Source organism: Phacochoerus africanus, chromosome 4 (assembly GCF_016906955.1).
Source record: "Phacochoerus africanus isolate WHEZ1 chromosome 4, ROS_Pafr_v1, whole genome shotgun sequence".
Classification (NCBI taxonomy): Eukaryota; Metazoa; Chordata; class Mammalia; order Artiodactyla; family Suidae; genus Phacochoerus; species Phacochoerus africanus.
The window spans coordinates 34,679,490-34,823,668 of NC_062547.1; the positions used below are offsets into that span (position 1 = coordinate 34,679,490).

General features: G+C 38.5%; 2 protein-coding genes and 1 pseudogene across 4 annotated transcripts; all 3 read right to left on the reverse strand.

Annotated features, from left to right (window-relative positions):
- Window positions 1-31,288: 31,288 nt before the first annotated feature.
- BBOX1 (gamma-butyrobetaine hydroxylase 1) lies at window positions 31,289-99,966 on the reverse strand. Of its 3 annotated transcripts, none has more exons than XM_047776115.1 (9): window positions 99,767-99,966; window positions 99,186-99,413; window positions 93,166-93,419; window positions 90,555-90,669; window positions 68,870-69,068; window positions 45,582-45,687; window positions 40,057-40,253; window positions 33,209-33,375; window positions 31,289-31,844 (listed from the first exon to the last, which is right to left on the reverse strand). In XM_047776115.1, the coding sequence occupies exons 3-9, from the start codon at window positions 93,382-93,384 to the stop codon at window positions 31,684-31,686; spliced, it is 1,164 nt and encodes a 387-aa protein (XP_047632071.1). In that variant the 5' UTR covers window positions 93,385-93,419; window positions 99,186-99,413; window positions 99,767-99,966; the 3' UTR covers window positions 31,289-31,683. The 3 variants fall into 3 exon arrangements, with proteins under 3 accessions (XP_047632071.1, XP_047632072.1, XP_047632070.1); XM_047776116.1 differs by lacking the exon at window positions 99,767-99,966 and adding an exon at window positions 99,601-99,729 and having other exon boundaries at window positions 93,166-93,422; XM_047776114.1 differs by lacking the exon at window positions 99,767-99,966 and adding an exon at window positions 99,601-99,728.
- Window positions 46,002-46,432, reverse strand: LOC125125292 (60S ribosomal protein L17-like; annotated as a pseudogene).
- A 32,045-nt stretch (window positions 99,967-132,011) lies between the features above and the next one.
- Window positions 132,012-135,420, reverse strand: FIBIN (fin bud initiation factor homolog). The gene has a single exon (XM_047776118.1). The coding sequence runs from the start codon at window positions 134,880-134,882 to the stop codon at window positions 134,247-134,249; it is 636 nt and encodes a 211-aa protein (XP_047632074.1). The 5' UTR covers window positions 134,883-135,420; the 3' UTR covers window positions 132,012-134,246.
- Between the last annotated feature and the right edge of the window lie 8,759 nt (window positions 135,421-144,179).

Sequence of the window (144,179 nt, forward strand, 5' to 3'; positions counted from 1 at the left end):
AAGTACTGAAATTAAAACTGATTAAAAAACTTCCAGAAGTTCTCATCGCGGCACAGCAGAAATGAATCCAACTAGGAACAATGAGGTTGTGGGTTCGATCCCTGGCCTCACTCAGTGGGTTAAGGATCTGGCTTTGCTGTGAGCTGTGGTGTGGGTCACAGATGCAGCTTGGATCCTGTGTTGCTGTGACTGTGGCATAGGCTGGCAGCTGTAGCTCCGATTAGATCCCTATCCTGGGAACCTCCATATGCCACAGGTGTGGCCCTAAAAAACAAACCAAACAACAAAGCAAAACAAAAAACTTCCAAAAATAAAAGTCTAGGACCAGATGGCTTCATAGGTGAATTCTAACAAACATTTAGAGAAGAGTTAACCCCTGTATTTCTGAACTATTCCAGAAAACTGCAGAGGAAGGAACTCCCAAACTTAGTCTATCTGGCCACCATCACCCTGATACCAAAACAAGACAGATTTAAAAAAAAATTATCATTATCTCCCCAACACAATTTTTTTTCCCCACTGTACAGCATGGGGACCCAGTACATACATGTATACATACTTTTTTCTCCCATTATAATGCTCCATCATATGTAACTAGACATGGTTCTCAGTGATACACAGCAGGATCTCATTGTTAATTCATTCCAAGCAATAGTTTGTATCCATTATCCATTAACCCCAAGCTCCCAATCCATCTCACTCCCTCCCCCTGGGCAACCACAAGCCTGTTCTCCAAGTCCATGATTTTCTTTTCTGTGGAGAGCTTCATTTGTGCTGTATATTAGATACCAGATATAAGTGATATTACAGGCAATCATCACTGATGAACATAGATGTGAAAATCATCAACAAGATAAAAGCAAACTGAATCTGACAATACATTTAAAGGATCATACACCATGATCAAGTGGGATTTTCCCCAGAGAGGCAAGAATTTTTCAGTTTCTTGAAATCAGTGTGATACACCACATTACAAATTGAAGAATAAAAACCCTATGATCATCTCAATAGATGCAGAAAAAACTTTTGACAAAATCCAACACCTGTTTATAATAAGAACCCTCCAGAAAGTGGGCATAGAAGGAACCTACCTCAACATAATAAAGGCAATATATGACAAAAGCATGGCTAACATCATTCTCAATGGTGAAAAGCTGAAAGCATTTCCTCTAAGGAAAAAGATAAGAATGTATTTTTCAACATAGTTTTGGAAGTCCTAGCTACAGCAATCAGAGAATAAAAAGAAATAAAAGGAATCTAAATTGGAAAAGAAGTAAAACTGTCACTGTTTGCAGATGACATGATACTATAGATAAAAAACCCTAAAGGAATTACCAGAAAACTGCAAGAGCTCATGAATGAATGCAGTAAATTTGCAGGATACAAAATTAATACACAGAAATCTTTTGTATTCCTATACACTAAAAACGAAATATCAGAAAGAGAAATAAAGGTGATAATCCTATTACAATCACATCAAAAAGAACAAAATACTTGTGAATAAACCTACTTAAAGAGGCAAAATGCTTATACTCTGAAAACTATAAGACACTGATGAAAGAAATCAAAGATGACAGAAACAAATGGAAAGATATACCATGTTCTTGGATTAGAAGAATCAATATTGTCAAAAAGACTGTGCTACCCAAGGCAATTTTCAGATTCAATGCAATCCCTATCAAATTACAAATGGCATCTTTTCCACATCTAAGACAAACAAACAAAAATCTTAAAATTTGTATGGAAACAAAAAAGACCCAGAGTAGCCAAAGCAATCCTGAGAAAGAAAAATGGAGCTAGAGGAATCAGGGTTTCTGATTTCAGACTATACTACAAAGCTACAGTAATCAAAACAGTATGTTACTGGCACAAAAATAGTAGTATAGATAAATGGAACAGGATAAAAAGCCTAGAAATAGACCCATACATCTATGATAACTAATCTATGACAAAGGAGAGAAGAATATACAATGGAGAAAAGACAGAGTTTTCCATAAGTGGAACTGAGTAAACTGGACAGCTACATGTAAAAGAGTGAAATTAGAACACTTTCTAATACCATACACAAAAATAAACTCAAAATGGATTAAAGATCTAAATGTAAGACTGGATACTAAAAAACTCCTAGAGGAAAAAAATAGGCAGAACACACTTGGACAAAAATCACAGTGATAGCTTTTTTGATCTGCCTTCTAGAGTAATGAAAACAAAACCAAAAATAAACAAATAGGATCTAATTAAATTTAAAAGCTTTTACACAACAAAGGAAACCATAAATAAAATGAAGAGACAATCTACAGAATGGGAGAAAATATTTGCAAATGATAAGACTGACAAGGGATTAATCCTCAAAATATACAAACAGCTTATACAACTCACTATCAAAAAAACCCCCCAAAACAAAAACAACTCAATTAAAAATGGGTGAGACAAGGCAGGATCAAGATGGTGGAGGAGTGAGATGTGGCATTCACCTTCTCCAATAAACACATAAAAAAAAAAACCCAAAACCCATCTACATGTGGAGCAATTCACACAGAACATCTACTGAACTCTGGCAGAAGACCTTACACATCCAAAAAGGGCAAGAAACCCTCCACATAACTGGGTAGAACAAAAGGAAAAAGGGAGAGAGGGAGAGAGAGAGGTACAGGGAGAAAGAGAGGGAGAGAGAGGTATAGGGAGAAAGAGAGGGAGAGAGAGGGAGGGAGAAGGAAGGAGAGGGAGGGAATGGAATTAGGATGGGACTAGCACTCCTGAGAGGGAGCTGTGAAGGAGGAAAGGAACCCACAACTGGGGAAGCCTCCTGATGGGGAGATCAGCGAAGATGGAGGGACCTTAAAGCCTCAGAAAAAAGTACAGCATCTAAAATGAGGAGGGCAAAGCAGAGAGAAATCTGCATAGACCATTGCTACAACCTCCCAGGACACCACAGCCTGAGATGCTCAGGTGGAGTCTGGGAGCTGAGACTCGGGCTCTGGAGGTCAGTTCTAGGGCAAGGACTAGGGTTGGCTGTGTGGAGACAGTCTGAGGGGCTAGGGAATTGTGTGCCAAGGGCTCGGGAGGAGAGTACCACAGCTGAGGGAACCAGGGAGGGGGTCTGGGCCCACAGGAGAACCAAGGCACTATTACTGGGGAGGGCAAGAGGAAAAGGAAGGGACCACCATAGGAGCATTTTTCTCTGCACACATGGACCCTCAGAGCTTGGAACTACAGGGGGTTAGGTGCCTCTTGTATGGGCAATGGGCCTCTCTCACATGGGCTAAGGGTGGTGGTGCCTCCTGTGTGGGCGCCAAGTGTGAAGGGGCACCTCTTGCATGGTCTACAGGAAGCAGGGGTAAACTCAGTCATCTCAGACTCCAGAGTTGGGCTTGGCCTGACAACACTAGGGATCTGTGAACAGCCATCACCTCTGGCCCCAGTCACTGCAGAGGTTGGCACAGAAGATGGCACTGCAATTGATCACCACCTGTTGTTGCTCTCACTCCCCTGGGAACAAACATACCCCGCTGTTGCCCTTGCCAAATGCTCTGGACACTACCCATACCTGCCTGAGAGTCACTGCCATTTCCCAGGGCCGTGCAAATAGGAGCAGCATACACCACCTTCCCAAGGGTCCTTGCCACTGTCAAGGGTCCAGCAACCAGGCACTGGCTACTAGCCCTGCCCATTGCCTACATCTCCCTGGAAACCCACTTGGCAACCTAAAAATAAATAGTGAGCCCTCATAAAATACCCAGGGGTGTTTGTGCACATAAATAGCCCTCTAAGACTATGGTAGTTGTTTTCCCTAAACTCACAGAATAAGAAAAATATAAGCCAAATGAAGAAGCTCAGGAATAATTCCCAGTAAAAAGAAATGGAGAATTAACCTGAAGCAGCTAACAATGAAACAGACCTCTGCAGTCTAATAGACACTGAGCTCAAAAAGGAGATTGTGAAAAAACTGAAGGGATTACAAGTGGATATGAAGGAATTAAGAGCAGATATAAATATTAATGCAGGTTACTTTACAAAGAAATTAGAACATAAGGAGGAGCCAATAAAAATTATAAAATTCATTTGCAGGGATTCAAACTGAGCTAAAGGCACTAAAGAACAGAATGAATAATACAGAGGAACAAATTAGTGACTTGGAAGATAGAATAATGGAAATAACCCAATCAGGGCAGCAGACAGAAAACCAAATGAAAAAAGCATGAAAGCAGAGTTCCTGTCAAGGCTTAGTGGTTAATGAACCCAACTAGTATTCATGAGGATGTGGGTTCAACCCCTGGCCTTGCTCAGTGGGTTAAGGATCCAGTGTTGCCATGAGCTGTGGTATAGATTGCAGACACGGCTCAGATCCCACATTGCTGTGGCTGTGGTGAGGCCTGGCAGCTACAACTCTAATTTGACCCCTAGACCCCTAGACCCCAACCTGGGAACCTCCATATACCATGGGTGCAGCCCTAAAAAAGCAAAAAGAAAAAAAAAAAAGAAAGCAATATAAGAGATCTATGGATTAACATAAAGTGCACCAATCTACGTATAATAGGGATTCCAGAAAGAGAAGAAAAACAAAAGGGAATTGAAGATATATTTGAAGAAATCATGGCTGAAAACTTTCCAAATCTAAGGAAACATATCAAGATACAGGAAGCACAGAGGGCCCCAAACAAGTTGGACCCAAGCAGGACTACATTAAGACATAATAAAAATGGCCAAAGTTAAAGATAAAGAGGATTCTAAAGGTAGCAAGAGAAAAACAATTAGTTATCAGTGAACCCCCATAAGGCTTCCAGCTGATTTCTCTACAGAAACACTACAGGCCAGAAGAAAGTAGCAAGATACATTCAAAGTTCTTGAAGGGAAACATTTGCAGCCTAGAATACTCTTCCCAGCAAGAATTTCATTTAAAATAGAAGGAGAAACCAAAAAGAAAACAAAAAGACAACTTACAGAATGGGAGAAAATAGTTTCAAATGATGCAATGGACAAGGGCTTAATCTCTAGAATATACAAGCAACTTATACAACTCAACAGCAAAAAAGCCAACCACCCAATGGAAAAATGGGCAAAAGACCTGAATAGACTGTTTTCCAAGGAAGATATACAGATGGCCAACAAGCACATGAAAAAATGCTCAACATCGCTGGTTATAAGAGAAATGCAAATCAAAACTACCATGAGATACCACCTCACTCCAGTCAGAATGGCCATCATTAATAAATCCACAAATAACAAGTGCTGGAGGGGCTGTGGAGAAAAGGGAACCCTCCTGCACTGTTGGTGGGAATGTAAACTGGTACAGCCACTATGGAGAACAGTTTGGAGATACCTTAGAAAGCTATACATAGAACTTCCATATGACCCCGCAATCCTACTCCTGGGCATATATCTGGACAAAACTCTACTTAAAAGAGACACATGCACCCGCATGTTCATTGCGGCACTATTCACATGGAAACAACCCAAATGTCCATCAACAGATGATTGGATTCAGAAGAGGTGGTATATATACACAATGGAATACTACTCAGCCATAAAAAAGAATGACATAATGCCATTTGCAGCAACATGGATGGAACTAGAGATGCTCATACTGCGTGAAATGAGCCAGAAAGACAAAGACAAATACCATCTGATATCACTTATAACTGGAATCTAATATCCAGCACAAATGAACATCTCCCCAGAAAAGAAAATCATGGACTTGGAGAATAGACTCGTGGCTGCCTGATGGGAGAGGGAAGGAGTGGGAGGGATCGTGAGCTTGGGGTTATCAGATACAACTTGGAATGGATTTACATAGAGATCCTGCTAAGTAGCATCGAGAACTATGTCTAGATACTTATATTGCAACAGAACAAAGGGTGGGGAAAAAAAATGTACACATGCAAGAGTAACTTGGTCCCCTGCTGTACAGTGGGAGAAAAAATAAAAATTAAAAAAAAGGAGAAATAAAGAATTTCTCCAACAAACAAAAACTAAAAGAATAGCAATACTAAACCCATTCTAAAAGAAATACTGAAAAGACTCCTCTAAATTAAAAAGAAGTAAGAAGAAATAGGATGGAGGAATTCACAATTGGAAGGTAATCATTTAAATAAGCCAGTATACAGATCTAAAAGGAAAAAAACAAAAACAGAAACCTATTGTAAAGGCAATAGTAAACACAAGGAACAACAAAAGTCTAAACATGAAGATGTTAAGAAAGGGCATCAAGGGAGTTCCCATCATGCCTCAGCAGAAACAAATCTGACTAGTATCCATGAGGACACAGGTTCAATTCCTTGCCTCACTCAGTGGGCTAAGGATCCAGCATTGCCATGAGCTGTGCTATAGGTGGCAGATGCAGCTCAGATCCTGTGTTGCTGTGGTTGTGGTATGGGTTGGCAGCTATAGCTCCCATTCAACCCCTAGCCTGGGAACCTCCATATGCCACAAAAGACAAAAAAGGGGGGAGCATCAAAATCATAAAAAAATCTGGTTTTTCTTACTTTCTTTCCCTACATTTTAAGAATGTGTTTGAACCTATATGACTATTATGCTAAAGCAAGCAGATATGGGAGGGGGTCAACAAACTTGAGAAACAAGGCAACCACAAACCCAAACCAAATAATACATTCACAAAAACCAAAAAGAAGAGGACACAAGCATAAAAGGAAATCATCCAACAAAGAAAAGAACAAAGGAGAAACATATAATCAACCAGAAAAAAAGGTGTATTAATAAATAAATATGTATTTGTCAATAATTACCTTAGATGTCAATGGACTGAATATTCCAATCAAAAGACATAGCATGGCAGACTGGATAAAAAAACAAGAGCCTACAATATGTTGCCTACAAGAGGTTCACCTTAGGGAAAAGGAAACATATAAATTGAAAGTGAGGGGATGAAAAAAGATATTTCTTATGAATGGAAAAGACAGGAAAGCAGGAGTTGCAATACTCATATCAGACAAAATAGACAAAATAGACTTTAAAAGAGAGGCCATAAAGAAAAACAAAGAAGGACATTATTTAATGACAAAAGGAACAATTCAATAAGAGGATATTACACTCTTCAATATATACGTCCCTAATGTAGGAGCACCCAAATACATATAACAAATACTAACAGGCATAAAAGGAGAAATTGATGGGAATCCTATAATATTAGGAGAATTTTATAGCCCACTCACATCAATGGACAGATCCTCTAGACAGAAAAATCAGTAAGGCAATGGAGACCCTAAGTGACACAATAGAAAAGTTAGACTTCGTTGATATTTTCAGGGCATCACATCCAAAAAAATCAGAATATACATTCTTTTCAAGTACACATGGAACATTCTCAAGGATTGAGAACATATTGGGTCAAAAAACTAACCTTAACAAATTTAAGAATATAGAAATTATTTCAAGTATCTTCTCTGATAATCCTGGCTAGAAACTAGAAATTAATCACAGGAAAAGAAATGAGAATAAACTGACTATATGGAGGCTAAACAACGTGCTACTAAAAAAACAACGGGTCAGTGAGGAAATCAAAAGGGAAACTAAGAAATACCTTGAGACAAATATAATGAAAACACAATTTATGGGATGCTGCAAAAGAAGTTCTTAGAGGGAAGTTCATAACCATACAGGCCTTCTTCAGAAAAGAAGAAAAATCTCAAATCAACAACTTAACCTACCATCGAAAAGAATTAGAAAAAGAACAAACAAAACCTAATGTCACCAGAAGGATGGAAATCATAAAGATCAAAGCAGAAATCAATAAAATAGTTTCAAAAAACAACAGAAAAAAATAAAACCAAGAGCTGGTTCTTTGAAAGTGCAAACAAAATTGACAAGCCTCTGGCCAGACTCAAATTTGACAACCTAGAAGAAATGGACAAATTTCTAGAGACTTACAGCCTGCCAAAATTGAATCAAGAAAAAAATAGATCAATTGAACAAACTAATCATTAGAAATGAGATTGAATATATAATTAAAAAAACACCCTCTACAAACAAAAGTCCAGGACCAGATGGCTTCACAGGCAAATTCTACCAAATATACAAAGAAGAAATTATACCTATCCTTCCTAAACTTTTCCAAAAGGTTGAAGAAGGAACACTCCCAAAGACACTCTATGAAGCCTACCATCATCACCCTAATACCAAGACCAGGAAAAGATACTACCAAAAGAGAAAATATGATATTGATCTCTGAAGAATATAGACACAAAAATTCTCAACAAAATTTTTTCCAACCAAGTACAGCAACATAAAAAAGATCATACACCACGACCAAGTTGAATTCATCCCAAGTTCACAAGGATGGTTCAACATATGCAAATCAATGTCATACCCCACATAAACAAAAGTCAAAAATCACATGATCATCTCAATAGACAGAGAAAAAGCATTCAACAAAATCCAACATTCATTCATGACAGAAACTCTTAACAAAGTAGGTATAGAGGGAACAAACCTTAACATAATCAAAGCCATTATGACAAACTCACAGTGAATATAATAGCCAACGGAGAAAAGTCCTCTTGCTGAAATCTGGAACAAAACAAGGATGTCCACTCCCACCACTAAGTCCTAGCCACATCAATCAGACAAACAAAAGAAATAAAAGGTGTCCAAATTGGAAGAGAAGAGGTAAAATTGTCACTATACATATGACATGATACTATATGTAGAAAACTCTAAGGACTACACCAAAGACTACTCAAACTGATCAATGAATTCATCAAAATAAAAGGATATAAGACTAACATCCAGAAATCAGTTGCATTTCTAAATACTAACAATGAGATATTAGACAGGAATATAAAAAGACAATACCTTTTGAAATTGCACCCCCCCAAAATTAAATACCTAGGAATAAACCTGACCATGGAGGCAAAAGACTTATACAATAATAACTATAAAACATCAATCAAGGAAATTAAAGAGGATTCAAAGAAGTAGAAAGATATCCGTGCTCCCAGATTGGAAGAAGTATTGTCATTAAAATGGCAATACTACCCAAAGAAATCTACAGATTCAATGCAATCCCTTTCAAATTACCCATTTTTCACAGAAATGGAACAATCCAAAAATTTGTACGGAACCACAAATGACCCAGAATTTCCAAAGCAATCCTGAGGAACAAAAAACCAAGCAGGAGACATAACTCTCTCAGACTTTAGGGAATATTACAAAGCCACAGTCATCAAGACAGTGTGGTACTGGTACCAAACAGACAGACCAATGGAACAGGGAAAAAGACAGTTTTTTCAGCAAGAAGTACTGGGAAAACTGGATAACCACATGTAAATCAATGAAACTGAAACACAACCTCATACCATGCACAAAAATAAACTCAAAATGGTTTAAAGACTTAAACGTAAGACAAGACACCATTAAATTCCTAGAAGAGAACATAGGCAAAACATTCTCTGATTTCAACCTCACAAATGTTTTCTCAGGTCAGTCTCCCAAGGCAACAGAAATAAAAGCAAAAATAAACCAATGGGACCTACTCAAACTGACAAGCTCTTATATAGCAAAGGAAACCATGAAAACAAAAACAAAAACAAAGAAACAACCTACAGAAGGGGAAGAAAATATTTTCAAATGATGCAACCTGCAAGGGCTAGTCTCCAAAATATACAAACAACTTATACAACTCAATAGCAAAGAAAACAAAAACCCAATTGAAAAATTGGCAGAAGATCTGAATAGACATGTTTCCAAAGAAAACATATGGATGGCCAACAGGCACATTAAAAAATGCTCAACATCATTAATTATTAGAGAAATGCAAATCAAAACTAAAATGAGGTACTATTTCACACCAGTCAGAATGGTCATCATTAACAAGTCAACAAATAACAAATGCTGGAGAGGGTATGGAGAAAAGGGAACCCTCCTACACTGTTGGTGGGAATGTAAATTGGCACAACCACTGTGGAAAACAGTATGGAGGTACCTCAGAAAACTAAATATAGAACTACCACGTGATCCAGCAATTCCACTCCTGGGCATATATCCAGACAAAGCTTTCACTGAAAAAGATACATGCACTTGTATGTTTATTGCAGAACTATTCACAATAGCCAAGACATGGAAACAACCTAAATATCCACTGATAGATGAATGGATTAAGAAGGTGTGGTATATATATACAATGAAACACTACACAGCCATAAAGGAGAATAAAACAAATATCACTTGCAGCAACATGGATGGAACTAGAGACTCTCATACTAAGTGAAGTAAGTCAGAAAGAGAAAGACAAATACCAGCACAAATGAACCTTTCCACAAAAAGAAAGTCATGGACACAGAGAACAGAACATTTTAAATCAACTATAATAAAAAATTCTTTAAAAATGTGTGAAAGATATAAATAGATATTTCTCCAAAGAAGACATACGGATGGCCAGCAGGCACATGAAAAGATGCACAACAGCACCAATTATTAGAGAAATGAAAATCAAAACTACAGTGAGGTATCACTTCATTCTAGTCAGAGTGGCCATCATCAAAAAGTCTACAAGTAATAAATGCTGGAGAGGGTGTGGAGAAAAGGGAATTCTCCCATACTCTTGGTGGGAATGTAAGCTGGCACAAACATGATGGAGAAGAGTGTGGAGGCTCCTTAAAAAAAGAAAAATAGCACTACTATATGACCTAGTAATCCCACTCTTAGGCATATATCTGGAGGAAAAAACCCATAATTTGAAAAGACACATACATGCCAGTGTATAGTCCGGCACAATCTACAATAGCCAAGACATGGAAGTAACCTAAATAGCCATTGATGTGGATCAATGACTAAAGAAGATATGGCACCCATATGTAATGGAGAATTCCTTAGTCATAGAAAAGAATGAAATAATGCCATTTGTAGCAACATGAGTGAATTTAGAGATTATCAGACTAAGTGAAGTCAGAGAAAGACAAATATATCACTTATATATGGAATCTAAATATGATACAAATGAACTTAGAAACAGACTCCTAGACCTAGAAAACAAACTTAGTGTTTGGTAGGGGAAAGGTAGGCAGGAGCGATATACAGGTAACTCTACCAAATATTCCATAATATTTTCCTATATGGGAAAAGAATCTGAAATAAGAATAGATACATGTATATGTATAACTGAATCACTTTGCTGAACCTGAAATTAACATAATATTATAGTTCAGCTATACTCAAATCTAAAATAAAAATTATAAATAAATGCCTAAATCCTTTCCAGGGGGGAAAAAAAAAAGGTAAGAAATTTAATGCCGGTAATTGGTTACACGAGTGGTGAAAGCGTTATGAAACCTAAGAGGGCAGTAAGGCAACCCAAACATTAACAACAGCAAGAAATCATTACTATCCCCAGGCTGGAAGGGATAAAGAGAGAAGGTAATAACTAAGCCCAGGGGCTTGGATTACCAAGCAGAACCCAGAGTCATGGGGAAAATGCACTTCCTATGTGAGGTACTTTGCAAGGCAGAGCAAGAGGGAAAAATACCCTGGCTTTTCCCTTCAGTGGTTCTTTAACTTCCCAATTATGCCTCCCATTGGCTGAACTCACCAGAAGCTGGCAAACATTTTCTGTAAAAGTCTCACAGTAAACATTTTTGGCTTTGTGGGTCCTATGTCTCTGGGCAGAGTTATTGTACGCCTGTAAGCTCATAGGTTAATTTATGTCCTTCTCCCCCCACCCCCCGCCCCAAAAGGAAAAAGACTTACATCACTGTGACAAGGAAACACTTGACTACCTTGCAAGCTCCCAGAGGACATGGAACCTGTGACAATGTTTGTTTTCTGGCCCCTCCATCCATCTCCTGCCTGTCCCACTGAGGACTTGATATTCTACAAATGCATATGGCTCCCTGCATACCCCTAAATGTTGATGTTTCCTTGAGTTCTGTACCAGGTCACCTTTTTCTCTTCCCCACCCGACGCATGGTCAGTGTTCAGTTAATACCTGCAGAATAAAGAGGGGACAATGGGATCATCTCATTTTTAGAATCTGAAATTCTTGCCTTCCTCAAGGTGAGCAGCTATGGGGTCATGCAAAATACCGTGGCACCTGAAGTCTGGATATCCAGGTTTTTATTCCAATTCTACTGCTTATCAACTATGTGATCTGGGCAAGTAGTTTTATCATTTTGGATCTCAAGTTACTCCTCTGTTGGGGGATGATAATTGATAACTGGAGTCATCCTGAGGATTGGTTGAGGGGCTGCTCTTAGAATACAGCAGGCTGACTTTTTTAGACTTCTCAAGAATCCTTTTACTCCGTTAAAGTCTCACCATTTCTCAAACAGGCCTCATGCTCTTGTGGGGCCTCATGCTATCTCATTTGCTTGACCCATGTATCTAAGCTGGAGTAGAACCTACTTTTCTCCAGGCACGAGGGAAGTACCATATGCTTTCCTGCCTCCACATCTGTGCCTAAGCACTTGTCTGCAGTCTCTGCTGATCAAAAACACCTGCCTCTATCCCATGTCTAGGTCCATTTCTTATAGGCTGTATTGGCTTCACTTACAACAGACTAAATGTCTTACAAAAATACTAGAAAGAGTGGAAAATGTTTAAAGAATCCTTTTTTTTTTTTTTTTAAATGTCTATACAAGTGGCATATGGAATTTCCTGGGCCAGGGACTGAACCTGAGCCACACCTACAACCTATGCCTCAACTGTGGCAATGCTGGATCCTTAAGCCATTGTGCTGGGCTGGGGATGGAACACTCGCCTCCTTAGCCACCCAAACTGCTGAAGTCAGATTCTTAACCTACTGTGCCATAGCAGAAACTCCTAAAAAAAAAAAAAATCTGTTCTAAGGGATCAGATTGTTACTAAGGCAGTCAGGACTCGAGCAAGGAGACAAGATCCCAGAAAGAAGAGAAGCCCATTGAGATGGCCAAGCATTCTAAACTATCTTTTCCCTAGAGTTATTCCCTTATTAATAAGTAGCCAGGTAGGTGAGGTAAAGATGGTGAGAGGAAGTTGCATCTGAGAGCACAAGGAGAGAAGCAGAGCTGTTGGCAATCTCACAGTGCTGGTCCTGGGGACATAGAAGTCAGAGCCTGCCAAGGAGTAAATGCTCCAAACAAAAGACAAGAATCACAGGAAAAGCTGAATGATACCTAGGAATATCTCTACTTAGAGAAGAATCTTTTGATGGAGCCTCTAAATTTTAATTGGGTATATTATATTTGGTTCCAGAATGGAATTAAAAATCAGGAAGGCCTACAACTTTGTAGACGCTAAAACTGGTGACACATTCAAAAGAATCAGAGACAACCTTTTTGATAACTATTGCCTTAAAATATCAAATAAAGGGAGTTCCCGTCGTGGCGCAGTGGTTAACGAATCCGACTAGGAACCCTGAGGTTGCGGGTTCGGACCCTGCGCTTGCTCAGTGGGTTAACGATCCGGCGTTGCCGTGAGCTGGGGTGTAGGTTGCAGACACGGCTCGGATCCAGCGTTGCTGTGGCTCTGGCGTAGGCCAGCGGCTACAGCTCCGATTGGACCCCTAGCCTGGGAACCTCCATATGCTGCGGGAGCAGCCCAAAGAAATAGCAAAAAGACAAAAAAAAAAATTAAATAAAGATGGTTTAAACAGAGGCAAAAGTAAAATGCCTCTGGGCACTTTGGGGCTGAATTTTTATACATTTAATATAAAAATAAAATGCTAATGTCTTCTTTTTAGCAGATTTTGCTCTGAGTTTTCTAGGAACCTCAGCATCTATATAGAAAGTATTTTTAAATTAAATATATAATGACCTACTGACAAGAGTCAGTTAAAGCTGTCATTATTCTCTCTAAAATGCTACTTTGAAGTCTGCAGATAATTTTATGAAAAAATTCAAAATAAGATTATTCAGAACTAAGTGTTCAGTAGCATATTGAGTGACACAGTATTAGACCCAGGTGCATATTCTAAGAATCAGTGTTTTTTTTTAAGGTTTACATTATCAGTTTAAAATGTTTAATGTACACAGGTGAATGTCATTTTAACTTTTTAGAATGGATTTAAAATAATTTATTTTATTTTATTTGTCTTTTTGCTATTTCTTGGGCCGCTCCCGCGGCATATGGAGGTTCCCAGGCTATGGGTCCAATCGGAGCTGCAGCCACCAGCCTACACACAGCCACAGCAACGCGGGATCCGAGCCGCGTCTGCAACCTACACCACAGCTCACGGCAACGCTGGATCCTTAACCCACTGAGCAAGGGCAGGAACCGAACCCGCAACCTCATGGTTCCTAGTCGGATTCGCTAACCACTGCGCAACGATGGGAACTCCTAAAATAATTTTAAAACCTGTTTTAAGGGATGTTAAATCTGTAATCTATTTTACAGATCCCGTAATAAATAAACCAATTTGTTGATTAGTAAGTAAGCATTAAAAAAAAATCGGACTCACTTTCCCCAAGAAGGCTTTCCTGGCATTCTAGTTAGAAGTGCTCTTTGCTGACTCTGAGCCCCACCCCCCCACCCCTGACAACATCCACAGGGGAAGTTCATAGCCTCCTAATTCTAACCACCTGTGGACATTTAATCTCTCCATGAAGGGGATTTAAGCCCCTAGTTCTCAGAGAGACTCTACATTGTACTTCTTTTTAGTTTTTTACCCTGAGAACAGATGGCTGGTAATTCTTCTAACATCTCAGAAATTATCCACCGAACAAACTGGTAAGTCCTTGGAGGAGAAAATATATTCCAGTTTTCTGGCTCACACTATGGGTTATTCCCACAGATGATATCCTTATGCTTTCTGATTATATAGCTTAGATAACCAGAAAGGATAAAACACAAGATAAATTGACTAGAAAATAAAAAAGAATGCAATTAAAATTGCAATGAAAACAGACAGCACAAAACTGTAACATAACATTGAATTATGTTAAGGTCCTAAAGAGAACGAAGATAAAGTAGTATGATAATAAAAACACAAAGGAGACCAAGGACTATGAAAATATAGTGAAAGAGTTAAAAGGAGGACTAAAGGATTCAAAGACTAAATCAAGTGAAACAGAGATGAAAGCAAGGACAGGTTTAGATTTATAAAATGAAATCAATTTAAGACTTGTGGGCTTGGCAGCATAGGAGTTCTTTGTCTAACCCTGCCGTGTATAAACAATCTTGGACTTACTGGTTAAACCAGACCTGTAAATTCTAGAGGCCTCGAAGGACTCTGTGGAAAGAACTCCAGGGCAGATGGCCCTCGAGACTGTGAGGTGAATGCCAGAATCCAGCTTAATTCTATTAAAAAAACCCTTCTCTTACACCTAGCTGACTATGAAGGCCACAGATCATGGTGCTGTAGATGGTTCCTAAGAAAAACCATCTAATCCAATCACCTTTCTATAGATTTGTGAACCAAGGTCTATACTGAAGAAAAAGGTGTAATTCCAGCAGTGGGGGTGGTTAGGCAGAGGCATAGTGCAACTTTCTTGGTAACACGCTTTGGTTACAAGATCAGTCCAATTAAAGATCCTACTCTCAGCACTTTCTTAAATTATCCTTCTTCTTGTACCTGAAATTTAGGAATTGCCGCAAGTGTGTGCGACGGGCCTGGTGGATTGACTGCAGTGAGCTGGGCTGTAGAGCTGAGATGTGTCCAGAACAGCGGTTTCCCATCAAGGACATAGGAAGCCATGCCGACGTGGGGTGAGTCAAGGTTCATGTGGAGGTGAGGCGTGGGCAGGATGGTCCTGCAGAGCTGGGCTGGGTTTGTGGGAACAGATGGAGAATGCTCCCAATGGGGGAGAAAGATGCAGAGCAGAGCACAATCCAAGGCCCAGCTTTGCACAGCCTCTCCTGTGATGCCTGGGGATCTCTGCACAGCTGTCTCTGGAGCAGGCGATACAAGCACAGAGCTGGTGGGGTGGGGCAGGGCATCTATGGGAAGACCCAGAGGCCCTGCAGGCTTATTCAGTTGTGCCAGTTCTGGAGGGAGGGACTGTATTCATGTCCTATCGCTGCTGAAACACATTTCCATGAGCTAAAGTGGCTTCAAACAACACAGATTTATTCTTTTACAAATCTGTAGGTCACAAGTCTGAAATGAGTCTTGCAGGGCTAAAAATCAAGGTGTTGGGAGAGTGAGTTTCTACTGGAGTTTCTGGGAGAGAGTAAATCCCTTCCCTTTTCTAGTTTCTAGGGATTTCCCACATTCCTTGGCTCCTGGCTTCTTTCTCCATCTTCAAGGCCAACAACATAGCATCTTCAACCCTCCCTCCTGACTTTTCACCCCCTTCCCTTTTCTACTACCTCTGCTACCTACTTTGCATCCCTCTTATAAGGGCCTTTATGATTATATCAGGCTCCCTTGGATAATCCAGGATAATCTCCCCATCTCAAATTTCTTAATTTAATTGCATCTGCCAAGTCCCCTTTGCCAAGTTAGGTAACATGTTTGCGAACCTGGGGATTAAGACATGAACATTTTTTTTAGTGTGTGGGAGGGCATTATTTAGCTTACCATATGAGCTTTAATCCCGTGTTGCCTCAGCACAATCCTGGAGAACTCATCACATTGAAAATATCTGGTCTCCAGCTCTTGGTCCTTTCCACTCTCTCAGTGGGAGCTAAAGGCAGGCACTGTCTTGTGGCCTCATTAAATGATGAGTTATTGAGCCAGCTATTTATAGCCAGCTTGGGGCTCCAGTTTCTGTTGGAAATCTCAGCAGCTTAAGCTTCTGGCTGCTTAGGAAAATGGGCACTGAGGGGTGGGTGTTCTGGTACCAAACACGCTCATTGGATAAATAGTATTCTCACTATTGGGTATCGAGCACTAGGCCAGGCAGTAGAACCTCATTGGTCTGTAAGACTGATAGCTCACAGATTTTATTGATTTTGCTTATTTACTGTTTCCCCATGTGTGAGAAGTTAAGCTGCATTACAGACACACAACAGATTTTATTTGTCTCATTCATTACTAAACCCTGATGCACACAGCTTTTCTGGGGTATTGATGGTAAATTCACAATATATTTTTGCAGAATTAGAGAAAGTTACAATCTTTGACCTAGAACTTATAGGTTAATACACTGAAGTAGAGGTAGGAAAATTCTGCCCTGGCCTAAACCTGCCTCATCACTTGGCCTTATAAATAAATCTCTGTTTGAATACTGCTATATCCATTCATTTTTATGTATTGTCTTTGTCTATTTTCGTGCAGTATTAGTTAGGTGGCTGCACCAGACTGCATAGATTGTGATTTGGGACTGAAATATTTACTATCTGGCCCTTTAAAAATTTGCCATCCCCTGTGCTGACAAATAGTAGCTGGTTGAGAGTAAAAACACCTGTGAAAGGAAACCTACTGCATTGGATGCAGGAAGGCATAAGAGAGGCAACACTTTGGATATTTTTGGAGCCACCAATGCTCCCAAGGTCCTGCCTTTAGTGAGGCCTCTTAGGGTATCGGTCACCTGTCCACATGGTTGTCATAGAGAATCCATTGTGTCAGCCTTTGTGGTTCCTGCATGTTTGCTGCTTTCCCGTCACCCATGAGAATCTTTGTTGAGATGAGAATGCTCTGGTCCAGTATCTAGATTCCCAGACTAGGCCATTCTGTCTTCCTTTTCAGGGTCTCTCCACTTCTTGCTTTACTGTTGAGGTGAAGGATCACTCTACTGTTCATAAACTTCTCTCCTAGAGTCCTAGAGCTGTTTCCGGGGAACTGTCACGTCTCTCTTTCCCTAATTTTCCAGGCAGTCTAACATAATCTTATTTCTTCCAATGATTTAGGTGTTTACAAAACATGTCAGCTTCTGATTTTATTTCTTGGGAATCCCCCAAGGAAGAAATTACAAAGCTTGGTTACCTCTTTGGAATAGGTGTAGGTGGAAATGATAAGAATAAAAATTTATATTTTAGGAAATTATCTTGCCTTATTTGCATTGCTAAGCAGTATGGACTGTATTTCGAAGATAATACATCTTAGGTAAGAGAGTGGTTTTTAAGGAAGTGGGTGACAGGATTAGCAATAAGGATGGCATTCAATATTTAACAACAGGTAAATGCAATGACCACTTGGTCTTAAAGAATTGTTGTGGTGATATGGGTATATAATGGCCAAGGATCAGCTGGATCTGTGCGTTGAAAGTTGACTTGTCCAGGGCAGAATAGATGGGAAGCATCCCAACAAGATGAGAGGGAGGCTGGGGAGGAGAGTAACAGACTAGTCTAGGGAAGAGATGATAGGGCCTCTACTTGGAAAGTGACAGTGGGAATGCAAGGGGAGTGTACTCTTTTAATTATAGAGTCAAAGGGATTAGGTGAGTGATTGGATGCTGAGTCTGAGGGAGAGGGAGCATCATGGGTTGATTACTCCTAGGGCTTGGGCAATGGGATGCATGAGGGAGCTCTTCAAAGAGTTAGGAGACCGGGTGGAGAAGCAGGTGTGGAGTATATGGGGATGATGTAGAATTAACTTGGCTGAGAATTAGACCTCCTGGCCTACCAATGGGAGTCTTTCTTTTAACTGCTTAGTGAATAATTTAGGCACCAGAAGAAAGGGGAAACCCCTAATGTAGGAATGGAAAACATCTCTGCATCAAGGGGACTATTTTGATTTGGGCAAGGCCAACTCAGGGAGCTTGTTTAGTGTGCATGTTGTGATGGGGATATAACTGTTTACTAAGTCCCTTTTTGCTAGCCTGCCAACACTCCTGTATGTAATTTTATCAAATTTGGAGCCCTCCAGTCTAATCTCTTTCTCCTCTATATGAGGGCCAGATAGTTTTTATGTGTCATTTAAGATCATGGAAAAAAAAAGAAAAACTTTCCCATTCTGATTAAATTAAGAGTTATGTTTTCTTTATTTGTTTCTTTAAAGTAAGTTTTATAAACCCTATTAAATACAACACCTGCTGGTTTCATTTGCTCTGATTCTTCAGAGAAATTTTCTGATAGGACAATAAAGGCATCTGGCAAGATTGAAATTTGGCCTATATTTTTTCTAAACCCAAATGCAAGAAAAATCCCATGAGGTCAGGATTTGACAATAGTAAAACGGCTATTTTTAGACTCAAATTGTAATCTGCTGTAGAAGCAGAAGGCAAAGTTATAAAAGGAGAATATTAAAACATCTTCCTTCTTTCTCTCCTGCCCTCCCTCCCCTATGCTGTCCTTCTCCCACCTCAATCTTCCTTTGTTCCATATAAGTCAGCACTGATGATCATACAGTAGCCTGAACCTAGAATTCCCAAAATAGAAAATAAGGGAAAGGTTTAGGGATGCATTTATAAAAAAATCAAATGATGGAAATTATGCAGAACTTTTCCAAGTAAAATTTCGTTTCTGATTGAGTCCAAATCCTTTTTGATTTAAGTGGTTAGATCAAAGTCAGGACAAGATCTCTTTAAATGAAATATTAAAAAGCAAAATCCTTTTGGTAGTTTAATAATACTGCAGTTCAGTTTTGTTTTTTTTGTTTTTTGTCTTTCTATTAGATCCACAGTCAAAAAGGACAGATTTGCTGAACATGAAAATGTGCTTTTAGAGAGTTTATTTTTATTTATTATTTTAAAATTAGTGGACAGTTTTTAAGAGTCCTAAGTTCACAGCACAATGGTGTGGAAAGCACTGATAATTCCTGCACACTCTCTGTGCTTACACATGGACAGTCTCCTCTATCACAGTGTGCATTTGTTACAATTAATGAATCAACATGGACTTTTTATCATCACCGGAAGTCCAAAGTTTATGTTAGAGTTCACTCATGGTGTTGCGTATTCTTTGGGTCTTGACAAATACATAATGATGTGTATCTATTAACATAGCATCATAGAGAAAACTCCCATTGCCCTAAAAATCCTCTTCCAGGAAAATCCTTCACATACTAACCTAGAGATACTGTCTTCCCAGTTACCTGGCATCATGTAGCCCAGTCAAATGGACACATTAAAATTAACCATTACAGCAATATTTGCTTTAAATATTTATGTGTATTTTAAGGGCACTAAGAAAGAAAATTTGGGTCTTAATTTGCTGTTTTTACTATTTTGCATCTCTTAGCTCATTCTTAAAGAACGTGTTTACCTATGCTATCAAATCTGTTTAGTCCGAAGAAGTTCCTTAGTACTTCTTTTAGAGTAGATTCACTAGCAATCAATTCTCAATTAATTTTATATAAAAGTGTTTTTTTCATTTCCATTCTCAAATAGTACATTCACTGAATATAAAATTGAAGACTGACGATTTTCTTTCAGCAATTTCCAAGATGTTCTATTATTTTCTGGTCCCTGTAATTTTTGATAAGAAGTTCATTGTTACTTGCATCCTTGTTTCCCTTTATGAATTGTATTTTTTACAGGTTGCTTTCATTTTTTTCTCTTTGCCTTTGGTTTCAGACATTTAACTAGGATATGCCTAGATGTGATTTTATTCGTACTGTTTAGTGTTTGCGGAGATTGTTGAATCTGTGCATCAGTACATGTGTCCTACAGTATGTTTGGCAATTTTTCTGTATTCTTTTTCCAAGCAGATCTTACTTCTCTATTCTCTCTTTTCTGCTTTTGGACTAAAATTATCACATGCTAGGACATTTTGAGATTTTTCTTACAAGTTCCTGAGGCTCTGTGCACTTTTTTCCCAATCTTTTTTTTTTTTTAAATCTCTTCTTCAGCTAGGCGATTTCTATTGATTTAGCTTCAAGTTTACGGAGTATTTTCTTTTTGTTATTACCATTATGATCATAAGTGCATTCAGCTAATTTTATTTCAGATGTTGTATATTTTGGTTCTAAAATTCCAATCCAGTGTTTCTATGTTGAGATTTCCTCTTTTTTTCCTTTTTTCAAGATTAAAGGTTTTCTTTTTAATTGAAATATAGTTATTTTACAATATCATATAAGTTAGAGGTACAAGTTAGAGGTATACAACACAGTGACTCACAACTTTTACAGGTTATATTCCATTTACAGTTATTATAATGTATTGGCTATATTCCTTGTCTTGTATACTATAGCTTATTTTATACCTAGTAATTTGTCCCTCCTACTCCCCTACCCCTGCAGTGCCCCTCCTTTTCCCCTCTCCCTTCTGGTAACCACTAGTTTGTTCTCTGAGTCTGCTTCCTTTTTGTTATATTCACTAGTTTGTTATATTTCTTAGATTCCCCTTGTGTTATCAAACAATGTTTGTCTTTCTGTATTATTTATTTCATTTAGCATAAGGCCCTCCATGCTGCGACAAGTGGGAAAATTTCATTCTTTTTTATGGTTAAGTAGTATTTTCTTATATATATACACACCATATCTTTTTTGTCCATTCATCTGTTGGTGGACATTTAGGTCGCTTCCATATCTTGAGATTTTCTCTCTTGATTTTATCAAGTATCAATCATATTTTCTTTCATAAACACAGTCATAATTGCTTCTTTAAAAATCATTGTTTGATAATCCCTGAATCTGGGGTCATTTGGGGATTGACTCTTTTTTTCTTTCAGTTTTACTGAGATCTAGTTGACATACAGCACTGTTTAAAGTGTACAGAATAATGATTTTTTTGTTTACTTATATTTTTATTGAGATGTAACTGACATAACATTTTGTATATTTAAAGTACATAGGTGTTGTGTTACATTTACATGTTACAGAATGATCACTCATAACCTTGTTTTTAAACAGCACCCCATAATCTTATTTTTAAACAAAAGAAATATGATTTGCTTTTTTTAAATCCATTTCCACCATAATGATTTGACTTACATATACATGAAATGATTACCATATTAAATTTATTAAATATCCACCATCTCACATAGACATAAAATAAAAGAAAAGCAATTTCCTTGTGATGAGAACTCATAGGATTTACTTGCTTAACAACTTTCATATATGACATACAGAAATGTTAATTATATTTATAATGTACATTACATCTTTGGTACTTATTAAAGTATTACTAAATCCATGTAGCAGGTTCTAGAAACACCAAAAGATACAAGGCAAACAAGTTGAGAATAGAGACTTTAGAGTAGAAAGACTGAATTTCTATAGCAACCCTGTACCTTAGTCACTCAGTGACTATGGACAAGCTACTTAGCATCTGTTTCCTTATCTGTTAAGGAATAATTTAAAAGCATAATGTGTAATGCTAAGCAGTGCTTTTCATATTAGAGCTACCCAGTATATGTTATTTTCTCTCATTGCACCGCCAGGGAAGTCCTATGGCTCCCTATTTAAATGGAAATGCTTGCTGAATCGTTTTTTATACGCCAAAATATAAAAAATAAAATTTTCTAAAAAAATTAGCTTTTGATGTTAGGGTCCTCTAATTTGGTTGACTTATTGATAAGCAAACCATGCCCTTTTCTGTTTCACTTTTTAAATACCACATTTTTTTTAAAGTTAATTAATAGGGCTACATAGTTTCTGGTTGCTGTAAGGGAAAGCAGAAGTTACCTTAGATTGTCTTATTTCAGAGATTTTCCACATGGATCAGTTTCTTCAGCAGATGATTCCAGTGGGGAACACCTTAGTGATGGCTTCAGATGCGGGCTTCTTCAAACTTGAGATCTTCTTTTAGTTTCTGGGAAAGAAGGTACATTGTTTAGCATCACCAATGCTTTCAGTTGTATCCTAGAAAAAGTGCATGACTTTCCAGAGATCATTAAATGTTAGCTTTCACAAGGGTTTCATTTTAATTCTGGTTGAATCCAGCATTTCAAAGATACTGTCTAAAATCTGAAAGAAAATTGTATGGGGGAAAAACATAAACCACTAAATAAAGCTTCTTTTCATGTGCATGTTTATATTCATCACATCCTGTTTCCTTCTGGCCCTGACCCAACATTGGTCCAAGAATTAAGTCTCTCTTTGTATGTCTTACTCAAAAACACTAGAACTACAATTTTGCCCAAGTGTATTAAAAAGGAAATGTTTGATTTATGTCTTAAAATGAAACCACATATCTATATGAGGTGCATCTTCTGTACCCTGCTTCCTCACTGTCAGTCAAACATTTAGGTTTCTCTGTATATGACTTAACCCAGAACAACTCAGATGGTAAGATCTGTAATTTTATATAAATGTATTAAAAGGCAAACTTTGTGATTTGTATTTTTAAATACAGAATGAACGCTAAGCAGCTGGGTCAGCAGGCTGATATTTCTTGGAGAGAAACCATAGCAATATTTGGGCTCATCAAGCATCATTGACAATGATATTTTCCATATGGTTTTCAGGGATTATAAAGCTTAGCTCAGTGCCACCGCTTACATCATACATAAACCAGCCAAAACCACCCTTTTTGCACTCATTGTAAATGTCTTCTCATTATATAGATTTCAGCAATTTGAGAACACTTGTAACCAGTGTCTTCCAGGTCACATCACAGGATGACATTTGGAAATGACACTTTCTCCAAAAAGAAGGGGAAGGGAACATTGGAATTTTGGATTACTTTCAAAAGAAAAAAAAAAAAAATCTGTTCCCCAAACTGATACTCTGCTTGTTTATTCAGCAACTCTTCATCGAGTATTTCCTGGGACCATGTATTAGGAGTATAACAATGACCAGGGAGAATAAAACCCCAAATAATGAACAATGCAGAAAAACCTTGTATTACAGCTATGGTATATGCATCAAAGGAAATGTTCAGTTTATAAGGAAAATGTGTGGTAGACAAGAGACTGAGGAAGAAACATGGCTTCCTGGGGCTAATAGATGTAGGAGCTGACCTCTGCTAAGATAGAATAGGGTAAGGAGTTCCTCTCTGTGACATTCTTTTGCTACTTGTGTACAAAAGGAAAGTAAGAGAAATCTTTGAGCGAAGAGAGTGAAGCAAGTACAGGCAATATGTGGCTGTTAAAAGTCCCAGAGGTTTTTGCAGTCAGGATTTCAGTGCTCCCTTTGGACTAAATGAACAGAACACTGTTTTTTCAAGTATGGTCCGTGGACCACCTACAGTCAGTTTCCTGGAATGGTTGTTAAATATCAAGACTCCAAGATCTAGGCCTTCTGAATCCAAATGGAGAGTGTATCAGGAGTCAGCCTTTCAAACAAGCTTCCCAGCGATTTTTACGTACTCCATAATTTGAGAATTTTTGCACTGATTTATATTCTCTCTCATGTTTATTAGACCCACAATGACCTTTGTGCTCTTTCCGAATCAGTTCTGGGATTACTTCACAGGGAATGTAAAGTCAAGCCATTGGACAGACATCTGGAAGCAGCAAGGAGCCAACCTAATTCCAATTGAAATTGAAATCCTTGCTGTGTGGAAAAGTAAAAAAGAGACCTGAATGGGAAACCAAAATTTGTGTTTGAATTTTGGTTCTGTCACTCACTGGGTATGACCCTGGAAAGTAATTTCTTCTCTCTCATGCTGTGTGCTTGTTCATAAGATGATAACATTTTCCCTACTTCAGTCAATAGAGTATCCCTTTCAAAATAGTGTCACCTGTGCTATTAGAAATATCATTATTCTAATGGTAACTTAATTTTAAAAAGGAACTTTATGCCATTCACTATAAGTGGAAAACCAATTATCATCGTAAGTAGAAGCTCAAAAGTAAAAATATATAACGTTAAAAAATTTTTAAAGTCTATCTCTGAAGCTCTAAAATAATCAAATCTACTTTTAATGTTGTTACTGTACTAGGGGAAACAGTTAATCAAATGGTGTTTAAGACAATTTTCTGTTTTATAAATCTAACTACTTATTGAGTATCGTGCAAATGATTATTTTATTATTTCTGAGAGAAAAAAAAGTTTAAACTTGAGAAGCAATTTGTAAAAAATCAACCATGGGTGATTATCAAGCAAAAATTTCATAACCAAAGCTATGAAAAATACAATAACCTTTTTTTCTCAATAGAAATGCATTGAATGCTACTCAAACATTTAATTAAATGCTTATATTAACTATAGAGTATTTAAAGAAGAAATATTTCCCTTAATAACATATGCTAACTCACCTGTTTCTTTTTTCAAATCATTAAAAGTAAAATGGAATTTAAAAAATATTAGTTTTAGAAATTAAATTCTAAATCTGTTCACCATGTATTTACTTTACATCCTTTTTTTCAGCTTCATTGGGATATAATTGAACATAATTTTGTGTAAGTTTAAAACATGGTGATTTTTTAAAATTATAGTTGATTTATGATGTGCTGAACAGCAAAGTTTTTCTGTATATATATATATATATACATCTTTTTCTCATATTATCTTCCATCATGTTCTACCCCCAAAATATTGGATATAGTTCCCTGTGTTATATAGTAGGACCCCATTGTTTACCCATTCTAAATGTAATAGTTTGCATCTACTAACCCCAAACTCCCAGTCCATCCCACTCCCTCCCCTTCCCTCTTGGCAATCCCAAGTCTGTTCTCTATGCCTGTGAATCTGTTTCTGTTCCACATATAAGTGATGTCATATGGTATTTGTCTTTCTCCTTCTGCCTTATTTCACTTAGTATGAGAATCTCTAGCTGCATCCATGTTGCTGCAAATGGCATTATTTCATTCTTTTTTATGGCTGAGTAGTAATCCATCATATATATTTATCATATCTTAACCCATTTATCTGTCTATGGGTATTTAGATTTCTTCCACGTCTTGTCTATTGTGAATACTGCTGTTATGAACATAGGGGTGCAAGTGTCTTTTTGAATTTTAGTTTTGTCTGGATATATGCCCAGAAGTAGAATTGCTGGATCATATGATAGTTCTATATTTAGTGTTCTGAGGAACCTCCATACTGTTTTTCATAGTGGATGTACCAATTTACATTCCTACCAACAGTGAAGGAGTGTTCCTTTTTCTCCTCACTCTCTCCAGCATTTGCTATTTGTAGACTTATTAATGATACATTCTGACACTGTGAAGTGGTACTTCATTGTAGTTTGATTTGCATTTCTTTAGTGGTTAGTTATGTTGAGCCTTTTTGTCATGTGCTCACTAGCCATCCACGTCTTCTTTGTAAAAATGTCTATATTCAAGTTATCTGCACATTTTTTTGATTGAGTTGTTGGTCTTTTTGCTCTTGAGTTGTATGAGTTGTTTGTGTCCCTATTGGATATTTTATTTTTTAAATTTAATTGTATCTTGGCCATGCCCACAGCATGTGGCAGTTCAGGCTGGGGATCAAATTCACACCATAGCAGTGACCTGAGCCACAACAGTGACAACACCAGATCCTTAACCCCCTGAGTTACCAGGAAACTTCCCCTGCTGGGAAATTTTAGGTTGGTGAAAGGACTGAACTTGGTAGCAAATGGAAAAGTTTTTAAGGCTGAAATTGCCTATGCGCACAGATAAAATGTGTTACACAAGTGGAAGAAAGAAATGAGGTCCTGCTTGGCACAAAATTTGAGATTTTTCTAGATAACTGAGATTCTAGTGATGTGGCCTAATTTCATCAAGGATGTAAAGTGGGGATTACTAGTATGCCCTAGTTTCACTCATTTATTCCACAAATACATAGGCACTGGGAATATTCAAATGAAAACATCTCTGTCTAAAGAGTTTATAATCTATTGGACACTGCTGCTTGGCTACTTAGCTTCCAGACTCATGGCCTTGGTCTATTTCTTGAAAGGTACCATCTTGCCTATTATGTCAGAACGCTTACTTTTTTTGCTCTGCTTGCTCTGCTCTTTTTGTCTGCTTTCCCCCTTCACCTAGATAAGTCTCTCCTATCTAGAGCAGATACTGGAGGTTGATTGCACATCCTCTAGTCTTCATCTTCATCCTGATGTTTTAGTTGCTTGCTCCTTCTCCACACAACCATGTGTGACCATGATAGATACTACTTCCCAGCCTAAGGGCAGATCCTGACTCATTTAAGTAAAACATGGAAAGCCCATTTTCTTTTGTCAGTAATTAGTTTAGGAGAGGGTATCTGACACAATTGTGGTTGAGAGGGCATGAGAGGAAGCCTATAGGAGGGATTCTAGAAAAGGTTTCTCTGCTTCCAAGAAAGAGACATACGAAATGTCAGACTTATTACTCCTTTCACACAGCCATGTCTGGATGTGGTGCCCAGAACTTCTATAGTTGTTTTGTCAATTTGAGGATGAAGCACACACAGGACTTAAGGCAGAAGCAAGAGAGCTTCAGTGGGGTGGGACTGAGGAAATACGATGTGGGGAGCTTGCCTCATTCCTGGGCTTCATGTTTTGTGAGATAAAAAAATTTCCTTATTGTTGGATTTAGACTTTCTGTTGATTGAAGTCGAAAGTACTATTATTGTGGAGTTCCCATCGTGGCTCAGTGGTTGAAGAGTCCAGTTAGGAACCATGGGGTTGCTGGTTTGATCCCTGGCCTTGCTCAGTGGGTTGGGGATCCAGCGTTGACATGATCTGTGGTTTAGTTGTGACACAGCTCGGATCCTGCGTTGCTGTGGCTCTGGTGTGGGCTGGTGGCTGCAGCTCCAATTAGACCCCTAGCCTGGGAACCTCCATATGCCGAGGGAGCAGCCCAAGAAATGGCAAAAAAATGATAAAAAAAAAGTACCATTATAGCATATCAGTCTCCATCAAATAGCTCAAAAGTTGATTTCTCAGGGACGGCTGAGCCCCACTCCTCTCAGATTAGTCCAGTTCTCTTATTTTATGCTCTTGTAGCTTCTTAGACTTTTCATCTATAACTTTTACCACAATTTGTACTTATTTATTTCTGTGATTACTTGATCATTGCATGATATTACTTCTAGACCATTGGGTCTATGAGGGTCTTGCCCTGAATGGAGTCTGGCACATAGTAGGTGTTCATGAATATTGCCAGAAAAATGGATGAATATACAAGCATTTTTGTGACGCTCAATTAAAGCAGAGGAAAAAGTGTTTAAGCCTGACTGGGACGATCAGGGAAGGATTCACAAGAGAGGTAAAACTTGTACTAGATTTTGAAGGTGGAAGACAGATTTTGAAGGCATAAAAAGTGGTAGAGAAGAGTGGTCCAGACAGTTGCAGAAATAAGCACAGAGACACAGAGGTAAGCTCTAATTCATTAAGTCCAAACAAATCACATCTTCAATGCAAGAACTTAGTTCAAATCTATCCTCAAAATGATCTTTAACATAAAAGAGTATTTTTGTTTATAAAGTGTCTCCTCTTTCTTGATTTAAATCCCTAAAATTCCTAAACGGAGAAATTACCCTTGGTGTCACTCAATTTTTTTTCCATGGATTTCCTCCTCTTGCATAAATTCCCTCTACTGAAACTCACTTATTCACCTTTTAATGGTCCATCAGGGAGAAAAATAGAGACCAGTGAAGATACCTTGTGACATATTCTGGTGACCTGTGGAGTTATTCCTATTAACCAGCCAAGAACCTAATATTCTGCAAGTCAAATCAGAGAAATGGAACAGACTGTAAGTGTCCACACTGCCAAATAGGGGAAAATTCTAATCCAAGTTACATCAGATATATTATGACTTTGGAGGAAAGTCAAATCTTTAGACTATTATATCCAGGAAACCTAATCATCTTCAGTCAGCACCAGCTGCCATAGCCCATAATATGTCATGTCCTATATAACACTTCAGAAATTGTTGCAACAGCATCCAATCCTTCTGTCCCTCCTTTCCAGGGCAGAAATAAATAACTTTTCAACAGAGAAGGAAACAGCCAGTCCATGGGGCACTGGTTTGGAATGCTGTCTTCTAGTGACAAAATATGGTATGTAAGAGGTCTAGCTGGTTTTGAATATCAGCCACCACTGATTCTTCATGTTTAGGGTGTAACTGATTCCACAATATAGGCCAATATCATTAATTTATCATTATACCATGAGGTTTGTAATCTTGGTCAGATCACTAAATGTCTCCAGGAAAACAAGGCATGATTCCATTTATCATCTATATACTTTCCATATGCAGATCTCCAAACCAGTTCTCTGTCTTGAGCTGTATGTACATACAGATCCACTGCCAAATGGACTAGCTCAAGGGCAATTCAAGATCAATGTATTCAAAACATGATTCATTTTTTTGCTCACAAGCTTGCTTTTGCTCTTGTGGCTTCTCTTCTTGTGCCTAGAATTACCATTAATCCATTTCTCTTATCTAGAAACCAGCAGGCATCCTGGACATCTCCTTTACATGCAGAGAGGCATCAAGTTCCCTAGGTTTAGCCTTCTGAGTATCTCTCCATCCCCTCTCCCAGCATTCTAATCCAATCATTCTTAATCTTTCATCTGGCTTCGAAGTACAGTAAATTTATAACCTCATAAGTGGATTTATAGCTTCTAGCCTTGCTCATTTACAATTTCCTCCACAATGTAGCCAGATGGATCTTTAAAAAAATGAATATCTGATCAAGATACTTTAGTGTTTAAAAAATCTTTACAAGGCTTCTCATTGCTTTCAAGATAAAATATCAACTCAGTGCAACGTACATTTTGGCATTTCATGACTTGGTCCCCATCTCTGTCTCTGGCACCATACATGTCTTCTCACCCTTAGTTACCCTCTCCCTCTACAACCTCTGTTATTATAACTAATAGTTATCAACTAATGTGTGCTTACCTTCAGCTAGGAACCATGATAAATGCCTTACATTAATATTTTTAAAACCTCTCTGATGATGCCTCTCACCTGTGATCTTTGCTAAAGATACAGTTCCTGATTCTTAGCCCAGACCCACTGAATAATCATCTTTAGGGAATGAGTCTGGGAAATTGTATTAAACACACGCACACACAGCTCTTGTCATCTGAGAAGTTTGGGAAAACACTGCTCTACATGAACTTTCACTTAATCCTCCTAAAAATTTAATGAAATAAGGACTGTTATTAGTCTCATTTATAGATAGAAATCTGAGGCTGAGGGAGGAAGTTATTTGTTCAGCGACACATAGTTAACTATCATTAGTATGATCTGAAGCTACACCTCCAGTCCCAGGATTTACATGCCTGCCATGCTCTACTCTCACTTGTAAATCAGCACATGCCCTGGGTTCATTCTTAATTCTCTGTGCCTCTTTCACCCTTTGACTTGGAAAAATCATCTCCCAACTTGGCCAGGAAAACTGCTCTTAACATGCATTCAACTCAGACTGAAGATTTCATTAACCTCTCCAGTCTTGATTGCCTTCCTGTGAACAATGCCATTAACATAACACATCATCATCTACACCCTTATCTGTCCCCTACCAGACAAGACACAGGCACATCCCTAGTCCTTCTATGTCCTTTGTATGCGCCCGGCGCATACCAGCTATATGACTAAATATCTGTCAAATGAATAAAAGTATAATAAGCCACTTTAGTTTTGCAAGTGCCTGGGGTTTAGCTGTAAGTGGAGTGAGCTAGGGTTATTCCAGAAACTTACCTGTTTTTAGGAGTTGAATGTTGTCTCTTTGAACTGGGCCATGCCCCTGTTGAACTTACTTGTTTTCATTCTAGGAGTTTCTTAGGAGAGATGGGATTGGGAACCCAAACCATTCTTTTGGAAATTTAGAGGAATCCTGTAGGTGTGGTAGACTGTCATAGCCCCAGTTGGGACCAGATGATGGGAAAGGAAAGGGACAGTGGGCTGGTGACATGGGCTTCATACCAGAGTTCAGAAAATTGAGGGGTGTGCTGACATGGGCCTTAGGCACTTCTGATCCAGACTCCCACTGCCCTGGGCACACTGTGAGTGTGAAGCACAATTTAAAATATGGATGGAACTAGTGTTTTCCCCTGGTGTTAAGGCAGCAGGTAGAGCTCTACAGTGGTGGCATTGATTAAGACCTTCAAAATAGGAGGCTTGGTGAGGGTCCCAAATGTATAGACTAAAATCTACCTAGTATGATAGCTCTTTGTACTACTAGGATTTCAGCAAATGCAGTCATGGGGGGCTCAGGCTCCCCTTTTTAGCAGGGGTAGAGAAAAGTCTGGGCACAGCAGGAATGTGACTTTCATGGCTGGCAATGACACCTGTGTCCCACCACTGGGGACAAGGCCAGCAAGTGAAGCTGTCTAGAGGTTAACAGGCATGTGTCCATTTATGAGTGTGGCATGCACTATGGTTCTCCCTTTTCTTGTTATTTGTTGAAGGTTAGGGATGAGGAGAACAGACTCTTGGACAGGAATGGGTTATGCTGGCAGCCTTGGGAGTATTTGTTTGGAAACAAGAAACTTGTGGGGGGAGGGGGATTAGATTTTTCTCTTAATTTGGCATATTCTTGGGTTTGGTGATATAATTTAGGTATTAAAAGAAATATTGAGATCACCAGGTTAATGAGGTCTGGAAATTTGGGTCATAGAATTCTGTAATTAAAGTGAATAAAAGAGATCTTTGAAAATATGAAGTCTTTTCCCAGTCATGCTAAGGACAGTCATGAAAAATGAGACCCTCTAGAAAACAGAGCAGAGAAACATGTTTTATTTGAGACAAGTTTTATTTGAAACTCAAACTTTATTTGAAGCAAAAGCTTTATTTAAAAGAGGGCTTATCTGAATAAAGATTTGATTTGATACCCTATTTGTGGGGCTTCTCGAGATTCACATAGGGGCAAAAGAATAAGATCATACAGGCCATTGAACAGAAGAGATGCTTTATTTGGAAAAGAGAGAGCAGGGCTACAACATCTAAAAAGCTGGCGCTGCAAATGACTACAGAGAAAAGAAAAATCTTGTGAGAAAGAGGATGTATTCAATGTTAAAAGAAATTAATATGTAAGTGACATGGCTAATGGCCCGTGAAGACAAATAACTTTGCCGCATCTTATACAATACATTTATTGGAATCTTACTGAAGGTATAAACAGGAGATTCAGTTTCTATTCTGGACACTCTGTCTTAAGATGCGAAGCCTTGACATGACCACATCCCAGTCGGCATAAGCTCCTTCTAGATGGCGGGAAATTTCAGTTCCTGCTTCATAGCTCTGCCGGCCATGAAGTAACCGCCAGTTATCAAAGGTAATCACATCACCTAGACAAAAGATTTTTTCCATGTGACTATAATCATGTTGGTAAATGATTTGCTGAACCAAAAAATATAAAATGCAAAATATCATCGCTAACTGGTGCACATCAAGAAACAGTATGTTTATCTCTTTCCATAGAACTGCACATTTGCTGTTTCACACACAGGCCATTGTATGCAAATTGCTTTAGACCTTGTGACATTTAAACTACACAGCCTGGCAGGCCCCTATAGACACTTTTATAATTCTTAACATATTATCTCTGTGAAAACCTCTGAATTGTTCTTCCTGATTGGTATTATCTCCTACTGAGTTTTTTTTTTTTTCCCTAGTGTAACAGTGTCAAACAATTATAAGGATAGTGACATTTTTGCTTTTTCTTTTATGTTTCTAGTATTTTAGGTACACTGTTTCTAAGCCTCATAAAAATCCTGAAAGGAGAGTGTTATCTCATCTTTTCATACATGAGAAACTGAAGCTCTGAGAAATTCAGCACTTGCCAGAAGACTCATTGCGATTAAATGGTGAAGCTTGAATTCCAGCTCCTATTCAGGGGGTATTTTTTCCCCATGATATTTCCATTTTATGTGCTACTGCTCTTAAAATCAACCTCATGTTGACCTCATAACAGTAGATTTATGATTTCTAGTATTGCTTTACTTTGCCAAAAATCAACTCAAAAATAAAATCACAAGTGAAAAGTATCTTCCACTTGGCCCAATCAGCAGCAGGAAGAAATTATGCTTTTTATTTTAGATTTCAAAAGCCTTGAGTGTGATGTCACTTTATTTAGTAGAGATGGTCCAGAAAAACCACAATGCTTTCTGGTCCTTTATCTAAGTGGCTGGTGTACTTCAAGTACTACTTTATTTTAAGCAGCCCTATTTCTGCCAAATCAGATCAGATAAGTGTAATGAGTAAACTTTATTTATGCACTTTTGAATGAAAATCATGGGGATAGTTTTATTTGTTTACCAAGATAGAAAAATCAAGTACAAGCTTCTGTTTATATTGATTTGATATCAGGATGGAAAATATGTCATGTCTTTGTTTCAGACGTGAGATTTTACTTGGGCTACAGCTTGTCTTTTAATATTTATTCTTTAGGTTGAAGGTTATTAAATGTTGATGTCCTTAGGATTACCTAGGAGCTTATTAAAAATGAATATATAAAAGTCTGGAGAGTCAATTTAGAGCAAGAGTCGAGGCCAGGAGTCTGCTATTTAAGCAAGGTGGCTGTTCACCAAGACTCTGTGGTATGTGTTCCACGTGCCATGTTTGAGAAAAACTGCTCTATATACTATTCTAAATGATTAAGGTTGAAGAACATCCATTCTTCCAGTTTGTGTGAAGAAATATGTTCACTGACCTGGATTCATCTTGAAAGTAAACTTGAAATCTTTGCAGTTCATGAGGTCAACAAACTCCTTCAGAGCAGCATAAAAAGGCTGAACTTTTTCGACAGGTACATCAAATATTGTGTCTCGAGTTGCATTATTGAAGTTGATGCGAACCACTTGGCCTTTATCGTCCAATCTATATTTTAAAGAGAGAAAGTTAGAATGTAGAAGTCATGAAGTATCTATTTACATTCCTAAGTGTCACTTCATATTGGAAGATGTTTCCAACATACAGTATTAAAGAATCCAAACACATATACAGAAGATATTAAGGTTATCTCTGGTACAATGTAGTCACTTGTTTTGTCACTTATTCATCTAGCAAGTATATTTTGAAATGTTACAACCTAAGTGCCAGAATGATTAAAATTTATTTAAAATAAATGTTTCTGAGAAATTCTAGCTAAAATTTGTTCGTTTAGGAAAATGAATTCATTCTTTCTTCTTTCAAATGGTAGCTTTTACATACTAAAATATTTTTATGTTACAGTTCATAAGTCAATTGCTTTATTTGGTTCATCTGTTGGGGTTTGAAGTATGATTTTTGGAGCATTATTGGGAAGAAAGATTTAGTCTTTAAAAGTTTGAAATACCCTGTTCTAATTCAATCCCTAATTTATAGATGGAGAAACTGAGGCACAGAGAGAGACTAGACAGAGGCACTTTTTTTTTATCTTTCTATATATACTAAGTATCTTAGTGTATAGACTTCTAGAAGACTGATGCTATATCTCATTTAATGTTGTATTCCCAGCACTTAACATAGAGCCTGGACATAATAGTCAGTTATGTTGCATATTTAATTTTGTGTATTTTTTTTTCACTAGTTTGGAGGCTACCAAGGTCTTTTTAGTAACTTGAGAGATACTAATATTGTGATCTCTATATTCTTTCTTAGAACAGGAATCATGATCATGACAATGTAACATAATACAGTTTTCAATGTAAGAAATGATAGCATTATTTCTAAATTTAAGTTTGGTGGTTATAACAGGCAAGGCATGAGCATTGTCTAGACACAAAGACAAGAGAAAAAAATTATCTTATTTATCCAGTTCTAAAACATAAAATAACTACCATTTCTTCATGTGGAAATAGGGGGGATGGATAAAAACTGAAGGTGGGCAAGAATGGTAACAAAGTGCTGAGAATTAATTATTCCTAGGTCAGCTTAGGAGGTGGTAATGTGAGCCAACAATTGAATGAATCCAGGCCCAATGGGTCAAACCGAACATAACTGTCACATGTATCAGGGCTTGGTGATACTGATTTGGGGTCTAGATTATACTTAGCTGGCCAGTCACACACAGTGAACCATTATCCACAGTTAGGTTATGGGAGGAAGGAAGCACTTACTTCTGATATACAAGTTATGACTGATCTGAGTCCCTTGCATTGTGTCTCAAATTATTAATGTTTTGAAGTTCCCATTGTGGCTCAGTGGTTAATGAACCTGACTAGTATCCATGAAGGCATGGATTTGATCCCTGGCCTTGCTCAGTGGGTTAAGGATCTGGTGTTGCAGTGAGCTGTGGTGTAGGCTGAAGACTTGGCTCGGATCCTGCATTGCTCTGGCTGTGGTGTAGGCCAGCAAAAGGAAGGTCCTGATGCAGAATTATATACTAAGAAAGTATAAAAAGCCCTCAAAGATGAGGAATAACAAGCTATGTATTAACTATGCATGAAGGACAAGCACACAAACATAAACCAGCAACATGGTGACTGAAAACTACAAAGCAAAACATCATCAATGATGCCAAAGAAGAACCCATTGCAAAGACTGCGGGCTCATCTTCTACAACCCAGGTGGATGCTGCAGATACTCCTTGTTCACTAAAATATTATATCCCATTGAAATATGGGATGCAAATTTGTTGGGAGAATTCCCTATGGTCTTGCCCACCACATCACATTTTATGATTACCTATGAGAAAAAAATTATTTCAGTTTTTAAAAACATCTTGACTCTTGCAAATCAATTATGTTCCCTCCCTGCTCTGATCTTTAGAAACTCAGAGCTGAAATTAAAATCTGTTACCAGTAAATGTGTTGGATTATGAAAATTACAGCTAGCTAAAATTTATTCTGCTCTTTCTGAGCCAGGCACTGTGATGGGGCTGTCTGCATTTTATCTCTCTAATTTCCGCTGCAATTGTACAGGTAGGGATTAACACTCCTCCCTTTCGTGGCTTAATAAGCATAAGTCACTTGACCAAGAATGCATAGATAACAAGAGAAGTTGTATTCATGTGACTGAATCACGAGGATTCACTGCTACAGCTTAACCTATTATTTTTGTCCCAGGTTCTATGTTTATTTTTATTGTACTGCATTATACTTAACTCTCTCAGCAGCCTCCAAGATCTTTTTTGTATTAGATAGGATATAAGCATCTTAAAGGAGTTAAAAGATTTAACCACAAGGAAAATTAAATTAACCCAAACACTCAGGGGACTAAGGCCCTTGATTAACTGAAAACTTTGTTTCATCTCCTGTTGTTAAAAATACATTATAAAGAGAATTAATGTTAACCACTTACTATTCTCTAGGGCTATCCCTGAGATCTCAATCATGGCCAAATTCTGGAATTTTATTGCAAAAAATAACAAAGCCAAATTATGAGTCAGATGATAGATATCCAGTTAATCTCACTCAGCTAAGTTTTTCTCTGTTTTTGTTTTTTTGCCTCTGTTCACTAGCTTTGCAGAAACTGCAGTCATGTTGTGTCCCAACAAAATTGTAATTCATCATGGGTTTTGAAGGCAAATTTTACATTGTTCAAACTGTCATGTTAAAACTTGGAATCTCAAGAGTTATTTCTTTTCTTTCTCACTTTGATGACTGACCTCTTGGAGAATGTTATTCTGAATGAGGATTTATTTTTAATGCCTGTCTGTCTTTCTCTCACATCTTTCTACCAATTTGTCAGGAAAATATGCTGTTTTGATGTGAAAAATAGATCCCCAAGCGGACTCTTCTCCATACTGTCACTATCGCCACCTGGACCACTCATGTTTAAGGTGCCCTCACCTCTGACCTGCAGTCCTGAAGCAGCTTCCAGGCTGGCCCTCCTGTTCCTGCCCTTGCTCTTCTACACTGTATTCAGCACGGTATGTATGTAGCCAGGGTGATTCACTTAAAATAGAATTCTATATAGAAATAGATGTCTCTCTTTTGGTCAAAGTCTTTCACTGAGAGTGAAAGGTGGGAATTCTGTTGTAGCTCAGCTCATAATGAACTCGACTAGTATCCATGAGGATGCAGGTTCGATCCCTGGTCTCATTCAATGGGTTAAGGATCCAGCGTTGCCGTGAGCTGGGGTGTAGGTGGCAGACGTGACTAGGATCCTGAGTTGCTGTGGCTATGACGTAGCCCAGCACCTGCAGCTCTGATTTAACCCCTAGCCAAGGAACTTCCATTTGCAGAAGGTGTGGCTCTAAAACTATTAGACAAATGCAAATAAAAACTAAAATGAGGTACCACCTCACACCAGTCAGAGTGGCCATCATTAACAAGTCCACAAGTAACAAATGCTGGAGAGGTGGTGGAGAAAAGGGAACCCTCCTACACTGTTGAGAATGTAAATTGGTACAACCACTATGGAGAACAGTATGGAGGTACCTCAGAAAATTAAATATAGAACTACCATATGACCCATCAATCCCACTCTTGGGCATATGTCCGGACAAAATTTTTCTATTTCCTTGAAAAAGATACATGTACCCCTATGTTCGCTACAGCGCTAGTCACATTAGCCAAGACTTGGAAACAACCTAAATGTCCATTAACAGATGAATGGATTAAGAAGATGTGGTATATATATATATACAATGGTTTACTACTCAGCCATAAAATGAATAGAATAATGCCATTTGCAACAACATGGATGGAACTAGAGACTCTCTCTCTTTTTTTTTTTCTTCAGTGTGAAACCCCAGTATCTTTATGCCTCAGAGAATAGCATGTTTACAGTGCCTAAAACAGCTTTCTTGTTTGTAGCCAGTCATTTAATCAGGGCTATAGCTTCATGCTTTTTTTTTTTAATTTCCCCAATACATTTTTTTTTCCCTACTATACAGCATGGTGACCCAGTTACACATTCATGTATACATTCTTTTTTCTCACATTGTCAGGCTCCATTATAAGTGACTAGACAGGAGTTCCCGTCGTGGCACAGTGGTTAACGAATCCGACTAGGAACCATGAGGTTGCGGGTTCGGTCCCTGCCCTTGCTCAGTGGGTTAACGATCCGGCGTTGCTGTGAGCTGTGGTGTAGGTTGCAGATGCGGCTCGGATCCCGCGTTGCTGTGGCTCTGGCGTAGGCCAGTGGCTGCAGCTCCGATTAGACCCCTAGCCTGGGAACCTCCATATGCTGAGGGAGCAGCCCAAGAAATAGCAGCAACAACAACAAAGACCAAAAAAAAAAAAAAAGTGACTAGACATAGTTCTCAATGCTACACAGCAGGATCTCATTGTTAATCCATTCCAAAGGCAATAGTCTGCATCCATTAACCCCAAGATCCCAATCCATCCCACTCCCTCCCCCTTGGTAACCACAAGTCTGTTCTCCAATTCCATGTGTTTCTTTTCTGTGGAAAGGTTCATTTGTGCCTTATATTAGGTTTCAGATATAAGTGATATCATATGGTATTTGTCTTTCTCTTTCTGACTTCAGAAAAAAAGTGAAAGGCAATGACTTCTTAACAATGGCTAACATGGCTCTATATGCACATAACAATCATCTGACCTCCTCTCTAACACTGCTCCACGCCTGCCTCATAGCTGCCCTTGAACACACTAGGCATCTTAGGGTCATCCTAGGACCTTTCCTCCAGCAGTTTCTGGAAACCGCTTATCTTCTGGACGAACTCCCTCATTCTTTTAAGTTTTGCTCAAATATCACCTATTTGGTACAGCTTATCCTTGACACACTATTTAATGATACAAACTTCATCCTCCCTAAGTCTTTGGCTCTACAGATTATCCTATCCTGCCTTACTATTGCTTTTTTCTTAAGCACTTAAAATGTTTTAACATTCATTGCAATTTAGTCATTTATTTTAAAATTCCTAATTCTCCCCTATCCAGAAACTAAGATACACAAGGACAGGAATCTCTTGTTTGTCCACTGATGTTCAAACACCAAGAAGAATGACTGGCCTCAATAAATGCTTGTTGAAGAATAAAGGAAGATCATACGTGTATATAAGCATGCTGAATTAGTATACTGGGAATATGAAATGTATTTATTTTCAGATTGTTTATTTCTCCTAAAAGAATACAAACACAGTTCTAAAATTGGAAACATCTCCAAATCCATTAACTGAATCAGATTAAATAAAAGATGCCCCAGAAATGCAATGTAGGATAATTCTCAAATAAGAGAATAAATGTATGGCCTTTATAGACACTTGAAAAATTATTATGAAATAATGTTAAGTGAAAAAAGAATATAAAATATTCTGTTTAGAGAACATAAGATATTTTTGGCATCAATCTGGGGAGACATTCCTGTTTCATTCTTAGCCCTGCGGTTCAGATGAGACCGACCTTACTCTAGAGATGAACATACAATCCAGGGTTGGCAAGTCAGAATTCTCTGACTTCCTGGCCACGGTGATTACTTCGAGGGTAGGCTTGGACAGTAAGTCTACATCTTTGCTGTAGGGAAATAAGTGCTTTCTGTATGCTGTGATTGCCAGCTCCAAGAATCATGAAAGCTTGGAGCTTCTACTGATTATCTTTGAAAATGTGCCAACACAGAGGATATGTTGGCTAAGAGGTGGAAGGAAAAAAAAGATCAGTATCAGATGACATTTTGAATCTCTTGGATCTACCTAATTTGAGTTATATTCTTTCATTTCTGAAAGGATTTTGACTAGCACAATCACCTGATTAGAACTATGCAAACTTATTCTTTACAAAATGAACTATACATGAACTCTAGGTTATTTTTATTATATTAATAACAGATTTCATGGAATTTGTCAAAGAATTTTTTATGGTAAAAAGGTTCTTTTTTCTCTTTCATTTGAAATTGGATTAAACAGTTAATAAAAAATAAAGCTCTGGAGTTAATTGGAGCATTCTGTTGTTTAAGCTTTAGGTTGATTAAGATTTTACTGTCAAGTCTTTTATTGCTGTGAGAAATTTATAAACAGATTATCATAGTGAGTGAAGTAAGTCAAAGACAAATATCATATATCACTTATAAGTAGAATCTAATAAAATGATATGGAAGAACTTATTTATAAAACAGAAACAAACTTACCAATTTCAAACAAATCTATGGTTACTATAGGTGAAACTGTTGGTCAGGGAGAGAAAAACTGGGAGGGTTGGAATAACATACATACTACTGTATAAAATAGATGATTAACAAGAACCTACTGTATAACACAGGAAAATCTACCCAATAGTTTATAATAACCTATATGGGAAAAAAGAATGATATATTTATATTTACAATGGATTCACTTTGTTGTATAACTGAAACTAATACAACATTGTAAGTTTATATACTCTAATAAATTTTGGTGTGTGTGTGTCCTTTGTCTTTTTAGGGCCGTGCCCACGACATATAGAGGTTCCCAGGCTAGGGGTCGAATCGGAACTGTAGGTGCTGGCCTATGCCACAGCCACAGCCACACCAGATCCGAGCCACGTCTGTGACCTACACCATAGCAATGCAGGATCCTAAACCCACTGAGTGAGGCCAGGGATTGAACCTGTGTCATCATGGATGTTAGTCAGATTCATATCTGCTGAGCCATGAAAGGAACTCCTAAACTTTTTTAAAAAAGAAAAGAGTACCTACTCTATAATTTTGTGTTTGGATTGGACGGAGAAATCACAATAATCCACTCCAATGTCTGTAAAGTCTACAAAGGTGGAGGATAGAATCTGGAATGCCCGAGGATTTTTTTCCTTGAGCTTTCGGCACACATTAAATCCATCTACGATTTCTGAATCTCCCCCAGTGACTGTTTGCTTTATACAGTGCAGAAACTGAACCTGTAAAAAAGAAACAGAGAAGTATATTTTCAAATGGTATGCACTTACATTTTTTTTACATTTTGTTAAAGATTCATAAAGGTAATAGTATTAAAAATCAGCAAACCTTTTATATCTCTTGTGTCAACAGAGAAAGAGGGTAGGAAGGAAAAGTTGCTTGTAACCCATATTTTATAGTTCAAACATTGTTACAATTGAAAAAAAGGTCATAGGCAGATAATGTAAACAAAAGGCACAGATCATAAGAGCAGTAGGGAGTGAGCATTTCATGTTGGCTCTGCAGAGGAGGTGGGATTTAATTTGGGCAAAGGAGGATAGATAAGATTTTGGATACCTCGTATAGGATGGAGAGAGCAAATCTGGTGGCAGTGTTGATGGGTATGCAAAAATGCACACTTCACTGGATATCAGAAAGTTTTTGGCTGCAGTAGAGGGTCAAACTGGGAATAGAGATTCAGTCAGAAAAGCAATTTGAGATCTCATCATGGAGGGTCTTGAATATCAGATGAAAGATACTGGACTTGTGCACAGAGGGGGATAGTTAAAGGCTTTTGAGTGTGGAAGTAATACAGTCAAGACCAAGTTGCAAGTTTTTAATCCAGCGGTGTTATCAAGAGATACATTTTTTTAAAGCAGGGAACTCGTAAGAGAATAACTATTTGAAAGTTTAATTCAGTAGTTTAGGTGTAATAATAAGGGAATGAAGTAGGATGGGGCTATGAGGATGAATGAATAAACCCAATGAATAAACCCAATGAATAAACATTGGAAATAAGAAACAAAAAGGATAGTAAGTGTCTGTTACTTTTACAAAGATTCAGGGATGATGTTTAACATTATTTCATTTTGGAAAACTAAATGTAGCCCTATTTTAAACAATATTCTTTTGAATGGAGTTCATTTGTTTTCCTTGGTTATGTGACTCCTTTTGGTATTCAGCCTGGGTGGGTGTTTTTGAATACCTAAATTTAGACCATGATTTTATGCTTAAGGAAGCTAACACTGTTCAGCTGTGAAAACTTCATTCTTACTGAGTGATATAAAAAGAAAAACCAATGTCTGACAGTTTTTGTCAAAAGGGAAGAGTCAAATATGATCAAATGCTCAGAGCAGGGGGGTATCACTTTAAGTGGGAAAATATCCATTTGGCTTGGTTATCTTCATAGATGATGGATAAAGCAGTGCTATCCATTAGAACTTTCTGTGATCCTGGAAATGTTCTTCCATGCTGCCCAATATAGCAGTCTCCTAGTCCCATATGTCTGCTGTGTACTTGAAATGTGGTTAGTGTGACTGAGGCAAAGAATTTTAAACTTTACTTAATCAGTTTAAATTAGAAGTTAAACAGTCATAGGTGACTAGTGACTACTATTATAGCCTAGGGCAGATCTAGAACATAAATCTTTCCTTCTCCCCAAACCACACGAAATTTCTTAATACTTAAAATCTTATATATACGTGTTCTTAAATTATGGTGGTTTCTGCACATTTATTAATTCCTCATACCACTTAGAATTCTTTTTCTTAGTATACTTTCACTTCAATCCCTAGAGTTTTTCCACTCAGAGGAAAAACTGGCCAGCTACTAAGAACTCAGCTAATATATGGTGAACCTGGGCCTATTTGCTTCAAAATTCTCATACAGCAAACTCCTTTCTTAGGGAGAAGTCCCTTTATTGCACTCTTATTAATTCAGTATTGTGTGGTATGTGTGTATATATATGTTTTATGAACTTAAACTTCCGTTTCAAGTTGATGATACCCTATTTTCTGATATTGGGAGAAAACTGATCTAAATGAACAATGATTCAGTCTTTAAACCGATGCCCTTTTTTTAAGCTTAAAAAATATGTGCATAAGCTGACCAAGTCATTGTAGAAAATCATCTCATCACCAGGGCAAGAAGGGGTGAAGCAGCGTGCTTCAAAAGAGACGAAATGGAAATATCAACCTCAAATCTCCCAAAATCCAACAAGGCAAAGTAATAGCATAACTTTGTATTGGGAGAATCCACATGTTCTTTAAATCCTTTTAGACTTTGCCATAATGAAGTCACAGAATATTTCAAATATAAATCTTTTAAAAAGGTCCACTGATGTCTTTTACATATGGTAAGGCCAATGATCTTTTGTATATTTACATTTTAATGCAATCTTATAAAAGAAAAAAGACAATACAGCCAAACAACACCTTCATCACAAATTCAAAAGATAAATAACTGTGTATAAACTCCAATTTTATATCATGTAAGTCATTCAGAACTAAAAATATTTTCTTTCTGAATGTTACTTTGTGGCAGCATGTGAATTTTGGCCCAAAGACAATGAAGGGAACATCTGTATTTCATTAACGATGTGTCTTTCTCATGCTGCATGTGATTGAAATTGATCAAATTCACCTCTCAACAGGTAACTCATTATCCAGATAATTTCATCTGTACTGAAAAGAACATTTATTTGTTACAAAAGAGCTCAAACTATGGATCAAAAACCCCTGAATCATTCAAAGTGGAAACTTGAACAATTGCAAAAGAAGATGCCTACATTTCTTTAAAATTTTTTTTTTTAATTTCCCCAATACATTTTTTTTTCTACATTATTTTTTCCCTACTGTACAGCATGGTGACCCAGTTACACACACATATACATCCTTTTTTCTCACATTATCATGCTCCACCAAAGTGACTAGACATAGTTCCCAGTGCTATACAGTAGGATCTCATCACTAATCTGTTTTCTTTTTGCTTTTCTGGGCCGCACCTGTGGCATACAGACATTCCCAGGCTGTGGTTGAATTGGGGCTACAGTTGCTGGCCTGCACCACAGCCACAGCCACAGCCACAGCCACAGCCACGCAGGATCCGAGCTGTCTCTGCGACCTACACCACAGCTCACAGCAACACCAGATCCTTAACCCACTGAGTGAGGCCAGGGATCAAACTCACATCCTCATGGATATCAGTTGGATTCATTTCTGCTGTGCCACAAAGGAAACTTCCTGGGTGCCTACATTTTAGTCAGTCGTTCACTAGGACCTAGACTTTTCCAGAATCATCTTTTATTTAAAAATCTCTTATCAGGTCTTTTAGTTTTGGATATTTCATTTGCTGATGGAGATTGGAACAACTTTGTGGCATTTCTTTGCCTCTTTTCGACATTTATTTGCTATAACATGCAAGATGTTGTGTTAAGTCTTGAAATATACGTAAGTATAAGATTCAAGTTCTGTATTCAAGAGTTTATAATGTATGACAGTGTCTATAAAGAGTCAATGTATTATCGATATTATGGTAATTAGAAAGTCCAATTCAAGATTAGAATGGTGATGGAAAAACTAAATGGAGGCCTGGTTTCAAGTTCAGGTTCCTTATGAATCAGATGTCATCCTGTGACAATATTTAATCATGCTGGGCACCATTTCTTCATTTAACAGAAAAAAAGCATGAGTACTCCTGTTCACCTGAAAGGAATGCTAAGAGGGGTCAAATAAAGTACTAAGTAAAAATGCTTTTAAAGAATATAAAATGCAAGAAAAAATATGCTATGAAAATGTCAAGCTTTATACTATACTTCAGGAAGATTTATGAAGTCATTTAACCCCTTTTCCTTAGGCTTTCAATTTTCACCTAGAAACAAAACCTAAACTCAGATAATTAAAAAAAAAACCCAGATAATTAAAAAATTCAAAGAGACTATTTAGTTTTCTAGTCTAATTTTAAAAACTAAAAAAACCCCCAGATAATTAAAAAATTCAAAGAGAATAGTTTTCTAGTCTAATTTTAAAAACTGTACTCAATTCTATTTCTCCAACCTGTTTTTTGCAGATGAACTGAGCTGATTCAGTTGGCTTTTAACTCCCAGGGGTTTAGAAAATTTCTGGACTGCATTTAAAACAAATCACATTGTGTGTCTTCTCCTTAATCCCCACTCAAAAAAGTGATGACTGGGGGTCATTTAGTTCAAAGAAGTCATGCGGTGTTTTACAATCAAGGAAATAATTTGAAACATGTGAAGTCAAACATTAGCCTAGCTTAGTCAATACAGGTGAGGACAATGGGTCACAAAAGAACAGAGAAAATATGTTCAGTCAATATGACGAAAAAAAAGATGAACTTTGATTTTCCCTCATTTCACCTTCATTAGCTAGAGAATTTCCCCCAATGTCCACTTTCATTTACTTTTGAAGATATAGATGTCTCTGTGGTTATTTCACTTAGTCCCATTTAGCTCTAAAAATGGGAACAAATTTTCTTTTCAAAGGTAGTTTCCTGACCATTTATTTCTTGGTTTAGCCAAATGATGCTTTTGTAAAAATGTAGGTGGCTTAGTAAAATGGTAATTTAGTAACATGGTGGTGGAGGAGGATTGTCCCAGAAAATCTGGAACATTTAGGGCTCCATGGTGAACATCTCACATCAATGAAGAATCTGATAGATGGGAGACTAGATGGTTTCCAACAACAGCCAAAGTTAGTCTGCCTCTTGCATCCATAATCCTTTGTAGAGTATCTTTGCAGTTTCTCCTATGGTAGGTGGCCTCTATTTCCTCACCTCTTAGATATGGGCTAAACTTAGGACCTGCTTTGATCAATAAAACCTGGCAGAGATGACACTGTGCTGATTGCTAGCCTAAGTCTCAGGATGTCTTGCATGTTTTGGCTTGCTCCCTAGAATCTCTGCCATCTGCCATGTGCGTAAGCCTGGGCTAGCTGAAGGTGGGGGTTCTGGAAGCGGATGATAGATCAGATGGAGCAGAGACAAGCCATCTCAGCCACCACTTAGGTCAATCAGTCCCTTCCAGACTCAGCAGCAACAGAACTACACAACTGAACACAGCCCAAGTCATAAAAACATGAGCTAAATCAATGGCTGTTCTTTTAAGCTATGGAGTGGTTTTTTTTTTTTATTTTTTTTTGGCAATAACTAACTGATATGAATGATGGCCATGCGACTTTGTAGGAAAAACTCTACATTATGTTTCCTGGTTTCATTTTCTCTTACAACTCTCTTAAGAATGGGAAATGTGTGAAAAGACCTCAGGATGTTCTGCTGTGAGAAAATGTCTTGGCAAAGCAAAAAGTGCCAAGAGTTATTGCCAGGGAGAAATGAAGAAATGTTAAAAAAAAAAATACATGAAAATCTTCTATCCCTTGGGCATGTGAGGCTATTCAGGATTTAGGTACAGAGATTTTGTGAGTTTGGGCTATGTTTGGAGAAAGGCCTATATAAGACAAATGAGCTAGTGAAACATATAATCTTCTAGACTCAAAGTATAGGAGAATATTGCTCCTTGGCCTGCCTTGTGGAAAATATGCTGAGGCTCACCTTACCCCAGGTGGATGATGGAGGGCTGGGTAATCAGTGTGAAAGCTTAGCTTCCCAGTGGTGTAAGCCACATTGTTTGCATCGATTTTGTCTTGCACTTGCCAAGTATGTCTGCAAAATACAAGAAACACATGTTTAAATGGGCTGTCATTTAGCCAGGGGAAATGTGTTAGAATGAACTTGAGACATGGGGAAAATGGAAACTTCATTTTATGAAATAATTACCATAACGGAAAAGAGCCTGACCTTTCTTCCTCCAAAGCAACCCCTTCAGAATCAGCATCTCCTCATTTCTCTTTTCCTCTCCAAAAAGAGTACATTTATACCCTAGTTTCTCCTACAGAGTTTATAAAGAGGTGTATAGGGGATTATAAGTTAGTATGTTTTTTTTTTTAACTTTTATTTGCATTTATTTTTTGCGGAATTTATTCCCGGAACATAAGTCTTTGTTTCATCTGGGATCCCTTTTTCTTCTGTGCAACTTCTTTTTCAGGTTTAGGAACAATCTGCTCTTTTTCAGTAAGGATCATTTCAGTATGGCAGGGAGAACTTATATAAGGGTTGATCCAAGCTCTAAGTCCTATTGCACCTTTTGGGGGCTGTGTTCACCTGGAAATGCTCCATGACCAGAGGATCTACATTCAAGCCCTTAAGTTTAGCATTACTCTCTGCATTTTTGAGCATGTGCAATAAAAATTCAGCCCTCTTTTTGGGCCACCTACCCTGTATCCAGCCCCACTGTTTGGCCTGGGCGCACCTACCTACCCCAACGACTGTAATGATGGAATGGCACACACTGCTTCTGTAAAGTGACTTCCTTCAGATACTTGGTGGCTTTTCGGATAGGCATACCCTTAATGGCACAATCCTTTCTCTCTTCTCTAGAGTACCCACGACTTCTGTATTTATCATTTTTTGGGGCATTTCTTTATATTTTTAATTCAGGGTTGTGCATCCTTAGACACTGTGTTTAATCTTACCCACTAAAAACAACTGTTATGTCTTTTAAGTCTCTTCATCTATACACTTCTTTTCCAGCCTGTTCTTACAATTTATTGTTTGAAGCACTTAGGGAATTTGACCTATAGATAATCCTCACAGTCTGGACATTGTTGATTGTATACTCATGGTGTAGTTCAACCCATTTCCCTCTCCTCTGTACTTCTGGGAAATTGGCAGCTAAATGCAGAGACATGGGCAGACAATTTTCTTTCTTCAGCAAAACTATAGATGTCAATATGTACTTTTATTACAAGACGCAGAATATCTAGATATCTTTCTTCTTATGATACCTGTACTCGTTCATGCTCAAGTGTTAGCGTTAGGCCTAATTAGTGTTAGGCCCACTAATTTATTGTGGATTTCTAATAGTGAAATAGAAAATTAATACTACTTTTTAAATTTATCATTCGGAACACTAAAAAAATGTGCTTTTTAAAAAGGAGATCCTCATTTACTATTTTGCTACCCCATATAAAAACTTACCTGGGGTAATGAGATAAATGCTTGATTCCTTCCTTTATTTACCATTTTGGAATGTAATAGATTAGTTTTCTATTACTCCAAATAAGTAATTCATTTTTTTTAAAAAACCATTATTGATAAACATGTACTAAAATTGAATAGAGGTAATGGTTTCACAGCATTGCCAATGTACCAAATGACACAGAATCATCATAATTTAAAATGGTTAATTTTATATCAATTTTACTCCCTATTGTCAAAAAATAGCTTGACTTAAGCATTAAAAAATTAATCAAAAAATAATTAAAGATTACTTGCAACTCTGTGACAAGAAAAGCACCCATTATTCAGATTTTGTAAGGCTTTTCCCTTGGAATATTGAGATAATGGGTAATTGCAAGGAAGCTGTGTCTCAAAATAAATCAAAGCTGGATTGAAAAAATGTCACTATATATGCATGCCATTTTATTGCTGTTACAATGTCTACTTATTAATTTGTGTTCATATTTATCAAATCATTTTCAATAATTATATATTGAACACCTATTTCAGTTACTGTTTTATCATTAGAAATTCAGCAAGGAACACCCTCAGCCAGACCTGGCCCAGGTGCCCACCCAGGAAAGGATGCTCTCAGGTCCCCAAGACACGCTGCACTCATTTTCTTCCATAGCTTCTTTAGATTTCCATTTTTGACAGATTTTTGATGACAATCACCAGCACCAGGAGCTGTGAAAGCAGAATGGGTTTGGTAGACTGGCCACCCAGGAGCCAGAGATGTTGTTTCTAAATGTGCTTTTGTCCCACAGTGTGGACCCCACTGTGGCTTTAAATTTTTTTTTTTTAATTAAGATAAAAATTTAGGGAGTTCCCTGGTGGCTCAGTGGGTTACAGATCTAGCATTGGCCCTGCTGTGGCCTGGGTTGCTACTGTAGCACAGGTTCAATCCCTGACCTGAGGAACTTCCACATGCTGTGGGGCACAGCAAAATAAGTAAATAAATCATGATACAAAACATGAAAAAGAAAAGGAAAAGAAATACAGCAGGGGACAAAAAGGACAAACAAGTAATTACCAAATCTAATATTAGATAGAGATAAATGCCACAAGGAAAATTTTCAAAACAAGGTAAGGAGATAAGAATTGGAGGCCAGGAGAATATCATGGCAGAAAGGATTCTTTGAGAAGTGCTTAGAAAGAGCAGAATTTTTTCATAGAAACCTGAATAAAATAAGAGAAGGAAAAATGTGAATTTCTGGGAGATATATTCTAGGTAGAGGAATCTGAAATGAAAAGGTAGTGTTTCTTCACCATTCTTTGGGATCGAGGATGAAATTAGCTATTTTGCACTGTTTTTTTCCTCATTTAAATTTAGGGTGGAAAGCCTGGTATACTTTTCTTTAAAGATTAAAGAGCCATCCACATGTGACCATGAATTGGAAAGAGACCTAGTGAAAGAAGAGGATATATAAAGCTCGCTGCAACTCATTTCAATTATGAGTCAGGCAATCCATTATATTGTCATGACTGTAGCCAAGAAATACATGTTCTCTGTGAAGTTCATGTCACTCCATGACCCAGACATAATACAGAATCAGACTATTGTCAACATCAGCATTCCGAGAATAATTAACCTGTAAGAAGGGATTCAAGTACCAAAAAAGTAATTTCATCAAGTTGTGGAAGGTATAATGTCTTCTAAGAAGATGATGCTGTTGATACTGTCAGGGAGAAATGACTTTATTTAGATTTTCTTTCCAAGAGTGATGATGGCTTTGCATTGATCCATCTACATCTCTTTCTTGGTTCCTCCTATGATCAAGGGTAAATGAACTGAGATTTGCTGTGGCCAAGAGCTAACTTAGACTCAAGGTGCAAGCTTTAACCAGGGAACAGATCTTTTCTTTGCACTAACTGCCTTCTACAGGGGTGGGCTTGTGACTTGGCTTCTTCAGAGCAGTTCTCCAGCTTTCTAAGCTAATTGACAGGGGATGATAAACATTTCTTATTCCTAAAGTGTCTTAGGCACAGTATGGGATATATAGCCTAAAAGTCGACGCTCACACATAATGATAAATCCCAGGAAAGGAATCTGCCAGTTCCAGTCATAAAACATTCTCCTAATCATTACAGCATTAAGTCTTGAAAAATCTTAGAAATGTCACCCGATCTACCTTTCTTCCTCCTTATAGAAATGAATTGTGCCAGGAAGCCTCCTGCTGACAATTGTTATGACTCTAAGCTGTCACTTATTCTTCTCAAAGCCAAATGCCCAATAAAACACAGCAGAAACAAATGCAAACATGAGCCATTGGCCTCTGTAGAAAGCCTTTTTTAAAAGCTCACCTGGGGGGCCTTAGTGCGATTAGTGTGTACTGACATGTACCTCCTGTTAATGACATATTCTTAGGTTGTTCTAGGTAAGGCGACAACACAAGAAGATTATTAAGAATTTCCATAACTGAAGCAGATTGTTCTAAAGTTGAAAAGGCAGGATCAGTATAGCATATAATTCCAATAGTATAGACTTCCTTGGTATTATGCTGAGGCAGGTATTTGTAACTGTAACAAATAATACAACTTTTGCCAAAGATGTTATTAAACAAACCTAAGTTTTCACTGAGCTATTCCTACCATTGTTGACACTTACTTTTTTAGCTCTCCTAGCTAAAATAAATAAAAAAATTTACAGTTAACCAACCAAAGGAATATTATATTGCTTATTATTTCCAACTAGAGTTGTGATGCTTCCCCATGTGATTGCGTAGATGCAGTCACTCACCAGACCTCCAGATATTTATTTTTTCATTACCACTTTTTAGACCATCCAAGGGGCCAGGAGCTGAGGATGCAGCAGCACATAGAATAGACATGGTACTTGCACCTTATGAAACTTATAGTCTATAAGGGAAGACAGTTTAGTGTGATCTCTCTTCCAAAGCTAATGTACAAGGTGTTATGAGAGTAAGAAGTGATGGTTAAGTGGAGACCCGAAGATTGGTGGGATTTACATAGAAGGGTAAAGGTCAGAAGAGGCAGAAAAAATAGCTTGTGAGAAAACCCAGTGGAGGGAGGGAAAATGGTATATGGATGTGAGAGAAGGCAGTCTGGGCTGGACCAAAGAGGATTTGTTCTATAGCTATCCTTGGCTTCCCTTCAAATTTCTGCTTCCCTATAGTCCTGTAAAATCTTATCCCAAAACTCATTACATCAGGGACCTGAGTTCAAGCATAGCTTTATCTCATAGCATTTAAACCACTGCCAACAATGTTTGTTGAATGAAGACATGGGCTCTAGAATTAAAAATTGTATTATTTTCCTGATTGCCTATTAACTTTAATGCTAGGCTAAGCTATATATTTTAGGTATATTTAAATCATGAATGCTTTAGCCACTAATCATGGTGGTTGTTTTATTTCTAAGGGAAGTGCTACAGTTATTTGTAAACAATACTTGGCAAAATTGTTGGACTTGTGTCTTAAAAAGTCATTCTCTTTTCAGTTCTACTTGTATTTTGGGCACATATATTGCATTCTTGAACATGAATGAAATTAAAAAAGTTTATACCATTAATATCTCCAAATATAAACATGAAATACAAAAGTAACATTTCTTATATCTTGTGTTTCTCTTACTCAAACCACTGAACTAATATGGAAGTCTCTATAAGACATGAAGATATGAGGTAAATATGGAGGATTTGGGATGGTGGTGATTTTAATCTCTCTGAATTCTCCATGCAAGGCACTTAGGGTGCAAACCCCCAAACTCAGGGATGATATCCAATCGAAATTAGGTGACAAGATATTTCCATGAACCTTCAAATTGAGTGGGTACACAGACCTTCCAAGGCTATAATACATGGTATATAAGTAGCTGCGTAGGCGGAAGCACAAGGAAGCAATAGGTACTTGATGGATCTGAAAAATTCCCAAATCACTAACAGATTTTCCCTGAAAATTGCAGTAGGGCAATTTGAGAATGGCAGTTAAATCTGGGAGGTGAATTTTCACATTCCAATATAGATGAGTTCAAGACGTCTGTGATAAAGAGTTGGAATACTCTGGGCCCCATAAACTCTAAAAACTTACCAGATAAACTCCTTTCCATGACAAAGCTTCCTTCTGAGAAAAAGACCCCAAATTGAGCATTACAGGGACAAAGGAAAAAGGTTTAGATGAAACTAAAGGAGAAAGATCAGCAGGTCTTAGAACATTATGAGCCATAGTTTTGAAATATAGCTTAACATGAACCTGTCATTTCTCCCTTTAATAGTTAAGAAAAAAAGTTCATATAAAAATTAGCAACATAAAAATGATTAAGGTTTAGTCTCATAGTTATTTAAAATAAAGAAAGAATAAATAGCAAAATAGCACACCTGTGGACAGTATGGGCTAGAATATCCCCAAAAGACAAAAAAAATTATTTTTTCTATTTCTAACTTCTATTTTCTATTTATACCTAACTTTTTAAGCTTTTGGTACAATATATTAAAGAATAACTGACATCAGAAACTCAAAAATGAGGTGCTATATTGAGCAAAGAAAAAAAATGAAGAAAATTATTAAAAAATGAAGACTAAATTGAATGAAGACTACCATATGATCCAGCAATCCCAATCCTGGGCATATATCCAGATAAACTATAATTCAAAAAGATACATGCACCCCTATGTTCATAGCAGCACTGTTCACAATAACCAAGACATGGAAGCAACCTAAATGTCCATCAACAGATGAATGGATTAAGAAGATATGGTACACATACAATGAGTAGATGGAATACTACTCAGCCATAAAAAATAATGAAATAATCCATCTGTAGCAAAATGGATGCACCTAGAGATTCTCATACTAAGCAAAGTCAGTCAGAAAGAAAAAGACAAAAACCATATGCTATCACTCCTAAGTGGAATCTAAAATATGGCACAAATGAATCTATCTACAAAACAGAAATAGACTCACAGACATAGAAAATATGTTTGTGGCTGCAAAGGGGGAAGGGAGAGGGAATGGGATGGACTGGAAGTTTGGGGCTAGCAGATGCAAACTATTACATTTAGAATGGATAAACAATGAGATCCTACTATATAGCACAGGGAACTACATCCAATCTCTTGTGATAGAACATGATGGAAGGTAATATAAGATAGGGAATGTATATATATGTTTGACTGGGTCACTTTGCTGTACCCCAGAAACCGACACAATATTGTAAATTGACTCTAATAAAGAAATGAAAACTAAATTAGAAGGAATGCAAGCTCAAATAAGCATAACAGATACTGCTTTTAGATAACCAGAGGATAAAAGTGAGAAAAATTTTAATGTCGGAAAAAAAAAAAGAGAAAGAGATAAGAATTTGAGAGAAGATAACAAATTAAGAGGATAAGCAAAGAAGATTTAGTGTATATACAATAGGTATCCTTAAAAGAAGAAGTCCAAAGTAAGGAACAGAACAATACTAAAAACTACAATTCTAAAAAATTCTTGAAATTAAAAAAAAAAGTGATTTGGAACTAACCATAAAAGGTCAACCCATGTAATCCCTAAAAAAGTTGCCCCAGAACAACCAACTAGAAGATATAGTATGTAAAAATACTAGTCTTTAAAGAAAAAAAAAATTCTTTTAAGAATCTAGGTAAAAGATCAATTTGCATACAGGAAAAGAAAATTAGATTACCAATAAAACTATAGTGTGAGATATATTAGACATGTTATGAGCCAAGAATTTGATATTTAGTCAAGTTGATTTTCAAGTATAAAGGTCTTAATTTGCTTTCAATATGCAAGAATTAAAAGAATATTATCCCCCCCCAAAAGAATATTATTCCCATGAGCTCATACTGAGGAATTTATAAGAGAATGGGCTTCAGACAACCAAAGGGAAAACACTGACATAACACTGGTACTGATTGGTAAATTTATATTTACCAATAGAACTAATTTTATGTAAGGAGAAAAAGATATCAGAAAATTAAAAAGTTGGGAAACCAAACTGTAATGCTGAGAGAGGCTTACTGGGGTGATAATACTTTGAATAAGAAAAGTATACTTGTGAGTATGGAAGTGAGGTAACTTAAAATTCAGGGGAACCATGATATGTGGAGAGAAAGAGAAGATTGCAATTGGCTGGGACTTGTGGATGGATTATGGAGTGGCTGGAAAGTTTCCATTTCTTGATCTGAATATTTGCCTTAGTAATTCAGTAAGCTATACATTTGTTTTATGTGATTTTTCTGTATCTATGTTATATGTAACCATGAGAAGTATTTTTTTTTAAATTTACCTTTAAAGGTTAATAATAGGCTCAATAATAAAAACGAAGACAGGTAATAAGAGAAAAATGACAATGATCTCTAAAAACATTAAAAAAAAAAAAGTCACAGCAACTTGCTCCAAAACTCCTAAAGGCCTTCATTATGAGAAACTTAAAATGCAGTGTATTATTTACAAAAATCTATGAGATTCCATACTAAGCATATTTAATAGGTTTTGGGGGTGAGAGGAAAATTGTGCTTAATTTATTTCATCATAAGAATTGGATGATAGTGTAGATTATTAATGTGAATAATTAAAATATTAACTTTATCTTCTCTTGTGACAAGTGATCAGATTCTTTGTCAATTGTCCTTTTCCCTTTGCATAAACAGTTGGCTATAATTTGAATTTCATAGAGGGGAGGGAATGAGTGCTCTGGTGCTGTCATTATGGTTTAGTTGGAGAACTTTCCATATAATCCTGTAAAATTATTCTCGTGCATCTGGACTAGCAATATGAGTAGAAGCAACAGTCAACAATTATTCTGGCATTTGGAACACTGGGAAAACGTTATCTAAACGTTGTTATCTAAACAACCAACCAGCAAAGTAGCATGGTGTAAAGAAAAGATTGCAGACTGCTGAGTTAGATAAACCTGAGTTTGAACCTGATTCTCCTGGCCTCGGTTTCCTTACCTTTAAAATGGGGATAATGATTCTTATCAGAATTGTCAAGGTTCAAAATTGATAGTAAAGCATGGAGTTCAAGACATAGCATATTGAAATTTATTTTCTCCCTTCCTAATAATAGCAGCTGCCTGTCTTGGCTGCCCAGAGTATAACCAAGGAGGTAATGGGGACCATGGGAGATTGTGGAGAAGCAACTGACTTGTTAGGGTATCTCATAAATTTCCTCAAGTGATTTCTAGAGGGGCATAAGACACAGAAATTAGTTTTCCTTTCATTCATGAGACAACCTCATACTCAAGTGGTTTTGTTGGCAGCAACTTTACTGCAAAACCTAATATTACATAGGAAACTCCACTGATAACTTGGCTGATAACTTAAGCTGGGATTCACAATGGCTAAAAGAACATGGCTTGTCATTTTGCTTAGGAAACCCTAATACTCAGAAGAATATACGTTTTAAAGCCCCCCACCCCCATCCTCAAATACTGTGGTCTTTAGTGACTCTAAAACCACTCATTAAGAATTCTCGGGGTACATTTCTCACAACGTGGGGTGAAATTACAACTAAACTCATAATTCAGACAAGTTTTCTTCATTTTCTTCCCAAGTCTGAGTTGCTTCTAGGTTGGTTTTTCCTAACTCAGAAGCCATTTTTATTCAAGAAGGGCTATGTGGTTTTCTCAAGCAATTTCTTGGCTAGAAATTTCAGCAAAATAGGTAAACTGGTTTATCTTTCCCTGTTTAGTCCCCCCACTTCACAAATGTTTTCTAATAACATGTTCAGCAAAATGGGTAAACTGGTTTGTCTTTCCCTGTTCAGTCCCCCCACTTCACAAATGTTTTCTAATAACATGTACATCAAGCAAGCAACTGTTTCAAAGTCAGATTTGGAGGCAGTACTAATGGTAGGAGCAATTTTTAAGAGGCGGGATGCCAAGGAATAATAATATTTTTCATTCATTATGTCCTCAGTTTCTAAATAATGTGTGAAATGCTGCTGGGCTGGCTTACAGAAACTTTAGCAGAAATCCAGTGCAAGCTGGAAAGGAGACAGACTTGTACTCCCCAGAGGCCATTTCAATATTGTTAATTCTTAACTGACCTGGCTGGTGTATTTGACAAACAGCCCAATAGAAATGTTTGCTGTTTGACATTATTTCAGTCATCTGATGAAGCCTGCATGCAAGGCACTCATGCAGATGCAAACTGGGCAATAACAGCAGCATTTTACATTTTCCTAGCAAATTTTTACCTAAAGGCCTCAAAGGGCATGACTGGTATTAAAACACTCCCAAGGAAAGAGAAGAGCAAGTCCTCAGTTGAGCAGCATCATAGAGCAACAGGAAGTTACATGAAAAGTTTAGATCAACTTCTCACCTATAAATAGCTAGTGGTGAGGCCATGATTAAGCTGTTTCCCTATTGGTCCAGGGAGCAGCTCTCTGGGCAGTAATGCAATACAGATGGTCTGGGGTGTTGGGTTCTTAATTCTTTCCTAAGCTCTTTTGAAATGAAGTGTTCCAAAGTATTTATTTCTATTTTTGCATGACAATTTGTGGCCTTTTAAGTTTTATTCAGCAATTATATAAAACTTTCATGCTTGTCTCTATAAGACAAAATTTGACTATCACGAGGATCCATAAATTTCTTTTCTTTTACCCCTTCTCCTCACTGCCTATCACTATCTTTATTTTATTCCTGATGTTAGTGTTTCAGAAGGGTATATGTAAAAATTTTCACCTCATTATTCTTATTAGTCTAATCCCTGTTACATGTGTTCCTGCCTCTTGCTTGTGCCAAAAAATAAAACATTCTTAGAAGAAGAAAGAATAAAATCTGAACTTCTAGGCTCTCATCTGAAAAGGAGTCTTGCTAGCTAAGGCTGAAATTGGCATTCTCTTCTGCTTGACTTTCTGCTAAGTTGATCACGGGGTTAATTTTCTTTTTTTTTTCCACTTTTTTTATTACTCAAGTGAATTTATCACATCTGTAGTTGTATAATGATCATAACAATCTGATTTCACAGGATTTCCATCCCACAGCCCAAGCACATCCCCCCACCCCCCAAACTGTCTCCTCCGGAGACCATAAGTTTTTCAATGTCTGTGAGTCAGCATCTGTTCTGCAAAGAAGTTCAGTCTGTCCTTTTTTCAGATTCCACATGTCAGTGAAAGCATTTGATGTTGGTGTCTCATTGTATGGCTGACTTCACTTAGCATGATGGTTTCTAGGTCCATCCATGTTGCTAAAAAATGCTGGTACTTCGTTCTTTTTGATGGATGAGTAATATTCCATTGTGTATATGTACCACATCTTCTGGATCCACTCCTCTGTCGATGGACATTGAGGTTGTTTCCATGTCTTGGCTATTATAAATAGTGCTGTAATGAACGCTGGAGTACATGTGTCTTTGCAAGTTGTGGTTTTCTCTGGAAAGATGCCCAGGAGTGGGATTGCTGGATCAAATTGTAGTTCTATGTTTAGTTTTCTGAGGAATCTCCATACTGCTTTCCACAGTGGTTGCACCAATTTACAATTCCACCAACAGTGTACTAGGGTTCCTTTTTCTCCACACCCTCTCTAGCACTTATTGTTTGTAGACTTTTGGATGATGGCCATTCTGGCTGGTGTAAGGTGGTACCTCATCATGGTTTTGATTTGCATCTCTCTAATAATGAGTGATGCTGAACATCTTTTCATGTGTTTCTCAGCCATGTGTATGTCTTCTTTGGAGAATTGTCTGTTTAGATCTTCTGCCCATTTTTGGATGGGGTTGTTTTTTTGGTATGGAGCTGCAGAAGTTGTTTATAAGTTTTGGAGATTAATCCCTTGTCGGTTGATCCACTTGCAAAGATTTTCTCCCGTTCTGTGGGTTGTCTTTTTGTGTTGTTTAGGGTTTCCTTTGCTGTGCAGAAACTTTAAGTTTGAGTAGGTCCCATTTGTTTATTTTTCTTTTTATTGTCAATACTCTGATAGGTGGATCTGAGAAGATGTTGCTGTCGTTTATGTCAGAGAGTGTTTGGCCTATGTTTTCCTCTAGGAGTTTGATAGTGTCTGGTCTTCTATCTAGGTCTTTAATCCATTTGGAGTTTATTTTTGTGTATGGTGTTAGGGAATGTTCTAATTTCATCCTTTTCCAGTTTTCCCAGCACCACTTATTGAACAAGCTGTCTTTTCTCCATTGTATATTCTTGCTTCCTTTGTCATAGATTAGTTGGCTGTAAGTGCATGGGTTTAATTCTGGGCTTTCTATCCTGTTCCACTGATCTATATGTCTGTCTTTGTGCCAGTACCATGCGGTTTTGATGATTGTTGCTTTGTAGTATAGTCTGAAGTCCAGGAGCCTGATTCCTCCAGCTCCATTTTTCTTTTTCAGGATGTCTTTGGCTATTCTGGGTCTTTTGTACTTCCAAACAAACTTTAAAATATTTTGTTCAAGTTCTGTGAAAAATGTCCTTGGTAATTTGATAGTGATTGGATTGAATCTGTAGATTGCCTTGGGTAGTATAGTCATTCTGATAATATTAACTCTTCCAGTCCAAGAGCATGATATGTCTTTCCATCTATTTGTGTCATCTTTGATTTCTTTCATCAGTGTATTATAGTTTTCAGAGTACAGGTCTTTTGTTTCTTTAGGTAGGTTTACTCCTAGGTATTTTATTCTTTTGGATGTGATGGTCAACGGGATTGCTTCCCTAATTTCCTTTTCTGCTTTTTCATTGTTAGTATATAGAAACGCTATCGATTTCTGTGTATTGATTTTGTATCCTGCAACTTTGCAAAATTTGTGGATAAGCTCTAACAGTTTTCTGGTAGAGTCTTTAGGATTCTTTCGGTATAGTATCATGTCATCTGCAAATAGGGATAGTTTTCCTTCTTCCTTTCTAATTTGGATTCCTTTTATTTCTTTTACTTCTCTGATTGCTGTGGCTAGGACTTCCAGAACTATGTTGAAGAGTAGTGGCGAGAGGGGACATCCTTGTCTTTTTCCTGATCTCAGCGGGAATTCTTTCAGCTTTTCACCATTGAGAATGATGTTCGCTGTGGGTTTGTCGTATATGCCCTTTATCATGTTGAGGTAGGTTCCTGTTATGCCCACCTTCTGAAGGGTTTTTATCAGAAATGGGTGTTGGATTTTGTCAAAGGCTTTTTCTGCATCTATTGAGAGGACTTTGTTGAGGATTTTGTTGAGGATTTTTGCATCGATGTTCATCAGTGATATAGGCCTGTAGTTTTCTTTTTTTGTGGAGTCTTTGTCTGGTTTTGGTACCAGGGTGATGGTGGCCTCATAGAATGAGTTTGGGAGTATCCCTTCTTCTGAAATTTTTTGAAATAGTTTCAGAAGGAGAGGTGTTAACTCTTCTCTAAATGTTTGATAGAATTCACCTGTGAAGCCATCTGGTCCTGGACTTTTGTTTGTTGGAAGTTTTTTAATCACAATTTCAATTTCAGTTCTTGTGATGGGTCCATTCATCTTTTCTATTTCATCTTGTTTTAGTCTTGGAAGATTGTACTTTTCTAAGAATTTGTCCATTTCTTCTAGGTTTTCCATTTTATTGGCGTATAGTTGCATATAGTAGTCTCTTATGATCCTTTGTATTTCTGTGATGTCCACTGTTACTTCTCCTTTTTCATTTCTAATTTTATTGATTTGAGTCCTCTCTCTTTTTTGCTTGATAAGTCTGGCTAAGGGTTTATCCATTTTGTTGATCTTTTCAAAGAACCAGCTTTTCGTTTCATTGATCTTTTCTATGGTTTTCTTTGTTTCCTTTTCATTGATTTCTGCTCTGATCTTTATGATTTCTTTCCTTCTACTAACTTTAGGTCTTGTCTGTTCTTCTCTCTCGAGCTGCTTTAGATGTAAAGTTAGCTTGTTTATTTGTGCTTTTTCTTGTTTCCTGAGGTGGGCTTGTATTGCTATAAACTTTCCTCTTAGAACGGCTTTTGCTGCATCCCATAGGTTTTGGAGTGTTGTATCTTTGTTGTCATTTGCTGCTAGGTATTTTTTAATTTCCTCTTTGATTTCTTCAGTGATCCATTGGTTGTTTAGTAGCATGTTGTTGAGTCTCCACGTGTTTGTGTTTTTTGCAGTTTTTTTCTTGTTGTTGATTTCCAGTCATATAGCATTGTGGTCAGAAAAGATGCTTGATATGATTTCAATTTTCTTAAAGTTACTGAGGTTGGATTTGTAGCCCAGGATATGGTCAATCTTAGAGAATGTTCCATGTGCACTTGAGAAAAATGTGTATTCTGTTGCTTTTGGATGAAATGTCCTATAAATATCTATTAAGTCCATCTGGTTTAATGCTTCATTCAGGGCCTGTGTTTCCTTATTGATTTTCTGTCTGGTTGATCTCTCCACTGCTGTAAGTGAGATGTTAAAGTCCCCCCACTATGACTGTGTTATTGTCAATTTCTCCTTTTTAGGTTGTTAGCAGTTGCCTTATATATTGTGGTGAACCTGTGTTGGGTGTGTAGATATTTAAAATTGTTATAACATCTTCTTGGATTGATCCTTTGATCATTATGTAATGTCCTTCTTTGTCCCTGAAAATATTCATTTTAAAGTCTATTTTGTCTGATATGAGTATTGCTACTCCAGCTTTCTTTTGATCCCCGTTTGCATGAAATATTTTCTTCCATCCTCTCACTTTCAATTTGTATGAGTCCCTAGAAGTGAAGTGGGTCTCTTGAAGACAGCATATATATGGATCTTGTTTTTGTATCCATTCAGCCAGTCTATGTCTTTTGGTTGGGGCGTTTAGTCCATTCACATTTAAGGTAATTATTGATATGTATGTTCTTATTGCCATTTTATTAATTGCTTTGGATTTGTTTTTGTTGCTCTTTTTCCTTTCCTTCTTCTCTTATTCTTTTCTGCCTATAGAAGTTCCTTTAGTATTTGTTGTAAGGCTGGTTTAGTGTTGCTGAATTCTCTCAGCTTTTGCTTATCTGAAAAGGTTTTGATTTCTCCTTCATATCCGAAAGAGAGACTTGCTGGGTAGAGTAATCTTGGTTGGAGGTTTTTTCCTTTCGTCATGTTAAGTATATCATGCCACTCCCTTCTGGCCTGCAGAGTTTCTGTTGAAAAATCTGCCGATAGCCCTGTTGGGTTTCCCTTGTATGTTATTTGTTTCTTTTCCCTAGATGTTTTCAAGATTTTCTCTTTGTCTTTAATTTTGGTCAGTTTGATTAGTATGTGTCTCGGGGTGTTCCTCCTTGGGTTTATTTTGTATGGTACTTGTTGTGCTTCCTGGATTTGAGTGAGTGATTCCTTCCCCATGTTAGGGAAGTTTTCGGCTATTATCTCTTGGAATATTTTTTCTGTCTCCTTCTCTCTCTCTTCTTCTGGCACCCCTATAATACGGATGTTGGTGCGTTTCACGTTGTCCCAGAGTTCTCTGAGACTCTCTTCATTTGTTTTCAATCTTTTTTCTCTTTTCTGTTCTGCATCCGTAATTTCCACTAATCTGTCCTTCACCTCACTTATTCATTCTTCTGCCTCCTGTATTCTGCTGTTAGCTGCTTCTAGTGAGTTTTTGTATTTCAGTTATTGTATTTTGCATCTCTTCTTAAGTTTTGTATCTTGTATCTCTTTGGTCAGTGTTTCCTATAAGTTATCCATCTTTGCCTCCAGTTTATTCCCAATGTCTTGCATCTTCTTCAGCATCAACAGTCTAAAGTCTTTTTCCTGGAGGCTGAGAATCTCCTCATGGCTTAGCTGATTTTCTGGGGTTTTTCCTTTCTCCCTCATCTGAGTTATAGTTCTCTGTCTTTTCATTTTTATAGGTTTTTGGTGTGGTGACCTTCTTACAGATAATAGAGTTGTAGCCTCTCTTACTTCTGATGTCTGCCCCCCTGTGGCTTAAGTCAGTATGGGGGCTTGCTGTAGGCTTCCTGATGGGAGGGGCTGATGCCTGCCCCCTGGTAGGAGTCGTCTCGATTCTAATCCCTCTTGGGGGTGGGGCTTAGTCTCTGGATGGGATTAGAGGCAGCTGTGTGTCTGAGGGGTCTTTAGGTAGCCTGTTTACTGAGGGGTGGGGCTGCAATCCCACCTGGGTTGTTGTTTGCCCTGGGGCTTCTCAGCTGCTGGCTGACGGGTGGGGCCAGAGTTTCCCAAAATGGCCACGTCCAGAAAAAGGCACTGCTGCTTTCAGTGTCCTTCCCTCACAACAAGCCACATTCACCCCTGTTTTCCCAGGATGTCCTCCAAGAACTGCAGTCAGATTTGACCCAGATTCCCTTGGAGACTTTGCTTTGCTCTGGGACTCAGTGCACATGAAAGTCTGTGTGCGTCTTTTAAGAATGGGGTCTCCGTTTCCCCCAGTCCCGTGGAGCTCTTGCGCACAAGCCCCACTGGGCTTCAATGCCAGATGCTCCGGGGCTCTTTCTCCCTGTGCCAGATCCCCACACGTGAGAGTTTGATGTGTGGCTCAGAACTCTCACTCCTGTAGGTGAGTCTCTGTGAACCAGTTAGTTTCCAGTCTGTGGAGCCTCCCACCCAGGAGGTATGGGGTTGTTTATATCACAAAATCGCCCCCTCCTACCTCTTGATGTGGCCTCCTCTTTTTCTTCTGGAGTAGGGTATCTTTTTTAAGGTTTCCGGTCCATTTTGGTGAAGTGTGCTCAGTCTTTAGTTGTGAATTTTGTTGTTTTTAGGAGAGAAGTTGAGCTCCAGTCCTTCTATTCCGCCATCTTAATCCCTCTTTCCATGGGGTTTTCTTATGGAGGACTAATAAATGGTGTCAATACTAAAAAAGAATTTTTGATGTCTTAAACAAATTCCTCAATATCTTAGCATAGTTTTCCTTTCATTAAGATTTTCTGAAAGGAGTTCCCATTTTGGTGCAGCAGAAATGAATTCAACTAGTATCCATGAGGATGCAGGTTCGATCCCTGGCCTTGCTCAGTAGGTTAGGGATCTGGCATTGCTGTGAACTGTGGTGTAGGTTGCAGATGCTGCTTGGATCTGGTGTTGCTGTGGCTGTGGTGTAGGCCAGCAGCTATCACTCTGATTCAACCCCTAGCCTGGGAACCTCTATATTCCACGGGTGTGGCCCTAAAAAAAAAAAAAAAGATTTCCTGAGAGATAACTGTGTGTGAGACAGTGAGCTGCCTCTAAAGATAATCCTGATTAGGCCACCATTTTCTGTCTGCAAGGAGCTCAATATGACAGTGGTGATGCAAATGAGATATGCAGGCCTTATTGTCAAAGGTTATCCTACTAGTAGTTACAAGCAAGATGACTAGTTTATACACAATACTTCAAAAAATATGATGCTGAATTCTCCTCTCCAACCCCATCTCTGTGTCACCCAACCCTACGCACATGATAGATATAAATTATAAACCCTGACTTTTGCCAGTTTATTTAGTTGTCCAGCTAACAGAGAAGGAATTCTCAGGTTATGCTTTTGCCTTTTTAGGGAAAATCATATGAACTTCTCAGTGTTGTATAATTACAGTCCCAAAAGACAATGACCAGCAAACATTACTACAACCCAGCAAATAAACAGTAGTGTTCTGTCAGAATAGAGTAGTTTATTTTCTTTCACACTATATGCATCATCCCTAAAGGGGAAATCTTCCACAGAAGACAGAAATTGCCTAACTAGATGTTACAACTACATGGGAGAGAGGAGAATTTCCATCTCTTTTTCTTTCTTCCTTCCTTCCTCCTTCTTTCTTTTGCTTTTTAGGGCTGCATCCATGGAATATGGAAATTCCCAGGCTAGAGATTGAATTGGAGCTCTAACCACAGACCTATGCCACAGAAATGCCAGATCTGAGCTGCTTCTGAGGCCTAGACCACAGCTCATGGCAACACCAGATCCTTAATCCACTAGTGAGGCCAGGGATAGAACCCATGTCCTGATGGGTACTAGTCAGATTGGTTTCTGCTGTGCCACAATGGCAACTCACATCCCTTTTTCTGGATGGTGCTGATAGCACAGAGCTGAGGCAGGCAGGGAGAGGGCTTCTCTCCCCCAAGCTGCACTCGTGGCCCCGTCACAGAAGGATGTAGTGGGGATGGTGATTGGAAGAAAGGAGGAAAGTGATTACTAGGTTGAGTGAGAAGGGCACAACAGACCAAAAAGCAGCCCCAAACAGAGGAGGGCTTGGAACCAGTTGTTTGTAGACAGAATCAAGGCCAGGAGAGGAGACCCATCCAAGAAAGAAGGTGTTAAGTAAGAAGGGAGGAATGCACTCAGAGCAAGCAGAGAAAGGAATGGCTTTTTTTCCTTTCTCTTTGAATGGTGGCTGCAGTTGTTCCTTACCAGCTCTCTCCAGTGGATAAAATGGTTTGGGGCTACAATTGACTAACTTGGGGATGGGAGATTCTGTATGAAATGATATAGTCATAATATGTGTATTAATTTCACACCTATTGGCACAGCAGTAGTCTGTATAAATTTGGAGTCTGGCTTCATTCTCTCTGGAGGTTACATTGACAGATGACTATCACCCCATCTTCACCATGCTTTCACCAAGCCAGGAGAGCATCACTCTTCAGCTGGGTGCTACCTTTTAACTCCTGTTGGCATGTATTGACTGCCATCTTTCCTCATTTGTAATGCCAAAAGTCCAAGGCTACTTTGCAGTTTGTTACCTGATTATGGAATATGTATGGGTCTAGATTCTCTAGATGATGTTAACTAAACTCTTTACATTCACTCACACACAATAATCATGAAAGCTAATTTTCCATAAAGTAGAAACCCAAAACTAGCTCAGAATAAAATGCCTAGCATAGTACCCTGCACATGGTGAAGTATTCAAGGAGTGGTAGTTGCATGGAAGAGTAAAACAACAATACCACCAATCAAGACATTCTCTTTGATTGACAGTGATTTCACTTTCTTTCAGAAAGAAGGTGGGATGCATTTTTTTTTTTGTCTTTCTGTCCTTTTTAGGGCCGCACCTGCGGCATATGGAGGTTCCCAGGCTAGGGGTCTAATTGGAGTTGTAGCTGCCGTCCTATGCCAGAGCCACAGCAACACCAGATCCAAGCTGTGTCTGTGACCTACACCACAGCTCACGGCAATGACAGATCCTTAAACCACTGAGTGAGTGAGGCCAGGGATCGAACCCACAACCTCTTGGTTCCTAGTCGGATTCATTTCCACTGCACCACGATGGGAACTCCTGGGATGCATTCTTGAATGCATTATTCTAACTTGGTATAATCACGAAAGATGGCAGTAGATAGCGTATAGTTCACAATGACTATTGCCCATTTGGTTAGATTATGTCATAAAATTAAGATCTTTTTTTTCAATAAAGAAATGATTCAGAAAGCTAGTTTTGTTGATTTTTTTGGGGGGAGGGGCCAGATATATGGGACATGGCTCTTGGCCCCACTCTGTAAAAATTACAATGAAATGTAATGTAAATGAAAAGTTAAAGTCTTCTTCAAAAGGTTACCTTTTTACATTCTGCTTTACATGTGTATGTACTTGACAAAATTGACAATGGGAGTTTATCAACTCTAATTTTTTTTCTCCTGGAAAGAGTTTATCATTAAGGCAGAAAGGTTACTGAGCATTTCATAAGACTGCATGAAAAAATATTGTCTAGATGATGTGCTGTCAAAAAGATGTGTCTGAGAGAATATGGATGTTGAAAATGATGTAAACTTTCATTCTCAAAACTATTACTATTTTGATTTAGTAGGTGAACATGATTTTATAATTATGAAATGCTCTAATAATTATTACAATCATCTACTGCTTTATAGTTCTTTAAGAACTCATGTAGGACTTCCCATTGTGGCTCAGTGGAAACAAATCTGACTAGTTAGATCCCTGGTCTCACTCAGTGGGCTAAGGATCCAGCATTGCCTTGAGCTGTGGTGTAGGTTGCAGATGCAGCTCGGCTCCTGCATTGCTATGGCTGTGGTGTAAGGCCAGTGGCTACAGCTCTGATTCAACCCCTAGCCTGGGACCCTTCATATTCCGTGAGTGTGGCCCTAAAAAGACAAAAAAAAAAAAAAAGAACAGAACATGTAGCTGTGAATTCATTAAACATTTATTCCTTGGCTACCATACACTAAGACTGCACAATGTTCTGGAATCTACCATTTTTTGTTTACTAAACCGATCATTTAACAATGGAGGTGACAGCACAACCCCAAAATAGATAATTCCTATTTTAGACTCATGCAATTCAAATTCTCTAAACCTGTAACCCTATTTGAATGGAAAAGTACTAGGTGGGTATTAGTTTCCCAAGGCACCAACTAGTATTGTTCTTGGCATCTAAGCAAGAATGGAAACCAGGCTCCTTGAAAAATTTACCCGGAAAGCAAAGTTTATCTTCAACAGCCCGCACTTTCCTTTCTCTGTCCCTCTCCTATTTTTGGCAGACCCCCTTCTCCATTATTTATTGCCATCATTTATTCTTTCCGTTCACTCAGTAACCCACCAGTTATTTTTCAAACAAGAGTAAGGCCAATGGAGAGACAAAGACATGAAAGGGAGAGACCCTGTCTAAGGCAGCTACTGATTCTGCTGTAAAGATTAAGTCGTGTCCAGGCATTACCACAGCACAAAGAAGACGATGACAAAGGCCATTTAGTCTACATAACTGTGAGAGTTCAGGGGATGGAAAGAACCCAGGGTCAACACCACCTTTCTTTGTTCTGCCCCTTCCTGTCAACCAGAGGGTTATAGCCTTTTCTGCATATTAACATCATCTGTAGAGTTTCTAAAAGTCCTGATACCCAGGCCAAATCCATGTCTTGTTTAAAAAAAAGAAACAACAACTCTGAGATGGGACCCAGGTGTCAGTATTTTTTAAATCGGCTATTCCACTGTCCATCCTAGGTTGAGAACTATTGTTCTAAATCTCTTTTTTTTTTCTTTTTGGTGGCCACACCAGTGGCATGTGGTCATCTCCTGGGCCAGGGGTCAAACTGCCACAAGTGACCTGAGCTGCTTAATCCACTGTGCCATAAGGGAACTCCAATATCTCTTCTTTTTAATTTTTTTACTTTAAAAAATCTTTAAAACATTGACTATTTTCATAAAAAATTATTTATGTCACTCAGTATATGGATTTCCTGGCCAGAGATCAGATCTGAGCTGTAGTTGTAACCTACACTGCAGCTATGTCAATGCCAGATCCTTTAAAGCACTGTTTTGGGCCGAGGATTGAACCTGGGTCTCAGCACTCCAGAGACACCACCAATCCTATTGCACCACAATTAGAATGCCAGATATCTCTTCTTTTTTTTTAAATCTCATATTATCCTAACTTCAAAATAGAAAGGTAAATAACCTCAGGAAAAAATAGTCACTTTTCTCATTCTGTTGAGAAACACTCCCCCACCCAAACAAACAAATCAAATCAAATCAACAATGACAAAACAATTCTCTCTGTAAGGCCTTAAGGTAGGGAATTAGAAGTTACCAAAAGAATTACAAATCAAAAAAGAGATCTTGGCAGTCATTGATGAAAGAAGCAGTAAGGTGGAAAGAATGGTATTTCTGGGAGTGTGGTATAATTTGAAAGATTTAGGGAAGTGATCATCTGCTGAAGGTGAGATTAAGTTAAACATATCTGGTCAGATGCAAAGATCTTGGACAAAGGAAATGGAATTGTAGTAGGAGGTCTGATTTGTCTTGACAACAAACCTTTAGTATTTATTCCAATATATTTCACAATATTAGATCAAGAGCCAAATTATTAAGCCTTTTTAGGACTTGTAACAACAAAATAAAACACAAGTCATAAATCAGGACTAAGGAATTTGACCCTCAGTGTGATGGATGAGGGTGGAAGTTAGGGAATTGTAACAAAGAGCCCCTGGATCTGGCCACTGTTCAGAAATTGGGAAATATGTTGGCATCAATACAAAAAGTATCTTGTCAGCAAATAAAAACTAAGTAAAACAACATAGAAGAGATTTGTTTTGAAGTGTTCTGTTTGCCTCCGGTGACTGAAAGCATCTTTTCCATGTTCTTCCTTCATTTTATTATTGATAGTGAGGTAGATTAGGAACCCCAGGGATGGGACATACTCAGATTCCAAGTCTGGTTTCTTTTTTACTCCCTGTGGGACCTTGGGTTATAGCTTAGTTCTCTGGGCTTTAGCTTCCTCATTGGTGAACTCAGGGATAATACCAATTTCAGAAAGTTGCAGAAAAATAAAAAACAAATAAGACAGTTGAGGCTCTTAATGATTTCAAGACTCTTCCTCCTCTTTCTTTTGTCTGTTGTTAACTGCTGTCTCTCTAAGGCAGCTTAAATTTTTGCGCATGTGTAGGGGGCGGGGGAACTTTGCACAACACAAATATATTGATGCCAGAAGTAAATTCTTGGTTTAGGGGTGGGGACTGGGTCAGCCAAGCTTAAACATGATAGTGTCTCCTGTCATGAATAAATTTGCTCAAATCATTGGGGGCAAGTGACTAAATATATATTTTTTCTTTTTCATTACGGTTTATTACAGGACATTGAATGTGATCCCCTGTGCTATACAATAGGACCTTAATTGTTTATCCATCCTATATATATATGAGTTTGCATTTGTAACTAAATCTTTTTTATCCTCTGTTTATCTACAGATGAGGTCTTACTCTAGATGAGCAAGCCTAGTGGCAAAATCAAACCTTGCAAGTCTGAGGTGGGGGGTAGTGGGCAGAGTCTGTGAAACTGGAGAGAAAATGCCCTTTTCAAGGTTCAGCTTTGTCTTACATCCAGCAGGCTGTCGGCAAGGAGGGGTTTAATTTGCCACATTTGATTTTTCAACAAAAGTCAGATCCATGTTTAATGTAAAATCTCCCAGTTTTTAAGTGTTGACGACAAATTCCACTTTCTTTCAACATCACATTGGCCAAACAAAACACATCTGAATACCGCCTGTGTGCTACCAGTCTGCAACTTTTGCATTTTGAAGATCACTTTCACTTTTCATGCCCTCTACTCCATGAGCCTGAGAATAAGTATATCTGTTGCAAATGACAGGCCAACTTAACCGTTTGAAATATGCCATAGCCCCACTTCCAGGTAAGTGTTTCCTGTTGTTAGTGTTTCATTATCCATAATTGATGTTACCTCCCAGGCAATTCTTATGCAAACAGCCACTTATTCCAAAGTTAAAGTCAGTTATGTTTCCCGTTACTTGCTAAAGCTTGGAGACAATTTTCTGCATGTTACTTTTATCCTAAGGCATCAGGTGGCTGATTTCAATTCCCCAGGGCCCCACTTAATTTTGCACCAACTCTTGGGAGGTAAAACGTTAATGAACTTTCACATTTCTAAAGCGGGATATTTTTAATGAGTCTTAGAGAAATAGAGTTTTCCATTCCACCTGTTAGGGTCTGATTTGTGTACTCCCCAAACTCATAGGATGAAGCCCTAGTGTGACTATTTTGGATAAAGGTCCTTTAAGGAGGTGGTTAAGGTTAAGCAGTCTCAAGGGTGGGGCCCTAATCCAATAGGACTGGTGTCCTTGTAAATAGAGGAAGAGATACCAGGAGTGCAGGGACCCAGAGGGAAGGCCATGTGAAGATGGTGAGAAAGCAGCCAAACAAAGGAGAGGGCTCTCACTGAGAACAAAGCCTGGCAGTAGCTTGTTCTTCGACTTCTGGCCATCAAAACTGTGAGGAAATAAACTTGTGTTGTTTAAGCCACCCTGTCTCCAGTACGCTGTTGTGGCAGCCCTAGCAAACCTATCCACCCCCCACCACCATCCTGCCTTTGCATCTGATGACACTCCAGTCATTCTCAGAGAAATGACACTTTTAGATTCCCATCTGACTCCCTGTTCAAGACATGCTGGACATTTCTGTACCATCAATCTAGTCCCTTGTCTAGAAACCATATTGCACGTCATATATAATGTGTCATGGCAGAATCCTGACTATTTGGTGACTCACCCATAAAATGTGAGATAAAGGAACCCGATCCTTTTCCCAAGTTTTAAAATTTCTCCTTGTCTGTCAGATGCTCCTGTGAGTCGCACTATGCCAACTTTCTTGAGGCTGGAGAGCCATTTGTATGCCTGCTCGTCATCTTTTAAAACATCTTCAAAATCCAGAGTTGGTAGCTGGAACTTTGAGCCCCAGTACTGACATTCTATGAATGAAGGAAAAGAAGAGACCAGAAGGGATTACATTATTTTTAACATACAATGAGAAACTCATAGAAGGGACAAGTTCATTGAAGCTGACCTTTGGTCTGTCCTGGAATTGACTAAATTTCAGTCGTATTAGAAGAGCTCTTCTCCCTGGAGCCAGGACAGCCTACTCTGTGCTGTCTGACTACGACTGTGCTAGACTCATGACAGGCATTCACTCTAGCACATTTATTGAGAGAATGATGTTTGTAGATGGCTCTTGATACATGTCCTCAGGGCTTCTCTGCCTGAACATTGCTTAGAAATAGCCCTGAAACACTGTATATTTTAACACCCAAGCTATATTGCTCAACTCCACATAGAGGATAAAATCAGAGGAATGTGATAGAACAGCATATGCCTATTCCTGGCGGTGGGGGGATGTTTGCCATGGTAGAAACAGCTCCCTCTTCCTCTTATTTTATCTGATAAGAAGTTTTCTCTGGGGTTGGTTTGTTCATGGGAGTCAGCAAAAGCTGTCTATGGGGAGGAAAGGTGAAAGTTGCAGCTGTGGAATGCATAGACCTTTTGGTGAAAATGCCACCTGAGATAAAGGCAAACACCTTTCTTAGCTCTCTGATTCCTCATGATTAATTGCTCAAAAAAATGTTTACTTGAGAAAACAGAAAGGAAAACAATAATGTTCTTGCCAACCAGGCTTTCTCAAAGGAGGTGGGACACAGAAGAAATGTAATTTTGCCAAGGGAAATAACTCAGATGTTAACAATTGCATTCGGGAAAGACCGAACTCTAGCTAATCCATTTGATTTCTTCATTTTGGGGGGAAGACTTTGCTTTTAGAAGGCAAGCCTTCTTAACAAGTGACAGAATGAAATCTTATGATCACAAAATCACCCTGTGCAATGCCTCCCTTTTCTAACTGGGGCATATATGTCATGCTACAGAAAACAACCTCAAAGCCCCCAGTTTAAGAAAAAGGAATGGCCAGTGTTCCCTTGCAGTAGCTGTGGATGGGAAATAATTTCCTCTTTGATGTCAACATGGCTGTTTCTGCAGAACCAGGGATTTCTTAGAAATCAGATAGTGGCTTTAGTAGTAGCGAAGATACTTGTAAGTGCAGGAAACCACTTCCTGATTTTTTTCCCCAGTGAATTGCACAAGGACATTTGCAGAGGGGTGTGTGTGTGTGTGTGTGTGTGTGTGTGTGTGTGTGTGTGTGTGTGTGTGTGTGTGTGTGTAGGGGGAAGAACTAATCAGATTAAAAATGCACATATTGCCAAAGTTTGCATAATAACACTTAATGCATAACGAGGAAGAATTTCCAGGGCCTAAGTTGCAAACTATAAAGGAGGATGAATTCATTATTTTGAACTCTGTTAATAATTCTTTAGTATTGAACACCTTTCACAGGCCCAAGGGACTTACTCTATCTTCTCAGGAAATCAAGTTTATATTCACTCACAAATTCCTAGTTTTTCATTTGAGCTCTTCTCTCTGTGGGGCTAATCAGAACCGAAAGAACTATAGTCCCTTCCCCCCTCACCCCAGTGTTGCTTATCAAGCACTTTTAAGTGCTTGCCCCATTTAAGAAAAGCTTACAATTTAATATTAACCAAATCAGTTTGGCAAAGAGAAACAGCTCAGCACATGGGCCATGCTGTTTATGCCGGAAGAAGCTGGCTAAAGCAATAACAATGAGGGATGAAGGATTTGGGATATAATCATAATTTGCAGTGTGTGTATAAAACACAGGTTCTTGGTTTTCCTTGATTCTGTTAGCTATTCAATAATTACTTGTTGGTTTATTTTTTCAATAAGCCTACTATTTTGCCATGTCGTAAGCCATAGACAGGCAGTAGGTTTTCAAGGGCTCATAATCTATGGGAGACTTGGATATGGAAGTTGACAATTAAAACACAATACAGTAGGAGTTCCTGTTGTGGCTCAGCAGGTTAAGAATCCAACTAGTATCTGTGAGGACGAGGGTTCGATCCCTGGCCTTGCTCAGTGGGTTAAGGATCCGGCGTTGCCGTGGCTGTGGTGTAGGTCGGCAGCTGCAGCTCTGATTTGACCCCTAGGCTGGGAACCTCCATATGCCACAAGCGCAGCCCTAAAAAGAAAAAACAAAAACAAAAAAACACAACATGGTAGATGCTCCAGGTGAAGTGCATTCAGGACACCATAGAGATATCAGATCTCCTGACCCCTTATCTAGTGCTCCTTCTCCCATGCCAGCTACTCTATTAAATGCATGCTATTCTCCAAGTCTGTCCCTCAGGCCTCAACTATTTCTTCTACAATCCAACAGAATGGGTTTCATGGGCCCAGAACACTTCTGCTGCCCTCCTCTGCTCTCTAGTGAGTTGGTTTACATGGAAGACCTGCTTTCAAAGAGGCAATCTACATGTCTTTGTTTTAAGCATTGGATTATAGGGTTGTTTACTTTGCCACTCCCATGTACCTTTTGTATTTATAGTCTCCAGATTGTAATATCTGATACCAATCAAAAGGGTCTGTAAAAAGAAGGTAATAAATGTCATAAATATTGCTTATTGGCTTCCTAGCTAGAAAAGTCATTTGGCTTTCAGTGGAGAGAAAAATTTCCTGGGCAAAATATCAGTGTGAAAGACATAAGTAATAAATCACTATCTTCTCTTTCCAAAGCTTACACCTAAGTAGACTACACCCAGAAACTTAAAAAATATTGAAACCCAAATAAAAGTTATAGGTCTGTAGAGTGGATGTGATATTGGAACTCATGTGTTATTTTCACATTGGCTTTAAGATTTCCCATCATCATTCGGTCTTATTATTATATAAAAAGATCATGTAAACCGTAGCTAAAGATCCTCCTAGTTCTCAGGAACTGTGATAATCTGGCCAAAGGCAAACTTTTCATTCCTGTATAGGCTGTTAGATAGAGTGGCTATTGTCTACATGGCCACCTATAGCGATGTGTTATCTTTATTACAAAGGGTTATGTAATTTATTGATGAGCCTTTGCTATAAAATTTAAAAGAAAATCTTATATCCTATGTCTGAATATCCATGGCTTATTCTTCCCCTTACAAAGGAAATCTACTAGGTGAAGAAGAAAACAGCCTGGGAATTCCCGTCGTGGCGCAGTGGTTAACGAATCCGACTAGGAACCATGAGGTTGCGGGTTCAGTCCCTGCCCTTGCTCAATGGGTTGACGATCCGGTGTTGCTGTGAGCTGTCGTGTAGGTTGCAGACGCGGCTCGGATCCCGCGTTGCTGTGGCTCTGGCATAGGCCGGTGGCTGCAGCTCCGATTGGACCCCTAGCCTGGGAACCTCCATATGCCGCGGGAGCAGCCCAAGAAATAGCAAAAAAGACAAAAAATAAAATAAAATACAAAACAGAACACTAAGCATAAATGTAAGAACAGCACAACACTTCTTATCTTTCCAATGTACGAAAAAAAAAAAAAAAGAAAGAAAACAGCCTGGAATATTAGTATGGTTTAGAAGTCAGTATTATCAAATAGAACCTTCTGAGAAGATGGAAATATTCTGTATCTGCACCATCTAGTACCATAGTTACTAATGACATGTGGCTATTAATACTTGGCAGGTGGCTAGTGAACTGAGGAACTAAATTTTTTCCTTCATTTAATTAAATTTAAATAGCCACATGTAACTAGTACTGTAGGAAACAGGACATAAATAAAGGACATGGAGGTAAAGAGGCCGTTGTCTTGCCTCTGACCAGCTTGTTTCCTTGTCTTTTCTCTGATCCATCATCTCTTAATTTGTAAAATAACCATATTTATATTTACTTGCAAGTCATATGTTGACCATGAAATGACCTTATGCAAGGAGCCTGTTAGTGCCTGGCACAGAGTAGACTAATAATAATAACAATAATGAGGATGATGATGATGATATAATAGCTAATCGTTGCTGAATGCCTTCCAGGGGTCAGGCACAGTGCTAGGTGTTTTCTAGACTATTCTTTGAATATCCATAATAAATACACATGATAGATGCCTCAGTATTCCCATGTTACAGAGAAGGGAATATAGATCCAAGTCTTGTGCCTATTGATTTGCACAGTTAATGAGTCAAATCCAGGTGACTGATTTCAAAGTCTGCAGTTTCAGCAACTCCATAGAAAATAAACATTGACTGCCTTGAAATGCTGTTGTCAGGTATATTTTTAGGCCATGCGTCTGAAAGTCCACAGCTTATTCTGTCCCTTACAAAGGAAATCTACTAGATGAGAAAGAAAGCAGAGCAAGTTACAATTCGGAACACTTTGTCTGGACTTGTTCAAGCATGAGTGTTTAAAGATAAACCTTGGCTCCTAGTCAGGATTTTAAATGCAGAAGAAACTTTATGACTAGTTTTCATTGCACAAGTCTACAACAACATCGCTATTCACCTTTTGTGAAATGAACCAAGGCTTAAAAACTAGCTAGTTTCTTTTAAAAAAAAATTATAACAATATATTTCAGTGATCCCTGTCTATTTGGTTTAACTTAAGGCCATTATCACTTCCCAGAGAGTTTTAATGACTGTGTAGCAGGGAAACGTAATAAATAGAGATGGAAAAAAAAAAAACACAACAAAACAAAACAAAAAAAAACACTTTCACAAGATGTAAATATTTTAAAAACTTTGAGTTTGTATTTTGAGCACTTTGTAGACTCAACAAGGATCTGCTGAGGGCATATACTATATACATCTCTCTATCTATCTATCTATCTATGGCATATTTTAATGAATTTTTGTTTCTACATGAGTCATTTTCCCATTAAAGAATGACACACACACAAACATGCTCTCAAATACACGCACGATATCCTTTGTTTTAAAAATCAGAATAAGTCATATTCTTTCAATAAATATGTTACTCTTTACATGTGGAAAATTAACCATATTCACACAGTGACTCAATACAAAACCAGGCTATCAATACCACAGACAGCATAGTCTGTGCTATGAATGATTTCAAATTCATGGGAGTTTTACTATCAGGGGTTGGTTGCAGTACCTTTTAAGTTCTACAAAGTTTACAGTTTTCCAATTGTAGCTATCATTTTGACATGCCTTGTGAGGAACTCTGAAAAAATCAGTGACCGAGAGCCATAGCCCATCACAGAATCTGTGTCTTAATATAAGCCACTCATATACTTATGCCAAGTGTGACTGTGACTAGCCAGTTTCCATAACTTCCTCAATGTAAAATACTCTAACTTTAAATTACTCGGAGAAATAAACTACATCTTAACAAATCCCACCAAATAAGGTTATTCTATGATATCTGCACAGAAACTTTGGCATTGAAAAAGTAATTTAGAGGCATTTTCCTAGTCTCCCCCAACCATAAAACATAACTACTGGAGACCAAAAGAAAACATGCTGGACTAGAGTAAATCATTTGTCAGGTGAATACGTTAAAAGCAAATTTAAATTTCACACTTGGGGCTGGATACATAAACAGTATGGAAAATGACGGAATATTTAAGGCATGAACCACCCTTTCTAATTTAACTTATGGCCTGACTAATAAATACTTCCTTGAACATGTGCTTCACACATCATAAAATTTATGAACAGGCTACATGCTGGCTTTCAAGAAACCATTTGTACAAGGCTTCTTTTTCAGGGTTAAGCCTCACATTCCTGGATCCCGAGTTGTATTTCAAAAAAGGGAAAGACACAAAGAAGCTCTTCAGTGGAAGATTCATGAATGCAGCATGCAGGAGTGCCATGTGTTATTTCAGGAGTTTAAGACCTTCTGTCCACTGACATGGAGCTGTGCTGTTGACTCTGAAATCACTCATCGAATGTGCTAAGTATCAGTGGATCGAGTATTACATTTTCCTATAAATATCTGGCAGAGGCCCAGCCATAACCTAGATCTGACCCCCAGTGGAGGAAAGAGCTTCACTTCTTTTCTCTGTGCTAAGGACACCCTGCCCTCTTTGGAAACTTTTTTTTAACCTCTTGTCTAGTGAACTCAACATGCCTTTCAAGATTCTGGTCACTTGTGCTCTTTTTAAAAAATTTTAGTTCAAGTATAGTTGATTTATAATGTTGTACCAATTTCTGCTATACAGTATAGTGACCCACTCATATGTATATATACATTCTTTTTCTCATATTATCTTTCATCATGTTCTATCCCAAGAGATTAGATAGAGTTCCTTGTGCTGTACAGTAGGACTGAAAAATACACTAGAAGGAATCAACAGCAGATAATGGAGGCAGAAGAATGAAAAAGTGAGGTGGAAATGACTACCACAGAGAAAAATAAGGAAAAAAAGAATGAAAAAGACTGAGGAGAGTCTCAGAGACCTCTGGGACAACATTAAAAGTAACAATATTCCCATCAGAGGTGTTCCAGAAAGAGGAAAGTAAAAGGCCCAAAGAAAATGCTTGCGCTATATTTTTGACTGAGATCTTCCAGAAGCTGATCCTGAGATGAGGCATTGAATGCAAGCAATTTACTAAGGAGGTCTCCCCTGGAAGCACTAACAAGAGGTGGGGAAGTAAGATGGGAAGCAGGCCTCTGGAAGGTGTTTTAATGAATCTAGTACTTTTGCAGCTGGGGCTCAGCATTGCTGGACCTCATGGCCAGAGTGTAGACTGTACTTCAGGTGCAGAGTTCTCCCACTCGGGGCAAGAAGCTGAGATGCACAGGCCACCCATCCCTACCCCTTGTTGCTTGAGACCTGCTTCTGGTCTTTCGTTCCTGGGTCTTTCTAGCCTGCCCTGTGTGTTGCCAAGAATGCTCCCCCAGGCAGAGAGACAATCCTCCACCCCAGCCAGGAGAGTGGCAGTCTTATGATTGTAAGCTGCTGGCATGTATGGGAAGAAGGCTGAGGGGCTTGGGTAGAGCAGCACCAGCCTCTGCAGGATCTGCAGGACTGGGTTAGGTGACTGTCTTCTATGGTCCCCCCAGTGCCAATACACACCTCAGTCATGGTGCTCAGCACATTATGCTGAAAGGATCTTTCACTTATTCCACAATTTGTTGAAAGCCTGGCTATATGAACGAGATCTCCTTAGTGAATAAAAATAGATGTGGTTGCTCCCTGGTGGGGGACAAGGTAAATAAACCAGAAAGCTGAGAAATAAATACATAACAATAAACACTGTAACAAGAGCTATGAGTGTAGTAAATGAGATATATTGACAATCATTGGGATTGGGATAGAGAACCTATTTAGACATGGTAGTTAAGAAAAGTCTAACTGAAAAGACTGAAAGGATCCTATTTCATCCACATCCCAAGAGGTGACAGAAGCCAGTCACGCAAAGGACAGGGAGAGTGTCCAAGAAGGAAAGGCAGTAGGAAGGGAGTGATCTTGCAGCTTGTTGGAAGAACTCCAAGTCACTAAGGCTACAATCCATGAGACAGAGAGGTGGGTGTCACAGATGAGTGGAAAATTAAGCAAGTGACTCAGGTGGGCTTCATCTGGCTCTTCCACTAGATGATAAGCTCTTTTCAAGCTCCTGTCATTTATCTTTATTTTCTCACCACTGTTGCCCCTTATTCTTCCTCCCCCTGGTATATAGCCCAGGGCCGGCACCCAGGGGATCTTTAGAAAACTACCATGTTCTGTATCCTAAACAAAATATTTGCTTATTTCCAAATGAAGACTGGAAGCAACCCCTGGAAAAGGAGCCAATGTCTGAGCAAACTTGAGTATTTTAAAAGATGAAGAAAGCCATCAAATCTTTCCTCTGGGTGATAATCCCACCAAACTTGAAAACTCTCCCTGAGAATGTACAAAAGATGCTTCAAGTTTAAATTGCTTGAAAGAAGAGAAACACATTTTCGTTTTGAATTATTAGGTACTCAATAGATTATACAGGTTTGACAAGAATTACCATCTAGTTGGAAAAAAGAAGACCACATGAAATAATAAAGTAGCATGAAAGGGCAGCGTGTGATAAACACTTGAAAAAAGAGCTAACACTTACCAAGCACTTATAATTCCAGGTGCTCTTCTAAGCACTTTACATGGAATGATTCATGTACTCCTCAAAGTAACCCCGTAATAAGGTCCTATTATTGTTCCGGTTTTATAGGTGAGGAAACAAGATTTTAGGCAAGTTATGCAAATGGCAGTCAGAGCTGGGACACCCACATGAAAAACTAAACTCCAGATAATCAGGAAAAAAAGTTTTGCTGAAGGATAACAAGCACTAAAGGATGTCAAGAAGGAAGATTATTATCTCAGATTTCCTCAGAGAAAGGGCAAAGAGAAAATTCAGTTTTGCCCTCTGTCTGTGTTATGACTATCTCCTCTGACGTCCATGAAAACATTATACATACCCTCTTGATGGCTTTTAACTACCCAGCACATATCTCCCCACAGAGTCGCCCATATTGGTTCCAGACAGCTCAATTTGACACAGTCTTCTTCCCCATTCAGAGGCAGATTGCCCTCTGTCACCTTTTTTTCAGGCACTAATTCTGGCTCAAGAATCACACAGAACATGACAGTCTTGCAGATGTGTATAAAGACAGCCACTGTGCTAAGTTTTTCTTTCCAAGGCTAACTAACCTCTTTCTCACCCATACTTTTCATGTTTTATGGGTTCCCAAGCCCTGTCCTCCCCTCTGGACTCTCCCCTGGAAGATGCTTTCAAGTTTGCTAATGGTCATAACAGCATGGGTATCTGGAACCAGACATGATACTATAGGTGTGGTCTGCCCATGCCTGCATGGTGGGCTTGCTACTATATTTTTATTCATGTGGCCTAAATCTAATTAATCTTTTTTTGGCAGTCTCAACTCTGTTGACTCATATTAATTTTTAAGTCAACCAAAAAGTGTAAGAATTGTCCATCAGCCAAGTCTTCATTTCTGAAGCAACAGGACATTCACTGAGAATGTACCAGCACACACAGAGATGAGGATGCATGTCCAGTTAGATAGGGACTCTGTGTCAAAGCTCATAGCTCAAGATTTGAAAGTGGCAGATCTGGATTCAAATATGAATTCTGTTACTTTCTGTCTGCATCAGCTTCAGAAAGTGACATAAATCTCATTTCAGTTTCTTCATCTGGAAAATATAGGATGGAAATAACCTATAGGGCTCTTGGGATTTTTTTTCTTCTTTTTATGGCCACACCTGCAGCATATGTAAGTTCTCAGGCTAGGGGTGGAATTGGAGCCCTATCTGAGACTTATGCTGCAACTTGTGGCAATGCTGGATCCTTAACCCACTAAGTGAAGCCAGGGATCAAAACCACATCCTCACAGAGAAAATGTTGGGCCCTTAACCCACTGAGCCACAATGGGAACAACTTGTTGGGAAATATAAATGAGATGATATCTAGAAAAAGCTTGACATAGTGTACCTGATTAAATCTGCCCTTCAACCAGAGCAGCTGAATGTGGCTGGAGAAAAACATACTGCGATGACTGATTTTATTGCCTGCCCATTAATCTCTACTTAACGCTATCTTATACTCCCCTAGCTGACTGTTTCTCACATTCTCCATCCTAAAATTTCCCACACCTCCTCCTACTCATGCTCAGCCAATAGCTTTGCTTTCTATTTCAGTGAAAAATTGGAAGGACTCCTCTTGGGGTTCTTCCATATACCCCAATACCACATTGACCAGCTTGCCTCCATCCCTGACCTTATCACCATTTGATGTATTATAGATACATTCGTAAATTGAGTGATCTCTTTCTCTACCAAAATGTAAACGCTTTGGGATAGTCTTTCTCTGTTTTGTTGGTCACTGCATCACCAGCACCTAGAACAGCACCTGGTACATAGCTGACACTCATTAAGTATTTGCTGAATAAATTCTTTTAGCGCATGGTAAATGTTTGATAAATGTTATCTGTTACTAATATTAGTTATTTACCTAGATTCCAATTGTATGGTGGGGAAGACAGTCAATACACAAACGTTGACCCTTCAGTGCAATAATTACAGTGACACACAATGATAAGCTGGTAAAAATTTCTTCGAGCATATGGAAGAGGGCGAGTATGACAGAAAGGCCTTTAATAGAGCAGATACTCTTGTTAAATCTTGGCTCTGTTACTTCTTTGTCTCTTTGATTTTATGCTAGTTACTTAATTTCTCTCAGCCTCATTTTCCTCATGTGTAAATGGTTATGATAATGCTGGCTTTGTAAAGTTGTTGCTAGGATTAAATAGAGCAAAAATATCAAGCATTGAGCTCAGTGCCTGGCATATAACAATGCTTGAAAATTGTGAAGAAGGAAGATTGGTAAAGGAGTAGGGAGAGGAAAAGAGGGTGTATGATGTTGGTAGTTCACACAGAGGGTTGGAGGAGGTGGGGAGTGGTGAGATGTGAATGGATTCTGGATTATTTTGGTAATAGGGCTGGTAGATTTTTCTGGGCACGTTTATGGGCACATCGTACTCTAAGAGATAATGAGGAGTCTCGGATGGTCCTGTTGCCTGAGAGAAGGACCATGTAAGACCATCTGCTCCCATCAGAGACAATCTTTCCTCTAGTTTTCTATGATAAAAGTAAATCACTTTACAAATCTCCTTTTTGATTGTCCATCATACATTATGCTTGGTCAATTTATTTTGGGCTAGAAACTTCCATTCTGCCCCATTGAAGTTAGAGCTTAGAGACTCTGCTTTCTTCTTGGATGAGCGCATTGTTGTCTTTAGATAACTTCCCTCTATTTTGTTTATTGATAGAGTTTGTTTTTTATATGGTCATGAGCCTGGAATTTTTTTCATCCAAGTGTCTAGGTTCGTATACAAAATATATCTGCTGGGTGCTGGTATTTTCACCTGTAGTGATCCTGAATCTATCACTAGTGTGTAACCACTAGTAGATAACACACCATTCTACATCAGCATCAGCCAATTTTTACAGCCCTGGTTGGAATTTGGGTCATACGTTGGCCGTTTTTTTCACTGCCTTTCTTAGTTTTTTTTTTTGAAAGGAAACTATCCGTCATGTAGGTAAAATTTTGGCCCAGACTTCAAACCAATGTCTGAATGACTAAAATCCTTTTCATAGCAAGAATTCACCTGAGTCACTCTCATGTGTTTAATCAGGATTGTAACATGATTATTCTTCATGTAATGGGAACTCAAGTATGAGATGTGATCATGCCACAGTTTCTCCCTCCTCTTGTCTTTACCCACATGCTCTTTACTCTGCCTCTGCTGTATTCATGATTCTCTAGAGGAGGGAAAGTACCTAACAGGGTCTGAGCACACACAGGGTACCAGGCACTGAGTTCAAGCACAGTATTTACATTTTTCCATTTATTCTTTGCATTCTGAGGCTGAGAGGCATTGCCTCCTTTACATATGGAAAAAGTGAGAGTCAGATCATTTATGACACTAAGTCAAGGTCAAATTTGCAGAGCAGAGAGCCAAAGCCCCTCTGCTGACCCTGAAACCATTCTCTTTGCATAACATTGTGTTGTTTCACAGGAGAATGTATTCTTGGCACACTACACACTTTCACTTCCTCTCCTAGAAAAATTCAAACAAAAATCTCTGAGAAAAATGTATACTCTTCCACTGTGATACTACAGCCTTACATTTTAGTGATACTAGTGAAATCATGTCCATTTCCTGGGCACTTTCTTTCTAGTCTGTATTTTAGTTTGATTTAGGGATAAATACAAATATAGGGTGGAATTTTTGGTTAATGGACTTCACTGGGATGTGAGCTGGACCTTGCAGGATGAAGAGGTGAATTTTGGACAAACAGAAAGAATAGAATAAGGGATCTGGGAAACAAGAAGAGTTTGGCCCAAAGTAAGAATCCACATGCTTGAGGAGAGGGCTTTAGATGGTGGGATGATTAGAAACTTCCAGGGAAGACTTTGGACTTTACTGTGCCGCAGAGAAACACCAGAACTGGGGAAGAGAGATGATGGCCAGCAACAGGAAGATTACCTGCAGTTGTGCAAGCTGGGAGTATACAGAAAGGCTGTGTTATTTCACTGTTCAAGAGGATCAAGAAGCCTTTCAAGGCTCTTCTCTGTAGTTATTTACAACTGCTTTTAAAGGAACCTTGAGAAGATGAAGTGAATTGATAGGCAAAGTGCAGCATTGTTTTTCTCTCAACAGTAGGTACCATCTTTATCATGCAGATAAAGATTTGAGGGCATAGAAAGTTTAAGTGAATTGCTCAGGATCACAGACCAGGCAACAACTAGCATCAACAGCACTTTTAATTTCAGTGCTATGCTGCTCTTTTTATTAAGAGCGAAGTTACAGATTGAGAAAAATATAGAATTTTGAGAAGAATACAGTTAAGAGAATTCATCAAATGGAGTAGAGATTAAAAATAACTATATCTGATCACTTATGATAGAGCATGATGGAGGATAATGTGAGAAAAAGAATGTATATATGTATGTGTGACTGGGTCACCTTGCTGTACAGTAGAAAATTGACAGAACACTGTAAACCAACCATAATGGAAGAAATAAAAATCATTTAAAAATTACTTCTCTAATTTGCTTAGCTAGAAGTTAGGCAAATCCACAGATTGGGTAAACAGATTGGGCAACATCAAGATTCTTTTATAATCAATTTTTTTCCCTACAGGAATAGAAAAACTAAAAAAGGAATTAAAAATTATTATTATTTTTTTATGGGCACATTTGAAAGTTTGGGACAGGAATCTTAAAGAAGAAATTTAAGTATGATAATGATATTTACTACCCCAAAACTATAGTTGTTCTGCCATTTGAAAGAACAAAGTAGAACCAGAAGGGTGAAGTAATAGTTTTTTAATCAGTTATTATTATTATTATTATTATTATTATTATTAGGTTGGTGAGTCTCCTAATATGTAGGCACTAGCAAAAGTGGCAAGCTAAATTTACAATTTATGTGTAGGTTTGTTAAAAATGAAGCTAACATATAAAGCAATCCAAATTTGCTTCTTGAAACTGCTGCATTTTGGAATTTTCTAACTTTATAAACTTTAACTTTGCAGTCCAGTTGCCAATGTTATAAAACTTATTCCTGAGCTGCAAGCAAAAGTAAGACTTCTTTGTGAGAAATGAAAGTTTTTCACTCATTTTAGTCTGTTTGAAAAAAAATGGAAATAAAGGAAATAAATTTAGTTAACTTTAGAAAATTATTTTCCAAAAATTAAACAATTTAGCATATTTTCCTTAATTTTTGATGTGGTAAGCACACTGAAAAAATATGAAAAGGGATAGACGACTGTAGTATTTTTTTTCCTTAAAATAGACTTGCTTTAAGTTCGCAAAAACATCCTCAAACTTTTTCAAGGCTTTTAAAGATAGCAGCATTTTAAAGACACTAGCTTTTCAAAGTCCTGTTTTGCACTAACATTGGCTGATGCTATTGATCCTTTGTTTTATGAAATTGTTAAGTAATAAAAGGTGATTTAAAAAAGAATTTTTTTACCTAAAAAATTTAAAAAGTAATAGACATAGGAAGCACATGGTCCTTTTTTCCAGTATTTCTGTAATGGATACCCAGTTGTAAGACTTATCTTCAAGGATTTATCTGAGTATGTGAAGTGGTTGCTCAGCAGAAGTATGGATGGAGATAAGAAAAGGCAAAAGAAAGACGATCTGACCTACAGTTAACACGTGGAACCCAAACTAGGCAGCTGGAAATAACTCCAGATTTGGGGCATCTGTTGAGTACACAGCACCGCAGGGTACTTCTCAGGTTGTGGATTTCCCACTGTGGACTCACTGATAGGACAAGAGTGACCCCAGCCCATGAAGGGATGTTAGACCCTTTAGATATTATGCCCACATCTACCAAGTACAAGACAAAAATTGAGTGGGAGAGCAAATGATGTGTAATTCAGAAAAGAACAGAGCACATTGGAAGACATCACTATGGCACAGAGAAAAAGTGAAGTAAATTTTTTGAAAAAAAAAAAGAAAGAATTTTAATTAAGTCTTTCTTGAGAAGGGGATTAATTTGGGTCCGTGACATGGTGGCTTCATTGCTCTGATGCAGCTCTTTTAATAGAGATCTTCTGAAGCCATTCTGACCTGGCAGTTCTAATACAGTTGGAACATTTTATGCCAGACTGAAAAGAAAAACAACCTCCTAGTTCTTTTTATAACTACCAAGTAATATGTGAAACAAATACCTCACTCAGTCCCTGACTTGCACTGCAGATTCCCACCTCTGGGGGTTGAAGAATGCATGAAGAATGGGGCAAAGCTTAGAGACATGGGGAAACTATTACATGGGAGTTAGGCATATTTGATGTATATATCATTTGTTAATTAAAAAAATAGTGATTTTTGCTTTTTTTTAAACAAATTTCTGTAAAAATAGTCTATGTACCAAACCAATCTGTTCTTTGCACTATTACACAAATCTTCATCTTCAAAGAAATGCATGACCTTCTGCAGGAAAGGGGGAGCTCCATTTTCTTTGTTTGTGTTGTTTTGCTTTTTTGTTTGTTTTTTAACCATGTGCAAGGCACAGAGGACCCTTAAAGTTAGTTTTCACTCTCTCTGTGGCATGTTTCTTTTGGAAAAAAAAGGGAGTCAGAGCTGTAGGATGAAGTGTTGTAACCTGATAAAATAGGCAGCTGAAGTTTTCTCTGCTTTAGGAGGGGCATGTCAAAATGAGGGGAAATATTCTTTCCTGAATGTGCAATGTATTCAGTCCCTGGATTAGTGAGAAAATTGAGCAGACTCCTTCCACAGAACTAAGATTTTCTTCAAATCTCTATTTTCAATAACAAATATTGTTAATATCAGAGAATAACATAATATTTTAGTACCAATTCAAGGAGAGAGATAGGAAAACAAGCTGACACTGAATGTTACTAACAAGAATAAATACTTAGGTTCCTATACATAAAATCACACTATGTATTGATTTTTTTTCCTATTTTAGTTCTATCAATTCTATTTTGGGAGTTTTGCATCTCGAAGTTAGTCACAAAAAAATGAGTGTATATTTACATCAATTTCACATAAAAGCTAAAATATACCTGCATTAAAAAACCTTCATGTTTCTAATATTTTATTAAAGTCTTCAATTTCATATTTGGAAACATTCTCAAGATGGGCTTCAACAGTCTGATCTTAAGTTGATAGATATTAGAGAACAAGGCCAACAAACTCTTGTCCTCCAGGTCAATATATGTTTTTTCCTGAGTGCAAATTCTCCCCTATCCTCTCTGTTACTTCTATAGTTTTAATTCTTAATGTCTCTTACAGGATGATTTCTAGGCCATGCTATGGTTACTCTGCTCCTTGGTACTCTGCACAGAATCCATCCATCACAGGCGACCATGACCAAGACCCTTCTACAACACAGATCTGATCTCTTCAGCCTCTTCAGTAAGATAAGAACAAACCAAGATTCAAAGGGCTATGGAGTTCCCTGGTGGTCTAGAGGTTAAGGACCTGGCTTTGTCACTACTGTGGCTCTTGTCATTGCTGTGACACAGGTTCAAACCCTGGACTGGGAACTTCCACATGCCATGTGTGTGGCCAAAACGGGGGTGCTCTGGAGGAGTAAAGAATGCAACGAGAGAAAAAGGAAGCTAAAGAGACCTTTACAAACTTGTAGGCATTTGAGAAATTACATGCCTTTAATAAAAATCAGAAAGACACAACTCTGAAAATGTAAATCCATCCTGAAAAAGTAATCTTCTCCAACTTATGAAGAACTTAAACTCATTTCTCTCACCTTATAGGAAGAGGATCAGCCTAGAAAACAATGGAAGGGAAAATTCAGAGCTCTGTGCTGAGCCAACTTCCTTGCCTAAGGGATTAGGGCTGAGTTTCTTAGCAGGGCACTTAAGCTACTTCCTTCTTTGTTGCCTAATAATTTTATTTTTTATTGTTTTAAATTTTAGTGTAGTTGATTTACAATGTTGTGCTAATTTTTACTATACAACAAAGTGACCCAGTCATACATACACATTCCCTTTCTTAATAGTTATCTTCCAACACGGTCGATCTCAAGAGATTAGATATAGTTTCCTGTGCTGTACAGTAGGATCTCATTGCTTATCCCTTCTAAATGTAATACTTTGCATCTACTAACCCCAAACTCCCAGTCCATCCCACTCCGCCACTCCTCCTTGGCAACCACAAGTCTGTTTTTTGTCTATGAGTCTATTTCTGTTTTGTAGGTAGGTTCATTGGTACCATATTTTAGATTCCACATGTAAGTGATATCATAAGGTATATATTTCTCTTTCTGACTTACTTCACTTAGTATGAGAATCTCTAGTTGCACCCATTTTGCTGCAAATGGCACTATTTCATTCTTTTTCATGGCTGAGTCATATTCCACTGTATATATGTATCACATCTTAATCCATTCATCTATCGATGGACATTTACATTGCTTACATGTCTTGGCTATTGTGAATAGTGCTGCTATGAAAATAGGTGCTGCACCTGGGGCATATGGAAGTTCCCAGGCTAGGGGTCGAATCGGAGCTACAGCTGCTGGCCTATGCCACAGCTATAGCAACATGATATCCAAGCCACATTTGCGACCTACACCACAGCTCACAGCAATGCAGGATCCCCAACCCACTTAGTGAAGACAGGGATTGAATCTGTATCCTCATGGATACAAGTCAGGTTTGTTTCCACTGTGCCACAATGGGAACTCCACATGCATCTTTTTGAATGCAAGTCTTGTCTGGATATATGCCCAGGAGTGGGACTACTAGATCATATAATTCTGTATTTAGTGTTCTGAGGAACCTCCATACTATTTTCCAAGTGATTGTACCAATTTAGATTGCCACCAACCGTGAAGGAGGGTAACCTTTTCACTACACCCTGTCCAGCTTTTGTTATTTGTCGACATTTTAATGATGGCCATTCTGGCTGGTATGAGGTGGTACCTACCTGTAGTTTTGATTGGCATTTCTCTAATAATTAGCGATGTTGAGCATTCTTTCTTGTGCATACTAGCCACTCATATGTCTTTTTTGGAGAAATGTCTATTTAGGTTACCTGCACATTTTTTGATTGAGTTGTTTATTTTTTGTTGTTGAGTCATATGACTTGTTTGCATATTTTGGAAATTAAGCCCTATTTGGTTGCATTGCTTGCAACTGTTTTTCCCACTCTATAGGTTGTCTTTTCATTTTGTTTGTTTTCCTTTGCTGTGCAAAAGCTTGTAAGTTTGATTAGGTCCCATTTGTTTATTTTTATATTTACTTCTATTGCCTTGGGAGAGACCTAAGAAAACATCTGTACATTTTATGTCAGAGAATATTTTACTTATGTTCTTTTGTAGGAGTTTTATGGTGTCATGTTTTATGGTGTCTTGTCTTATGTTTAAGTCTTTAAGAGCCTCTTCAGCAAGTGCTGCTAGGAAAGATTAATTTATTGATCATAGTGTTTGGCTTTATTTCTGGGCTTATTTCTGGGCTCTCTCTTCTGTTCCATTGGTTCATATATCTGTTTTTGTACCAGTACTTCACTGTCTTGATGACTGTAGCTTTGTAATACTTATACCCATCCTTCTTAAACTTTTCCAAAAGGTTGAAGAAGGAACACACCCAAAGACATTCTATGAAGCCACCATCACCCTAATACCCAAACCAGAAAAGATACTACCAAAAAAAAAAAGTACAGGCCAATATCTTTGATGAATATACATACAAAAATTCTCAACAAAATTTTAGCCAACTGAATCCAACAACACATAAAAAAGATCATACACCACTCCTAAGTGGGATTCATTTCATGTTCACAAAGATAGCTCAACATATTTGAATCAACCAATGCCATATACCACATTAACAAAAGAAAAGTACAAAACCACGTGATCATCTCAATAGATGTAGAAAAAGCATTCGAAAAAATCCAATATCTATTCTAATAAAAAACTCTTACCAAAGTGGGTATAGAGGAAATATATCTCAACATTATAAAAGCCATTTATGACCCACAGCCAATATAATAATCAACAGAGAAAAGGTTCTATAATACTTCCTGCTAAAATCTGGAACAAGACAAGGATGCCTGCTCTCACCCACTGCTTTTATTCAACATAGTATTAGGAGTCCTAGCCACAGAAATCAGATAAAAAAATAAGTAAATTAAAAAAGAAAAGGTATCCAAACTGGAAGAGAAGAGGTAAAATTGTCACTATATGCAGCTGATATGATGCTGTATGTAGAAAACCCTAAAGACCCCACACAATAAATATTTGATCTGATCAAGAATTCAGGAAAGTATTAGGATACAAGATTAACATTCAGAAATCAATTACATTTCTGTATACTAACAATGAAATATTAGAAAAGGAACATTTAAAAAATGTTTTAAAATCACACCCACAAAACTTAAATACCTAGGAATAAACCTGACCACGGAGGTGAAAGAGTTATACACTGAGAACTACAAAACATTAATCAAGTAAATTAAAGATTCAAAGAAATGGAAAGATATATCATGCTCCTGGATCGGAAGCTTTAGTATTGTTAAACGGTCATACTACCCAAATCAATCTATAGATTTAACGTAATCCCTATCAAATTACCCATGACACTTTTCACAGAACTAGAACAAATAATCTAAAAACTTATATGGAATCCTAAAAGACCCAGAATTGCCATAGCAATTGTAAAGAAGAAAAACAAAGCAGGAGGCATAACTCTTTCAGAGTTGCCACATAATTTTAACTTCACTAATATTAAGCTAATTACAGTTTCCTAAACCTATCCTGCTCTTTTACACATCTCATCTCATCTACGTGCTCTTTCCTCCATTGTTTTCCTTACTTCCTATCTTTGTCTGACAAATGCATCTTTCAAAATCCAGCTCTGGTATTAGCTCTTACCTGAGTCCCATTTCCTCTTCTCTTCAGAGTCCTTTTGCATTATAATTAAACTTCTATGCCCACTTCCATGTCCTTAAAATAGTGTACTATACTTATTTGTTTCCATGGCTGGTGTCCCCTCCTAGACTTCATAAATCTTCTAGGGCAGAATTCATGTCTTTTTTTTTTTTTTGGTCTTTTTAGGGCTGCACTTAGAGCATATGGAGGTTCCCAGGCTAGGGGTTGAATTAGCGGTCGAATTGGAGCTGTAGCCACTGGCCTACACCACTGCCACAGCAGTAGCAATGCCAGATCCAAGCTGAGTCTGTGACCTAGACCAAAGCTCATGGTGACGCTGGATCCTTAACCCACTGAGAAAGGCCAGGGATTGAACCTGTGTTCTCATGGATACTAGTCAGATTTGTTTCTGCTGAGCCACTCCCATGTCTTTTTTAAACTTGATATTTCCTTACAGTTTTCCGCACAAAAGAAGTGCCTGGTGTATGTGGCAACAGAACAGAAATTTTTGAGGAAATGATTGTTATCTACGTCTTCTTTCCAGCTGTGACTGTCTCATGACAAGAGTTTTCTTCTGGCTAATGGTCTTTTCACTTTTGAGTTCAACATTCAGTGCCAAGGGATGATCAAGAAAAATGATTGCCCTATTTTAAAAGTCTTGCCTCACTCTAAGGAAAGAGCAGCAAGGAAAACATTGCCACCGAGGGCTAAAAACAAAATTCTTTCACAAATGTAACTGAGTTTGTTTACTTGTTCTGGAGTATGCATGTTTGAAAATACGCAATGGCAGGAAAATAAAGTGTCAAATTCTACGGGCAAAAAGCCACAGAAGCAATATTTCAAAAATGGTCCATTAATTTCTCCTTTAACCTACCAACTATACAGCTTGAGAATATATTTTAAAAATATGATCTTGTTTTAAACCAGTAAAATATTTTCCATTGTCTAAATAGCAGCTAGTTCTCCATATATTATTCATGATTGCAGTGTTACCAGTTTTTTCCACTGTTTAACTGAATGTAGTATCATTTCTATTCTGCTACTGCCTGATAGTACTGAGAAATGTAAGCTATAAAACTGCCCTCTTCAAGAAATATTAATGGAAGGGGTGGTCATATATTTTTACAATGCTTAAAAGCTTAAGCTGTAATAATAAGAAAGTTGGCTTTTTTTCCCTGAAATAATCAAAAGAAGAACTGAAAGGAAATTAAAGTAAAATCCAATGGGATTATAAAATTAGGGCAGAGTTAAGGAAAAATATTTTGAGTACCAGAAGAAATCTAAAATAAAAAAATAATAATACACTTGTGATACTGCTATTTGACCCAGACAGTTGGACTCAGTTATGCAACTAAGGACTCTAGCAACACACTTACTAGACGAAGGCAGGAAAAACATCTTTCCCCAGATACCCATCTGGATTCTACCAGCTTGCTGGATTAGATAAAGAGGAAAATGGATCCTGGTGGTTTAGACAGAAAGCACTCGAGCAAAACTTTGTCAGTTGTCAGAATGTGAGTTTAAGAGACTGGAGAAGCTAGGTCTTTACAAGACTGGTCTATCCTTGAATAGGAAGAGGACCACATCACACCCTATTGAAAACCATGGGCCAAGGTGAAGGTGTGGGGTTCAAGCTGGCCAATGAATAACATCTCCGCACCCAATGAACTGTTGCAAGTCTAGCATTGAAAACCAATGAGAGTTACCATACATGTTTGAGAACTTCGGATTTGAACAGAGTCAGGTAAAACCTTTCTCTTGGTCTATGATCCAGAGTTCCCAGGAGAAGTATGTTACAAAATTCTATAAGGATGATCAGTTGCCCAAAGGGACAGTGGTCCAATATGTCTGGTTAAGCATGGAAAGGAATGTTCAGAGAAACTTGCCTTGTTAGTGTGTTTGTAGAAGTCAAGTTTCTAGTAAGTGTGTTTGCAGAATTTGCCTTTGACCCACATCATCTTAAGACACAAATCTTCAAAATATACAGACAGAATAGCATTAACATGTTCCACTTCTCCCCAGTACCTCTGTTTGAACTGTACCATTGTCTATCTCCAAAAAGTCCTCTTTGAAAAAAAAAATTTCCACCTGTATTAAGTATTTATTTTTTCTCTCAGGTCAAGAGTAAAGTCTTCTTTTTCAACCAAATCCATCTATTGGAGATTTTTCTGAATGTTTCTGTGGTCACAGATTCCCTGGAGACTAATATAGATTCTTCCCAAGCCAATCTGCTGTGTGCAAGCCTGTGTGGCACACATACTCATTTGCACACTTAAGACTGTGTGTATCATTTCATGGAATTCATGGATCACATAATTTTATCTATGGATACCAGGTTAGGAATTTCTGCCATGTTGATTTTGTGTTGTTCTAGCCTTAGATAACATTGTTAAGAAGGGCAAGTCTGCCCATGGTTCTTGCTGCCCTTTTGCAGTGAACACTTACAGAGTGTCTGTGGTGTGCCAGTTTTCCTATTTGATGACAAAGATTCAAATTTGCTGCCTTCCTTTTATGTCTTTTTAGAAAGTCTAGAACTGTTATAGGTTTCTTTGCACTTCTACCCACATACTATGTGTTGGTAAATCATTAAACATTCTACATAAATTACAATAACATTTTAACCAAAGCACAAGGAATGGAATTTGCTTCCAAGCAAATTTTTTACTATACATGTTTTAAAAGACATTGAAAAACATAGAAAGGTTACCTGGCAAAAACAATTGTCTTTGGAGTTTTTCTCTGGCCTCCTGTGAAAAGCATCTTTTCTTCAGCCAATCAGCTTCAAATTCACTATAATGGTCATTTGGCCATGTGATATGAACCTTATAACACAGAAAGCAAATAACATGCATATGTGTATTATGCTTTTGCATACTTTGGTTCTTTGCTCTTGCTCTGCTTCTGAGCATTATTTTAGGTAATCATGGAATCCAATTAGCCCTCAAAACTTCCGCCCTTTTAAATCTGATGTACTCATAGGCATAGAATAAGATTTTGGAAAGCAAGGAAACTGAAAGTCAAACAGATACACATGAGGTCTGAGGCCCCTTAACTACCACCTAAGAAAGAAAACCTGGCTAGATCTGAAGTTCTTGTCCTATATTCTTAAAACCTGTGGTCCCCACACTTCCTGGAATGATTTAAAGATTCCTGCCAAGAGTATCAGAAATAGTAAGGATGATAGTAATGATGATGATGAGGCAGATAATAATAGTAAGAACACTGTTTCGAGTGTACCCTGTACAATGAGTATGGTAAACATAACCCACTGAGTCCTCAGAAACTCAAGGGAGAAGATACAATTCAAATGCACATTTTTTTAGGTGAGGAAGGTAAGAGTAAATAACATTTCTAGAGGTCCATAGCTAGCAAGCAGTGAACCCTGGAAATAGAGTCCTTGAATCAAGATGAAGGTGGGAGAGGAGGACCTCGCTGGTCACACTCACTTTCCTGATAACTACTCTAGCAAATTGGGAAGATAGGAACTGAATGGAGGCCGCATCTAGTTTGCGGCATTAAGAGCTATATTTTCAGATTTTCTCAGGTCAGTCACCCAAAGCAATAGAAATTAGAGCAAAAATAAACCCATGGGACCTAATGAAACTGAAAAGCTTTTGCACAGCAAAGGAAACCCAAAAGAAAACAAAAAGACAACTTACAGAATGGGAGAAAATAGTTTCAAATGATGCAATGGACAAGGGCTTAATCTCTAGAATATACAAGCAACTTATACAACTCAACAGCAAAAAAGCCAACCACCCAATGGAAAAATGGGCAAAAGACCTGAATAGACTGTTCTCCAAGGAAGATATACAGATGGCCAACAAGCACATGAACAAATGCTCAACATCGCTGATTATAAGAGAAATGCAAATCAAAACTACCATGAGATACCACCTCACACCAATCAGAATGGCCATCATTCATAAGTCCACAAATAACAAGTGCTAGAGGGGGTATGGAGAAAAGGGAACCCTCCTGCACTGTTGGTGGGAATGTAAACTGGTACAGCCACTATGGAGAACAGTTTGGAGATACCTTAGAAAGCTATACATAGAACTTCCATATGACCCCGCAATCCTACTCCTGGGTATATATCCAGACAAAACTCTCCTTAAAAGAGACACATGCTCCCTCATGTTCATTGCAGCACTATTCACAACAGCCAGGACATGGAAACAACCCAAATGTCCATCAAGAGATGATTGGATTCGGAAGAAGTGGTATATATACACAATGGAATACTACTCAGCCATAAAAAAGAATGACATAATGCCATTTGCAGCAACATGAATGGAACTAGAGACTCTCATACTGAGTGAAGTAAGTCAGAAAGAAAAAGACAAATACCATATGATATCACTCATATCTAGAATCTAATATCCAGCACAAATGAACCTTTCCACAGAAAAGAAGATCATGGACTTGGAAAATAGACTTGTGGCTGCCTGATGGGAGAGGGAGGGAGTGGGAGGGATCGGGAGCTTGGGGTTATCAGATACAACTTAGAATAGACTTACAAGGAGATCCTGCTGAGTAGCATAGAGAACTTTGTCTAGATACTTATATTGCAACAGAACAAAGGGTGGGGAAAAAAAAGGTATACATGTAAGGATAACTTGATCCCCTTTTGCACAGTGGGGAAAAAAAAAAAAAGAGCTATATTTTCAGGAGATCTGGAAAACACCTTGCCCATCTATTCACTTATTAGACTAAAAATCTTAATCAATGTAAGTTTTTTTTGGTGCAGGATGTATGCCAGGAACTACAGTAAATATTTTTAGCTGTAATCTCTCAGTGAATCCTCACACTATCTCTAGGGACAAATTTTGTTAGTACTCTTACTTTAAAGATGAGTAAACTGAGGCCCAGAGCCATTCCTTTAGAAATAGTTTGATTGTCTTTAAGGCTGCGCCTACTAATGGAATAATGAGCCGCACTGTACATTTTATTAACAATAACAGTAGTAATAAAAATACTAATAATAATAGTAGATTCCATTTAGTGAGTATGCTGACCTAGCACCAAGCACAGTGCAAGCATGGCAATACATTATTTATATATGTATATATGTACACACACACATGTACACACAAAATTATATATAATATTTTTTTGGCTGTGCCTGCCAGGGATTGAACCCACGGCACAGCAGTGACCCATGCCACAACAGTGACAACACTGTCTCCTTGACCCGCTGTGCCACCAGGGAACTCTTTTATATGATTAAATAAAATATAATTCACTACTTAAATTATTGGAGACTAGTCCTTTATTTAAGTTGGGAGAGAAGGGAGAGATAATTTAGTGATAATTACCTTGTTTCTGTCAAATGTCAAGCCTTTGATGCCAATGTTCACATCAAGAGCTTCGAGGAGAAGTTTCCGTGCTTTTGCAGAATCCAGGTAGCAGTCAGGACACTGACAGTTGTCCCTCAGCCACACAGCAGGGAAGAGAGACTTTGTACCATCCTGCCAGAGGACTTGCATCAGATGAGCCCCATCCAGTGCTTCTGCATTTTGGATGGAACAGTGCATGTTTCTGGTCGTTGGGGTTAAATCTTGTCCGTTACCTGCTATGACAAATCAGTGTTAAAAGAAATCTCCAGCAGATCAGCTCTGAAAATGACAATTCAAATGGACTCTGGCTTCTGCTATTCATTTGAGTTTAATCTATCAATGCTGGGACCTTTGCTCTGATGAGAGTATTTCATGTGCTCTAAACAGAAACACAGTAACTAAAAGTAAACAAGATAAGCACACTGAGTCAGGATCCAGATGAAAAGAATTCCTTGTTTTTCTTATAGCAATTTTAGATAATAAGTTCAGAACTAATGATACATGCACTTTTATAATGATGTTTGCATCAAAGCTCTGGAATTTTTTTAAGGGAGAAAAAAATACTCCACAAATTGAAAGTGTAACAATCATACCTGTGCTATTTTAACTGATGCCCAAGTACACAAGTGCCAGCCAAACCAAATATTTTCTGTAGTTCAAACTCCATACTTTCAAATCTCTGTTCCTTGGTTCATTTTACTGTTGCTCGAAATGATCTTTCACAAACTTTTCTTCTCATAAGCCACCTATCTGTATCCAGATGATTGGGCAAATAGAGGCTTAAATAAGCAAGGAGTTTATGTTTCTTGTGTAAAAAGAAGTCCTAATAGGACTGTCCAGTACTGCTAATGTGATTTTTACAGAACCTGGGGAGCCCAGGCTACTTGTAGATTGTATTTTTCTATTTGTTGCCTCATGTTTGCAAAATGACTGCTCCATCACTAACACCACATCAACATTCCAGGGAGGAAGAAAGGAAAAGGGAAGACATCATGTGACAGCTAAATCTACATAATTTTAAGCACTTCCCCATCCAGCAACTTATAAATATATTTCATTGGCCAGAATTATATCATATACTCTAACCTTAGCTACAAGGTAAGCTAGGAAATATAGCTGTTTACTGGTTACATGCTTGCTCTGCAGAAATCATTGTAGTTTTGGTGAGGAAGGAAAATAAGATGGAGTCAATATGCATTCAGCAGCATTGGTCACATCCTTTAAGAATTATTCATATAGATATCTTTTTAAAAGAGGTATCTTGGAGCCTCTTGGATGACTATCAATAGCACTTGAGCCCAGCCTTTCTTAATTTTTGTTTGCTTTCACAGTTATCTCTCCTTTTTTTGAGGTCTGGAACTTCATGGTGATCTTTTCTGGCTCAGTGGGCATAGAAGATATTTAATATATATTTCAATGATAACTTTAGTTTTACATATGAGGAAAATGAGAACTATTTTGTATTTAAGATTGTATCTACTGTAGTAAAAGCAGGACTTATATAGCTTGATAAAGGATAGGCAAACTACTGCCTGTGGACTAGATATGGCCTATAGCCTGTTTTTATATGGCCCATGAGATAAGAATAGTTTTTACATTTTTAGAAAGTTTGAAAAAATAAAACAAGAAAATGTGACAGAGAATGCGTAGAGCCTGCAAAGCTGAAAAATATACTATCTGCCCTTTTACAGAAAATATTTGCCAACCTCTGAGTTAGATTAAATAATAATTACATTTATACTTTTTGTCCTTATGTGTACCATGCTATTTAAGGATCTAGTGGTGTTACCCCAGATTAACTGGAACCACCACTGTTCAATGAAAAATCTATTGCAATTACCCAAGTTATATCAGAATATAGATGATACCACCTTAAGTTCTCCAAGGAAGTAAGAAAATTAAGGGAAAAAAAATCCCTTATGTTTATTTTTATCATCAAACATCTATGTGTTTTGGTGTATAGTCTAAACTCAACTCATTATCAATAAGGTGTTCATTAATGAACTCGAGAATGTTTGGTTGAAAGGATTTTTATAAAACTTGAAACTTCATATATTGATTCTTTTTTTTGTTTGTTTGTTATTTCCCAAGTACAATTTTTTTTTTTTTTACTGTACAGCATGGTGACCCAGTTACAACATACATGTACACATTCTATTTTCACACATTTTCACACTCCATCATAAGTGACTAGACATAGTTCCCAGCATTACATTGATTCTTAATGGATATGTTGTTTGAAGAGCACATCTTCTACCACAATAAATGCTGTTCTGTGCTTAATGATGGCACCACACCAAGCCCACTTAGCGATCACACCTACACATGTATCTGTACTCAACAAACACTAATTACACCCCAACCTGACTTTTTAAGCTTTCTGTGTCTCTCTTTTTTATCTTTTGTTCCTTCATCTACTAGCAGATTTGAACTCAAGAAGGAAAGTGCTTTCCCATGTAGCAGGGGAACCCTGGACTCTTCCCTCCAGGCCTCCTCGCCAAGTGGATGTTCTGAGGAGAGGAGGGTGGCTGCTGGAGGCTGCCAGAGGCTCCTGGGAGGATGTGGAAGAACTGGAACGACCTGTGTGTTGCTGAAGTTAAATTGTTTGGGTATCTATGAAGGAAATTGGTAGGTTATTTCTAGGCTTCACAACCCCTTTCTCAACTTGATGACTAATGTGAATGGTCATCCAAACAAAAGCAGGGCATAATGGGAAAATAGTTCCCCTCTTTAACTTTTCTTCATTTATTTAAAGCTGTATTGGGGCAAATGGGATGAAGATTAAAAAGGGGGAAAAAAAAACCCATTAAGGATCATCAGTATTTGAAAACAAATTCTTTCTGAAAATGTATAGGCTTGTACACGAGTGTAATTTGTTGAACTCTGTTTTTCAATTTGACTTTTTAAAATTGAGCTCTATTGAAGCATAATAATCATTTAGTTATTTGATAAACTATTGAGTTTCTAAAGAAAAGAAAAATGTGATGTTCTTAGCTATATATATCTATATATATTTTTCCTTAGTGGGACTTTTTGCCCTTTTTTGCTGAATTAAAGAAGTCCTATAAAATGAAAATGTTTATTTTACACTTACTCTTGTCATTCCCAATTATAATTTAGTTTATGAAATATCAGATTGATTTCAGTGGGAGGAAGTAGTTTTACCTCTCCTGAAAAACAGACCTTGGGTTGGGATTGAAGGGGATTCCTACTTAATAGGATGGATTTCTTTTAGTTTCATCCCATCACTTGATGTGTGTGTGTTGTTGTGGTTTCCTTCCTGTTTAACTCACTGCATTTTTCCCTTTCAAGCTTTTGGAGGTTTGTTTGGGATTTTTTGTTTGTTTTTTTACACAACTAAATTGTTTTAGAGATTATTTTATTTAGCCATAGGTGTGATTTTTGTCTTTAAAATGTTGTAGGTCAGCAGCTGTGGCTCCAATTGGACCCCTAGCCTGGGAACCTCTATATGCTGTGGGTGTGGCCCTAAAAAAAAAAAGACAAAAAAAGACAAAAAAAAGAAAATAAAATGTTATAAACTCAAACTTTGCCAGGTGGTTTGGAAAATCAAGAAAGTAGTTCCGAAAGTTATTTTATACACTGATCTTGGAAACTTAGAACTAGGACTCTCAGAGCCAGAAAGAAACAACTTTCAATATCACTGGCTTCAGTGGCCTCACCTGCTATGTAAGAGAAATGGAAACTCAGAGATGCTCAGTGTGATTTTCTGAGCACATACGGCTGGCCAGTGGGAGAGTTCCCCCCAAAACCTGGATTTGTCTGTCCAGTGCGCACATATAAAGTGAACAACTTCTAGTTCTAATTCAAGAGAGGGAAAAAATGCTTCAAGTGCTAATTACAACTAATTTGAATCACAGGTTTTGAATAGCCTTCATAGTTACTATTTATAAAATTAAAATTCATGGAAATTAATAATATAGACCTGAGAAGTCTGATTCATCTATAAGAGTATTTATCACCCTCTCAAAGAAAAGGCTGTCGTTTTAAAATTTTTTTTCTTGCTTTTTTAGGGCCATACCTGCAGCGTATGGAAGTTCCTAGGCTGGAGATGCAATCAGAGCTACAGCTGTCAGCTTACACAACAGCCACAGCAATGTGGGTTCTAAGCAGCATCTGTGACCTACACCACAGCTCACAACAACTCCTGATCCTTAACTCATTGAGTGAGGCTAAGGATCAAATCCACCTCCTCATGGATGTTTGTGAGATTCACTTCCACTGCGCCACAATGGGAATTCCCTTGAGTATTTTTTAATGGAAGACAAGACAGAGTGGTCTCATGTTTTCAAATACCAGTATCTATTACTTTCTATCTTCTCTTTCTTAGGTAAGTCATCAGACCTGCTTTCCTATATCAGGATTCTCTGTTTGACCTCCTGCTTTTAGGTGTTAGTATTTAAAAAATGATCAAAATGCAGGAAACATGCAAATTGTATGGGCGTGTGTAGGTACCAAGCCTTACCTTTAGCATTTTTTATGTTTTAACTGTTCTACTGATGCTTTGTGTTGGATAAACCTTATTTAGTCCTTCACAAAACCCTGAGATCCATGCCATCACTTCCATTTTACAGATGAACTTGAGCTTCAGAGGTAAAGAAGCTAGCTTGAAAGAAGAAAAATAGAAATCTTGACCACGATACAGGACTATCTCATGGAGAACCTATGGCTGAATAATTTTCCAGGCAATAACTTCAATTTACTAAAATGTACTGTATTAAAATAGCAGCTAAATCTCAAGATGATTGGTTGTTAGTTGACCTCACCATCCGACATTTCATCATTGAAAGGAGAGGACAGGAAGAAGTTTTCCAGACATTACACCATAAAGGCTTAAAATATTATTATTCTTTTATATACCAGCCTTTAAATCATAAAATTCAATTTCCACTTGGTAAAGTATAGGTTAATCTGACTTTATTTGCAGTGTATGAACCGTGGGGCTTGAATACATACACGCTCTATGCCTTACACTTGCTACCTAATTCCCTTCAACTTTTAAAAGTTGTTGGAGTTATTTCCTAACTTGATTTAATAAATGGCTGAGTTACTTAATAATTCACGAATATACTTTCAGGGGAATAATGAATTCTATGAAGCAAAATTAGTAAAACCAGTCCATTCTCTTGAGTAGCTTTACCCTTCTTCCTGATTGCTTGTTTAAAGTATCACACTATGTGCAAACACTTCCCTCCTGAATTATAAAAAGGAAAAATTTAGCTTCGCTCTCTTGGAATTACTCCATTCAGATCAAAACGAAAATTATCAAGGCATTTTGTTTACCAACGTAAGGCAGAGTACTGGGTCTAGATTTTAAGAAGGCTTCTCAATCTTTGAACAGGAACATATACTTGTTATCAGAAATCCTATAGTTTTAAACAAAATCGCTTCAAAAATACCTGTCCTATGTCTTCTTGTGCTATATTCAGGAAGAAAATAGTTGAAAAGGGGCACAATAATCTTAATTGACCAGTATTCTAAAAAAAAGCATGCAACATTCAGTTTGGGGGGTTAATAAAGGGCCAAGGTATGGTTTGCAGTCATTTTCTTTGGGCTGAGTTGTGGATTGTTCAGTGAACATTTCCAAAATCCACCCATAACCCTCCCTCCCCCATCCCCCAGTCTACTTTTTAGACAGTATCTTCTCTGTCCCCTCTGTTTGCGTCCTGGATCAGCTTCGAGATTGCAAAGTAATTTGACTACTAGACTAAGCCAAACATAATTGGGAAAGGGAAGCTGCCAAGAAGCAATCAGATCCACTGCATTCCAAAACCAAGTCTATTCCAAATGCCTGATGGACCATCCCCATCCCAGCCCACATGGCTGTGAGATCCATATGACTGGATTTCCAATTGGATGTTCCCCTCCTCCACACCCCCATCCATAGACGTGAATCCACAAGTCCTTCAAATAAGGAAATGCTGAGCCAAATCATACCTGTTTTCAGACGTGCCTAAGGCGCCCAACCATGCCAAACTTACCTAGAAAAGAAAACGTCAGCTTTGATCTTCAATGTCCTCTGGGCAGGGACCCTCCTGGTATCCGTAACCTCCCAGATAGATGTGCCCCCAGTTTCCCTAGGTCTAATGTAGTGCTCCGACTTGGAAGCCTTTCTTTCGTTTCCTGGCAGCTCCACTGCTCTCTGCCCCCAGACACAGCTGAGGTTTGCAAATGAGGAGGGATGTCCCAATTTGAAGGTGCAGCAACTCCTGAGGGGAGGTTGAAGGTTAAAAAAGAAAAAAGACGAAAAACAACATAAAGAGCACTTATGGCCTAGAGGAGAAGCAGTTAGAGAAAATACTTTAACTCTAGTACTAGTGCCCGAAACCACAAAACCCCAGGCAGGACTCGGCACTCCCTTAGAATCTTTTCTGGTAAAAGGAAAGTAGTTCTCACCTGCCTTATCTCCTGCCCCTGAGCCAGTAGCAGCAACAGAAGCAAGAGAAGGAACATGGTTATTCCTGTCCCACCTGTTCACTGTTACAGCTTTATTGTTGCAAAACTCACTTGGAGAAAAGTAATTGAGATGCACGTTTAACAGGGAGGAGCTACCAGCTCCCACCTGAGCAGAATTGAGGTGGTATCTACTTGTCCAAGGGATATTCCAGGTTAGCCTCTTTGGAGGGAGCTTGACTAGTTTTTAGGGGTGACAGGAATGTTGGGATGGGTCCCTGGAAATGACATCCTCATTTCTCTGCTGCTTTGGCTGTTGTGAACAGTAGCGAGAGCCTGGGGCTTCTCTGAAGGCACCTGGTTGCTCAGTGACTTGACTCCCAATACACAGCCCTTACAGCAAAGAAAGGGAACGGCAAGGGTGGGCAGTGTGCCATGGGCCCAGAGCCTGGCTGCCAAGCATTCAGCTGGGGCATGCCCAGAGCAGTGGGAGGGCTGATGGCAAGTCTCAAGTCCTAGTTCTTAACAAGGTCCAGATTCCACTCAAAGAAAGTCTGCAGGTGGCAACTAAAGTTCAGGAAAGAGACCCATGATCCCTCTGCCCTCCTCCCACCCAGCACCACCCTTCCCAAGAAGACACCCAAATAGCCTCAGCCCACAACTAGGCAACTTGTTTGTTCTTGCCCCAAGGACTCCCACAGCTGGGAGGGAGACTCAGACGGGCAGGAACAAAAGAGACAGGCATGCAAGAGAGAGCGAGAGAAGGGGGGGAGGGAGAGAAAGAGAGGGAGACAGAAGAGGGAGGGAGTGGGTAGGAGGGAGGAGAGAAAGAGAGAGGGAGGGGGACGGAAGGAGGGGGGATGCAGAGCCGTTCTCTACAGCCTCCTCTATGGTCTCTTGCCCAGGACAGCTCCCCCTTCCAGAACTACAGTGCCCCCTCCATCAATGATGTCCTGTCAGCTCTTTCATTTAAATTGTGTCCCTGCATCTGCAGTCCTTCCTCCTTCCTTCCCCCAAGTCTCTGGGTCAAATTACTGACACCCAGCGTCCAGGGAAAATAAGAGCAGGTTTTGTTTCCCACTTATGGGAGGAGGATGGGGGAGGGTGTATGTGGGGCACCCTCATCAATGTGGCCAGCATTTTAAACCCACGGTGACCGAGGTGTACCAGAAGCAATCAGTTAATTGCACCTTAAACATTCAGAGGACATAACAGAAATACACTCAACTAACTTTTATTTCACACTTTGCGCTTTAGCAACCATTACTGGAATAAATTAGGTAAATTCTGTTCCAGCTTTTAGATCACTGTTATAAAGAAAGGCGCTGCCTGGACATGGTTTTGAATAGAAGAGTAAATGAAAACAAAACAACAACAAGCAAACCTGCTAATGGTGAAAGCTGAAAAACCTGCACAGAAAGAATTAATTCTCACACTGAAAAAAAGAGTCCAATTCCTTACTGTGAGAAGCCTCTTTAAGATGGAAAAAAAGAAAACCAGAATTTCCCCAAGGGAGCTCTCCTATCTGTGTTAACCCCTCACAGTCTTCAGCTTGCTTTCACATATGGCCTCTCAGTGTACTATCCTGGAAATGGCAAACAATATTAACACTCTGGATTTCAGATGGAGAAAATGAAACAGAGGATCATGAACTACAGGTCACAAAACATGCAAGAGGTAGCATCAGCACCAGAGCCAAAAATGTTGACATTTTGCCCAGGTATTTCTTTTAGTTTTAGATTTAAAAAAAGTTTGTTTTAGGAGTTCCCACTGTGGCACAACGGGATTGGCGGCAGTCTCTTTAGCACCAGGAGGCACGTTCGAGCCCCAGCCAGGCACAATGGGTTAAAGGATCCCACATTGCCTCAGCTACTCCATAGGTCACAATTGTGGCTCAGATCTGATCTCTAGCCCAGAACTCCATATGCCTTGGGAAGCCAAAAGAAAAGAATCCGACTGTAGCGGCTCAGGTTGCTTTGGAGGCGTGGGTTGGATCCCTGGCCCTGTGAGTGGGTTAAGGATCTGGCGTTGCTGCAGCTGTGGCATTGGTAGCAGCTGTGGTCGGAATTCAGTGCCTGGCCTGGGGAACTTCCATAAACTGTGGTTGCAGCCATTAAAACAACAACAACAACAACAACAAGTTTATTAAAAACTTAATTCCATTTTAAGTACAGCTAGTTAAACTTAAATACAGCTCATGAATTAGACATTAGAAACACATTGAAACTCAGTTTTTATTTTAAATAGATATATAATGAATGATGCCCTCATTTCAGTGAGCATGCATGAATGAAGGATGCTCTGGATGACTTGAAGGCTTTTTCAGTATTGTCTGAGCAGGAGCATTTGATGAAACTGAGAAAGATCTAACTCAAAGATTTGAAGGTGGGTGGTATTTCAGAAGGAGGAGGCTGTCAGAGCCTGGTAACCTCAGTGGTAACATACTGGCATCATATTTAGCATCTGGTGATGCTCAGAGGTTTGACTTGAGCTTAAGAAAATATTGCAAGTGGCAGGACTATTTAGCTTCAGTGAAATCTAGTACCTATGGAAAGATTCAGATGCTTATACCATTTCCAATCTTAAAGAAGGAAAAAAAGTAGGATGTGTAAAGGATACATCCAATTGAATTGTTAGTAGCATTCTTTTGTTTAAATTGCAGTCATTTCATAAAAGTTTAAAGAGTTAAAAATATTTTAATGATATTATAAGACTGTAATATATATACTTCTATATAAAGAAAAAACCCAAATGGCTTATACTCCCACTGCTCTCATATTATTAAGAAAAAATGTGGAAATACAATAAATGAAAAGTCTTCCTTTTCTCTCCTTTGAATTACTTTTCCCAAAAGTAATTCCTCATAATAACTTCTTTAGTCTTCTTTAGTCTACTGCATAGTGTTTAATGTATATATGTACAACACAGTGGTATGCTGATAAACACTGAACAGCCAGCTCTATGTGCCCCCAAGTTTCTAATTTTCAGATAAATATTGAAAGTACTTTTATATTCCAGGGTGACAGGAACCTTGAGCAAGGAGCAAGTCCAGTCCAGAATCTGCAGAAGGACTCAGCTGTGTAGGTAGAAGGAACACTTGCTTTGAGTGGGAGGCTGTCTGGAGTCCTTGCTCAGCCATCCATAACACATATCATGATGAAAAAGAGATATTGGCAATCATTTTGTGAACTAAAATCAATAGCCATGCTCCATTTTTAGTGATTCAGTCTCCAAGAATTTTGTAATTTCTGAATAAATAATAAGCTATTGATAGTCATTATTAATCTGAAAAGAGGGGTGGTAATATAGCCAATATGATCTTGAAAATAATGTATTTAAAATATTTAAATATTTACTATTTAAACTATTATATGTCCTCTTAGAGAAAGCCCCTGAAGGTTTTGGGAGCTCTGTATTTACACTTATTCTTAGAACAGAGAATAGAGGCCTCTATGCTATGCCTTGTGTTTTAGGGGGTTCTACTCTGGCCCTCCTACATCTGGACCACTTCCTATGGGTGATTTACTATGGGACCAGGGGTCCTACCTGGAGTTTGCACCACCTCTCCCTCCATTCTAGATGATGCTCTGGGAGCCCAGACCCTGACTTTTCAGACCCACAAAAGCTTGTGTCTGCTGCTATGGTCTGTAGCGTGTTCTCTCATCTTCCCTGATGCCACGGAGGTTGTATAGCACTGCTGGTATGTACACCTTTAGGCCCAAGGGGCAGGCGGTCCAGGATCAGCTCTACATGAGTGTGTTGTGTATAGATAAATAAATGTTTTCTAGAGTGTCTACATAATCTTCCTCCCAGTGAAGGGTGAAACTTGAGATGGATGAGAAGTGGAGAGAGCTGGGGGATCTAGGCTGCAGTCTGGGGCTAGAACCTAGGGCCTGGCAAAATCTAGGGACTCTCTTCCTTGTCAAATTCTGGCATGGACCAACAAGGAATCTGGGAATTCTAAATTCAAATTTGGCCTTCTTTGTTATCTTGAAGCTATATTTTCAAGGTTGAGGAACAGAACATATTTTATTCAACACTTAGTTTGTCCTAAGCAGTGGTATGCTGGCAAATGTTTAATAAAGGGCTCTCTGAAAACAACAACAATGACCCAATTTGTAGTGTTTGCCATTTGCCCTGGTGTAAATTCTCCCACCATGCCCAAATTCAGACTACCAATGCAACATTATTGGATGTGAATTTGGGAAGAGATACATGTAGAAGTTGGCTCTTCTGAGCTGATAACAATTGGATCCAACACAAAACTGTTTACAGTTTTAAATATTAACCACATGGTATAACGTCCTCAATTTGTACTCTCATTCTTGAACCCCCATAATGTTAATGATGCACCCTAGTACATAGAAAAGTGCTGTCATGTAGTAAACCCTTAATAAATACATTTTGGATAAGAGGCACTATATTTACATGACTTTAGGAAAGCCATTCATCTATAAATTTATCTGAACTCTACAGAGTTCTTGACCAAATGATAGAGTTCATGTGAAAACATCTAGCATAGTTCTTGGCACCTTACATACAATCAATTATTGTTGCTGAAAAAATGAATAACAGACATTCAATAAATTTTCATTTCTTTTTTATGATTATACTTGGGAATTTAGTTTAAGCTATTCTTAGGTGTTTGTCATTTTCTGCAGTTTCTCTAGGTCAAGACAAATGCCCATTTCTTTTAGGGTTTTTCTTGGAGAATCCTTTGTGATAGACATCTCATTTTCATATGGTTCCCAAGGGAAGAATGCTCATACAATGTTTACAAAGTTTGGTAAAATTCCATTTGGCTACAAGTCTGTTATCTGAGTCTAGGGGAAGAAAGGCTGTGTTTTATGCTCTAACTTTGTTCTTAGCTGTATTTTATATCCCTGGATAATGAAGAGAAAAATGGCTTTGAATTGATAGTTGAGATTTAGTCCTTCCATATGTTTCCCCCAGCGGGGAATGTCTTGAGTTTTCAAGATGAACATGGGAGAAATATATAAGTATAAAAGATTTGGCAGTGGAATCCTCCCTCTCATTTACTTGGCTAATTGAAAAAGCTTAGTGATGAGGTATCATTTCTGCTGAGAGAGTTGCTACCCATGAACATATTCCACTGGCTGGTTATTGATACATTTAGTTTTAACATTGCTTTTACTCAGTAATTCCTAATAGCAGCTATTTTACTTTTCATGAGGGTGTGTTCTTCCTTGCAAAGTATTTCAATGTTGCTACCACATGCTCAAGGAGAGGGTTTTTTTTTTCCCTCCTCAATATTTTTTAGCCAGTAGTCACCTTTTCTCTTCACTGTGCCACAAATAGCTTTTTATTTTGCCTCACTTGATTCATTTCATTAGTTAAGCAAGTCTGTGGTCATGCGTGCTTTCAAGAGGTAAAAAACTGGGAGTTCCTCTTGTGGTTCAGTGGGTTAAGGACCTAATGTTTTCTCTATGAGGAAGTAAGTTTGATCCCTGGCCTCACTCAGTGGGTTATGGATCTGGTATTGATGCAGGTTGTGGCATAGGTTGCAGATGCAGCTTGGATCCAGTGTTGCCGTGGCTGTGACACAGGCCTGTGGCTGCAGCTCTGATTCAACCCCTAGCCCAGGTACTTCCACATGTTGTAGGTGTGGTCATAAAATAAAAAATAAATAAAAATAAAAAAGGAAAGGAAAGGAGGTAGAGAACTGCATTTCAACTATGTTATTGGGAAGAAGAAACTGGAATATTTTTTAACTGTCCCAACGTCTCAAAAACTTTTATTACACCTACATTTGTTGACAATTTTCAAATGTGTGAACTCATAAATATAGATAGTAAACACAGACAATAAGGAAATAAATACTAAATAAATACTAAATAATACTAAAGCATAATAAGACCTTTAAAAAAGTTGTTTTGATAATGGAATTATAGAAAATTCATTCTAAGAGACTCACAGACCTAGAGAACAGACTTGTGGTTGCCAAAGGGGAGAGGGGAGAGAATGGGAGAGACTGGGAGTTTGGGGTTAGTAGATACAAACTAGTACATTTAGAATGGATAAGCAATGAGGTCCTACTGTATAGCACAGGGAACTATATCTGATTTCCTGGGGTAGACCATGATGGAAAATAACATAAAAAAGAAATATATATATATATATATATGTGTGTGCATATATGTATATATATATGACTGAATCACTGTTGTATAGCAGAAATTGACACATTGTAAATCAACTATACTTTAGTAAAATTTTAAAAAATATATTAAAAAATTCATTCTAGAAAATTAGCACAGGGTTGAGTGGCTGAAACATTCCTTCCATCTCTCACTTGTTTGAATTAGTAAGGCCCAAGGAGTTGCAGGATAAATGGTATTAAGATAACTAAAGAAAGTTTCAATTGGAAGAAAAGGAAACATTGAAAAACAGGAGTTAGAAAAGTAAAGCTGATAGCATCCATCTAGCACAACCAAGGGATCTGACAGTGCAAAATATATGCACTCATGTTGGATGGCGCGCATAATATTTGAGACCCACAAAGAGTGCTCATTGATCACTAAGCCATTTTTATTTATTTTTATTTTTATTTTTTGTCTTTTTAGGGTCCCACCCATGGCATTTGGAGTTAGTTTCCCAGGCTAGGGGTCAAATCGGAGCTACAGCTGTCAGCCTACACCACAGCCACTGCAACGCCAGAGATGAGCTGGGTCTGTGACCTACACCACAGCTCATGGCAATGCTGGATCCTTCACCCACTGAGCAAGGCCAGAGATTGAACCTGTGTCCACATGGATGCTTATCAGATTTGTTTCCATTGAGCCACGATGGGAACTCCCAAGCCATTTTTATATCAAAATGTGGCTTCCATAGATTATTTTTTCAGAGAGGGAGAAAACAGACTGCTTCAACTAATATGAACAAAGGACATTTTAAAGTGAAGAGTCCTTGTTCTAATTCAACAAACGGGTCTCTAGTTTATATGCTTCAGTGTGGACACTGCAAGGCAACCTTAATAAGTGTTATTAACTCCGAGAGACTGACATTTTCTGGGTCGCAAGGCCAATACTTGATTATGATAAATGCATCCTGGAAATGCTGCTGGATAAGACCTTTTACTCACCAGTACCTGACTTCCTATCTCACCTGTCTCTTACCCTCTAAAAGACAGTTCTTGTCTTCTCCATTAGAATCATTGTTTTCAGAGTATGTTGTGCAAGGTGCTAGCTAACTTCCTTTCTTCCGGGGCCAAGGATCAAACCCATGTTGCAGCTGCAGCAACACCAGATTCTTAACCCTAACCTGCTGCACCACATGGGAACTTCCTAACTTCCATTCTTCATGTGATCTCTTTTCTGACAAAATAAATTACACCAGTAATGAATATCCTGCTGATTGCAAGGTACTGCATTTCCTCATGAAGATTTAGTCGTTTTCTGAGATCTTTTCAAATGTCAACATCTTTTGAGAGAAGCACTGCTTTGTCACTAACGTTTACTGAGCATTTCTTGTGGATCACTTTTATCATTGTTTTATGTTCTTTCTTTGTTTAATCTTCACAAAACCCTATGAGGTAGATACTATTATTCTTACTTTATAGATGAGGAACTGGAGCTCAGAGGAGGTTGGTAACTTGCTTTTTAAGGTAGTAATTAGCAAGGCTGGAATTCAAATGCAGTTTAGATTTCAAAACCAGAGCTCACCATCACCATGCAGCAATGAAGAGACTACAAACAACTGCCAATTTACTTACTCATTCAACAAGCGTGCTTCGGAACCCACTATAGTTTATAAATACTTTGAGATTCTTCTCAGTATTATTAATAACGGAGCTCTTATTCCACTGAGGGACACAGACAATAAGGAAATAAATTAATGAGATAATTTCACTTAGTGTCAAGTGCTGTAAAAAATACCAAATGGGGTAATAGGATGGAAAGAAATTTGAGTGAAAATATAGTAGTCATTCTGGCCCAGGAAACTTTAAAAAAAATTATGCAGAAAAATGCTCAAGCTGAGCCCTGAATGATGAGATAGAGCCAGCTTGCGGGAGAGGATGAAAAATATTTCAGGCGGAGGGAAAAGAAGGATGGGAGAGAGTATAAGAATATTTCAGGTAGGGAGAAGGGCAATGTGAAATGGTTTGACAGGGTCAGTGTAGTGGCCTTGAGGAAGAAATGGGCTATGGCAAATAATACATGGTGATAAGGGGGAGAGTGGGAAGGGATGAGGTTAGACAGGTGGGTAGGAATAATTTAGGGAAGATGAGAGGCGGAGCAGCGTCTGCTCTTGAATGAGAGAAAAAGAAACAAGTGAGTAAAACTGAGGAGTCTCAGAAGACAGAGTTTTTAAAAAAATTTTCTTTCCAGGGACCAACCTTACTCCCAAAGATTCTTAAATTTTACCTCTGCAAGACCCAGTGACATTGACCACAGATTTGACTTTAGCTATGCACACCATTGCATTCCTTTAAGCACCTGTTGAACACAAGACACAAGATTGTCTATAGCACTGAGCACAACTAGGTCAAGCTGTTTGTAATTAAAATTTCTACTGTAGAAAGATGTGTAACACATTGATGGTGGCTGAGGTTAAAACAGCTGGAAGTGGGACTAAAGAAATATCCATGAATTTGAGGACATAAACTGATAAATTCATGCCTTCCAAAGATTATCAATTGGGGCCCAAATCAATAAAGTGTAACATAGACCTGAATCCTATTGGTGCACCTTGATATTAGGGGGTTACTTTAACTTCAAGTGATCTCAAAGATAGAATATGTTTCTTCTGTGGCTAAATTCTAGAAGACCTAGGGGGATCCAAGAAAACGTCTCTTGCTGTTTTCTTGTGAGTGTATCTCCTCTGTAAACCTTTTCTGCAAGCCAGCAATCAAATTAACTTCAACAAAGTAACAGATAATTCTGTTTTCTGATTTGTTGTTTAACAAAAGAAGTGCTCTCCAGGCTGTTTGAATACCTCAAGAAAGACTTAAACATATGTGTGGGCAAATGGATTTGGGATTTGATAATATACTGTGGAAGATGAATTTAGAATGTGACTGGAATAAAATATATACTACACTTGAAATGTGTTCAAGAACCTGGTCCAATGTGTGCAATTTGTGGGCAAAGTTGCATTTGGCAAAATATATTAAGTGTCTCTTGCTCCCTTGAAACTAGATCCTGAATCTCATATTTCTTTCTTATCCAGATGTATTTATAATACTTTTTATTTGTTCTTAGCTTTATAGGGTTCTATAACTTTTTTTTTGTTTGTTTTTCTTTCATGATCATTTTTCCAATTAGCTCCCAAGGCTCTGATGGCATTTTTGGCATAAAGAGGGTAACTCCTCACTCATGATATGAATAGTGGGAAAAGAGCGTTAACACAGCATTTATATAAAACATTTGGGAAATGATGATTTGTGGGTTCATTATTTGTCTAGCCAAATTTCAGTTCTTCAAAATACTATTACTTTTTTTCCTACTTCAGAGAATATGTCATCTTGAGTATCGAAAGCCACTAAAAATGCTTCATCCAGTCATGTGTACTTGATTTGCAAATGTAGGAGTGCATTTTAATTTTGAAATGCTTTTAGACAGATAAACTTAGAGATATAAAAACATCTCAATGGAAAGGTTATTTTGATCTTCTAGTAAATTACTTAAAAGTGTTGTGCTGGCCTGTTAATGGTTTAAAGAATTGATAAACACAGAACTCTGAGACTGAGAAATACAAATGGAAATCTGGAGTTCATTTGTTTTATGGTAACTTAGCATCACTTAATTACTTTCATGAGCCCAGTCACAGATATATGTAGAATGAGATTTTTAAAAAATTTCATCCCTTCTTAATATAAGGATTATTATTATTAACTATATTTTTATTATAACTTACTATGTATTACTATATTAAGTAAAATTAATGATAAATACCAGGAACAGAATTGTCACATATCACATGGATACACATTTATTTATTTCTCAGCGAGTTTGAAAATAAAAGAAATCATTAATGGAGATTATGGCTATATAATTCTGGATATTAAAGATCTTCATTTTATATATTAAAAATATTTTTATCTGTATCATTTTATTTTAATATAAAAATCTTACATGATCATAAAATTTTAAGCAATATGGAACTATATAAATACATGATTAAAGTTCTCTCCTTACTGCCTTGTCCCAGTTAATTTTCCAGAGACAATCACGATAACGGTTTGGAGAATATCTTCCTAGATTTGTAATGTTTGTATAGACTTACATAAAGGTCTGCCTACGTACACACACTTACATCATACAGACATCTACACGTGAGGTATGTGTAAATTCCTATGTGTAGGTAAGGAACGAGATTATAGCACATATATAGTTCTACAACTTGCTTTTTCACTTAGATTGTGGAAAACTACCCTATGTGCACATGCATTCGTTCATGCTTTCAGATTGCTTTCCATGTGTTCTCCTTACTTGGTTTGGGGGTAAATGTAGGAGGCATATTTCCTTTCCACATAAGAAGCTAGAGTTGTGGAGTCAATGACTCCCTACTCCTACGCACCTCCAGTTCTGTCTCTTTATTTAGGCTGAACTTTGTGGCAGAGAAGAGAGGAAGATGACTCAGGTAGCCGAGACATGGGTTTGGAAGAGGCAGATCTACTGCTTCTAAATAAGTCTTGGAGAGAGTCTGGCTCACCTTTTTTTGGTTCTTCTTAAAATGGCAAGTAGTTGTCACTTCCTTGTCATCAGATAGGGTTCTAGGGGGTCAATTTTAAGGAAACAGACAAAAAATTTCTCTTGATTTTATATTACATAGTATGTGTGAAACTGGGATTGCCACTCAAGGACAGCCATACTACTAGGGAAATTTTTATGTCTGTAGGAAATAATATGCATACTCTGGCAAGATCTTGTCTTGGTTAAAAATTCACACTCTTAAAATTCTAAATTGGTGGGATCCTAGGGATAAGCATTGTTTCACAAAGACTGGAGAATATTTCAATATCTTCTATTTTCAGTTCGTCTGTGTGGCACCCTGTGTATAGATGGGCCAAGATTGGATGGCTAATTGGAACCATCTTGAGCAGAAAGATGAAAGGATATCACTTAAACTTACCATTCTAGTACCAGCTGTAGCCTTCCCGGTAGAAACACTCTAATCAAAATTAAGAAATCATCCATCTTTTTGGGGGGGCTGTGACCATGGCATGTAGAAATTCCCTGGCCAGGGATCCAACCTGCTCCACAGCAGTAACTAGAGTTACAGCGGTGACAATGCTAGATTCTTAACCCATTGAGCCACCAGGGAACTCCATCATCATTCTTTTTGACATCTTGTGAATAGTAGTGTTGACTCTGAGTTGAACTTCTGGCTGCTGACTAAGATGGGTAAGAAGCAGGGCGCTGGAATCAGAGATGTCTTCATTCTAATCTTAATCTGTTACTTCCTATCTCTGTGACCTTAGTTGGTTAAATTAAGTTCAGAGTCTTCATCTGAAAAGTAAGAATCCTAATAATGACTTAATAACATCATTGCAGTCAAATAATCGAACATAATGTATATAAAGCTTTAGCACATAGTATGTGCTTAATAAATGGCTGCATGTATAATTTAGAAAAGCTTGAAAGCAGCTAACTGCTTTAGTACTACTTGCACATACTTGTTTAGAGAATATCTGCTACTGCCTTCTAATAATTTAGTCGCATTCTGCAGAAATTTTTAATTTTGTTGGAAAAGCTCTTTTTTTCAACAAGTCAATTTTGGAGAACCTGTAAATAGCATTAGTTATTCTTTACTATATTAGACTTTGACTATCTAGATAAAGTCAAAAGCAAATATAAAATATGCTAGATTTTATGAAGAAAAACCCAGGAAAGATGGTTTTTGGATGACAACTAATTTTACAGATTTTCAACATTCTGATTATTTCCATTTGTCATTGTTTCTCTGTATTCATTCCCATGCACACACACCTGCTATGTCTGTCAGTGCAGTTTCTCCCTTACAGTTACCAGTTGAAGGATGGCCAGCTCTTTGTTTAATGCAGTTTTTTAATATGCATCCATGGATTCAAGCATAATGAGGAAGCACCTCACACAGCATTGCCTGAAATATTTTTTTAATACTCTAGTAAAACTAGTACATTAGTTCAAGGAGCACATATACCCTGGCCTCACAGAACTTGTGGCTCCTGGCTTGCCATTATCATGTGAGGTCATTTTTGGTTTTTGTCATTTGTCTTCCCAGGAAGCAACCTGTTACATTGGAAAGTTTGGAAAGAGCATGGTATCTGGACCTGAGATAGAAGTCACCAACTGTCCACCCAAATTCACTCTTCCTGCATTTCACAACTCCCATCAGTGAAGCATGCCCATGTGACTTCATTTTCTCTGATGTAATTTGAGTAGGAATAATGAGAATCATTCTAAAGCTGTCCTATACTACTTCCCCAGCTTGTTCTTCCATGTTCTTTACTACACACAATGATGAAGATTTAGAGGGTTATAGAACCAACATGGGGGGCGGGAGTGGGTGGAGAGGCTTAGGCCACTGATGACTACATAAAGTAGAGCTGCTCCACTGACTCAAATGATGCTCCTGGGATATTTATGTGAATGAGGGTAAACTTCCATTGCGTTAAGCCACTGGAAGGTTGGGGGCTAGTAGCACTGCAGCTTAGTCAAACTCATACATAACAGGGCAGACTGAAGTCCAAATCTGATACTTACTTTTAATTAGATATTAAGTATCAGCTATTATTTATCATCTCTGATCCTGTTACTTTGTGTGAAATATGGATACAAAAACAGCTATATCACAAATTATCATTAGACTTTTAGAGCAGGTATGCAACCACTTAAGTTAAAGCTATAAAGCCATTTTTCCTTCTATTTTAGACCTGGGACCATGGGGTTTGTTTAATCATAGTCTTTAGCCATAAGGCATTCTCATAATTGGCCTATGAATGGTTGCATTTTTTTGCTATTTTTGCTTATTTGTTTATAATTATTCATTTGTATTCAACAATACAATAAGAATGTCAGGACTCACCATTCAATATAAGAACTAGAATATTGCTTGAAAGTCTCTTTTGCTTACTCATTATGGGATTGGTTACAGTTATTTGGCATAGCCAGATGTCAGACTCTAGGGAAGACCCTGGTTCTTGGAATGTGGGGTTTTTAATCTGTATTGTTAGGGGTGCTCCTACTCCTCTGCCAATGTGATCAGTACCAAGGAAAAGAGCAAATGATACATAGTCCAGCCCTATCTTCCTAGCTGAGTCTTCCTAGCAGAGATTATCATCAGCCTTTCCCTTGCAGTGATCAGGAGGTCAGGGTCCCAGCCTGTCAGTTGCAGCAGTGTGATAATGTGAATGAATGAAAGAAGTTGTCACCTGACATGTGTATTCGTGTTTGTAGAAGCACTGGTCTCTCACGGGGCAGCATCAGGTGCTGGGGTCTAAGCTTTGAGATTAGCTGGGATTGATGTCACCTTAAGTATTTGACCAGTGCTGGTTTTTATGAAGTTTTGCAGACAACCAGCTCTTTTTCTGGGAGATCAGACTGCAGTGGATTGGTCTTGGAGAGTTCTTTTGTACCTCTCAAATAAGTTATCTAAATTCTTTTCAACACTTGGCAATTAGCAAACATTATTATTATTATTATTTTGCCAATCATGAGCTAAATAGCATTTTATGGTGTAATTTGTGTTTTCCAGATATTTGGTGGTACTGAGTCTTTCTCTGTATGTGTTTTAGCCATATGTATTTCCTTTACCTTGAAGTGTATGCTCATTACTTTGACCATTTGTTTTTTCATTATTTGTCCTTTCCTTAAGATTGCCAAAAGTTCTTTATATGTTATCAATCTTTTATTGGTTATGTATATTGAAAATATCTTCTTCCAGTTTATAACATGTATTTTCACTTTCTTTAATATGTCTTCTGGTTAGCAAGTGGTATTAATTTTAATGTAATTAAAAGTCATCCAGTTTTTCACTTACATTGGCAACTTTTGTGTTTTAAGAAATGCTCTCTGGAGTTTTATCATGGCTCAGTGGTTAATGAAACCGATTAGTGTCCATGAGGATGCAGGTCTAATCCCTGGCCTTCCTCAGTGGTTTAAGGATCTGGCGTTGCTGTGAACTGTGGTGTAGGTTGCAGACGTGGCTCAGGTCCCATGCTGCTGTGGGTGTGGCAGAGGCCAGCAGTTATAGCTCTGATTCGACCCCTGGCCTGGGAACTTCCATATGCCATGGATGTGGCTCTAAAAAGACAAAACAAAAACAAAAACAAAAACAAACAAACAAAAAACAACAAAAAACTCTCTACCTTGAAGTCATGAAAAAATGAAAAAATTTACTTCTACCCCCCCTAAAATCTTTACTTTTGACATTTAGTTCTTTAATCCATCTGGAATTGATTTTTGTGGGGCAGGCAGAGATCCCTTTTTTTTTGTTCCCCCTGTATGGATAACCAATTTGTGATGGTCTTTCCTTTATATCATTTGTACTTCTGGGATTTGGGTTTGACATTCTACCTGGATTAAAATCATGCATGATACAGGATGAACCACAATATTTCTTTCCTCTGCCCATTATAACTAAGCAGGAAAAGTTTCTGTCCTCTCCAAGGCTAATTTTTTATTTTATTTTATTTTTTTATATTTTAGTGAAGCTGATTAAATTTTTTGTTTCTTACGTTTTTCTTAGTGGCAAAATTATTTGATTTGCTTTGCTCTAAACCATTTCTCTTAAAGAAGTTCTCTCAGGGTGATTTTTCTTAAGTGGGTCATATCCTCTTTTCCTGGTCACAGTCAATGACTAAAGATGATGTGTATATGTGTCGAGTGTCTCATCTTCCCTGGTAGATGTTTCATCCAGCGTGTTCAGGGTCACTCTGAAGAAAATATATATTTGAGTGTTCTGTGAAGTTGGAGAAGGACATACTCGATCCAGAGTGAAAAGCTGCTGAGGTGGTATTGTCTCCATGGCATGTGTGTATCCAGTACAAGTGTGGGGTAGTGTTTAGTTAGATCTGTGGCTTCACTAATGAAATTCAGATCTCCGTGGTTAGCAAGAACTAGTGGTTTTCAATGATGGTTCTCTCCAGGGAGAGAGGTTCATTCTCAGGAAAAAGTAAAAATACTACTTGACAAAGCTAGCATGTAGTCTTTTTTAGTAAACTTTTGAGCCGCATAAATAAGGGACATGTTAACAAAAAATCAAGGTCTATTCTTATTATTTTTAAAACATATCTTATTAAATAAGTTGCTTAAGAAAAAGAGTTTCCCAGGAACAGAACTACAGTCTCTCATTTTTATTTAACAGACTTTGGCACAACTGCCAAATAGAATTGATCTAATGCTGGATAAGGGAGGGACTACAGAAACCAGGTAACATGGAGAGACAATACTTTCTTTTTTTCCTGAGCTTCAGAAGGAAAAGACCCATCCTATGCTATTATCTGCTATTCCTATTCAGCATACACTCCTTCATCAGATTCTGCAAACCAGTGCTGCCATTGAATGAGAATATGTGGTTAAACCAGAGCCCCAAACTACATTGTAGTCTGTTCTAGCCACTTCACAATGACACACCAACTACAAACATAGGCAGTTGCTTTGGAATAACATTTTACTTGGAAATCCTTGCCAGAAATCCTAGTAACATAGTCTGACACATAATTTGTCTAGGAAGTGTTTAAATAAGGAGTTGCTGAAATCTTATCTGTCAATATTCCAGAATGTAATCTTGTGAGCACAATTTTTTGAATGGTGGTCAAATATTATAGTTTTATAGTTTTATATTTTCTGTGGGTCTGAGAAAAAGCCTGTTAAATTCATTTCAATTTGATTTGATTCAATGCAATACAACCCAATTTAACTATAGTTCCTGAATGCTAACACACAATAGTTCAATTTTGCAGACTTTATTGAGAACCAATTATTTACAAGACACTATGCTATGGGAGGTGATGAGAAACCATTTTGCTGCTTTCATTTTATACAAGGAGACTAAAAACTTCTTGGTTGCAGAAATTCATACTTAAGCAAAAGGATTTATAGTGGAAGGGTTCAGGAGATTATTGCATATAGAATTATTTTATCTTGCCATTTACAACACCCGTATAAGTGAATAGCCATATAAGTAAAATTCATACAACCACAGACGACTTAAATGTACATTTATATTGCAATTTTCACTTATTTACATACATTAATTTTTATAAGATGCACAACAAAATATACATCAAAATTGTATAAAAACAGCTCTGAAGATATGGATCTTTGTTCATGCCTTCTAGAATCTAGCTTAAAATTTTTGAATAAACATGGGTAATCATGCATAAATATTATTATCCATGAAATGACTTAAATACTATTGCTGAAGGACTAATGAGCAAAGGTCATGTAGAAAGTTAGTCTTTTATTGTTTTCTTCTATGAAGAATCTGTTGATTTGTACTATATATTAAGAATTTTCATTTATTTGTTCTATAGCTAATATGATAGATATGAACAGTTGAATACAGTATTAGAATATTCAATACGCTTGAGTTTTTATAGTTTTGATAAATCCTATAGCTGGCAATGGGGCTGTGTCAGTGAAATCTGACTCGAGTGCAAAAGGATTACCTAGCCAAGACCTCGAACTCAAAATTTTTTATTGAAAATGTCCTCAAATGCAATAAAAAGGTAGTAAAGTATATTACATGTATCAATCCAGAGGACCCCAAATGCCAAAGGTTTGGATCATTTAGCAAGTATCTCTGGAAGGAACTAGCATTTTGTGTGCTGGTGACATTTTGGTCACTGCCAATCCATCCTTCCCTGTGATAAGAATGATTGCCCCTCAAAGTTCTCGAAGCACTTGATTAATAGAGATTTAGACAGACCTACCCTGGCTGAACCAGAGTCTAGTCCATAATGGGAGGTGGGCATTTGTAAGTCAGGAATTACCCTTCCATTGACATCAAAAACAGTGTGTATGGGCATGAAAAAATGCTCAACATCGCTGATTATAAGAGAAATGCAAATCAAAACTACCATGAGATACCACCTCACACCAGTCAGAATGGCCATCATTCATAAGTCCACAAATAACAAGGGCTGGAGGGGGTGTGGAGAAAAGGGAACCCTCCTGCACTGTTGGTGGGAATGTAAACTGGTACAGCCACTATGGAGAACAGTTTGGAGACACCTTAGAAAGCTATACATGGAACTTCCATATGACCCCGCAATCCTACTCCTGGGCATATATCCGGACAAAACTCTCCTTAAAAGAGACACATGCTCCCTCATGTTCATTGCAGCACTATTCACAATAGCCAGGACATGGAAACAACCCAAATGTCCATCAAGAGATGATTGGATTCGGAAGAGGTGGTATATATACACAATGGAATACTACTCAGCCATAAAAAAGAATGACGTAATGCCATTTGCAGCAACATGGATGGAACTAGAGATGCTCATACTGAGTGAGATGAGTCAGAAAGACAAAGACAAATTCCATATGATATCACTTATAACTGGAATCTAATATCCAGCACAAATGAACATCTCCCCAGAAAAGAAAATCATGGACTTGGAAAATAGACTTGTGGCTGCCTGATGGGAGAGGGAGGGAGTGGGAGGGATCGGGAGCTTGGGGTTATCAGATACAACTTGGAATGAATTTACATAGAGATCCTGCTGAGTAGCATCAAGAACTATGTCTAGATACTTATATTGCAACAGAACAAAGGGTGGGGAAAAATGTACACATGTAAGAGTAACTTGGTCCCCTGCTGTACAGTGGGGAAAAATAAAAAAACAAAACAAACAAACAAAAAAAAAACAGTGTGTGTGGGGAGGAGGTGATTCTTCCCAAAGAAATTGGGTACCACTGAGAAAAGGGATGATGCTGGGAACTTCCCAGTGCAGGCAAGGTGGACATTGTCATGTTGTATTGAGATGAAGAATGAGGACCAAGAAGGGGCCCTTGAGTTTGGAGGTGAATTAGAACACCATTGTTGTTGGTGATAGATGGGGCCACAATGAAGTGCCCTCTAGGAACACATAAAAAAAATAGAATAAAATGGTCATTTGAGAATTAAGCTATAACATGGACACTTTAGGCTTGATCTGTCAGAGAGAGGGAAAGCTACATAAAGGAGAGAGTGCCTTTTAGGACAGTAAGACAGGACTGAAACCTGGTTGAAGGCATTACCTTATCTAAGGAAAGAATGCACCATGTCATTCAGAAGGGATGCTCGCCAGCAAAGAGAAGCAGAGAGATACAAGCCAGAGAGGCGAGTGCTCTGATTAGATGGTATAAACATCCATTTCTTTCTTGCAGGCAGATGCATCCTTATCCTTGAAGCAGATACGCTGGTGTCGTTAAACATTCCAATCACCAGAGTTGAGGACAAGAGATCCAGTTCTTTGCAGAGCAAGTTACCTCCTAACAAATTGGCTTCCCATGGCTTTTCTACAGGGAGAGAATGTGCAACAGAAAGCAATTGCCCAGCAGTTCGACTCCTCTTTTTTTAACACATACCCTGGTTTAGATATCCATCTTAGTACGAGTTGTCATCCCAAATATAGTCAACTCCGAAAAATTCATAAGGCCAACTTTATGGGTCATTTCTGAGACATGAATCTCAATGAAGAGATGATTGGATGAAGCCAGACTGCAAGTCATTTTTGAGACATGAATCTCAATGAAGAGATGATTGGATGAAGCCAGATTAAAGCATCAAAGTGTCTTATTAATAGCACTCCTTTATATTTGTGTAATGTCTTGTAATTTTCAGAGCACTTTCACTTTTATTAACTCATTTGACTATGTTGTGAGAGAAGCAAAGATTTCTAAACCTACTCAAAAGTAGGGATGCTGGCACTTAGAGAGGATGTGATTCACAGGTGATAAGTGGCAGAGAGAGAAGTATTGCTGATACAAGTCCATATTTTCCCACTGGTCTACACTTTCTATGATTTTGTAACCATTGTGCTACTCACCATGGGATCACAGAAGGTGCATGAGATACTCCTCTGGCTCTGAAAGAGCAGAGAGTGCTACAGAGCTACACATTTACATAATTAAGTCTGTACTTGAGCTTTAAAATATATCAATTCAGTCTTTCACTAATCAAATCTAAGCATTAGAACTAGGGTGAACAATAGGCAGATGTGACCTTTGCTCTCATCAACCTTTCAAATCTGGAAGGCATTGGGTGTCTACTTTCTGTTTGTTCCAGGGTAAAGGGGCTTGGAACTCCAAATTATTGAATGTCTGTGATGTGACAAGCACAATCCTAGAAACTTTATAAACATGAGTTTACAAAATCCTCTCAACTACTTTGTAAGGGAACTTTGCTAAATCAAAGATTTTTGAGGAGATTCCCAGCTCACTGATAATTCACTTTCCAGGAGTCTCTTTCTCTGGATAAAGTATAAACTGCATGAGGGCAACAGCTGGCTGTCTTGCCCCCTGCTGTAGTGTCAGAACCTGGCACAGAATGGTCTCCATAACATCTCCTAAAGTGACTAGAAAGAAGCCGTCCTTTAGAGAAATAAGTTTAAATAGTGTCCTTAGTTTCTAGAGATTGAAAGCGGTAGATCAAAACCTCAGACAAAGGTCCAAAGGAAGCCAGAGTCTGTGTTTACTTGTTGATCTGAATCTTGTTGTCTCTTTCTATACTGAATTGATAGTATTTTTTCTGTTCAAACTCATCTCAGGGTTTTATAGCCACGAATATCTTTTCCTTTCATGCTAATGATTTATGTTGTCTATAGAAACTATGCAAATGTCAAAAAGAGTAATTTAAAGAAAACTTTAAAAACAGATAGAAACTCAAGATGCATATTTAGATACATATATAGATATGCAGGCATGTATGTGTGTCTGTGTGCATGTATGTATACGAACCCAACATTTATAAAATCCATAAAACTATAAGGAAGAAATAGAATTATTTAATTCTACCGCATGTTCTATACATATTTTACACACCCATCAAAACTGATATTAGCTCTTTTATTTCCTGTTTTCATTTTTATTCTTTTCTCTTTCTGACCTTTTCTCATCTTAATTTTTTGGCAGTCTCAGCTACTTATTCACCAACTCACAGCCCTGAAACTATGCATCTACAGCGCTCTGGCTGTTGCTCCATTCAAGTCCAGAGCTCTTCTGGCTTCCTCTTTTCCAGCAAGAAAATATTTTCCAGAGGAAAGAGAAAAAGATTTTTCCATGTTTCTCTCTCACTGACACGCTCCTTTCAGAATGCTTGTGCTTCCTTTATTTCTCTCTGTAAAGCTTCCCAAATGGACTCTGTACCTAGGAAACACAAAATACTCCTAAAGTTTTCCTCATGGTTAGGAAGAGGTATTTCCTCACATTGAGAAAGAAGAATTTCCCCTTTAATTCTGATTTCTATCAGAAGAATAGAGCAGACTCCACATCTTCCCTTGGACAGTTTTGGTAAAATTCATTTCTTATATCTCAGGGGATGATTTACCTACTTAATTTATTGGTAGCTAAAAATCAATTGATTAGGTTTCTGTAAAAATATTTTGAAGAAAAATTCTATGCTCTGTCACCATGGGAACTTAAAAGTGATGCTATCACTTATAAGACTGATTAATTGAACAGTAACTAGAAATAAAATAGTCCCTCCTCCATTCTCCTCTTTGACATATCATATGAAGATTTTATCAAGACCAGTCTCTTTCCTGACTTCTCTCTCCAGGGCTAATTTCCTTATCACAGCATCTACTTCTCAGTTATCTCATCTATCATGGTTGCAACTGTCCATCTCTACTTAGTCTGCAGTGTTTGCTAAACATTCGACTCTGTGTCAGCATTGATCAGAGCACAGAGGTTACAGCAAGAAATAGTACAGGCAAGGTCCCTGCTCTCACATTTTTCTCCTGTGGGGGGAGACAGACAACAGAAAAATAAATAAAAGAATTTTAGGTAGTGATAAGAACTATAAAGAAAATAAAACATAGAAATGTGATAGAAAGAGCATGCAGTGGAGGTCTATTTTAGATATGATGTGTTTTAGATAGCTATTGCTCTGTAACAAATGACCCCCATGCTTCTTGGCTCTAAACAAGGAGAACTGAAATTTCACACAATTCTTTGGATTGACTGAGTTCATCTGGGTAGTTTTTCTGTTCCTTCTGAGATGAGGTCACTCATGTGACTGTATACAGCTGGAGGCTCACTTGGCCCTGCCCCGTCCATCAGGCCCCTCACCTTCTCGGGTCTCTCTCCATGTAGGCTCCTTCATTCAGTGGTCTAGCCCAATGTCCTTCGCACCTAGCTCCCAGAGGACAAGCACAGAAGAGGCTTGTGGCCTTTTAAAGTTTGGGCCCAGAACTGGCATGATGTCACTTCCACCACATTTTCTTGGTCAAAGCAAGTCACATGGCACCTAGATTCAAGTGGAGGAATGTAAATGCCACCTTCTGATGAAGGAAGCGGCAAAGAATTGAGATTATCTCTAATTCATCAGAAGGTAAATGATTAATTGATTACTAATTCTTTCCACTAGATTTTAAGCTCTGGGAAAGCAGGGATAATATCTCTTGTTGTTCACTATTACACTCTTGTTTAGCATGTGTTTGCTCACCATTACACTCTTGTTCATCATTCAAAAACAAATGATAATGTCAGTAAATGTCAGGAAAGGATGAGGAAAGCAAATACTGGGTTCACACATTCCCTCCTCCCCATCTTGTAATTATGAAGGTTTTACTAATAGATCACAGAATTCTTTCTCCTTGAATTCTGATAAGACTTTAATATCCTGCTTGATATAGTTGTCCAGGTAGTCTTAACCAGAGTAGTTATGCATTGTGTCGCCCATCAACGGGAATCCCTGAGAACGCTTTAGGGAGGTAGAATGATTGGGCTTGGAAAGATATGTGAGAATTGGAAAGGCAGAAAAAAGGGACCAAGGTCTTCATTGGCTTATATTGTTTCTTTAGATGAATTAGAACAAGGCGTCACCTCTTGGTAGATGGATAAAAAAGGAATGAAAAAAACCGACAAGCAAAGGAAAATAAAATGTTCCCTTTCTGAGAAGACAATAACTTGTGTACAAAGAAGAGAAGAGTCCTGTTGTCTAGGCAGATATACTCCTGGTCCAGGGAATGATGGCTTGATCTAATGCTTTGATAGAATGCACACACTTCCCAGGAGTATAAAGTGACTTTGAGAGGACATTTGGATAGAAGCAATCACAGGGCAACATAAATTAAGCTTATGCTTGAACTCTCCATTTTCAACTCTAGACCTCCTTTTTCTTATCAACAATGGTCTTTCAGGTTAAGATTCATACCTACAATTCTTTATTTTAGGACCAGTGGATTCTACCCTGCCATCAGATAGGTTTACAATGATGACTAGCAAGCATCCAACCATGATTATGTCTCCTCCTTGTCAAAACCACCCAGTGAAAAAAAGAAAGTGCCAATCAACCAGATGTTTTGTCTACATTGTGCCAAACTATTCATTAGAAAAATCAACATTCCCTCATACCCTTTAATCATCTTGCCAAAGTGAAGAGGAAGCCCTAATCAACGAAAGGGCCAGAAATCATCCTTTTGTCTTTTGAAGAGCCAAGAGATAAAACTAGCCTTTTGCTAGATGCTTTCACTTTTCAGCCAGATGTTGGGGCATTATAACTGTGATACTATATACAATACGTGAATTCTCATCAAGATGCCTAAAACGCTCTGGTACTTCTGTGTTCTAGTGTGTTAGACAAATGTTTGTAATACGAATTTTCCAGAAATTGTATTTTTTTCCACTCTGTGAATTCCATAGTATACCCATTATGTTGGAGGAAGAATATTAGACTTATGTTCAAGATTCTGAGTCTAAGTACCACCTCCCTCTTGTTCCACTACTCCCTTCTGTTTTGCATATCATAGACCAGGTTTTCTCAACCTTGGCACTACTGACATGACAAGTCAGACCCTGCTTTGTCCTGGGCGTTATCCTATGCACCATAGGATGCTGCTCCTTATCCCTGGCCTTTACCTCTTTCCTTTTATGTCACGCTCTATCTCCTACTGCATGTGGCTCTTCCTCCTTCATAACCCTTTTGTCGGGAAATGGGGTGGATCTTGTGTTGGTGCTGTGTTTTCCTTTTTGTCAAGAGCCAAGAGGAAGATAGGAGGAGGAATAGAGCCCAAATAGGCACAGGACAGGAGAAAGGGTGGACTCAAGGTGTTAATTGTTTTGATCCCATCATATTAATAGGAAAAAGGGTGCTGTTTCTTTGTCCTTTTATACCTAATGATAGTGTGACATACATGCCAGATCATGTGTAAAGCTGGATTGTCTCAGTTCGTCCTCATCAAAATACTATAAGGACCATAATATCCATTTTATAGAGAAGAAAACTGAGACCCAGGGGTTTAGTTATATGCCCACAGCCAGCCCAGATGAGAAAGGAGGAGCCATGATTCAATGTAAGGCAGGTGGTGTCCAAGAGTCCCTCCTGAACACTATGTAAAAGTTTATATGATTTAAAAGATATTATCCTTGAGACAGTTTGCTTAGGTTTCATCTTCCTGTTATTGAGAAATGGATCACCTGGGAGAAAAAGCCAATTGAATTCCCAGCTTCCCTGTGTATTTCCATCCCCAGGCTTTCATTTGCCTTTAATGACTTTCTCAGGCCTTTCTCTTCAGAGTGAGACCTTCCAGGGCTGAGCTCAGCCCAAACATGAAATTTTTGGGAAAGTGTTAGGAAAGTCTGTTCAACTGTTTTTGTAGGTGAAGGACTGGGGAGAGAGGAGATATAAAGTACCTTTTCTCCCATTCCCAAAATAACTTAGCGTTTGGACTTTCAAATTAGTATGTGGTCAGACCCTTATGATACTGTCCAGAATTAATTGAAAAGCACTTGAATTTAAGGCTCGTCCTCTCCCCTTCCTGAGCAGAGCCATGAGCCTGAAGTACACTGCTCATCACGTGGTTGGTGAACTGGTCACAGAATGGGCTGAGGAGGCCCTGCACAGACAGCAGCCACGGCAGCTTTGGGGGTAATGATTTGGGCCTTTCCTCTTCATTCATCCTTCGACCTTCTCCCCCTCAGTGTCTTCTCCAATTTGCAATTCATTCTATAAACCTCCCTTATTAGTACTGAATTTTTATACAAAAGCCCAAGCAGGGTGTTGTTCATTCATTTACTCAGATGCATTTGTTGAATTCCTACAAAGTGTTAAATATAGTGCTTGAAATTGGGTATCGTCATCACCAACTTGCATAAAAGGAATCCAAGGTATAATCAGAATAAGCAAAGTGCTCTTGGACATTCATGTTGTGCATGTAGAACTGAGATTCAACTCAGAGGGTGGTTGGTTTGCAAAGCCCAAATTTTAACCACTGTAAACCATTGTTTCTTGGTAATAGAATAGGGCAAGGAGACCTTGGTTATTATGTTACAGAAGGAAGGATTGGAGGAAATGGGGTTATCGAGCCTGGTAAAATGAGCTGTCAAATATTTGACAAACTTGATTTGGAAAAGGGATAAATGGGGCAGTGAGTTCCTGAATGGTGAAAGCCCCATGGGGAGACATTTCCGGTCAAAATACAGAAGAACATTCTAAGAGTTAGAACTCTCTGACAATTGAATCCACCCCTCCAGAGAGAAGGGTCCACCCATAATTTGAGGAATGCAAGCATGGACTGTGTAATCACTTGGCATTACTGTCATCTTACAAGGAAGATTCAGGCAGCTGATGATGGACCAGGTGACTAGGATGAACTTGGCCCTCTGGCTTCTGATTCTGTGATGTCCTGGCCTTAATACCACAAATTTTTATGACCTGCCTGAAATAAATTCCTTCACCTGTTTAGACCTCAGATTCTCCATTTGTGAAATTTATTTTGACCTGTGATGTTCTCAGATTATGCTGCTCTCAGGGCCAAAACTATATATAGGAATGTAATTACAAGTAGAGTTTTATTACTGTTTTGGCCTACCAGAGGTTAACATAATGTTGAAATGTTGGGTTTCCTGATCAGGTTGGCTGGCTCAACCCTGGAAACTGGAGCCTGGGGTCAAGGTCTTCTCTTGCTAATTTTCTCTCTCTAATATTTCTTTCTCAGTTAAATCTAAAGCTTGTTTTATTTAGCTCCCTGAATCACTGGGACAGTGCTTTCTCCAAGTATTCCTAAACTCTTAATTTGAAGACTTGCTGATGCTTCTGTAAGCATTCCATTAGAGGGCAGGAGGATATGAGGGTGATCTGGCTGTGACATCTGTCACCCCATTGATTGCCAGGGTTGATTCAGCTGATCTGGCTGGCTAGGCGGGTGTCCCCTTCCTCCCTCAATGCTCCATGTGTGTCCCGCCCCCCTGGAAGCTGCATGCTCAGTCGAAAAGGACAACCATCCCAATAGAGGAGGACCATTCTTCGGTCAAGGGTATACAAGTAGCTGCACTCCCTTGCTAAAGCCTCCAAACAAGCTCTCAAGGTCCATTAGAGGGCAGGATGGGCCAGATCAGGAGAGGCTGGTAGCCAGAGAGGGAACTGTAGCAAAGCTAGGGGGCAGGGGGAGGCAAGAAGAAGGGTTGGCATAGATGCCTGGTGACATTCTAGAAAGGTCATTGACAGTTTACAAGTAAACCTTGTGAAGGGTTGTTGCAAGGATTACCTGTGTTAAACATACGTAATATGCTCAGAATTGTGTGCTGGGCACATAATAAGTACTATAAAAATATTGTCTGGGAGTTCCCACTGTGGCATATCAGATTAAAGATCTGATGTTGCTGCAGCTGTGGTGTAGATTGCAGCTGCAGCTTGGATTCGAACTCTGGCCCAGGAACTTCCATATCCTTTGGGTGTGGCCAAAAACATATTGTTTGTTGTTTTATTATTATTGTTACCTCTGAATCAAGTATACACAGTAAATATTCAATAAATTCAGAAAATAATTGTTGAAAGAACAGAAAAATGAATGAATAACCCCTTTGAAAAATAGTTATTTAACAATGAATAGAAAGCAGAGTGATGGCTGCATGTTTTGGTAATGGTCAGATTTTTACAGAGAAGATGAAAGAGCCATGTAAACCCTGACATCCTGTTACTATTATGTCATTACCGTGAACTGTCAGTCCAGATTTTTCACTGTGATTCTCTTTATGGCAAAACTCTTGGAAATTAAAGGGGCTATGGAAAATGTGATTATAGGATAAGTATTTATCATTAGTAGGGCCCTTGCCAATTTTTAAGCCTGAATGAGTTTTTGTTTGAGCCAAACATTTAAAAATTGTTCTATTTCCAAAGTTTCCTGTATGAACAAGACACCTCTAATTAGAAAATAAATATTGCTTATTTATTCTTTGTCTTTATTGATAAATATAAGCATAGATAGTGGTCACTGGGCCAACTTTCTGCTTTTATACTAAATAGGGTGTAGACCCAAGTCTTCTCTAAGTATATGTTGCAGGACGCCCTTTCCTGGGTCCCTATTCATTTGAGCCAGGACCTCTTCCATGGCAGCCCAGGTAGAGAGAGCATGGGGGAGAAGCAGTCAAGCAAGAGAATTACTCACTTCAGAAATTCTCATTTCAAGAAATCTGCAAGTGACCTGAAATGTCCCCAGGTCCTCCTAGTGAAGCCCATATATGTCCAACCTGAAACAGGGCTTGAATCTGTCAAATTTACCAGCCCTGGCAGCTCATGACCTTGAAGCTGTGGTGGACTACCAGACAGTGGGGGACAGCCGATGGGACAGTATGGGGTGACACAAAAAATATCACATGTCACTCTGATGCTTTCCAGATTGAGATCACCACAGATGGGCTCTAGTCTTCCTCGTATAGACTTGAAAACTGGATTTTCTAGGATCAAGTATGTAGTTAGTGCTCAGTAAATATTATGGATTAATATTCTTACTCCCTCTTACATGATATCCCTGTGGCTAAGATTTGAGAGTTCTCTCACTTTAGTTGCCCAAACACTGAAATTCCCGAGTTTCTTTCATGTGCATCACCCCTGTGCTCAAGGCACAAAGCAAAGGCACTGTTAACATTTGGAAACGAAGGGGAAGCAAGTTTGCTAAGTGTTATTTTCTGTTGCATCCTTCATTCTCTTGGCCCAAATAGGGAGGAATGATTGCAGCATAAACACATGCACGCCTAGGAGCCTCTCTTATATGAATGGGAACAAACATATCCTTGGCTTTCGAGATGCCTGCCTAGACCATAGAAGTCATTACAGGTTCACGAGACATACACACTGTGTCTGAGGCTTCTTCAAAATATATATTTCTCATTTCAACCTAAGAACACACCAGATGTCCCTTCTTAAAGAAGGGTTTTCAATGAGCCAGACTGTGTGGGAGTAGTGGCGCCTACTTTGCTCAGTATCATAGTAAGTCTTCCTCATACACTGACTATCAAATTCTCACAAGAACCCAGCAAACTATGTGCCATGATCCCCACCGTATAGTTGAAGAAACAGAGGCTCCAAGAGGTTAAACAATTTGCTTAGATTCTGCAGCTAATAAATTGTACGTGCATGATGTGAATCAGAATTCTGCCTCTACTCCCCATGCTCCTAATAGCAAGAGGAGAGGGAGAGATAGAGAGCAAAGGAGGAAACAGGAGAGAAAGAGCTTGGCTAAGGCAAGGGAGAGGGGGAGACCAGGGCAAGAGAAAATGGACAATGGAACTGTAGGCAAAAATACACCTCAGAACAAAGCAAACCCACTAGATTTTCTGCTTTTTAAAATTTCATCTGCAGTAGAACCATGTGGAAAATGTTAGTGGTTGGTTCAGTGGATCGGCCAGCAAAGCATACATTTTGAAAGTTGAGTGGAGCACCAGCATTTAGAGAGCTGGGCAAAGATCAAAGCAAGAAAAGACATTCAGGAAACACATTTCCTAAACTCCTGCAGGAGGAAACTTTTCACAACTGGAAAATGCAAGCCATTACCACCAATCCCAAAGCATGGAGGCTCGACCTCATTAATCAGAGCTGTCAGATTCTTCTCCGTAAACAGCAAGCTATTGACACAAAAAATGTCGTCTGTTTTTCATGGAAAAGCAAAGAGGGAGATGGTGAAATGTACAAGCCATCCAAGTAAGTGCTTATTAGAATCAAAATAGGGTTCTCTGTGCCCTTATCAAATAAAAGACAATGCAAAATTCTGAAGTCACTCAAAAGCCTCAAGAGAAAAGTTTTACATTTAGATACAGGTTATCCATCTTGAAATTCCTATGAAGATAAATGCAGAATAAAAAGAGAGGCATTGATGATGCCTGAGATAATTAGTAAAGGGAAGTTGTTTAAATTTTAGAACAATTACATTATTTTTGTGCAGCAGTCAACCAAATGAGTCATCCCTGTGGTTGAGTGCAAATCTCCACCTTCACATGTCTATCCGTTCCAGCCTGTCAAGTAGAGTAGAGAGGGATTGGGCTAGTGGGCCAGAGTTGGGGTTTAGAGTGAGAGGGGTCAGCTGGCATCCATATATTTATAGCCCGATGTAGTCATTCATACACATCCAGCCACCACTGAGGGGATGGGAAAGTGGTCAAGAATCCGAGGGAGGCAATGCTGTAGTTAAATCCAAAGAGGGATTCGGTGCAGAAGAAGCTTGGAAATAATGACACACACTCTACTTGGACAAAAGCAATAATGGGACATAATTGCAGAGGGTCCAGTTTGCTCCTGCTGTCTTTACCACTTCCCCCTTAGACCAAGCTTTTGTTACCTCTCATGAGCATGACCCAGTAGCCACCCCACCAAGCGGCTTTCCTCCTTCCACTCGTGCTGTGCTATATATAATCTCCTCCCAGTGTGGCCGTTTTCCTGTAAATTAGATAGTATGACTCTTCACTTAGACTTCCAAGTGCATTGAAATTTGAATATTTTCCAAATAGAAATTAGATAATCAAAATTTGAACAATACCCAAATATTATTAGTACTCCAATATTACATATACCATATTAATATCCAAATATATCCTCTCCTTAGACTTCCAGTGCCTAGAAATTAGAGTAATATCAAATTTCTTATGATAACCATCTAGTTCCTATATTTTTTATTTATTTTTTGTCTTTTTTTTTTTTTTTTTTTTTTGTCTTGTGAGGGCCACACCCGTGGCACATAGAGATTCCCAGTCTAGGGGTCTAATCGGAGCTATTGCTGCTGGCCTACGCCAGGGCCACAGCAACATCCGATCCGAGCCGCCTCTGCGACCTACACCACAGCTCACCGCAACGCCAGATCCTTAACTGCTGAACGAGACCTGGGATCCAACCTGCAACTTTATGATTCCTAGTTGGATTCATTTCCACTGCGCCACGACAGGAACTTCCCAACTAGTTCCTATATTACCTAGCCTCAGTTCTCCTCTCCTCAAGGTCTTTTGTTCTTTCTCTGACTTGCTCTGCTATAGTCCCACTGATTTTCTTCCCTCATCTTCTCAAACATATAAAATAATCTCTGCTTGAAAAACTTTGTACTGGCTATTCTTTTACCAGGAACACTCTTTCCTCTAATAGTTACATTCTTGGCCCTCTCCTAAAGATTTAAGGCTCAGGTCAAATAACTTCTACTTACTCAGGTCTTCTCAACCATCTCAGCTAAAATACTACCCTGCTTAACATGTGTATAGTTTTAGTTTATTTATCTCTTCCCCCACTAAAGGAGGCCTAATGAATTCTTTAAATTTGCATATTTAAATATAAGCTCGAGGAAGGCATACATTTTGTCTGATTACTGTATCCTCAAGAGTTCCAGATACATCATAGGCATCCAATGAATGCATTTTGAGTCAATGAACAGGTGAGTGACAAATAGCCCTGCAGGGTAAGTGGTGCCTGGACCAGGAACTTTTATATTTGGATTCAATCTTGACTGAATAACACTTTTAGCTGTGAATATTGGTCCACCTTCTCCAAATAGTGAATTCCATGAACTGTTTTGACAAGTTTAGCATCCACAACATATGTGATAATACATGTGAAAGTGCTTGGAAAATGTCCTGTTAAACACAAAGCCAGGTGTTCTTAGGTGAAGAATCACACAGTAATATGGGTGTAAGAAGATACTTCGCCCAGGGTAAAACCAACCAGAGAAAAAAGTTCTTTGTGAGAATTGAGGTTTAACTTTTCTCAGTTAAGGAAATTATATAAGGAAAATATTCATTTCACTGGCCACTTACCAGAGATCCTGGAATAGGCAGAGCATTAAGAAATCATGTGTCCAGTCTCCTGCTTCCAGAAAGGAAAAGCATCATTAGTGGTTATGAGTGGAGTCGAAGAGTCAGATTGCCTGAGTTGGCATCTTGACTCCATTCCTGTCTCGCTGTGGGACCTTAAACTCTTTGTGCCTCCGTGTCCTTATCCCAAAAGTTCAGAAACCGTAACATCGATCTGAAATAGAACACTGGGAGGATTATATAAGATAACGTATGGAAACCACTTTGAGCTATTCCTGTTTGGGAAACATTAGCTGTTGTTATCTTCACATTGCAAACCAAAAGACTGAATTTCAGGACATTTAAGGGACTTGTTCAAATTTGCACAGCTAATAATACATGGTGGTGGGGCAAGATCTGAACCCAGAATGCCTGCCTCCTGAAGCACTATAGATAGATTTAAGCGTTTTCAAGAGATTTATGCAACCAAGCGTATTTAACACTTAAAATATACATTGGTTACAAAATGATGTATTTTTATAGTATCATTTTTTTTCTAAAGAAAATATAATACATAGATATGTGTGAAAAGTACTAAAGAAAAAAAAAATACACCAAAATGCAAATGGTGAGTACATGGCAGGGGGTGTTTGAGAATCCAAAGTTATTTGTGTTTTGCTATTTGTTATTTGTTAGAATTCATCAGATATGGTTTATGTAATCAAAAAAATAAGTTATTTAAAGAGAGAAATAACAATGATAATAACAGCAACAATGAAATTCCTTTATCTCTTGTGTGCATGACAATACAAAATGCTTATTTTATTTAGACTTTACATTTTCCAGACACTCCTAGTGTAGATTCTTGCTGAACTTCCATAGAAACTTGTACATCCGCCAATCCTCTGTGCTGCCACACTCAAATTCTTTGTTTAGGTGTTAGTTTCCTCACATGTCTATACAGAGCTGTCCCTTGGTGTCTACAGGGGATTGGTTCCAGGACCCTGTGGATACCCCAGTCCTGGGATTGCTCAAGTCCCTTATGAAAAATGGTATAGTATTTGCATATAATCTATACACATCTTGCTGTATACTTAAAATAATCTCTAAATTACTTATAATACCCAATACAACATAATGATATGTAAATAGTTGCCAGTGTGCTATTTTTGCTTTTTGTTTTAATTTTTGGAACTTTCTGGAATTTTTTTTTCTTTCAAATATTTTTGATCTGAGATTAGTTGAATCCACAGATGTGGATACACAGGGCCCACTATACTATGTCTATCCTAGTTTCCCTCATATGGTGGCACTTTAAAATGCTTGATGAATAACATATCCATGGGGATCTTGACCTTGGAAATAGTATTCCTGATTCCAAAATTATTAAAACATTTCTATACTGGTGATTAATTGTTACGCATGTCTATTCCATTTCTAACCAAGACTTTTTATGTCTCCAGTTGTTTTTCATTTTATATTAAAATATTTATAAACCACATTTAGCACTTATATTTCACACTCAAGTCCTTATCAAGAAGATTTTAATAATCATCCTCTGAAAAAGGCCCAAGTAAATTTAACCATGGTACCCTTTAGGGAGATTTCATATCTTTAGTGGTTTTCCTGGACACGATTATTACTTGTTAAAATAGTTTATAATTGAAGTTTTGGGGCTTCTTTCAGAAAGTTTGAATCTATTTCCTTAGCATTGCAGAGGCGAGTTTAAAAGGCAATGAAAGTATGGCAACTATGGGACAGCCTCTCTCGTCTGCTATCCGTAACACCCACACACCTGCCAGCTTCTCTGAGTGTGGCTTTGGCTGTTGTAGAGGCTAACATGGACTGGTGCCCTTTATTGTCTGACTCTAGATGGAGTGGTATCTATGGAATGTTCCATAGTATGTATATGGACATTTTCACATGGGTAAGATTGGGAGTGTGAAGATGAATGATACTGAATAATGCATCACGCGGAGAAAGCACCAGTGAGGAATTATGTTACTAGTGGAGACACTCAGCTTCTGACTGCCAGCTCTCAGACATCTGAACTTCTGTAGGCTGACTAGGGACCACATTTGCAGTGGACACCTGGCAGCCTCAGTGGACCCCTACCTTCCACATTCTTATTTTATTTGATCATATATCCCACTAGATAGCTATCAGCTTAAAAAGAGAGAGCATAATGAAGTAAATAAGACATCACAGTTTTAACTTTGGGAAAATTGCCTCAGCATTATAGGCCTCGGTTATAAAAATAATGACAATAATAAATTAGTAACAGCAACAACGAACATTTATTGAGGATTCACTCTGTGTCAGGTACTATTCTAAACCCTTGACATATATTAATTCCTTTTATCTAATACTTTCCTCACATAGTTTATTGTTAGAATCGAAGGAAAAATACCCAGGCAAAGTTCTTAGCACAGGCCCTAACCAATAATTCTGAGCTGAGTTCTCAAAACAGGTGGCTATTTTGTTGTTGTTAATGATGATGGATTAGACTCAATCACTGTGAAGTGGGTAATACAGAAGTCTTGAGAGATGAAGTGCTGTGACTACAAACTACAATCATTTAAGTACCAAGTATCTTCTCCTTTGCCTCTGCTCTTATTTTTTCCCTCATCTTTCATAGAATAAAGAAGGAAACTCTCTTAAATGATCTTAAATGATCTCCACGCACACTGGAGGCAGCTAATAGCTGGCCTCTAGGTGACGAAAAGAAATTATAAATGATTAAGTATTACTCCACATTTTGTTCTTTTTTAAAATTTTAAACAATGAAATAGTTATGCAAGATCTCAGGCTTCAAGCCACTCCCTCTCATCTCTCAGCATCCTTGAGAAGAGAAGAGCAGTATGTCTGGTACTTAAATCTAGGAGGACCTGGAGCTGTTAGTACCAGTGGAGCTCGGTTACTTCCTTGGCCTCCATTTCTCCTGTTGTTATAGGAAGATATTGGACACTTCATAGGAATAGAAAACTGGATTCCTCATGCACGGGACAGAAAAAAGCCTTCTTGTTGAAGAGTAGATTATGAACACTTATTTCCCTGAATGTTTGTGTGTATATGTGTGCATATGGGTGAAAGAAAAGCATTTTTAAGATGAGGGTGAGGACTGGCTAGAGAAAGATGAAACAGAGTGCATTTCCACTTTTAAAAATCATTAATTAGTGTAGACCTGTCTTCAAAATTAATAGACATTGTTGTAGTTTCTATAACTTAGAATGGAAACCTCCCTCTGCATTCTGAGGGCATAGAGGCTCTGAGCTTTGCCATAAACTTTATCAGTTGATTCTTTGGGGGAAACTAGAGAAATTTGGAGTTTTTAGGCTGACCAGCTTAGATCAAGTTCTGGCATAGCCTAGGTTTTTTTGTTTTGTTTTGAGGATGATAAGGGTAGCAGGGAAGGGAAGGTTGCCTCCTTGCCTTCTTTATCATAGACACAAAGTAAACTGGCTTAAATATTAGCCTTCTCTTTCCTTTTGCATTGGCCCCTCTTTAAAGTATAAAAATTATGGATATAAATTAGAAAATAAGCAAATATTATACAAGAACATATTTATTGGCTGAATAATAAAAATCAGTTAAGGAATTATGAGAATTAGAATTCCCCCTACTTGAAGTACAAGCTTCCAATAAGCAAACAGAAGTAAAACCTCCAAATGAGAAAGAATACACTGGTAACCTAAAGGTGGTGTCAGGACAATTTACCTGCTTCTCTGTAATGTACCTGCAGTTCTGATGACACAGACGCACAATGAGAGACACAGCAAATCAGCATATCATTAGAAGTGCATAACCACCACATGGCTTAGACTCCCTAAACGTGGACCCTTTAATTTATACACACCCACAGAGGCACCCTATTCATCCTGCTGCAAAAGGTGATTTGTTTATAGTTTCAAGCCAATACTCTATTTCAAAAAAACTTCAAAAACCAAAACCAAAAAGAAATCAACTAAAAACAAAACCTTGGAGACCATGGTTAATAAATAAGAGGGAAAAGGAGAAGAAACAGGCATGCCGAGCTGCACCTCTGACCTCATCTGCAAAACAGGCGACTTTGACAGCTTTCAGAGCCCAAGAGAGAAGGCTGAAAATGGAAAGGAGCTGTGCACATGCTCCCTGGGTATTCTCACATAATCTCCAGGATGGGGAGGTTTAATCAGTACCTACTGCATAAACTGTGACCTTTCAGATGTGGCTGAAACAGGTGTCGCTGCAGAGTTTATAAAGCCCTTCTAGGAAAGGTGAGAGGCAAGGCTTTACATTGTTCTTTCCAGGTGACAAATCAATAACAATCACATAAATAATGTACAAAACTAAAATCATTCAACTCTCAGTTCTTGCTTTTTAAAGATCACTTCTGATCATTCTCCAAGTGCAAATCTGGTTATTAAAAAATCATAAGTATAAGGAAAAAGTTAGCCCCATCTTCTGTCCCCCACCCTCCACTATGGGGTTTGATTTGATGCCCTCTCCGCAGGCAGTGCTTTCTTCCACCTACACTTTAAGATAGTCATTTTTCAGCCGACCTAGCCGGGTCCCATGGCTCCTGATGGTGAGGGCCAGCAGCTCGTATTTGTCCCTGAGCCCCACAGAGATGTCAAGCGTTTCCTTCAGCAGGGACCTGGTGTGGACCAGCATCCCTAAGAAGTCCTCGTTGAGCCGACTCTCTTGCCGGCTGTCCTGTTCCTGGCCCTGCTTGAACTTGCTTTCCAGCTCAGTGAGGGACTTGTCCGAATTGGAGTAAGCGTCCCCGATCTGGTGGGACTCCCGCCGCAGGTACTTGCCATAGCTCTCCTCCCCGTCCAGGTCGTAGGAGATGCTCTTACTGATGCCCTCCAGGACGCGCCCGGCGTCCTCCACCTGGCGGCCCAGCACCGTGAATTCCTCCCGCAGGGTGAGGCTCAGCAGACTGCTGGCCGGGCTACCCTCCCCCTGGGAGCAGCGCCGGTGGTCACTCACCCTGAAGAGCAGCTGGCACTTCTCGGGGTCATCGTTCTCCTCGTAGTCCCCGTCGGGCACAAAGTAGTGGTGCAGAGTCCCATTGGACATCTCTGGGTAGAGAGGACCATCGAAGTAGCCCTGACACAGGTGGCACAGAAAACCCATCCAGAGGAACTTCAGGAACACCATCCTGGATGTTCAGAATGAAAGGGGACCCCTGGAGAAGACTTTTTGCCCGGGAAACAAGGAAGGGGGTCCCCTTGGAAGTCAATGCTTCCCAGAGACGGCGGCGTCAGCCTCAATCCCAGCTGGCTTGCTGCACCCTGGCCCCCCTTCCCCAGCTGGCTTCATGTGGCTGCGGCACAAGAGCCTGGGTAGCAGCCCCCGCAGCCAGCAGCGCAGGATGCACAGTCGCTCTGAGCTCCTGCGCTGGATCGGGTGACTAGAACTCAGCCTCCTCTTTCCTGGAGGGATCCCGGCGCGGATAGGGATCCCCTCCTCCAGGGCTCTTGCAGGACTTTGGCTCCGCTGCGCCACTCTCGCTCTCCGAGTTCCCCCTTGCCCCGGGGAGTTGGAGCCTGTAGCTGGAGAGAAAGGCTCTTGCCCTGGGATAGTATTTCAGCTCCTGGACTGGGTGGGAATGCGGAGCTTTTCCTTTGGCTAATGATATCCTGAGGATCTCTCAGCTCTCAAATTACAGCTGGTTTCGTCACTTGGAAGCCAAGGAACAAGTTTGGAAAGAAACCTCTCACCAGGTCTCCGCTATTAAAGGTACAGGGTCTATTTTTGAAGATTGTTAAGGAGATCCTGGAAAAGAGACTGTAGCTTCAAAGAAAGAAGAAATAAAAGAGAAGAGGATAAAAGAATTCTCACAACAGGAAGACTGATTTGCTATTAACATGTTGAGAGGAAGGGTAATTAGCCTGAAGAAATGCCATTTCACGCTTTATAGTAAGTGTCAGTTAGATTGTACTCTGTAAGTGTATCTATTTTTATCATTAAAAAGTTTATGACTGAAGCAAATTTGAAGTGTAGGAAATGGCAGTTCTGTTTGGAAATGGTTAATTAAATTTTACAATACCAATACTTTGGAAGAAATAGGAATATAGAAAACTGACTCAGGTATGGTTGCTAGTATGTAGAGGAACGAAAGTTGATATATAGGATTTTTCAGTTTCATCAGCAAGGGACAGTCTGTTTAATTTTCTGAAAAACCATCCTTGCTAAGCTCCTCCGTTGCATCTTTAACCTACATCTTTACAGCTATTACCCCCCTGGGGACACTTAAAAGTTTTTGAGGAATATGGGCTAGTACTGTTATCTCCATTTTCCTTTCAGGGAAGCCAAGGAATAGACTGTTAAACAAATTGTTTATTGTCACAAAGTTAGATTGTAGTTGGGCTGGCACTCATTAAGTCATCAGGTCTTTCAATTTCATTTAGAAAAAAAAGTATTTTTTTCACCATTTTAATTTCTGATTTAAGAATTGCTTAGCAAATTGCCTGAAGGTCATCTGATTTGTTCACCAAGTGTTTATTGAGCATTTACTATACAGCAAATCTATTTTAGGTACTGTAAAAAAGTGAACAAAAATAGAGACAAATCCTTCCCCTCTTGGAGCTTACATTCTGGGACATGGAAAGAGAATTAATATAAATAAATAAATAAGTGATATTGTGTGTTGAACTGCAATAGGGCTGTGGAGGAAATGGCAGGGAGGGGAAAGGTTGGGAAACAGAGGCAGCATCCCTATTTTTATGGGTTATTTTCTCTTTTAGCCTTGAAATGTAACAGAAATACTCCTGTAATTTGCCTGTGTTTATTCTTATCTTCCTCTCAGAGTCATAAGGGCTTGGTGTCACTCAGTGCCACAGTGCTATACTTGCTGCCATTACATTCAATGACATAAACAACTCTGGCTAGACAATGGGAAGTCTGATTAAGTAACTGGATAGCTTGTCGATGTGGTGTCACAAGCATAGACTTTGAAGAGCACATTGACCTCACATTTTGATTTTTATTAAGCTACTTGGCGTCGTAAAAACATAGACCAAGTGAGTTTTCTTAGTGTTTATGCTAACTAAAGACTATGACTTACTTTCATTGTGTTTCAGGAGAAAACGACAACCTTCTCCGGTTGAAAGACTGGACTCTTGGACTCAAAGAGCCATATTGCTTCATTCTTCTTCCCCTGGCACGTTTACAAATGACAACAGATGGATTCAAATTGGCCACTTGGCCAAAAAAAAGAAAGAAAGAGGAATTTACTCTCACTTCAGTTCTTGCAAAATCTCCCTGATGAACAAATTCAACTAAGCAAACCTATTTTAAGCACTTAAAACTATTTGCCCTCTACTATGTTCAGGGCACAGTGTTAAGTCAGCTACAGATGCAAAGGTGTACAATACAAAGTTTCAGCCTACAAAGAGCTTACTCTTTTCTTTCATTCTTTCTTTAAAGTAAGGTTGATTTACAATGTTGTGCCAATTTCTGCTGTAGAGCATAGTGACTTAGTCATTCATATATATACATACATATATATATATATATTCTTGTACATATATACACATTTTTTTTTCTCATACTATCTTCCATCATGTTCTAACCCAAGGGATTGGGTAGAGTTCCCTGCACTGCGCAATAACACTTCATTGCTTATCCAAGAGCTTGCTCTTTGGTTGGAGAGTCAGACATACATATATACACAATATTTGCTTTTTCCTGAAGTTACCTCATTTAAATATGCAAACCCCATGTCACATATCAAGAAAGAATCATTTAGGTGCAAGTAACTGAAAATCAAATTTAATCAGACTAGAGGTAGAGGGAATTCTGTGACTTATAGAAAAGTCTAAGATTGGGTTTTTCAGTCTAGGCCTGGCCGAGAATCTACTTTCTCTCTTCATTATTCTTTGGTTCTACTTCCTCGGTTTATATTCATTCTTGGTAGTCTCTTTCATTTGTGGTTCCAAGATGGCTACCCATGTCTTGTGGGGGCCACACACTTCTTTGTTCAGTCTAGCAGGAATGACAGGTTAGATTTCCTGGTAGTTCAAATGCAGGTCTTTCAGATTAGGCTCAGTGGCCTCAGTTGGCCTATCTTAGACAATTAATCCATTCTTGAACCAGGGGCCATAGTCAGAGGTTTGGGATAAGCCACTGGGCTTAAGAAAATAGGGGCCCAGTTCTACAGCTGAAGGCAAAGCTATGTGCAAACGATATGGCTGGGAAATTTAGGGACCTACTTAGGAAGGAGACAGCATGAGAATAGAGTCTGGGGCAGTAACTGCAAATAGTCCCCCTTCCCCATCCTTTTGTCTTCAGTACCCGCTTCTGAAAGATACTGGGCACTCTATGGCAATGGGTGTGCTGGTAAGTATTTAACAACTGACTCGAGGGGAGGAAAAAAAAGCCCTCTTTCTAACAATTGCTGATTTCCATGGAATAAGTACTCTCACTATGGCCAATGCCATTGAATGCAGAGTTAGGGAGTCATCTCCAATGACACTCCATTATAGAGCATTATGTCCTGCAGATATGCTAGACACAGATGACCATGAGAGCATAGAAAATAGTAAAATGTAGTGAAATAATTAAGTGATGCTTTATCTGTGCATTTCCCTTATTTCAGTATAATTTATTTAATTGTAATTTAAATAACAATTTTTAATAATGACTATGTTTAATGACTAACTTGCAAAATTCCTGCAAACTCCACGATTAGCTCTCATGAGCCAGTGCTAGGCAGCTCAGCCTGCTGCAGCCTTTTGCATTAAACATTTCATTTTGTTCACTTTTACAAGACATTTATTTGTACATTCTTCCTATGTGCTTGATTCCATCTTGGGCTTGTCTACTAGGATCAGAGCTAAGGAGGCTTGGTCTAGAATAAATGGAGCCAGAGGAAACATCTAAACACACACATCACACAGAGGACTTTGAAGAGTAAGGTCAAAAGGCACTATCTGCTCATAGGATCTCCAGTTGAGTTAAGGGCTGAAAATTAGAGGCAAAGTTGAAGGACAGGAACTGGGTAAGTCTGAGAACAAAGGAGGATCTTAGAAGAAGGGTCCAGAGTCATGAAGATGAGCATTGCCACCCAATACCAGCTGCTTATATGGAATCCTTGCCACACAGTGCCAGGGTTGGCTAGCTTAAAACTTGCTCATCCTTTATCCATTTCAGGGCACTTTAAAATTTTCTTCCTTTGGTCAAGTTACCACTTCAGAGAAGGAAGCAGGGATTCAGATTAGCACCATGAGCCTAAAAACTTGTAAGGTTTCTTAAACTCTATGACTTCTCCTTGCCAAAACTTTTTGTGATCTTCTGTTTCCAATTATGGTAATGGTAGAACTTTTGCAGAAAGGGGGCTTGTATACATTAAGTACAAGAAAGTTTAGGGAGACTAGGTTCCATTCTATAGTCTTTTGGACTGTATCTGATTTCTAACCCAGAGGACCCTCTGGGAAGTGGAAGCACACACAGTTCCAACATCCACCCCCCACCCTGCCCTTCACAGTTTTCACGCTGAATTTATCCGGACTATGTCAAAGGAGACAAATGAACAAAGGGAATTAGCCTAGACCAGAATAAGTGTCCTGGAGTGGGAGAAAGGAGGAAAGGAAGAAAGTTGGGAACAATGAGGAGAAGGACTCAGTATTTGGCTCTGTGGGGATTGTGCGATCAATTAACATGTCAGTAGCATTTATTGAGCAGCCATTATTTGCAAAGGGTGGGAAGGAAAGCGGAGTAGAATGGATGGGAGAGAAAGAAAATAGAGAAGTAAGGAAAGAAGGAAAATAGCAAGTAAGGAAGCAAGACAAGACAGAAGGAAAAAGGAAGAGAGCAGAGTACATTTTGATTTTTCTAGTCAAATATTTGTCACATTAAATGAGGGAATTGATTATTATCATTTAAAGTTTTATTGGAGTATAGTTGACTTACAACATTGTGTTCAAGTGTATAGTAAAGTAAATCAATTATACTTATACCTATTTCCACTCTTTTTCAGACTCTTTATCCATATAGGTTATTAAAGAATAATAGGCTACTACAGAATATTGAGTAGAGTTTCCTGTACGATACAGCAAGTCCCTTTTAATTATCTACTTCATATATAGTAGTGTGCATATGTTAATCCCAACCTCCTAATTTGTCTCTCCCCCTAATGTTTCCCCTTTGGTAATCGTAAGTTTGATTTTGAAATTGTGGGTCTATTTCTGTTTTGTAAGTAAGTTATTTTGGACCATTTTTGTTAGATTCTCTATATAAATGATATCCTATGATATTTGTCTTTCTCTGTCTGACTTACTTCACTTAGTGTAATAATCTCTAAGTCCATCCATGTTGCTACAAATGGCATTTATTCATTCTTTTTTATGGCTGAGTAATATTCTGTTGCTGTAAGAATATTAGTTAGGGGCAGAAGAGAGTTAATTAATAAGAACAATCACAAACACACCAAGTCCCCATCAAATGTAGGGAATAAACTCACCTATGAAAACATAATTAGAATGCTTACAAGGAAATAAATAAAATGTATAAAAAGTAAATCAGTTCTACAATCTTTCTCTGTAAGTCAGAATAGGCATGGCATGCTGTGGTAACAAACATCACTAAATGCTAACACCAAATTGAAGTCAATGGCAGGTCAATACGACTCAGTAACTATGTAGTCAGTAACTCAGTAACATTGCTCTTCTATGTAGCAACTCCACCCCACAGTTTACAACATGAGACCTCCTTGGTTAATGTGGCAGGAAAGAGGGGCGCAGAGTCTCGGGCTGCACTTAAATGCATTGGCTCAGAAGTGACATATGCCACTTTGCACACTGCCTTTTGGCCAGTGGCATGGCTCTGCCTTTGTACTAAGGGAAGAGGGAGTCTAATCCTTTCGTGTGCCCAGAAGGCGATGAAAACCCCATATGAATGAACACTAGGTATCTCTATCACACTTTTCAAAGAAAAGGAAGCTGTTAGAAATTTTCTAGAACTGCCAAACAGGAATGGGGATGTACGTTGCAAAATAAATTAGATAATAATGCAAACGTTTCTTGTTTTCAGCTAAGATAGAAAATACACTCAAAGAAAAAGACTATAAGCACTTAGTTTATTGTCACTATCAGATTCAAGGAGTCTGTGATCCTCTCAAACCATTTTGTCCATGACCACAGTCTACATTAATCATCAAGGAAACAGCCAGGGAGAGTCAGAGAGGTGAAAGTAAGAGAGTCTGAAGAAAGGAGGGAGGACAAGGGTACAAGGAGTGTTTCTAGAAAAGTACAGGGGCAAAAGCATGGTATCAGATAGAGGTCCAGGGATCAGTTCGCTGAAGAGGAATCAGAGAACACAGGTGCTAGAAATAGGGGTGAGCAACAGAGAGGGGATGAAGAGGAATAGTTAAATCCACAGTGAGAAATACATCATTGAAAATAAGAGCTAAGAGGTCCAGAGGAGAGGAAGAGAGTGCTGAAAGAGTTGGATCTTGAACTAGAGGCTCTAACAGACCTGAATAAGTCTGTACAGTCCCATGCCATGTCAGCTAATCACATTATCAGGACTTGGAGTCATTTGGGAAGGATTTTATCCTCCATTCTAGATGCCTCAATGGCTTCCCACTTTGACTGCAATTAAGGTTCCCTAGTTTGCCTACTGGATCTTGCATTGTCTGGTCCCCGCCTCTCAATTTCCATCTCCTGCAACTCCCCACTCCATTCTCTATGCTCAGGTCATGTGAGCTTCTTGTTGAAACTTGTTCTCATCTCAAGATATTCACTCATTCTGTTCTTCCTGCCTAAACCCTCTTCCCCTACTCCTTTCCTGGCTCATGCCTACTCATCTCTCACATCTTAACCATAATGTCATGTCATTTCCCAAAAACTCCCTCCTTTATTTCCAGAATTTTGTTTGTTTGTTTGTTTTTTTAGGGCCACACCTTTGGCACATGGAATTTCCCAGGCTAGGGGTTGAATAGGAGCTGCAGCTGCACACCTATGCCACAGCAGTGCAGGATCCAAGCTGCATCTGAGACCTAAACTGCAGCTTGTGGCAACACTGGATCCTTAACCCAGTGAGTGAGGCCAGGGATAAAACCCACATCCCCATAGATACTAGTTGGGTTTGTAACCTACTGAGCCACAATGGGAACTCCCTATTTCCAGATTTTAATTAGTTCTCCCTAGCACTCCCTTTTCTACCACCCAGTTCTTTTCTTCGTGGCACATTGCACTACATATAATTGTACTTTTTTACGTATTTGTTCTCGGTTTGTCACTCCTGCTCAACTTACACCATTTGAAGATATGTTTGCTATGTTCACTTCTGTCTCCCCAATGCCTAGGACAGTGCCTGGATCATAGGAGTTGCTTAATGAATATTGGTGGCACCCTAGGTTAAGTTGGTCACTTCCTATTTGGTGTTTGACAAACATTTTTATGGTTAGTGTTTCAGAGGTACCTTTTCTTTGTTCTTCTAAAACATGTATTGCATTGTATTGGATCTATCTCCCCCATGTGACTGTGAGTTCCTGAGGGTAAGGGTGTGTTTTATTTACCTTTAATTTCCTCTGTGATTAGCACAGAGGCAAGCATATAGCAAGGGCCAAATATGTGTTAGTTGTTAAGATAGCTCAACTGTAGAATTTAAGGAATCTCCTATTTAACAACCGTCAGATAATCTATCTTATTTGAGTGCATGTTTTATCCAGCCAACAGTCAGCCAGTGATGTCTCACACTTAATTTGGATGATCCTGGCAGGAGAGAAGGCAAAGAGCCCTATGAATTCCAATAGTCAGAACATTGAGAAAGGACTATTGCTTAAAGGTGAAATTTGACCCATTCTAAGTAAACTCTGCAGCAGTCTGTACATATGGTCCTAGAGTGTTTTGGTCTGTAAGCTTCAGAAGCATCAAACCACCCTGCAGGGTAGTTTGCTATTTGCATGGTACAGATTTTCACTTTTCTGCTGTTGAAAACATGCTTTGGTTGTCGGTTGTGATCAAGCCAGATTGAAGAAGAATCTGGCCTGCTTTATTTCCCCTCTTTGAGCAGTGTTTTTATTTTTCCTTATCACTTTAATCCTCAGTTCCAATAGAATTGGAGGAGATGAGAAAAGGTAGAGAGAGAGAGTATGAGAGAGCAAACTTATTGGTCTCACTTCAGTTTGCAAGCACTTTGTTCAGCAGCCACATGGAGAAACCAGCAGCAGACACTCAACCTCAATCTGTTGAGGTTGTGGGGATCATGGGGTGTGAAGAGTCTGCAAATTGAAGTGTACAGTGAGGATCATAGGAGAGGGTCCCACAAAGACTGATGACTTGAAGGAGTAGCAATTCCCATCTGATCGCCACATCTTTTAAGCCACGAGCCGCTGACTGATGTTACTGAGGCGCAATGGGGCTGAGTCAGTATCCTTATTTAGGGCATTCTGCTGTTTCTGGTCTCAATCAACTCATAACGCCCACTAAATGGCCAAAGAGATGCCCCTTAAAAAATCATCTGGGGTGGGGAATGCAGGGTTGTGACAGGCTCAACATTCACATTTTCTTTCTTTTCTTTGTTAGAATAGAGGAATATCTTCTACACTTGGGTTTCTTTGTTCTTGGCTGCTTTTTTTTTTTTTCCCAAGATCTTGGCTACTTTTAAATTGTCCTGTAGTGAATGAGTCCTTGATTATGTTTGGAATCCAAGTCTAATTTTTTAATTCTAAAGAAATGCAGTTGGAAGAGGATGATAAGAGGCTGTTTTGAGGATGAGTCAAAAATGGGCTGGTCATTTTTGCCTTTGGGAGGGGAAGTCTGAATAGACTTCAGAAACCTTACTTCCAGATTCCAGGCTGGATGCAATTTACTCCACTTCTTATTTTGCATCTTTGTTTATGCTGCCTAACAAATACCCACACTTTACTTCTCACCTTTTTCATCTACTACTCTTTGCTGATGACCCTGATGATGTTAAATGTCAAACAGATGGAGGTAGAAAAGTAAGCTCATCTAGACATCTGTCATATAACAATTCACTTAAATATGCTGTTTAGGTATTGAATCTTACTTTGGGGCATATCCTTGTTTAAAACTGGGATGTTCTTCAGTCTGATCACATTCAGAGGAGGTACTCAGCAAATAGTTGTTGCTAGAAGTGTTAAACAAATGATTATGAGGTAACTGACCATGTGTTGTGAACTATTACTATAAGATGACTCAGTGGTCTAGATTTGAGACACAATTCATTAATGTGGTTAAGCCTCTTTAACAGAGTTTAAATATCATGCAGCTAAGGATTATTTGGACTGGGCAAGCATTCTCATTTACTGATGAATTTTTTCTGCAAAATTTTTGTTCATGACAAACAATGCTTTTTTGTTGGGAGTGAGTCTGAGTCACAGCCTGTCTTATACTTAGCAGGCTGTTATAGCTCGTAAGTGAACAGCAAATAAAACAATGAAAGAGCTGTAAAAGAAAAGTATGATATATTTAGTTACATAAAAGA

Excerpts from the sequence above, each read along its gene's own strand:
- FIBIN (XM_047776118.1), bottom strand. The coding sequence starts at position 134,882 with ATGGTGTTCCTGAAGTTCCTCTGGATGGGTTTTCTGTGCCACCTGTGT.
- BBOX1 (XM_047776115.1), bottom strand. The coding sequence starts at position 93,384 with ATGCACTGTTCCATCCAAAATGCAGAAGCACTGGATGGGGCTCATCTG. Across the intron at positions 90,670-93,165 it reads TGACATTTGACAGAAACAAG|GTTCATATCACATGGCCAAA; the intron begins GTAATTATCACT and ends CTGTGTTATAAG. Across the intron at positions 31,845-33,208 it reads TACTTTCAAGATGAATCCAG|GTGATGTGATTACCTTTGAT; the intron begins GTCAGTGAACAT and ends TCTTTTGTCTAG.